This window comes from Eretmochelys imbricata, chromosome 21 (genome assembly GCF_965152235.1).
Source record: "Eretmochelys imbricata isolate rEreImb1 chromosome 21, rEreImb1.hap1, whole genome shotgun sequence".
In the NCBI taxonomy this organism is placed as follows: domain Eukaryota; kingdom Metazoa; phylum Chordata; order Testudines; family Cheloniidae; genus Eretmochelys; species Eretmochelys imbricata.
The window spans coordinates 12,575,152-12,718,252 of record NC_135592.1 but is presented as its reverse complement, the minus strand read 5'-3'; the positions used below and the strand labels follow the sequence as shown (position 1 = coordinate 12,718,252).

The 143,101-nt window shown below is 44.9% G+C and overlaps 4 protein-coding genes and 1 long non-coding RNA gene across 19 annotated transcripts in view; 1 reads left to right on the top strand and 4 right to left on the bottom strand.

Annotated features, from left to right (window-relative positions):
- The window catches only part of LOC144278313 (omega-hydroxyceramide transacylase-like), a 12,923-nt gene extending 11,083 nt beyond the window's left edge, over window positions 1–1,840 (bottom strand). Inside the window, exon 1 of the mRNA XM_077839579.1 lies at window positions 1,639–1,840. Within this exon, the coding sequence (XP_077695705.1) occupies window positions 1,639–1,840 (202 nt within the window). The remainder of the gene's footprint in view (window positions 1–1,638) is intronic.
- A 39,322-nt stretch (window positions 1,841–41,162) lies between these two features.
- ETV7 (ETS variant transcription factor 7) lies at window positions 41,163–58,616 on the bottom strand. Of its 3 annotated transcripts, none has more exons than XM_077839307.1 (8): window positions 58,579–58,616; window positions 51,213–51,345; window positions 50,046–50,210; window positions 46,085–46,207; window positions 45,204–45,419; window positions 44,179–44,321; window positions 43,930–44,030; window positions 41,163–42,831 (listed from the first exon to the last, which is right to left on the bottom strand). In XM_077839307.1, exons 1-8 carry the CDS (start codon window positions 58,585–58,587, stop codon window positions 42,714–42,716), a joined length of 1,008 nt encoding a protein of 335 aa, XP_077695433.1. In that variant the 5' UTR covers window positions 58,588–58,616; the 3' UTR covers window positions 41,163–42,713. The 3 variants fall into 3 exon arrangements, with proteins under 3 accessions (XP_077695433.1, XP_077695434.1, XP_077695435.1); XM_077839308.1 differs by lacking the exon at window positions 58,579–58,616 and adding an exon at window positions 57,876–58,061; XM_077839309.1 differs by lacking the exon at window positions 46,085–46,207.
- A 5,119-nt stretch (window positions 58,617–63,735) lies between these two features.
- KCTD20 (potassium channel tetramerization domain containing 20) lies at window positions 63,736–105,088 on the top strand. 12 transcript variants are annotated; one of them, XM_077839117.1, is made up of 12 exons: window positions 71,465–71,549; window positions 74,507–74,614; window positions 76,812–76,896; window positions 79,906–79,951; window positions 96,542–96,574; window positions 96,981–97,183; window positions 98,644–98,926; window positions 99,734–99,836; window positions 100,284–100,404; window positions 102,330–102,527; window positions 104,396–104,506; window positions 104,796–105,088. In XM_077839117.1, the coding sequence occupies exons 6-12, from the start codon at window positions 97,027–97,029 to the stop codon at window positions 105,086–105,088; spliced, it is 1,266 nt and encodes a 421-aa protein (XP_077695243.1). In that variant the 5' UTR covers window positions 71,465–71,549; window positions 74,507–74,614; window positions 76,812–76,896; window positions 79,906–79,951; window positions 96,542–96,574; window positions 96,981–97,026. The 12 variants fall into 12 exon arrangements, with proteins under 12 accessions (XP_077695240.1, XP_077695249.1, XP_077695243.1 ...); XM_077839116.1 differs by having other exon boundaries at window positions 76,812–76,944; XM_077839119.1 differs by lacking the exon at window positions 96,542–96,574.
- LOC144278022 (uncharacterized) lies at window positions 104,495–105,988 on the bottom strand. The gene is made up of 2 exons (XR_013348513.1): window positions 105,862–105,988; window positions 104,495–105,369 (listed from the first exon to the last, which is right to left on the bottom strand). It is a non-coding gene; the product is annotated as an uncharacterized LOC144278022 (long non-coding RNA).
- Window positions 105,989–111,604: 5,616 nt separating this feature from the next.
- On the bottom strand, window positions 111,605–133,560 carry STK38 (serine/threonine kinase 38). Of its 2 annotated transcripts, none has more exons than XM_077839036.1 (14): window positions 133,332–133,560; window positions 130,049–130,184; window positions 128,091–128,142; window positions 127,813–127,935; window positions 126,997–127,080; window positions 124,505–124,628; window positions 122,712–122,866; window positions 121,299–121,401; window positions 119,334–119,395; window positions 118,270–118,387; window positions 117,847–117,970; window positions 116,487–116,582; window positions 116,050–116,144; window positions 111,605–115,133 (listed from the first exon to the last, which is right to left on the bottom strand). In XM_077839036.1, exons 2-14 carry the CDS (start codon window positions 130,177–130,179, stop codon window positions 115,003–115,005), a joined length of 1,398 nt encoding a protein of 465 aa, XP_077695162.1. In that variant the 5' UTR covers window positions 130,180–130,184; window positions 133,332–133,560; the 3' UTR covers window positions 111,605–115,002. The 2 variants fall into 2 exon arrangements, with proteins under 2 accessions (XP_077695162.1, XP_077695163.1); XM_077839037.1 differs by having other exon boundaries at window positions 130,049–130,181.
- Window positions 133,561–143,101: the final 9,541 nt, after the last annotated feature.

The window sequence follows — 143,101 nt, the reverse complement described above, 5'->3', positions numbered from 1 at the left end:
AGGGAAGCATTTAGGGCTGAATGCTCAAAAGGATTTAGGTGTTCTCCACCTCCGGGGTAGGGAGCATTGATTTGAACAGGGATTTGCCACCTCACAAGTGGCTGCTCTAACCATTGGGCTATTCTCTGTAGCCTGCATAACTCTGTGAGAGCAAGAGTGAGAGCACAAGCATGAGAATGTGCCAACCACCAGGCTATGCAATCACTCACCCAGGCTGTGGGTGATCCAGGATCCAGTCCCCCGTTCCAATGAGCCTTTCCATTTCTCCACAGTGCAATCACTTCAACAGGAGAGACTGAGGGGCCCCCTCCATTAGACTGTCCCCGAGCCCAGTGATTAGCGCGCTCACCTGAGAAGTGGCAGATCCCTGTTCAAATCCCTTCTGAACCATAGGTCTCCCACCGCCCAGGGGAGGCCCCTAACCCCGGGGCGAAAAGTGGTGACGAAGGCTCTCCTCCGCCACAGCTGTTAAGTGTGAAGTCACCTATGGGGGGGCCCGCTCCAGTAGGCAGCCTCTGAGCATGCCTACTGGACGGGTCCCCTCAGGCAACGTAGGCAGCCAAACGATTATCTTCCCCGGTTGATGAATCGCTCTGGAGCTTAGGCAGGAGATAGGGGGAGGTGTGTGCTCTCTTGGGAGTCGGCCAGCAGCCAGGGGTCGCAAGCTTTCAAGAGTGATGTGCTGGATTGTATTTAATAATCTCAAAATAAAAAGCTGGGTATCCATAGGCAATATTCCAATGAAATCTTATAAGCAAGCAATTATACAAATAGACTATAATGCTATTAATACTTCATGCTGTCAATATTAATTCTACTCTTAAAGCTATGAAATTAAAGTAAATTTAAAACGCACAAGAAATGAAAGAACGTCTAATTTCCCTGATTGCCTGAGATTTTGATAACTCCTTCACATCATCTTTTTTTCTGGAAAAGGGCTATGCAGAAAGCAGCCACGCTAGCTAAGGAAAGCACGTCAATTACTGATCGCTTTGTGTCTGCATGAACGCCTGATTAAAAGCATACTGCTGTAAGTCGAAATGTATCAACACAGGCTAGCTCCAAGGTGTTTAAATGGAAATGGAAAGGTTTTTAATTAAGTACGTGGCATGATGGTAAACAGAGGGGAATTAAACTGAACTGCATCTGCCCACTTCCCATCAATCCTGCCTCTAGCCCGCTATCTGCCCAGCCCTCTCATCAGTTGTGGGGCCCCCAGCCTCACCTCTGCTCTTTTTGGGGTTCTTCAGCCCCCTCTCCGAGGCCAGGGGATGGATAGACTAGGCCCCTGAGGGGAGGGGAAGAGAGCTCTGCTACTTCCCAGAAGGCTGGCAGTGGGCCAAATGGAAGGGCTTTGGGGGCTGGAGCTGGCCCATGAGCTCCCACTGAAGAACAATGGTTTAGATCCTCAGCTAACGTAAAGCAATGTACCACTACTGACCTAAACACAGCTAGTCTGCCAGCTGACGATCTGGCCCTGTCGGTCCCCTGTTGCTGTACGATTAAGTTATTAGTTATTGTATTATCATACAAATCATTCCTTTCCAATCCTTTCTTGGCATTAAAATCCATGTTTTCATAATGATTATGATTATTATTAACAAACAGATACACGGAATAAACCAAAGCCTTCCTTACCTAGGCTAGATTCACACACCACTGCTGCAGCGATAAGTGACCCAGCTGATGCTCCATAAACTTTGGATGCTGATTTGAGTATTTCAGGTGCCAATTCCAAGAGCGATTGGACCACCCCTATCTGGTAAAGTGCAAGAAAACCACTGCCTGAAAAAGAAAGAGAGAAAGGGGGGCTGGTGCCACTTCGGCCTTCTTCAGCCATCCCAGCTGCTCAGTCTGCAGAGACGTGGTTTTGTTAGTTGACAGGAGCTCCGTAACTTGGATGTTGGGTTTTGCTGTTACTAAATGAACTCCGAGCCCGCTCTCTTTCTGCTCATCTCTGACGCATTCACTGCTCCTTTCGCGGTTCACACGAATGCCTCAGATGCACTTTTTGCCCTTCTGTGACAGATCCCCAAGATGTTTTCAGATTCAATGCCTGCTTTAATTACCTCTCTGGCTAAAAATAAAACTCTCTCCCCACATCAAAGCAGCTCTAGCTAGATTAGACTCTTACTAGCTATCACGCTCCTGGCTTAAGTAAGGAGCTCCTTTTAAAACAATAATTCATAAGTCTTCCCACAGCCCGCATCCTTTTAGAGCATGTGAAGTCTCCTGCATCTCATGGCCCTAGCTTGGCTTTTTCTGAGCATCTCTTTCAAATTTTCCTCTTTTTTGCTTTTCTCCGCTCTTCCTCGAGAGTGTTTTTCTAAATTGGATTCTTCCTCAATCCTGTCTTAGGAACAGCTCAGTGCCGAATAAGCAGCGATTTGCTCAAAGTGCTCAGAGCTGGTGGGTGTTACACAAGGGATTACACAGAAGGGTGTGCTATGTTCTATTTGAAAACTTGCTCAATTAACCCTATAGTGCAATGCCTGTATACACTGAGAACATGGACCTTGAGCCTGTTACTTTGTTCTTATAAAGGCACAACCTCCAAAGACTTCCATTTTCTTTGAATTCTCCACCCAACTGTGCACTTTACATATCACTTCAACAGGATTCTGTCAGGTTTAAATATCAGAACTTCCATTCCCAGTGTTGCTATCCGTGCTATAGTTTATTAAAGCTGAAAAGGCTGTTAAAATTTAATGGCCTTTATCACTGGTTCTGTTGGTCCTTTTTAATATCAGTGGTTGCACCGTGGACAATGAAAATAGTTTAGTCAGTTGCAGAGTCTATTTCCAAACCCCAGTCTGACTGCCATTGAAGTTAGTTGCCCAGATTGTGGAGACTGGCCCATCTGCAGCCAGAACAGGCTTATGCCAGGGAGGCTTATGCCAGGTGATGGGCCACTTCCCCAAGTGCAACTTGGAGCAGCCTCAGAGCTGCTCTAACTCGCACCAGCTGCCAGGGGCCCTCCAGGGAGCCACTGAGGCAGCCCACAAGTAGACAGATGCAGCACTCCCTGGCCAACTCGTCTTCCTACAACCATGTGCCCTGTATTTGAGGATGGCGTGGGAACTACGAAGATGGTTCTGTGGCACCTGGAGCTTCCTCACAAGTCAATGAATAGTCTTTATGTTCGTTCTCTGATTGCTCAGTTCTGTTCCTGCAGCCACATGACGCAATGGCCAAATCCTGCGAGACCCTGAGCCCGTGCCGCTTGGAGCACAACTCAGTATTTGGCCCTGGGAGGTTTCTGGGTGGGATTTAGGGCCCCTCTACTCCCATAGGCTTGAATGCGAGTTTGAGATGCTAAACACTTCGGAACATGGCTCCCATAAAGCTTAGCCATGGGAGTATGAATCCAGTGAGAGCCTTTCTTGTGCAGATTGCAGGCACTTGCCTCTTTGAATCTCCAGCCAGCCTTGCTATGACATGCTTAGTCTAAGCAGGTTGTATGTGCCATTTTAAATTGACTTTTGTGACAAGGAAATGAAGTTGGAAGCAAGTTTACAAGGGAGGCATTTTGAATCTGATCAGCACGTTGCCAATAATGTCTTAACCTCACCTGCACTGCTTACTGTGCTGGGTAGCTACTGCGTACAAATTCAGTTCCACATTAGGACCGCTGGCATGTTTTTGCTCTTAAACGAGTCTAGGCTTGGAGAAAGAACGTATTCTTCTGCCTTGTGTTTCTCTGGAGCCTTATTGACCCGGGAGAAGGAGATTATGCATCAAAGAGCTCTGCTGGGGCTATCACTTGAGGTCAGTTTATCACATACTGACATGAATCACTTAAGTATGTGCAGTACAAAATGCCATGTACTGAGCTAAATTTAGATTTGGAGCATTTGGGTGGGCGTGGTAGCATCCATGATTCCACAGAGATGAAATTCAGCCCCGCGCAGCGGGCCACCGCAATGCTGAAATCCCACGTTAAATGCTCAGACTAGAATTTAAGTGGAACTTCAGTAGTGCCCGGACTATGCACTGGCCCTCTGCGCTGCGGTGAATGAATTTCACTCTATCTGGGTCATGTTCTAGGGATTGTTTTGATCGCGGGGACTCTGGCTGTTCTGCTGATGCAGTTTGTCAGTTGCCTGCTTTGTCCACTGGGGCAGCCTTGCCTAGTGGAATGAGCATAAGACTTGGTGTTAAGATGCTTGGGTTCTGGTTCTAACTCTGGCTGCGTGGTCTGGTTTGGGCCACTTCACCTCTGTAAAATGAGGATGATCTTATTTACCAACAGTGGGTCAAGTTCCTCCCTCATCTGCTTCCCAGGGGGTCTCCGGTCCCGATCCAAAACCTGTGGTTTATTATTTGTACTGCAGTACTATCTAGGAGCCCCCCAGTTGTGGATCAGAACCTCATTGCACTGGATGCTGTACAAAAACAGAACAAAAGGGCTTCTGTCAAAGGGAATCTTTCCATCGGCTTCTCATCAGGCTGGGATCTCATGGTACGGAGCTAAAGTGCATTTCTGCTCTTCAGTAGGAACTCTGCAAAAACGGCACCTTCTGAGTTAGCAGGGGAGCGCAGCGATTGTAATCGTGGCTTGTCCTTGGACAGGAGATGTGTCCACGGGAATGTACAACCTCCGCTTTTTGCCCAGGGGCTGGCCCATGCTTTGCCGAATGTGGCACCCCAAGTTGAATCAGCTCTCTTCTTCTCTGCACCTAAAAAGCAGTTGTTGTTATCAGGCTTATCTCCCTTATATGTCACCCTCGGCCCGTGTTGGCAACTCTCATGATTCTTATTGGGAGTCTGGTGATCTTTAGCATTCTTCTTAAAGCTTCAGCTCCGATTTGTTGATAATCTCAGCTTCCACCGGGGCGGGGGGGGGGGGGGAGGAAATAAAGCAAGTTTCTAGCCCTCCTGGTTGCAGAGAATAGCTTGAAAATTTGACCCAAGTGCATCCTTAAGGCTCAAAGTACAGGAGGCAAACAAAAAGAACCCATCATTTATTAAAAAGAAAAATAGGACTTGTGGCACCTTAGAGACTAACCAATTTATTTGAGCATCAGCTTTCGTGAGCTACAGCTCACTTCATCAGATGCATTCAGTGGAAAATGCAGTGAGGATGTTTTATACACACAGACTATGAAAAAATGGGTGTTTATCACTACAAAAGGTTTTCTCTCCCCCCACCCCACTCTCCTGTTGGTAATAGCTTATCTAAAGTGATCACTCTCCTTACAATGTGTATGATAATCAAGGTGGGCCATTTCCAGCACAAATCCAGGTGGGGGGAGAGAAAACCTTTTGAAGTGATAAACACCCATTTTTTCATGGTCTGTGTGTATAAAACATCCTCACTGCATTTTCAACTTTATGCATCCGATGAAGTGAGCTGTAGCTCACGAAAGCTGATGCTCAAATAAATTTGTTAGTCTCTAAGGTGCCACAAGTCCTCCTTTTCTTTTTGCGAATACAGACTAACATGGCGGCTACTCTGAAACCCATCATTTATTATAATTTTTTTTTAAATTCATGATTTTAAGCCAATCTCATGATGTCGGGGGGGGGGGCAATACCACACGACAAACAGAATCAGGAGACCTGCTTCCGACAACAGATCTTTCCCAAGTCTTCTCATGATTTGCTCAAACTACAGTCTATGTTTTCAAGAGTGACCAGGGATTCTGAGCGTCACAATTTTGGGAGGATTAACTTGATAGGCCTAAAAAGGGGCCTGACTTTCAGAAAGTGCTGAACACCCATCCTTTGTAAATCAGATGGGTGACCCAGGAATGGAGGCCTCCAGAAACTCTAGTCACTTTTGAAAACGTGGGGGCCTACTTTGGTTTGGTTGTTTGTTTCGGTGGATGAAAAGTCCTGCTAGCTCAGTGCATGGCTTCTTTCGTGCATGGTTCCCCTCAGCAATGCACGTAAAATCAGGACTGTCCTTTGGCCGGATTCTCAGATCTATTTTCCCAGCTGAATTGAAATCGTACAGCATCCCTTCCTGTGACTTGCCCTGGTATGGTGCCTTGCGTCCCTATGGTTCTATGGTTCTATGTTTCATTGTGTTTGATTCAGACCCAAGGAAATGCTGTAGAACGGATTCCCTAATAGCTCAACGCTTTGGGGCGAAAAAATGTATTTGCACGTTATGTTCCTTTCACTTGCAATTGCCATGAAGAAAAATATGAAATGGGATGTCAGTATTCTCTATTCAGTGATCCAGAGAATGCAGGCCTTTGTGATTTCAATGAAAAAAGGAAGATTGCTGTACTACAGATTTGCTAAGGAGATGCGCATTGCATTTGACATGCTCACTAGCAATTGCATACGGCCAAAGATGGTCAGAACTCTGAACCAGGAACATGTCCTAACTGTGTCTAATATTTGTCAAAATCCTATTTGTCCTGAGTAGAAAATTCTACATCGGTCTTGTTTTTCTCAAACATGATTTTCATGGGGCTGCCGCCCTTTATGGGGGATTAGGGCTTTGTATGCTCGTGACTGCTTTATGACGGCCCCAGCTTAGGGTTGCCAACTTTCTAATTGCACAAAACCGAACACCCCTGTGCCACTCCGTTCCCCACCCCTTCCCTGAGGCCCTGCCCCTTCTCTGAGGTCTCGCCCTGGCTTGCTCCATCCCCCCTTCCTCTGTCACTCGCTCTCCCCCCCCGCATTCACTTTCACCGGGCTGGGGCAGGGGGTTGGGGTGCAAGAGGGGGTGAGGGCTCTGGGCTGGGGTTGCGGGCTCTGGGTGGGGCCAGAAATGAGGGGTTCGGGATACGGGAGAGGGCTCTGGGCTGGGGCAAGAGATTCAGGTGTGGGGTATAGGGTGCGGGCTCCAGCTGGGGGTGTGGGCTATGGGGTGCCCACTGGAGCCACCAGGGTCCCTTTTCGACCTGGCATTCTGGTCGAGAACCAGATGCCTGACAACTCTACCCCACCTGGGAGGTGGCTGCCCAAGGTGGCTGTTTTGTAAGTGAGCACCTGGACCTAATAAAGGGTGCCCAAGCTCAGTTAGAAGGAAGCTCCCAAGGGAGACGGGAAGGTGGTGTGGAGAGGCACTCCCAGGAGAGGGCTGTGTCAGAAGACCCTAGAGGGGGAACCCACCAGAATGAGCGCTGGTAAGAAGAGCTCATAGAAGGGGAGACTCCTAGATGGAGGACTGCAGTTGGCAGGTATCTGAGAAGGCCTGGTCTTAGCCAGGGGGGTCTCCCAGACACTGGCCGGAAGTCCAGGCTGGCAAGGACTACCCCGCTGTCCCTTGAGAAAAGTCACAGTGGGCAGACCTCCCTGGACTCTGGAGAAGGATCTTACTCCAGCAAAGGCAAGAGGTTTAATACCAGGGGCAAAGGCCAAAACCGAGAGAGCCCCTGGGGAAGAGCCTGGATAGAGGCGAGCAATGGCCTCAGGTGGGGGACAGATGGACTAAGAACAACCTGGTCATCCGTTGGAGATGGTGGGGTGAAAATTTTGTTTATAACCTGCGTTGGCTTTTCTGCTACCCAGTGAAGCCCCACCCCAAAAGGTACTGTAGCATCTAACAGTCTGTCTGGGGTTGTTGATACCCTGGGTGAGGTAAGGGCTCACCCCCAACACCACGCCCACCTGCAAGGGGGCATGCCGGGTTGGCCTGGAATAGTGACAATGATCCTTTTGATTCTGATGTGAAATGCCCTCTGCTGGGCCTCCTATTCCATTAGGAGAGACACATCAGGCTGTTTGCGGCAGGGACAGGAAAGAGGGGTTGTATCCGTCTGTGTGATTGTGTACATTCCATGCCGGCAAAGGAGGCTGGGTTTGACAGCTGGCTGGAGTCTGCCATCCGCAGAACGAGTACGTCGCAGGCAGGGGCGTTGCAAACTGACCCGTGCTGCGCCCTGCCAGGGCACTGCAGTCCTGATGGGCAGGGGCTTCTTTGACTCTGACTCAGGCACGCAAGCTTGGTTTTTTTCCCGGCTCTGCCCCTGATTCTGTGTGACCTGGTGCTTTCTCATTGGTGAGGCCTCATCTGGAGTACTGTGTCCAGTTTTGGGCCCCACACTACAACAAGGATGTGGATAACTTGGAGAGAGTCCAGCGACGGGCAACAAAAATGATTAGGGGTCTGGAACACATGACTTATGAGGAGAGGCTGAGGAAACTGGGATTGTTTAGTCTGCAGAAGAGAAGAATGAGGGGGGATTTGATAGCTGCTTTCAACTACCTGAGAGGTAGTTCCAGAGAGGATGGTTCTAGACTATTCTCAGTGGTGGAAGAGGACAGGACAAGGAGTAATGGTCTCAAGTTGCAGTGGGGGAGGTTTAGGTTGGATATTAGGAAAAACTTTTTCACTAGGAGGGTGGTGAAACACTGGAATGCGTTGCCTAGGGAGGTGGTGGAATCTCCTTCCTTAGAAGTTTTTAAGGTCAGGCTTGACAAAGCCCTGGCTGGGATGATTTAATTGGGTATGGGTCCTGCTTTTGAGCATGGGGTTGGACTAGATGACCTCCTGAGGTCCCTTCCAACCCTGATATTCTATGATTCTATGATTTCTGTTCCTCCTCTGCAAAACAAGGGTAATTATACAGCCCTTGTCTGTCTTCTGTCTTCTCTCTTTGGGTTGTGAGCTCTCCAGAACAGGGTCTGTCTCTTACTAGATGTCTGTACAGCACCTTGCACAATGGGGCTCCAATCTCAGCCGGGGTCGCAGGCACTATTGTAATACACATAAGGACGGTGAATGGACAATTCGGTCTTCCTGCCCATTAAGCCCATGGCCTCTGTAATGAGGCTGTCGGTGAAGTGGTGGTTTGTAGTGTGAGCGTCCATTCACTAGGGAAGCAGATTGAAATCCACCCCGTCATTTCCATGAGCCACTGAGCAGCCACCAGATAGCAGCCGCTTTCAGCCATTGGCACCATGGGCTGGTTTCGAATGGGGGACGTAAAGGTAAAAGGACCAGTCTGTACTGGTGCTTTGATTCCTCCCCATGCCTGCCTCCTCCTATTCTCCGCTCACTGCCGCCAGCACTTGTTTCCATCCATAAACCCACTGGAGCGCCCCTCCCATATTACTGCACTTTATCAGCCCTTAGATTCTCATTGGGCATTGTAACAAGCAGATGGATGGATGGATGGATGGATGGATGGATGGATGCGTGTATGGTGATGACAGACAGATGGATGTGTGTATGGGGATGTTGGTTGGTAAGTGGATGGCTGTGTGGGGATTATGGATGGTTGGATAGATGGCTGTGTGTCTGGGGATGGTGAATGGATGAATGTGTGTATGGGGACAGACGGATGGATGGATGTGTGTATGGGAATGTTGGTTGGTTGGTAGATCGGTGTGTGTATGGGGATGACGGATGGATGGGTCTGTGTATGGGGATGTTGGTTGGTAGGTAGATCGGTGTGTGTATGGGGATGACGGATGGATGGGTGTGTGTATGGGGATGTTGGTTGGTAGGTAGATGATTGGTGTGTGTATGGGGATGACGGATGGATGGGTGTGTGTATGGGGATGTTGGTTGGTTGGTAGATCGGTGTGTGTATGGGGATGACGGATGGATGGATGTGTGTATGGGGATGCTGGTTGATTGGTAGATCGGTGTGTGTATGGGGATGACGGATGGATGGGTGTGTGTATGGGGATGTTGGTTGGTAGGTAGATCGGTGTGTGTATGGGGATGACGGATGGATGGGTGTGTGTATGGGGATGTTGGTTGGTTGGTAGATCGGTGTGTGTATGGGGATGACGGGTGGATGGGTGTGTGTATGGGGATGTTGGTTGGTAGGTAGATGATTGGTGTGTGTATGGCGATGACGGATGGATGGGTGTGTGTATGGGGATGATGGATGGATGGGTGTGCGTATGGGGATGTTGGTTGGTAGGTAGATCGGAGTGTGTATGGGGATGACGGATGGATGGGTGTGTGTATGGGGATGTTGGTTGGTTGGTAGATCGGTGTGTGTATGGGGATGATGGATGGATGGATGTGTGTATGGGGATGCTGGTTGATTGGTAGATCGGTGTGTGTATGGGGATGACAGATGGATGGGTGTGTGTATGGGGATGTTGGTTGGTAGGTAGATTGGTGTGTGTATGGGGATGACAGATGGATGGGTGTGTGTATGGGGATGTTGGTTGATTGGTAGATCGGTGTGTGTATGGGGATGACGGATGGATGGGTGTGTGTATGGGGATGTTGGTTGGTTGGTAGATCGGTGTGTGTATGGGGATGATGGATGGATGGATGTGTGTATGGGGATGCTGGTTGATTGGTAGATCGGTGTGTGTATGGGGATGACGGATGGATGGGTGTGTGTATGGGGATGACAGATGGATGGGTGTGTGTATGGGGATGTTGGTTGGTAGGTAGATCGGTGTGTGTATGGGGATGACGGATGGATGGGTGTGTGTATGGGGATGTTGGTTGGTTGGTAGATCGGTGTGTGTATGGGGATGACGGATGGATGGGTGTGTGTATGGGGATGTTGGTTGGTTGGTAGATCGGTGTGTGTATGGGGATGACGGATGGATGGGTGTGTGTATGGGGATGTTGGTTGGTAGGTAGATGATTGGTGTGTGTATGGGGATGACGGATGAATGGGTGTGTGTATGGGGATGATGGATGGATGGGTGTGCGTATGGGGATGTTGGTTGGTTGGTAGATCGGTGTGTGTATGGGGAGGACGGACGGATAGGTAGATGGCCTTTGTGTATGGGGGTGATAGATAATCATCCTTCTATTCTCTCTTCACTGTTATCCCTACCCTTCACCCACACTTTCTGTTCCCTTATTCCTTCCTCTTACCATTTTCCCCCTTGGTCTAGCACCCTGTCCCCCTTCCCAACACGCTCTATACTCTGTGCAGCATGTTAATCCAGTAACTAACGGGTTAAAATTGCACGTCTCTGTCTCATTCCCCTGTCTGCTGAGTGTCATGGCTCTCCAACTGCAGTGCATTTTATTATTTTTCATACCAAATCATATTGAAACGAGCCGAATCGTTCGGTGGTGTACCCGCTGTGCCTGAGAAAGAGCTATAATTACTGGCGAGGGCAATATTGCCATAGGTCCGTGCTTGGTTCGATGCCATAATATATATAAGACACAATCTTGTCATCATCCTCTTACCAGCATGGACTTTAGAACTAATTGATTCATTAAATGCCTGGCGGACTTTATAATCTACCCCCTGGCACCGTGTAAAGCAGGATTAGTGAGGGCAAACACTCATTGAAATAAGAGGATCCTCAAACCCCTTGGGACTCTTTAAGAATAATAAAGCCTTTGCTCTTGTAAAGCGCAACAAGAACCCAGAGCCCTTTGCCAGCGGTATGTGCGGGGGGCAGGGGGAGAGGCTTTTCTCCTGGGCCTCTGGGGAGGTAACATCCCAGATGTTCTGGCCCAGTAACCCTGCACAGCAGTCGCTTTAGGGTGAAGAGAATCTCTTCTCTGGTTGAAACTGGGGTGGGGAATTTAGATAAATGTAATACCCAGAATCCGCCCTTCCATAATACCATGGGATCCTTAATGATCACAAGTGACCAGGCCCTCAATCAAGAAATCAGGGCAAGATATCCAAGAGATTTGCATCTTGAGCGGCCCCGTGCCAGCTAACCCCAGGCTGTGAGGCAGAGCAATATTCAGATGGGCCCCAAGCCCACATTCAAAGTAGATGCCCCACATCTCAGCCTTTCCCCCCATTCTGTCAGCCACTTAAATGCCCCTCCGCCCTCCTGCTACCGAGACCTGCGTGGATTTCAGTGATTCTAAAGCCAGAAGGGACCCCATGATCACCCAGTCTGGTGTCCTGTGCAACGCAGGCCGTAGGATGTCCCTGAATTAATTCCTGGTTGAACTGAAGTAGAACTTTTTAGAAAAACATCCCATCTTGATTTAAATATTTCCAATGCTGGAGAATTCACCAAAACCCTTGGTAAGTTGTTTGCTGGTTAATTACTCTCACAGTTAAACATGTCCTTATTTCTAGTCTAAAATTCTTTAGCTTCAACTTCCAACCATTGGATCTTGCTAGACCTGTCTGTTGGATTGAAAAGCCCTCGATTACCAAATTTCTGTTCCCCATTTCCTTGTAATGCACTCCCGTGCTTAGTGATGTGAGGTTGCTTTAGAGGGGGGAAATATGATTGCCAGAGAGCTATCCAAGCACTGAGCTAAGGGTGAGCCACTCCAAGCCCTTGCTCACAGGAGCAGGTTGGGGCCCTGAGGAAGATGTTCCAGCTGGGAGTAGAAATTGGTGATACTTAGGTGCAGTTTTCTTTATTTACAAAGACCGTACCAAGTCCTGTGTCTCTGAGCACAGAAGGAGCCCAATAGCAGGGACCAGCTTCTTTTGCTCATAGCACCAAGAGCCACCTTGTCAGCCTGCACCCCCCTGCCCCAAAGCCTCTCCCCTGGCTTCTGCCGGGCTCAGCCACCCTGCTTTCAGCTGCTCCTTCCTGCTGCCTTGTCTGTCAGTCTCTCCCAGGTTTTTTGCCCTGCTCTGTCTTCACTCACACATGCACACGCACCCCCCACACACACACCCCCACCCAAAACAAGTCAGTAAAAGTTCCAGGGTGGGTTCATATACTCCTTTTGTCTGAGGTGGGAGCTTCTCCTTACAGTGATGTTAATTGAAAGATGAGTGCCCACCTATCAATCTCAATGAGGTTTTACTTTACCCTCTGCCCCCACCCCACATAACGAGGTTTCATCCGGCTAATCAAATTTATTTCCCCTGCAACAACTGGGAGATGTTTCTTTCCCCCACCTCCAGCACTTCCCATGAGTCAGGCTTGTTCACTTTGCTCCTCCCCATCCCTTCTCTCCATTCTCCTGGCCTGAATTCTGAAAGCCATCAGCTCTTGGGGAGGGAGGCATTGTCCTCTGCCAGGCCTGTGGGAAGCCCCAGGCCAGGATCTTGAGTAGCAGCCTCTTGCTAGAGAGCAGCTCTGCTTGGGTCCCTCACCAGGCAGCTACAGCAGTCAGCCCCTGGCTAGAGCCAGTGCCCCTGTTTTCCCCCATGTGAGACTCCTCAGGTGGGCAGGAGGGATGGACTATAGCTGCTACAGACCCAGAACACTGGCTTCTCCTGTGGCCTTGGAGAGACCACATCAGATGGGCACGGGGGAGAGACTTTGTTATGCAAATGTTCATTTGCCTGGTCGGGAAGGTCCCGAACGCACAGGGAACAAAATCCCACAGTGCGGCATGCAAAGCAAAGCAAGCAACCTCCACACCTGGGTGATACACCTTCCTATTCCCACTCCATCTAAATTGTCAGCTCAGTCAAATGTCATGCACACGTCTGGTGCTATGCAAATGACATGATGCGATCATAGTGGTTTTTAACCAGTCTTGGTGGGTCTGGTTTCACCCTCATCAGCCTTGATCAGTTACCAGAATAAAATAATACCTAGCTCTGATGAAGTGAGCTGTAGCTCACGAAAGCTTATGCTCAAATAAATTGGTTAGTCTCTCAGGTGCCACAAGTACTCCTTTTCTTTTTGCGAATACAGACTAACACGGCTGTTACTCTGAAACCTGTAGCTCTGATATGGTGCTTCTCCACAGTGGAGCTCAAAAGTGGATCTTTACAAGGAGGGTTGGTAACATTATCCCCATTTTACAGAGTGGGAAACTGAGGCACAAAGCAGTGCCTGAGGTCACCCAGCAGGCCAGTGGTGGAACCAGGAACAGAATCCAGGTCTCCTGAGCCCCAGTCCAGTGCTCTATCAGTCAGGAATGACTAGGGAAGCCAGAAATGATCACAGATCCCATGACCCGAGTGGGTGCTATTAAAAATATAAGGGTGTTTGTTAGTTTGCGGTCAAATCCTGTCATCTCTGCTTGGCCCGCTCTTAGGGAAAAGGCTACCAGGGCTTCTTGCAAAGTAAGGTCCCACGGAAGGTGGTTAACAGTGTCAGGATCTGGCTCATAGTCTTTATTCAGTAGAAGCTCGCATCAGCGTCAGTGGGAGTTTTGCCTGAGAGGGGACCAAGAGCTCCGGAGTGGCTCTGCCAAAATTCCCCCACGTGGGGTAGCGCAAAATGACTCCGACAATCCCAATCTGCCACTCAGTTCCCCCTGTTCTAGTGTGGGACATACCCTTCGCCCACTTTGTCCAGCACATGTCCCCCAGTCCCCTACTGCATCGCCTACCTCGTCATGTCAACTCCTGGCCCCATGCATGGGGGGAACAGGGCAGTCTCATGGAGCCTGCCCTTCCCCTCCCCTCACATAACCCATGATGTGAGTAGCTGGTGTAGGCAACAAAGGGTAACCACTGACTTCAGTGGGCACTGGATCCAACCCACTGAGAGGCACTGAGATCACTAACCCCCGGGATATTTCCCAAGACCCTTCGCCACCATGATCTGGAGCTATAAATAACCCTGGGAAAGGGAGGAGAAAAGGAAGGAAATATCCCTGAATGGCAGCTTTGTCTCTTGTTTTGACATCTGTTTACTTGCCGTTTCCTACCAGCTGAACCCATGGCTTTGCTCCTGGCATGTTCACCAGTGAGAAAGCAGAACGTCTGTCAGCATCCAGTGCGAGAATTCTTCAGCCTTCCGTCTGTTGCCTTTGCTTTTTCTAGGCATAAAACCAACTCTGAGCTGCAAAACCCCACAGCATGAGCTAGTAGGAACAAGAGCCTCTAGGTAGTGGGATACGCTGGCTTTGGAAGGAAGCAACGGGCTAGAATCGCCTTGGTCTTGGCAGCTGGGTTTCCTAGCAGGCAGCGTTATGGCGAGGGAACGTGCTGCAACGCTGTCTGCGCACAAGTGGGATTTGAAGGGACACACCCGCACACCCACACCCGCACACCCATGCTGACACACTGGCTGAGAAAAGCCAGTGCTGTAAAGGAAAATTCCTGTCTCCGGCGACCTGTTTACCAACCCACCGGTCTTGGCGGAATCTATGCTGAAGATGAACGTTTGGCTTGTCAGAATGAAGGTTGGATGGTGCGAGGTGCTCTCACGCCAGTGTGCCATGCCGATCTTGTCAGGCCACCCAGCATATGGCTACACTGCACTAAAAGACCCACGGCGCGGCTGTGGCTGTCCCAGGTCAGCTTGACAGTCGCGGGTTGAGGGGCTACAAATAGCAGCGGAGCCCAGGCTCTGAAACTCCGCGAGGATGGGGGGGTCTCACAGCCCAGGTTCCAGCCTGAGCCCAAACATCTACACAGATATTTTTAGGCCGGCAGCCTGAGCCCTGGTCAATCGACCCAGGCTCTGAGGCGCAGCGGTATTGGTGTTTTCTTGCAGTGTAGACGTACCCTGGTAGGCATGAGCATGTGTTCTTCATACCCACATGCTCCCTTTCGTAGATTTGTTTTTTTAAGGCCAATAAGAACCATTGGATCATCTAGGCCAGGGCCGGCTCTACAGTTTTTGCTGCCCCAAGCAGTGAAAAAACCTGCCACCGCGGATGGCAAAAGGAAGAAGCCGACGACGACGTGCCGCCGCGGCCGAAGGAACTGCCAGCCCCAAGCACCTGCTTGGAACGCTGGTGCCTGGAGCCGGCCCTGATCCAGGCTGAGCTTCTGTATAACACAGGCCAGAGAATTTCATCCAGTTACCGCTGCATGGAGCCCAGTCAGTTCTGTTTGACTAAGGCATGTCCCCTGCAGCGGGGACCTTCCCAAACGACTCCTGTCGGGGGTCCTTCTGGAATTCTCTGGTAATCTCCACTGGCCCCGAGCCAAGATCTGCGGCCTTCATCCAGAGACCTATTCTCCTGCGTAGGGGGGGTCTTTGCAATGGGGCAAGGTTTAGGATTCATTCCCAGGGCTTATTGTTTAATCGTTTTCACATTGTGCATCGTCTTAGACATGCTGGGCCAAAGCCGTAGCGGGTGTCAATTGGCTGGTCCATGGAGTGATGCTAATTCATGCCAGCGCAGGCTTTAGCCCACCTGTGAACCACCTCCCTCTGTACTTTGGTGTCACGTCAACCGTCTTCTACTCACTAATAAGTCACCGATATCACTGTGCTGGAATTTCTGTAACTTCCTCTTCTAAGAGCAAAGGCAGCTGCGATCATGCGATAAAACAACAGACACCGATGGCCACCTGCCAAAATATTATGCCTCTTATCCTGCTTTTTATCTAATATAAAAGAACTGCTACAGGACTCACATTGGGTGATTAAGATGCACTTTACTTCACCTGTAACATAATATTCACTTGCATTCTGCCTCACCCCATTCTCCACATTTCATCCGGAATCAATTAGAAGGATACACTCAAGTACATGCTCTCCAAGATATTCATAACAGCACTTGGGAATGTTTGTTCCTCTCTGTGTTGATTAATGTACGAGAAGAAACTGTAGATCCTCAAATCATTTGGCAGAAAACCTGATTGTTCAGTACATAATGTCGCGACTCCAACGGCAATCTACTTGTCAGTTCACGTGCGCCCAATCCATAACCTGCTCCAAAATTTGATGAGACGCTGTAGCTTAGCAGAGTTTATGGCCCTGCTGTCTGCAGCAGGAAAATGGCTCATGGCTGAAGACAGGTCCTCGGTGGACTCTCAACCAGTGTTGACGATGGTTTGGTTGGTACTGAACAATCAGGTTTTCTGCCAAATGATTTGAGGATCTACAGTTTCTTCTCGTACATTAATCAACACAGAGAGGAACAAACATTCCCAAGTGCTGTTATGATTTCCAGTCCCCATTGCAGAATGGTTACATCACAGTCCTCTGATGGGGAAACGGAACTCTCGGACGTCCGTCATTCTGACAAGTATGGCCCATTTTTGTCCCAAAGGGTCCCTTCATTCCATGCCCCTCATGTCTATGTCTGAAAGGATCACATGGTATTGGATGCAACCGTATGGCACCATCACACCCAGCATCTTCCCAGGCATTGCACTGTACCAGCATCTGCATTACAAACCGACAGCGTAGGAATACAGGTATTGCCCTAGAAGCTCGGAGCTGCGGCCCCTCGAGTTCAGTGTCCCATCTCTGACAGCGGCCAGCAGCTGATGCTTTATAGGAAGATGCAAGAACTCCAGCAGCAGCCGATGGCGGATAATCTGACCTCCTCATTGGTTTCATCCCAATCTCGAATACTTGGAGATTGGCTAAACCCTGAGATGTGAGGTTTCATATCCCTTGCAGAATTTTAATAGCATTAATTATAATAAATAAAAGACCTACCAACAGGATTGGAGCCCAATTTAGTAAAGCATCCTATTCATGGAGGACACTTAAGCACATGTGCTTAAAATTAAGCATGTGCTTAAGTGATTTTCTTACCAGGGCCTTGAATGGTAGGAGAAGTAAATATATTTTTATATCCTGGGGTTAAAATTGTTCAGAAGCCTGAGCTATCATATGCAAAGATTTGGTCAATAGAGGACTCTCACAGATTCGTCAGGCGAAGGTAGTATAACCATTAGATACTGAGCATTCATCCTTAGCTAGCCGTCTTTTATGATCTCCATGTTGACCCCCATGTTACTCATTGTCTTCCATGGTTTTTAATCCATGCGCCATGAAATTCTATCGAATGCAAGAGTCACTGACAGCTGGTCCTTCCCAGCCCAGGATGGCTTTCTGCTTCACAGAGGTGGGGCTGAAGTTGAAGATACCGGAGGTACCGGCAGCAGTTCAGAAAGTGAACTCCTAGGGAGCAGTTTTCAGTCTGGGCTTTCACAGCTGCTGGTGCTGAACTTCTCACAGTCCTGTTGAGACAGAAGAAACCACAGGTGAGGATCCGCTCCACAAACGGGATGGGTGTGTGATGCTGATGAGTACAGACCTTGGCGGGTTATGAGGAGCATATGGGAACTGATGGCAATGCCATTGGCATAAACCAACTTCTAACTGTTGGGGGTTAGGAGGAAAATGTCCCTGTGGGCAGGTTTATCCCATTTCTGCCTCCTGCGGGGTTTCTGTCCTGTGGAGCCATTGGCACTGAACATTGCTGGAGACAGGCTACTAGACTAGATTGCCTGATCCAGCCTGGTACTTCCTACCCTGCAGTGTACCTCCAGTGCCCAGCTAGAGGGACTGGGCCAGGCGTTGGCAGATCTGCAGGGACCAGAGAAGGAAGGAATCTGCCACACAGCAGCAGCTGCAGGGATGCTTCACGGCAGCTCCTGCAGGCTCTGTGCTCCTGAATTGATACAGCCCAGCTCCGCAGGAGGAAACGACTGATGGACCTATGGAGTCACAGGTTCACCAGCCCTACTCAAGCCCCTCGGTGTGCTGGGGTGAAGGCAGCTCCCACACAGCAGAGTCCCCAGCGAGTTCCCGTAGAGGCCACACCCCCTGCATGAGCTCCCAGAATCCTCTCAGTGGAATCACACCTTGCAGGAATTCGGGGCCTCAAGCCCATCCTGACTCGTGATGCATTAACCCTTTCTGTTGCTTTGCACCAGGCGTGACCACTCTCAACCCTTTGTCCCAGCGCAGCCCACCAAAAAGCAAGAAGTGAAAAGCTTGCCCGTGTTGGTCTGCCTGTTGGAAGCAAGTGGCACTAAATTTGGCAGTGTGGTACGTAGGAATAGGGTAATGTCCTTTTAAATGGTTGGCAAGCCCTCCATTGGCGCCTACTGTGTTCTGTGTTTTAGAAGTCACCAGAAACCAACCAGAGCAGCACTGTGTGTAGCTAGGCCAGGCATGTCTGTGTATAGCTATCTGGGACCCAACTGTGCCCATGTGGTTTCTTCATATTGTTGTGTAAAGACCAAAAGACATAAGAGGCATACAGACAAGATTCACAGAATCATGGAATATTAGGGTTGGAAGAGACTTCAGGAGGTCATCTAGTCCAATCCCCTACTCAAAGCAGGACCAGTCCCCAACTAAATCATCCCAGCCAGGGCTTTGTCAAGCCGGGCCTTAAAAACCTCTAAGGATGGAGATTCCATCACCTCCCTAGGGAACCCATTCCAGTGCTTCACCACCCTCCTAGTGAAATAGTGTTTCCTAATATCCAACCTAGACCTTCCCCACTGCAACTTGAGACCATTGCTCCTCGTTCTGTCATCTGCCACCACTGAGAACAGCCGAGCTCCATCCTCTTTGGAAGACTTCAGATACACACAGGAGGGCATTGGCAGAGGGATAAATAACATCCCAGGACTCAATGGGCACAGTGTCTGAATGATCAGAGAACAGTCAAGGGACCACCCAGAAAACCAAAACTGAGCCCAATGGAAATGGAAACTTTTTAAAGTCTTCTGTGTTCCCATTCTCTTTTGATGGCTGTTACCCCAGGTCCTCGTTTAGCTGTCTGGCAATGATACGTTTTATGGGGCTGATACTATACACCTCCACTGTGATGTGTCAAAAAGGTTTTGACAAAATGATTCTTTTTTTGTCAAAAGTGGGGGTTTGTTGAAAACCATTTTAAAAAATAGCTTCAGAGGAAAATAGTGGGGGGGGGACCCTGAAACCCCCCCAAAATGACACGTTTGGGGTTGCTGAAAACAGATCTTGACTTTTCTGACAAAATCTCCAAATTTTTGACCAAAAGTCTTGGAAGGAAATTTTTTGTTTTTCATTCTGGTGAAGAGTTTTACGTGGGACCAAAATCATTTCCCAACCAGCTCCAGATGCCAGCCATGGAGGCTGGATTGAGTGATACCGGAGGGTTTTAGAACTATTTCGATATAAATCAGGACCATCAGGCAGGGAGGCGTGAGAGAGAGAGGATGGTCTTATGATTAAGGCACTGGATAGGGACTCAGGAGATCTGGGTTCCATTCTGATCTCTGCTATGAACACCCTGCGTGACCTTAAGCAAGTCACTGCAACTCTGTGCCTCATTTTCCCCATATGTAAAATGGAGCTGCTAATCCATTCCTTTGTCTCTCTTGCCTATTCAAGTAGCCTATTGCTACTCTTCAGGGCAAAGATTCTCCCTCATTAAATGACTGTACAGCACCTAGCACAATGGGACCCTGATCTCAGCTGGCATCGCTAAGGGTCATAATAATACAAATAACAATGGTGGGGGCCTGATGCTCAGCTGGTGTAATCTGTCATAACTCCATTGATGCCTATGGAGCATCACCGGTTTACACCTCCTGAGAATCTGCCCCAGCATGCTGTCATGGGCTGTATCACACACTCGTTTCTCCTCTTACCCTGACGTTCTTGCTGTAGGAAAACTGCACAAAGGTATCCTGGAGATATTGGTCTCCAAAGCCCATGATCCTGTTCACCGCATGGTTACAGATGCCTGCCACTTTGGCAGTTAAGTGCACAGCAAATGCAAACTGTATCTCCTCGGGAGACATCTCAGGCACTTGGGCCTTCACTTCTTTATTGACATAGACATCGGCTAAGTGCTTGAAGGAGCTGTAGGAGATATCTTTGAAGAAGGTGGTGAGATTTGTGTCTTCTTTTATCTGTTTAAGAGGGAAGCCAGTTAACACGCATATTGATGAATATAATACATATTGCTTCTAATCTGTGTGTCATCGCCAACCTCACAAGCTGACCCACTCCTGAAATTGCACTGGCTTCCTACCCATTTGATTCATTCCTATCAATTCCTAGACAACCATCTCCTTCCTCTCCTAGCCTGAAACTCATCCCTGCGCAGAAAGCCAGCACAAGGTCAATGCACTGCTTAAGTTCTATTTTAAGCCCTAAGTGGTGCATCGCCTTTGTTCAGGCCCCTTCTGTCTGTCAGATTCCCTTAGGACTAACCCATCACTTCATCTCTCCAACCCCATCTGAGGTCTGATTCAAGTCAGTGGGAATCTTTCCTCTGGCTTCAATGGTCTTTGGATCAGCCCCGGATGATAAGATGCCGTGAGAAGCACTGAGCACCTTTGGCAATCCCTTTGGATGGAAAGCCACTTGGCAGGTAAGCCAGGCTTTCAGTGACTTTCAGGGATGCATACAGCACATCCCTCAGATATTGCAAAAGGGCTGGGGATGGAGCCCAGGTTCAGAAGTAGCTTAGGAGAGGTGTCAAAGCAGAGTCCTTAATAGATTATTTTATGTGAGACTCCACTGTCAATGATGCTTCCCCAGTTTATACCAGCAGAGAATTTGACCCAAATCATCTATAGTCCACCAGATAAAGTCCTCCCCTTACCTTCTCGTCCAAGCGATCCCCAGTGCTCTTGAGCAGGGCAACTATTTTTCTTATGATGGCTTCCTCTGCAGACAGAGAAAGAGAATTACTTCCAGCATTTGAGACAGTCTCTTCTACAAGCCCAGGTCCTTCCGCCCTCAATGCTGAGGACAGGATTTTCAACGCAGGCACTTAGAGGTTATTTTCAGAAAAGCAATTTATGTGTCCAGGGCAACAGAAAAACACCCCTACATTCTGAGCTGTGACGATCCTGATCCCAGCATGAGCTCTGCAGTGTGAGCCCCTGGCATGGAGCTCATAGGACGGGGAATTTTGGCCTGGCTGCCCAGTTGCAGGTGTAACTCATGCTAGCAGTGTGGCTCTAGGTCCCCCTCTGTTTGTAGCAGGACTTTTATAGATTCCCCACAAAGGACCTGGTCTGTTAGCTCACAGGCAGTAGCCGATTCCAATTGTGCTGACAATTGCCTGATTGTTTCCTTGTACTCCCCAGTCCATCTGTCTGGGTCTCCATCTGTTGTTTCTTTTCCAAAAGTTAGATTGTCAGCTCTTCGTCAGTCCTCGCTAACCTGACTGCCAATTTTCAGCCCCGTGCACCCATAAACGGGCTTTAAAATGCTCCAGATATCACAAGATTCGTTATAAAATTGCATGTTGGCGGCACTGCCGATCTGCCAACAAGTAGCCCCTTTCCTTGCTCAGAGCCAGCCACCTGGCTTACCAGGGCCACATGCCCAGCACAGTCTGCATGGGCAATTCCTACCTGGATGAAATTCAGTCCTGGGCAGCGGCCTATGCCGCAGTCGTGTACCCCACCCCCACTCAGCGTGGTGCTCTGCCCTCCTCTAATGGTGATTGGGCCACGTATAGAGGGTGATGAGCCTGGAACAGCCGTGGGTAGCAGAGCCTTTTAGCTCGGGCCCTGGGGGCTCCTGGTTTTAGACCTCCGGGGCCCAAGGTCCATCCCCGCTGCTGACAACCCATCCAGGGGCATTCCACTACAGCTCTGCACAGGGACAAATCTCACCCCCCCCCCCCCAGGTTTTTTTGTGCCTAGATCAAGGGTGGCCCACGACTGTACATGTCCTGGAACGAGATGATACTGACCAGATTCAGGAGTGCCAGCAGATTTCGGTAGCCCTTCGTAACGGTGGTTTCTGTTTCTCTTGGCTTCATTGCCCTGGATTATCAGCTGTATCTCTTCCGAGACTTGCGTGCAGTAAAGCTCATGTTCTTCCCTGGCTGCAAAGAGAAAGCGGGTGAGGTTTTTAATTGGTGTGACCTTGCTGACTGAAAGGGAGTTCTCAGACAGGCCACCTTCCAGTAGCAAAATTCCAGCTGACACTGCTCACGCTTGCCCTGGCTCGGGAATTCGTGTGAAACTGTGGCCAGCAACCAAGCATGACAATCACATGGTGCTTTTCAAGCCCTGGCTTCTGCTACAAAGACAATCACTGAGCCTCTCAAACTTACCCTGAAAATTTACCAGCCGCTTCATAAAGACTGTGTAGCAGGGAAGAAATGATTCTTAAAATGTGTATATAAACAACGGGCTTGTCTACACTCAAAAGACGAACAGGCGTAACTATGTCGGTTAGGGGTGTGATTTTTAACTGATAAAATGATTCTAGTAAATGTCCCATTGCGGACTCAGTTATATCAGTTTTGAGGTACCGGCTACCGGTATCGTTTTTGCACATCCCAAACCAGAATAAGTTATTAGAGGGGAGATGTGCCATTTTCACGATACCAGGATAGTCAAAGCAGTGCACCTTTCTTGTGGAGGCAGGCCTGAAGGAGAGAGAACTCCGCAGACACCCAGAGGGAGATCTTCAAAAGCACAAATGTCAGACAGTCCTCCCACCGAAAGTCACAGATCATTTTAAACCAATGGGATTAAGGCCAGGTCTACACTAGAAATTTTGCCAGTATAATGTGAGTTTGGGGTGTGATTCTTTATGACTTCATACCAGCAAAAACCCTTTCTGTAGATGCAACTGTACCTGCAAAGAGCCTTTTCCCAGTATGGCTTATTTTGTTCCGAGAACTGGTAAAAGTTACACCAGCAAAAGAATTCTTTTGCCAGTATAAGCTGCATCTCCACTAGAAAGATTTGCTGGTATAGCTATCCCAGTATATCTGCATAAGCAAACCCTTGCCAGTGTAGACAAGGTCTTTGGCATCTAATCGCACCTCTGCAAATCTCCCAGTATGTGTCACGGTTACAGTCACTTTCCTGAACATAATCCCACTTTAAAATTCTGCCCATGGTCCCCACGGGGAACACAGAGCTATTTAGCTACAAATGTTCTATGCTCCTACCTTGTGAGGATGGCCTGTGAACGCTCCGCAGTGGAAGAAAGCTGGGCCTCTTTGCTTTTATTCCTGCTTCCTTCCCTGCTTTCTTTTCCTCCTCAGTGGCATGTTTCTTAAGTGAGAAAGTTCTCCTGTGGCTGGATCTCTTTTTAATGGTTTTCCCAGGCTGTGGCGATGAACTGGAGTCTGCTCCAGTTCTTGTAGCCGCTTCTGCTTCCATGCAGCTAGGAGCCCGCTGCACGCTGGCCTCTTTTTCCTTTGTCTTTTTATGGGAGTGTTCTTTATAGTCATCAGTGTTTTTCTGGTAGAAGAAATTCAGGAGAGTCTTGATCCAGGAGCGTTGATTTTTCCCCGGGGACAAGCTCTTCAAGCCTTTCCCCTTTGGCTTCTGCTCGTCTTCTGTAGCATTCCCACAGGCCAACGGTTTGCTCTTCTCGCTGAGTGTATCTTCCAGCCTCAGTGCCTTGGCTCTGTCTGCTTGGCCCTTCCTCATGATTAGCTTGGAACCCGAGTACCCGCAGAAGTCACTTGCCGCTCTTTGGAGCTTAGTCATCTTCTTCCCCTGTGCGCCGTTGGCCTCCTCCACTCTCTTCTTAGCAGCAAAGGAATCCTCACAGCTGCTCAGTGTGCGCTTGACATAAATTTCCAACACCTTCTTGGCGTCTTTCCTGTCTAGAGATAGGAACTTTCCCTTGGGCTGGCTCTCTGATTCCCATGGTCTCCTCCATTGGGTTTCCATGGCTTAGATGCTACAACAAAGGAAAAGAATATTTCAGGAAGCCACAGAGCTGGATTAGACTCAGTGGGACAGCTGGTGTAAATCAACATGGTTCAGTTGAAGGCCACCAGTTGAAGCTTTGGCCCTCTGATACTGCTGGTCAATGATCGACAGTCTTTATTGTTATTACTCAACCAAATTCTTATCTAGGTCGTATACGTGTTTCTTGTGCAGCTTTGTCACGCAAACCAGGATAAAGATCAGAAAGATTCAGAAAGAAAAATTGAGCGGAGGGACTGGAAGAGTCAGGGGATGAGCAAGATGCTTTTCAGCTCAAGCCCATATGTTTCTATCCGATGAGCAGCTCCCAGGGGGCAGACTGGGTCACAAGCCAGGATGCTGTACAGAACACAGTGGATTTGCAGGAGTATAATCCGCATAATGTGATTTTAAGGTCTAACAGTTCATAAACCACCAAAGCTAAAATGAAATGCTACATGCCGGTGATCTCTGTTTTCTAGCCTGGTTCCTAGCCTTTAACGCACTATCTGACCTTGAAATAACGGTCACTCCCTGAAATCAGACAACGAGCAAGCCTTTTACCAGACAAATCAGGATGTTTTCCACTCCTGTCACAGGCCTGTGACTTGCCTTGCAGCTCTTCACTGGAGTTAGTGGGCTCAACCCACTTCCTGGTGGACAGGTGTCTACACAGCAAAACTCATGACCAGCCCAGCTGGTAGGTTCAGCACAGAGACCATGGACAGAGAGGATCATTGAGTCTGAACTCCCTGCTTTCCCCGAGAGGTGGTCCCTCCAGGTGAGGGCTGGGGGCAAGCCTGTGTGACTGCTCTCTTACATTATAATGATTAGCTGATGCTGATGATAATTGTACTCAAACCAGCTGATCAGTAACTTATTCCCCTTTTCTTGTACCTACACCATGAAACACTGCAACTAAAAAAAAAATCCTGATCTTTTTCTCAAAAAGAAAAGGAGGACTTGTAGCACCTTAGAGACTAACAAATTTATTTGATCTTTTTCTGACACTGGTTGAGCAACTCCGTTCCCTTCAGTGGAGTTACTGCTGATTTACACCATTGTAAGATGAAATTCAGCCCTGCACAGAGATCCAGCAGAAAGCCTTTGCTCCACTTAAGCCCTCTTTTGAGGAATCATCTGGGACTTAAAGTGTTATGTGCTTTCTGCCAGCTCTCTCTGCCTTGCCTAAGAGGTCAATTTCACCGTGACTGAGAGGAGAATCAGGCCCCAAGGATACTTTCCTTGCTAGAAATTAAAGGCGCGGTACACAAAATCCAAAATCACAATCGCCGCAGACAGCACGGAAAAGCTGCAGCTGAAATAAAAGCATGCTGGGGCTTTCACAGGTGCAAACTGAGCCTGACCCCAGCTGACATTCATGGCACTACGCCAGTACAAGTTTTAGATCACAGCTAGAGCCAAAGGCTATAAGACCACCGCACCCATCCAAATGTCAGTACTTTCTTTAGAGCAGAGAGACATGTAGACTCTCAGGGACCAAAAGCATCAATCAACCCCAGGACGGCTTCTATCAAGTTTAAGTTGGTCCAAAAAGTCCAATATGTTATTGCATTTATAAATAAGTTTAACAAAGTTTAAAAAAGCAAGTTCATTTTGTTTCTATTGATTCTGATAGATTGAAGACAAATCATCTTTAGTCTGATTGTATTTCATTTACCTTTCTGCTAGTACTCCTGCCTTTCTTGGCCTGTTTCAAGACAGGTGCCTTAGCCACAAAGCGCTAATGCTTATAGGGCTCCCAGGAACCAGTGCAGTTCTCTTTATATTACAGCCGGCTTCACATTGAGCAAGATGTTTATTTTTACTAACCACTCAGGTAGCAGAAAGGTTGATAACACCTGCAGCTGGTCTCTCAGCCAGCACCTCCGCCCTGCAAGTGCATGTTAGCAGTAGATAGGGAAGTCCATATTTGGCATCCTGGGGTTTCTGAGTTTCACCAGGAGAAAAAGCTTCCTTATTCCGAGCAACCACGAAAACAACAGCTTCATAAACTCCAATCAATGCACCCAGAGGGCAATAAATGCATTTTGAAACCTAGATGATCTACTGATCATGATGTTAGTTTCACTGCCCCTTTTGGCTCGAGCGGTTAGTCAATATTTGAGCCCTTGCCAGGTCCTTTCCATTACGAGGAGACGTGGATGATACAAATCAGGTTTATGCTTTGGCGAAATCCAGTTCATTTACAAAAAGGAAATATGTTTCCCTGAAACAGCAGGCAGTTTGCTTTCACAGAAATCCAAGTCTGCCTCCCCAGTGAGTAACGTGCTCATAAGAAGCTCTATCTCTTGGTTTCATCCTAGGGTCACTGTCTTGTTGGCTGCTGGTTATTGTCTGCTGCCTGCCTCTCACACACAGAGCTGCAACCAATCTATCCCTCAGCCCCTGCGCTTTACAATCAGTACCAAGGAAACCCCTCTGTCAACACAGCGCAGCTTCTGACCGGTCTTGCCATGTTGGCCATGGCCTTGGGCTTTGGCTTCCTATTGTTTCCAGCTATCACAACTTAAAGGGACCTTTTTAATTGCTCCTTCCCTTTAGCCTGAAAGAAGGCAATTAGCATGGCCATCAGCTTTAACCAGGTCTGTGACAGATCTGTGGATCAAAGACACACTTGATGACAGCCATTTACATCTTCTAGCATAACAGGATGTTTTTCTTCACTGGTTATTCAATAGCTCTTTGAATAAGCAGCACCACAGTGAGTCTAATGCTGGCCCTACTTGGAGGCCCCGTCCCCCTGGAACCTGCTTGCAGTCCCCTAGGGGGCCTGGATCCCTGGTTGAGTTGACGTTCATGCGGGCAGATAATACATATATCGCCACGTAGTAGGGCCCCTTTATCCTTAAATGGGAGGAGAAGCAAGCCCATTTGCTACACAAACTTGTGCCCCTTGGGAGTTTTGCTGGTTTTAATTCGCTCAGCAGAGAGGGATAATGGAGATAAGACCATTCCTAAAAACAGAGCCAAAAAAACCATTCATTGAGGGAGTTAATTACACCCTGGGCCAGGGATGAATTTGGCCTGGGAAGTTTAGCTTCACAGCATGGTGGTTACCGTCCAAAAGCTGCTGTTGGCTATTAATTGTTCTCATGCCACCTAGTGGCGAAGCGCTGCACTGCCCCTTGAGACACCAGAGTAAACTGACCTCAGTTGAAGCCAGGCATTTAAGGCACCATCTGCCATCCAGGCAAAAACCTCCCCCTTGCATTGCCCTTGTGGCCACAGACCTATGCACTGCAGCAGGGCTCCACGGGAAATGAGAGATTCATAAGAACAGGCGTACTGCGTCAGACCAATGGTCCATCTAGCTTCATATAGTGTCTTCCGACAGGGGCCAGTGCCGGATACTACGGAGGGAATGAACAGAACCGGGCAACTATCGAGTGATCCTTTGTCATCCAGTCCCAGCTTCTGGCAGTCCGAGGTTGCGGGACACCCAAAACGTGGGGTTATGGCCCTGACCCTCTTGGCAAATAGCCAATGACGGACCTAACCTCCATGAATTTTTGAATCAGCTCCTCTCACTCACTGTGTGATGAAGAGGGGGAATTTTTCCTGTTGAAGTTGAAGTTGTTCCACTCTTGATGATCACTTTAGATAAGCTATTACCAGCAGGAGAGTGGGGTGGGAGGAGGTATTGCTTTATGGTCTCTGTGTATATAAAGTCTTCTGCAGTTTCCACAGTATGCATCCGATGAAGTGAGCTGTAGCTCACGAAAGCTCATGCTCAAATAAATTGGTTAGTCTCTAAGGTGCCACAAGTACTCCTTTTCTCATTCCCAAAGAGTAGTTATCAGTGGTTCATAGTCAAGCTGGAAGGGTGTAATGAGTGGGGTCCTGCAGAGGATTGGTCCTGGGTCAATATCTTCATAAATTATTTAGATAATGGCATAGAGTGTACACTTACTCCAATGAGAAACTGCTGAGCTTGAATTAATATGCAAACTAGATACCATTAACTTGGGTTTGATAAGAGACTGGGAGAGGCTGGGTCATTACACATATTGAATCTATTTCCCCATGTTAAGTATCCTCACACCTTCTTGTCAACTGTCTAAATGGGCCATCTTGATTATCACTACAAAAGTTTTTTTCTCCTGTGGATAATAGCTCATCTTAATTAATTAGCCTCTTACAGTTTGTATGGCAACTTCCACCTTCTCTGTATATATATATATATATCTTCTTACTATATGTTCCATTCTATGCATCCGACGAAGTGGGCTGTAGCTCACGAAAGCTTATGCTCAAATAAATTGGTTAGTCTCTAAGGTGCCACAAGTACTCCTTTTCTTTTTGCGAATACAGACTAACACGGCTGTTACTCTGAAACCTTCAATTAAATAGTAATGAGGCCAAAGCAAGAACCAAGTGCAAGAAGCCCTTTATAGTGACCAGCAGAAAACAATTAAGTATCCAGAGGGCTTGACTGGGGGAGGAAGATTGAAAGCACTGCAGGTATCTAGCTAGGCCAAACAGCCGCTCAGTGTGGGACCTTCCCAGCCCTGGATGGATGTGATGATCAAGGAGGGAGAAGGCTTAAGGGGTACATAATTAAAAGTCATAGGGATGGATCCCAAGCAAGTGAAGTGGTAGCCCGGATCTCAGGAAACATTTGCTAAATGACAGCTAGGGCTATCAGGCTGCAGAATAGTCTCCCCCATGGGCAACAGCTCCCATCGCTGCAGCCGTTTGAATTAAACTGGATGGAGGTCTAGAAAGTAGACTCCAGGGAGCAATTCTGCACTGGCAGAGGATAGACTAGACGAGACTGGGAGGTATTAGTCCATCCCTTACGTCAGTGATGCGCAGAGAGGCACGCAAGCCTGTGGCTGTGTGTGCAGACACCAGGAAACACAGATGCATGGGGCACACACACCTGCACCTGTGTACACACACAGATACAGGTAGGGGCAGATGTACCACAAACCCCCAGGATTCCACCTCTCTGGCCTCAGCCCCGCTCGGGCCTGTCCTCCTGCCGGCTTTCTTCTCCCCAGGACTCCCAGTCCCCCACCCCTGTGCGCGCACGTGTATGCAGCAGGCAGAGCAGAGAGGCAGATGCGCAGAGGACAGGGGCTCTGCCTGTCCCAGTCTCCCTCGCTCACTTCCCACCTCTTCCCCCTCCCTCCCAAAAAATCATCTCCTTTTGCACTTCACACAACTCTCCTCTCCCTCTGTCGCTGCCTCTTGAAGTCACCTGCCTCGCCTGGGCTGCATTTTCATATATTGATTGCTTGGCTCTAACAGCCCACGTCTAGGTGAGCTGCCAGCTCTGGGAGAAGGACCTTAATATGGGCCCCGCCCTGCATCTTCCATCCCATCCTCCCCTCTCCACCTATCTGCCCGTCCGCTCCCCACCAGGCATCATTAAACTCCAGAGCCTCCAAAGCAACAGGCAGAAACTAGAGAGAAACGTGGAGTTTGTCCTGGGCTCATGGGAGGGAGGGAGTGTGATGGATTACAAGGCACGGGGCAAAGGTGGCAGGAGGGTGAATCATGGCAACCTATGAAATCACACTGAAGGGCATAGCACTGCGGGGGTGGGGACTCAGAACAGGATCTGGCCCCCTGCTCGCTTCTTAACCCTTTGCATCATGATTTCGCTTTCGGATGTAAATCAGCCTCGGTCCAGAGCCATCCGCTGAGGCTCCAGCCTGCTGTCTGTCTCATACTCATACGGACACACTCGTACCCTGCAGGTACCTCAGAGAGGGAACACACAGCTCACACTTGGATGCCCTTCTTGCCACAGCCCTCTCCTCCAGTCTCTCACACACACACACACACACTCCTGCTTGCTGCACACATGGCACGGGACACGGCTGGAGAATGAATGTGGCTCCCTTAAATTTTAATGGCAGCTCAGGGAGAATGAGGCATGTGGGAAGGGAAGGGATCATTATTTATGGTCTGTCTGGGCGCGCTGGTGATTTAAAAAGCCTCATTAGTGAGGATTCAGACTAACGATCAACTTTATAGCATGCCTTTCAGAGAAATGTCTCTCTGCACACCTTAAAAAACACTTGCAGAACTGTGGCAGGGCCTTCCCATCTTAAATAATAGATGATAACAGTTAATTAAAAAAAATAAATACGAGGCAAGCCCATATGTCGCTGTTTTACCCCCCACCCCCACCAAAATATGTATTTTTAATTAGCAGTGTTTTTTTAATATGCTGAATCACAAGCTTATTAAGGGCTCACTCAGGGGCCTTAATTTAAAACATTAGACCACCAGCCTGCATTAGCATCCATTAGCACGGCCCACTGTTTGTGTGTTCGTGCTCAGTAGAATACCACGTGATGCCTAGTGGGTCCTCATGCAGGAGCATGGCCTAAGTAGGGTAGCTAAAGCCCGTGAGAAGCTGACCAATATTTGTAGCAGAAACCTCAAGCTGCAAAATTCTTGCGTTGCTCCAAATACAGAACCCCCCAACATTTGGAACTGTTTGGATGCAAGGTTTTGGATCAGCTCCTCACAGAGATGCAGGTTAGCTGGAAAATTCTGCTCCAGAGCAGGGTTCTGAACTCAGCCCAGCTTCAGGTGTACGTATATCTGAGGTTTGCTGTGGGCTTAGCTCTAGTTTTCTGTGAGCACAATGCACTGACATGGTTCATTTTGGGCTACAAATGGTGTCAATATGTTTTCTAGACACCAGGCATCAGTTTTCAACGCAGAGGGCCCAAAAGTGTGAGCCAAAGCCTCACTTGGAACACCGGTTTTTAATAGGCAGCAGGTTTAAAACAAATTAATCCAAAGTGTGATTAACTCTTTTAGTTTTATTGTTTTTAACTTTTGGGATCATGATTTCCTATTCCCTGGCTGGTTCCGGGGGGAAACACAATCCATTTCCCTTGGCTTATTTTTTAGCCCGTACTACGAGTCAATATGTTGTATTGACTGAGAACAGTCCAGATCTGTCATTATATGTCATCATCAGTGCTTCATTTGTGCCAGGGCTTGCCAGGTCTGAGCCCCAGCACCTCTGGGCTCGTGGCATCAAAATTGCTTGAGCCCTGGCACCTCTTTCATTACGAATTAAGCACTGGTCACCATCCAGTGTTAGTGGCGGTTCAGGATGACCTGCCGTCAGTCATGAGTTCCAAGGTGCTGAGAAGTGTCATGGCTGGGTCCTGAAATAAGAGGCCATATCCATTGTCTAGGACAGTGGATTGCAATCAAATATTGTTTGCGTGCTCTGCTGTCCTGCCTCCATCATCAGACTCAGTACTTTTAAAAAAAACAGTCCTCAGGTAGGGGACTGGGAATGATGTCCTGAGTCAAGGTAGGGGGAAACGAGGAGCTTTTTACCTCAGAAAATGTTGACTTTCTGACGAAATATCAACTACTGAAATATTTTGGCTGAACGCAGAAACACGCCAATTCAAAATGGCACCCCAATGTCTCATGGGAGCTGTAGTTCAAGGGTTCCCATTTTCTCTTTGGCTTGGGCTCTCTGGCCAGACTACATCTCCCTGAGGGGAAAGGGTGTCTGACTGGCAACCCTGGCCATGGTCCGTTAAGGGAGATGTAGTCCCGCCAAAGAGCCTGGCCCATAGAGGAGAATAGGCATGTAAGGCACCCAAACGACAACTCCGATGAGGAACTGCTGTGCTATTTTTGCACCAAAATATTTCAGATGTTGGCCAAAATATTTCGGGAGAGGGTGTTTGGTTTTTCAACAAAATATCAAAATTGTCTGTAGAAATTGCACTTTTTTGGGAAAATTTTCATTTAGTCAGAAACCCAATTTTCCAATGGTGGAAAGGCTTTGACCAGCACTCATGTCAAGCCTTATTTCACTGGTTTATATCCAGCCTGAGCCAATAAGAACTGAAAGTTGTTCCCATCTGAAACTTGTGTGTAAGGAATCTGGAGGTCTTATTAAATGAGATTAGCTTTTATATATCTCCCTATAGGGCCCTGACCTAAAACCCATCACAATCCACAAAAAGATTCCCATTGACTTCAGTGGGATTTGGATCAGGTCCATAGGCTAATAAGGTACATCTACATTGCAGCTGGGAGGGAGCCCTCCAACTTGGATAGACAGACACGCTACTTCCACTTGAGCTAGCGTGCTAAAAATATCAGGGTGGCTACTGAGGGCTGGGCGACAGCACAGGCTAGTGTGGCAGGATCAGGCCAGATGGCTACAAGAGAGTGGTCGAAAGTAGATACATTAGTTCCAGGTTAAGCAGGTCCCTTTACACTGGGTAAGATAACAGGGACTATTCCAGAACACTCAGGAATTTTCTAGAACTAATTAAGGCAGGCAGGTTAATTAGGACCCCTGTAGCCAATTGGGAAGCTGCTAGAATTAATTAAGGCTGATCAGGACACCTGGTTTAAAAAGGCTCTCACTCCAGTTAGTGAGGGGTGCGTGTAAGGAGCTGGGAGTGAGAGGATGTGCTGCTGGAGGACTGAGGAGTACAAGCGTTAACAGACATCAAGAGGAAGGTCCTGTGGTGAGGACAAAAAAGGTATTGGGAGGAGGCCATGGGGAAGTACCCCAGGGAGTTGTAGCCGTCGCACAGCTGTTCCAGGAGGCACTCTAGACAGTTGCATTCCACAGGGCCCTGGGCTGGAGCCTGGGGTAGAGGGTGGGCCCGGGTTCCCCCCAAACCTCCCCACTCCTGACCCAACACAGGAGCTTCCACCAGAGGGGAAAGTCTCTGAGCTGCTCCCCGACCCACATGGTGGATCAGCAGAGACTGCGGGGATTGTTCTTACTCTTTTTCCCCCATGCTGGCCAGCGATGAGGTTATGTGAGTGAACAGCAGATTGGAGCCACAAAAGTGACCAAACTGAGGGCTGCTGTGAATCTCTGAGGCGAGCAAAATCCACCAATGCGTGCAGGACCCACCAAGGCGGAGGAGGAACTTTGTCACACTAGCTACCAGAGCTTGGACCCAAGGGGTTGGCGGGCTTCTCTCTGGTGGCTAGCCCAAACTGTCGCCTATGCTGCCTCATCCACACGGCTATCTTTAGCACAGTTAGCTTAGCATGTGTCTCTACCCTGTAGCTCAGAGCTGGCCTCCCAGCCCAGGTAGACAAACCCACTGAAGCTTTCCCATGTTCTGTTAGTGCTTCTGGTCCCCGCCTGAAGGAGAGGTGAGGCTAAGCCAATACCCCAAATCGAAACAGCCCCAAAGCTTTGCATGGGATCGAATTCCAAACTTGGATCGCTCATGTGGCTTCAGCCTTTCAAACCAAAGCCCCAGATCCCTGAACTTTAGGGGTGTCCAAAATCCCCACCCAGGACTGGATCCAGATTTCACCCCTGTCTGTATATTGAGCAAGGTCAGCCCCCCTATCTCTAACACCCCAACGTTGGAGCGGCGGGTGTTCAGGATCTGTTTGGGAGCTTGAGCTTCTCTCTCCTTCACATCGACAGCAGGAAGAATGATGAAACTAATGGAGGAAATGGCTGTATTTATATAATACACAGAGATGATTTCAACAGCTGAGGCTTAGTGACCATAGGGGGAGGAAGCAGAGGAATTCCAGGAGGACTGTGTTTGGACAGAAATGCGTTTGTTTAGAGGAGCTCATCAGAGAGAACAGAACAGGGGAAGACAATAGTCACTGCTCCCTTGTGCGAGGGATGTGTCCAGATCAGGACTTGGCAGATCCCATGTGAGGTCACTGGGCAGCACAAGGTAGAAGGATACATAAAGTGGGTGCCCCAGTAACACAATTGGTTAGCGCATAGTATTTATAGGGCAGTGCTGAGTGGAGACGTGCCGAGTTCAAGCCACTGGTTTTTTTTAAATAGGCAGCAGATTTACAACAAATGAAAGGAAGTATTTCTTTACACAATGCACAGTCAACCTGTGGAACTCATTGCTGGGGGTTGTGGTGAAGGCCAAAACTATAACAAAGGTGGGGGGAAAAGAACTAGATTAGTTCCTGGAGGCTAGGTCCATCAATGACTATTTCAGCCAGTACGGTCAGGGATGCAACCCCATGCTCTGGGTGTCCCCAGCCTCTGTTTGCCAGCAGCTGGGAGTGGATGACAGGGGACGGATCACTTGTTGATTGTCTGTTTTGTTCATTCCCTCTGAAGCATCTGGCATTGGTCACTGTCAAAAGACAGGACACAAGGCTAGATGGACCATTGGTCTGATGCAGTATGACCGCTCTTATGTTCTTAATCACAGGGGCTTGTCTGTGCCCAGCAGCCTCAATAGAAAGTCCCCTTCATAGCCACTGCAGCTGAGTTCTGCCCCAGTCTGATCCTGGGGTTGGGGTGGGACCACTGTTTAAAGTAAACCTCTTTTCTTTGGGGTTTCCTTGTGATTCCTCTCTTACCCTCCACATCCACCTCTCATACCTAGAAAAGCCGGCCGAGTAAAGCCAACACACTGTATCTGAAATCACTGGCTGCTGACTGCTCTCACATCTCCCGCCCGCCCACACACATGCACTGGATGTCACAAGCACAGCCAGTGGTTAGGGTTTGTTTAGTAAAAGGGATAGGCCCAGCTTCCAGGCAAGCAGCTGATCTCTTACCTTGCCTCCCCGCACCCGCCGTTCATTGACTTTGCGTGGTAAGTCTGGCCCCCACATGACCCTGGGCTGGGATTGCCTAAAAAGGAAAGGATCATTTATCTGCTGTATGCCAGGAAAGCACATAGTCTAGTTGTAACCTTGGTACTAAGGCTATAAAAAGATAATGGACTGCAGGTATCTACGAGGCAAGACAACTGTTTGCAAATGCAAAAGCGGCCAAGCAGAACAAGAACCTGTCTCCAGAAGGGCTGGCGTCCCCTTTGGGTCATTACAAGGAAGCGGCTACCTCGGAGTTGAACGCATGGGATTCCATTCCCTGTTGCAGAAACCATTGCCCATCACTTAGTTATAAACACCACAACGGCTTAGGTCCCGAAAGCGTTCGCTGTAAAGAGGAATGAATGGCTGAGGCTGCTTTCCCGGACGGGTGAGGAAATCCCTGATCCACGCTCAGTCAGGCATCATCCAGTCGTCTTTGGTGCAAGAAGCCCAGTAAACAAGCAGCTTGCAGTGTCATACCATATCAACACCTGCTATGTGCAGTCCTGCCTGTCCTCCAGTGTCTCTGCTGAGCTTGGTGATTTATCCCTACTGTAACCCCAGCAAGGGACCTGGCCCTAGACATTGTATCCAGCTCCCTTGTTGTTTATGTGGGTGAGAGATGGGAGGGGATATTTATTTTGTAAGCAGATGTGGTCTTTGATTTACGTCCACATTGTCCCTGCCAGGTGTAAGGAGGAAACCAGACCTCCCCCAGCCAGGCAGGCTTGGGAGAAATGTGTCTAAGCAACTGGGAGGCTCAGGAGGACTGGGCACTGGTTCTGGGGTCTAGGTGACGTGGCTGGAATGCGGGGTCCCACTGCACAAAACCAGTGTAAGACTTGGGGTCCGCCCATGGGACATATGGCTAAGCAGAGTGACCAGTCACTCCCCAGCCCCCCGGAGGCTTAGCAGTACATGGGATTCAGTGGTTGGGTCCACTCACAATGAACTGATGTCCGTCCTGACAGCAGGACTGCACCAGGTTGTGACAACTTCTGTGTGATTTCTCCGTGAGGGCAGGAAGAGAGACCCCCCCTGCTCTCACCACTAGACAGTACTTCCACTCTGCCTCCCATTGGCACTCTTGTAATCATGTTGCACAAACACATGGTGCCGATGCATGTTTGGCAGCTGCCATTTAGTAGGCTCGTGAAAATGTGGCCCTGGCTCAGGTCAGCTGGCCCTTTAAGGATAGTTCAGCTCAGCCACACCTGTGCTGGGTTAGCAACCCCACCCCCAACCCTCCTCCCTACAAGCTTGCCCTGATCAGCTGAGTGAGTTCTTTAAAAGGCTGAAGAGAGCCAAGAGGAAAGCTGGCCTTCTGGGGGAAAGGCTGCCCCTGGCTGGGAAATAGGTGACATGCTTTGGCAGTAGCAGGGGAGGTTTGCCTGCTGGCTCACAAAGACTTGGACAAGGCAGACCAGTGCCTGTGGGAGGATGCCAGGTAGGAGAGGCATGCATTGAGTTCATTTGAACTTTGTGTTAAATGAAACAGGAATCCCCAAGAAGGGCTATTGTTGGACTCATTAAAGCCTTTTGTGAGTTACTAAGGAGCCCAAGAGGGGAAATGGCAGTAGGATGCCACACAGCTACGCAGGCCAGGAGGTAGTGCTTGGGGGGTGGAGGTCCCTGTTACAAGCCTGTAGTGATTAAGTGACCCCATTAGCTTACTATGGGTGTCTTGCATCTTTCTCTCCCTTTAGCTAGGGTACCTATTTCTGATGCAGATATTGGGCCTGGGTGGCTTACTACCTCAAAAGTGCTACAAAAAGTATTAGCCCTGGATAGCTGGTCCTGTCAGACAAATCAGCAGCGCTGAGACCATAGCTAGCCCCTGAATGGTGGAAAAAGCCTTTAACAGACACAGCCAGACCCCACCAGCTGTAGGTGCATTACAGCTTGTCAAGAAGGGAGCTCTCGGTCCCAGAATGACCCCTTCTATGTGTCAAAGTCAGATTCAAGGCTCACAGAATTTGTCAGACCGCTCTGTTAATAACAAAGCACTTTGCCAGTACACCCAGATATGTGAGCCCTCTGCAAAAGCTCAAGCTAACTTATTTATACAGAAGCCAAAGCCAATTTAACATAGGAGACAAAAGGAAGCAGAAACTGACAAATATACATACATATCTTATTTGCATACTAATATTTACCAATATCCTAGCTCAGTAGGAGCTCTAAGTTAATTAGTTTGAGGACCCATGGTCTCACACTCCTTAATGTTTCTCTTCCTGGCAACTATATTTCAACAAACTCTTCAAGCAGCATTTCTTTAATGAATTATAATTTCAATATAATTCATTTTACTTTCACATATGGAAACCTTAATCTCTCAAACCTAGCACTGTGTTGCAGGATAATATGGTCTCTAGCGCCTTTCATCCCAAAGCTGATTCAGTCCCTCACCTCTAAATGCATCTAGCATCTGGGGGGAAGCTGCAGCAGCTGTCTAGCACAAGAGATCGTTATTCCTACCCTTTAGGAAAAGACTGTCTCTTATGGAAGCTGTAGGTGGGGTTTGAAACTCCTTTCTGGTTTGTATTGTTACAGAAAGCTGTGTATTTCCAACATGCATGAACCGTGCAGGATTGGTCACTGCAGTGCTTGTGTTAAGAGCAGGTTTGGCAATAGGCAAGGATGGCTTCCCCTGCTATGTTAATTTTGATGGCATCATCACCCCACCAATTATTACAACACACCCTATGTCCAATCCCCTCCCCATCCCTGGGCCTCAATATGGTTGTGGAGAGATGCTGAAAGTAAAGCAAAGATTCAGCCTCTGTGTTCCATTCACTGCTGAGCCTTGGCCTTGTGAATGGAGCCCTAGACTGAGGCTCAGGGGACCTGGGTGGTGGTTCTTCCTGCTCTGCCACTGGCCTGCTGGGTGACTTTGGGCAAGTCGCTTGGCTTACCGTGCCTCAGTTTCCCCTCTGTAAGATAAGGATAATATTACCTCCTTTGTGAAGTGCTTTGCGATCTATGGGGGAGAAGTGCTATGTAAGAGCTAGGGGTGATTATTATTTCATGGGTTCTAGGCTAAAAGGGAACATCTCGTCTGATAACATGAGCCAGAGACCCTCACCCGGTAAGGTGGGGGTGGTTTCATGATGCAGATACCTGTATACTCAGAGCTGGCTGGAGACCGCCAAACTCCTTTCCTCCATGCCACCCAGCTCTTAGGCACTATTAGGCCAGCCTGGATTCCAGTGGACAGCCTGGAAGTGAAAGGTGGTATCCCCAGACCCCTGAGCTTCCCAGTTCTTTAGATCATCTTGTCTTCCCTTTTTCAAGGCATAGTTCAGAAATATTTTTACCACTAATGCACTGTGTTAAAGGGAAGGCCCTGGAGCAGAGCGAGATTAAATCCTGGAGTGAGGATGAAATCCTCCTTTGTGCAAACCCTGTGTGCCCTTTGAGACCTAAAAATGGGGCTTCAATGGAGCACAAGCATTGTACTGGCTCTCTCCACGGGGATGGATTTCACCCTAAGAAAGAAGGGACTCTTTTCACTTCCCTCTGAGATGAAATTCACCCCTGCCCAGAGGAGCAGCCCAAAACCTGAGCATGCCTGTAACGCCTAGGCCCTGTGCTGATAAGTGAATTTCATTTCCCAGATTGCAAGTTACAAAGCACTGGACCCAAAATTCTGGGCTACTTGGATCTGGGGGGTGTGGGGTGGCTCTCTCTCCTCTGCTCCTCTCCAATGCTCCTCTCTCCTCTGTTGGGAGAGTTCCTGCTAGATCCTCAGGTGGTGTAAACTGAAGCCTAGGGCACTATGCTGATGTACCCTAGCTGAGGATCTGGTCTTTCATTTCCTTCTCTTGCTACCAGATGGCTCCAGGGATTTGTTTAGAACTCTCTCATTGTTTATGAGAGACTAATTTTGTGGAAGTGAAACTTTCCCACCAGCATTTATGGAGAACGTGTCTGGTCATGCTGCTACATGGCACATGCTGGGTGGAAAAGTACATATCATGTTGACATTAAAATACAGCCCAGAGATCTGGACTCTTAGAATCAGTATCTGAGGTCGTGTTAGCTGTATGTCAACCTTCTGACTGCCAAGTCTTTGGGGTTCAGGCAATAAATTTTGCAGCCAACCAAAGTTTAAAGGTCAACAGAGGGACCATTGTCAGTGAAGAAAATGGGAATTTCAAGTGTGACTGGAATTTTAATTCTTTTCCCTAAAGTGGTTCAGCCTGATTCTAATCTTAGTTTACATCAGTTTTACCTGGGTGAAATTCTGCTGACTTCATTGGAGTCAGCCTTGATTTACACCAGAGTGAGCAAGAGAAGGAATTGCACCTTTAGGGACAGATTCTCAACCAGTGTAAATTAGCTGGAATGGCGCTACGCCAATTTACAGCTGCAGAGCCGCTGGCTGTTTATCTCACCAGCAATGTGCAATGCAGCTGCTGGTACATGTATGTTGGGGGGGGGGGGTACACTCCACATAGTTCTAGAATTTAGCAGATCGTTCTGCATTTATATTACACATCACTAGAGTTTCTGAGCACCCTCTGGACTATTGGCTACAGGTTAGGAGTGGGGTGTGTAAAGGTGCTCCACCCCCATCCTTTACTGCTTCTCTTATGCTAATCACCAGTGGGTTGATACCACAGCCGGGTTCTTCAGGGTGCAGGGAGATCCCGGCCAGGACTTTCTCCCCAGTCACACCACCTACACTGGCCACAGGTAGCAGGGCTACACAGGAGTCTGTGTCACCAGAGACTCCCCCTACACACTGCAGCAATCTACTCCATAGGGCTGACTTTCTGATACAGTAGCATTTGCATTAGTGTCAATCCCAATGGAGGATTGGGCCCTGGGTGTGTCTACCAGTAGTGCAGCATAAAAAGTGTGCAACACAGGGTTTTATTCAGGCATCTTGCTGCACACACAGAAATTGACTTCTCAATGTACAAACCCCTCCCCCTTGATTTTATTGTCCAAAGAGGAAGGAAGAACTGGCTGAAACTTACAAGCCATCTCTCCAGCATCCCATCTTCCATCCCTCCAAAACTCACTCTCAGGAAATATCTTCACAAGCTGCACAGTTATCTTGGAAGAGCCATCATGATTTACACACTTCTTATGAAAGGCATTTCATTAGCCGAGCATGTGCATGCTAATTTGTGGGGCATTCATTTGAATCCATTCTTTTTTTAAAAAAATAAACTGATCAAATTAAAACCACTCTCATTGCCTCAGGGAGAAGGTTATAAGAACAATCCCCCTCCCTCCATCTGTGTTTTTGTCTTCTCCTGCAGACAGGTGCATCATGTTAGTTTGTTGGACTGCTTTGCAAGCTCTTGGGCAGGTTGGTGAATACATGATGGTACTTTGCATTTTCTTTATGGCCTTTTGTCTACAGGATCTCTGGGCATTTTACAAGCCTCAAGATGGGACTTACTGGTGGTGTGTGGCCCTTGTGCTGGCCCCCAGCACAGATGTGAAGCTTAATAAGGGTAGACCCTGATCCAGTAGCACTTAGTCACATGAGTAACTTTACAAACAGTGAGTCACATCCCCAGCTAGTGTAAATCAGCATATGTCTATTGGCACATTGAGTTCAATGCTGCATGCATGCATAAAGTTATTCACATGCATAGGTGTTTGCAGGATCCTCACCATACTCCTGTGAGATGGGTTTTACTAGCCCCATATTACACATGGGGAAACTGAGTCTTGCCCAGGGTCACATGGAGTCTGTGGCAGAGCCAGGAACTGAACCCAGCAATGCTGACTTTCAGAGTCTTTCCTTTAACCACTAGGCCACGTACCCTCTCCTAAAGGTGGAACAGTGTCCTGGAGAGCAACAAAGATGATCAGAGGTTTAGAAAACATGACCTGTGAGGAAAGGTTGAAAGAACTGGGCACGTAGAGAAGAGGAAGTGGGGGGAGAACCTGGTAGCCTTCAAGTATTTAAAGGGTTCTTGTAAAGAGGACCGTGATAAATTGTTCTCAATTTCCACCAAGGGTAGGACAAGCAAAATACACCAATTCCTTCAGTAAGGGAGATTGGGAAAAGCTTTCTAATGATTTCTATGAGGATACTTCAGCACTGAACCGGTTACCTAGGGAGGTGGTGGAATCTCCACCACTGGTGGCTGTTTAAAAACCAGTTAAACACCTGTCTGGGTTTACTTGGTCCTGCATCAGGGCAGGGGGCTGAACTACATGACCTCTTGAGGTCCCTTCCAGCCCTACATTTCTATGATCCTGTAATTATGTAGTGCCTAATCTTAATGCTACTGAAATCCAGGGCAAGGATCCCATTGATTTCACCTTATTTTGTACACTGACTTTTAGTTTAAAAACACGGATAGACCCTCTGGAGTGGAGATGTTGGCAGGGGCAGCAAATGGTCATTGCCTCTCCTGTACCTGTTCTCAGTTTACTCAGCAAAGTCTGCAGATTGGTCAGTCTCTCACCATCCAGTCACCACCAATAAATGGAGAGAAGCAAGACAATCATTGGTTTTTATTCCCTAAATAAGAAATCTAAAAATATAAATGGCTATTGTCAGATTAAGTCCTCTTAAAAACCGCACACACCTGTGTTACTAATCCCACCTGAGATTATTAAAAAGGAATGAACTTGTAAAACCTAAATTGGCTTTTGCTGTTTGTTTAGGTTCTGCATATGACTCATCTTGGACACTGGGATCAGATTAGTCAATTTCACTTCCAGGCTCTTAAGGCAGAGTTGCAGTGTCTCAGTCACAAAGACTGCAGGGTAATGTTGGAGTTAATTGCATGGACGTCTAACATGAGAACATGCTTCTGAAGAATGCATGCATCTGAAGAAGTGGGTATTCACCCACGAAAGCTTATGCTCCAATACGTCTGTTAGTCTACAAGATGCCACAGGATTCTTTGCTGCTTTTACGGATCCAGACTAACACTGCTACCTCTCTGATACTTGATAACATGAGAACATCTCTCTTGCTGCCAAACTGTGTAAAAACACTTTGGGCCAAATGCTCAGGTAGCATAAATCAGCATCAGGCCACTGGACCTATGGCAATTAATTTACAGCAGGTGAGGATCTGGTCCATTATTTTAAGAGAAACAACAAACCAAAAACTCAGATTCCAATCCCCCAACATTTGGGAAGTTCTGGTCCAAATCTGAAATTTATGGCTGGCCCACTTCTTTAATGTGCCAGATCAAAACCCCAGTTCCAAATACCCCCTCAGCTTTTGCAGCATGTGGTTCTGAATCCTCCTGCAGTTATCAAGCCTGATTCTTCTCACTTATGTCAGTGAAACAGCTAGCCGATCTGTAATTCTCAAGTGTTTCTATTCATTCCTGTATTGTCACATTGTTTCATGGCCTGCTAATAATGTAGTATTAATAGAGTGAAATTAATTAAATATGCAGCTTAACGAACCCCTTCAGTCTACACAAATCTTCACTTGAGCCCTGAGTCGGCAAGGTATGCCCGTCCAACTTTAAGCATGTGAGAAGCTTTAGTGAAGTCAATGGGACTATCGCACGCTTAAAGTTAGATATGCATGCCAGTCTGTTGCCGCATCAGGGACAAAGATCTTGATTCAGGCAAGCACTTAAGATCATCCCTATTAATGAAAGCACTCAAGCGTTTGCTTATAGTGCTTTGCTGAACAAGGAGGTTCTGTTGATTTGAGGGCCCTCAAGAAACCGAGCCATTTTGAAACTCAAAGAATGAGCATTGTCCATAAGGTACCAGATTTGATCATTTAAAAATAAAACAAAGAGTACCTATGAAGAGAACAACCAAGCCAAAGGCCAGCCCACAGATTGATCTCAGGTTACACAGGCCTGGAGAACCATTTCTGTGCATGACCCTTGCTGCTAATGGTCCCTGGATGGCGTAGTCTTTGACTAGAATATGTATTGAAGCCCTTAACTTGCAGCCCAGTCAGAAAAAGTTGGCCTCTTGTGTCGGGGCACAAGGCATCCTGATTTCTTCAGTGGCATCAAAACTTGTCTATAGCACAGCATGGTCCCACATTAGACCCATGCTGCAGACTTCCTAGGGTGAGACCTCCAGCGTGTCCTCCTTAAAATCCAGTCCTTCCTGCTCTTCACGCTCCAGCTGCTCTAGTTTGTTTGATTTGTCATGTAGTATCTCTCCGTGACTCTTCAGAAATCTGGAATAAAAAACACTTTTTGGAATTGACATCACTGGATGGGGGGCAGCCAAAATTCCCAATGAGCTCGAGGGGCCTGATCCAGAGCCCACTGAAGTCAATGGGAGTCTTTGTGGTGAATTCAGTGGGCTCTGGATCAGACCCTTGGAGATCAGGGCATGGAGAAGCTCTCAGAAGATGCTGGGCACCTTACCTGGTGCCTGATTCTGCAAGATGCTCATTGCCCTCATCTCTTCACCAGGAGTTGAGGGAGCTCAGCCTCTGGCAGGATTGGGCCATGAGACTAGTCTAGGAATCAAAATCAGAACCTCTGAGCCCAGCCCTTCAACTTCCTGTGTTTTGGGCAAAACAGGACCTAGATTTTTGGCTTTGCAGAAAAAAGCTCACAGCTGAAGCTTTGCGAAACCAAAACCACCCCCTTTGTTTAACTCAAGCTGAAGGCCAACTTCTGCTCTTGGAAACATGTGGGCAGCTTTAGTGGGAACTGGGTGTGCATAAGGGTGGAAGTCAGGCTTTGGCCAGGTTCTGATTTCAGTTAACAGCAGTGTCAGTCTAGAGCAATCCCATTTACTCCAGAGTAATTACACTGATGCCTGTCCAGTGCAACTGAGATGAGAATTTGGCTCTAACGTTTTTGGGGAAGCTTTAGACCTAATGCACTGAGCACTGCTTCGTCTCTCAGAATGAAGGCAGCTAAGCCATTTTCCCATTCACTGGTAACATCTCTCTTTACAGGGTCATTTTAGCTGTCTGACTTATGTCCCCTAAATCGGTGGTTCTCAACCAGGGGTCTGGGGCCCCATGGGGGACCGCAAGGAGGTTTCAGAGGGTCCACCAAGCAGGGCCAGCCTTAGACTTACTAGGGCTCAGGGTAGAAAGCCAAACCCCCACTACATGGGGCTGAAGCCAAAGCCTCAGGAATGTAACTTTTGCAGGCCGCGTGGGGCCCTGGGCAGTTGCCCTGCTTGCTACCCCCTAAGGCTGGTCCTGGCTCTTATCTGCAGAAAACCAGTCATGGCACTGGTGGGCCTTGGAGTTTTTATAGCATGTTGGGGAGGGAAGGGGGGGCTCAGAAAGAAAAAGCTTGAACCCCCCGACCTAAATAACAGCTTCTGTCCCGGTTCCTTTTTGATGATGTTGAGTTTGTAGTAATGTCTTAAAGCTCTCGACATCTTCTCATAAGTCATGTTCACCCGGTTCTGTAAGAATAAAAGGCATTTCAGTGCAAAGCACCCCAGAGGATCAGGCTCTAAAAGGAGGTGAGGCACTTCCCCTTTAAAATGGAGACAGGTAAGACCTGGTACTTGACAGTTAAGGAATGACCAACTTCTTCTCAGCCAGACTTGCCTTATGATTTCCCCAGAGCCTGGCAAGACCATTAGGATCAACAACCCGGAAAATCTTGGCTTCTTTATCTTCCCATTTGATGTATGGCTCGTACCGGCTGTCAGAGAGGAGCTGATAGACATAATCCCAGAGTAACCTGCAGTCTGTGTTAGCAGAGAAGAAAACATTGACCGTTTTAAGCTAGGAAGTGTCCACACAATCTAAAGCCAATCAGCAGACTGTGTTTATTAATAATACCCCCCTCTTATATAGTCCTTTTTTAATAATCTCAAAGCATTTGACAAAGGTGGTAGTTCTTATAATCCACATTTTACAGATAGGGAAACTGAGGCACAGACTCATTGCTCTGGAACTCAGAAGCATGGGACAAGCCTCCCCAGCCAGGGAGACTGTATAACCCCCACACGCTGTGTAGCACTCTGTCCCTTTCCAGTGGTGGCTGTGTCACGTACAGAGCTTGAACCTGCTAACTTGGCTAACAGAACTGGTTCTTTTAATGCTGGCAGTAAAGGCTCATGGTCTTAAAACCAGAGGTTCTGGCACTGGATAAATACGGCTGTCACTTCTGGTCTCCGAGTAGGGCAGCATGAGGCAAATGAGCCCCACACACTGATCTCTCCAAGAGATCCTTCTTTTGTTTTTGTCTTTAGTATGACAAAGGTTTTTAGACTGAATGTCATGCTCTGTGCGCAAGGACACCTAACAGGACCTGTCTCTAACTGTATACGGTAATGGCGATAGCCTCAAGTCGTCCTGGCAGCTCTAATTTGGCTGCTCTCACTGGACACCAAGGCATATTTTGCAGATGTTCAACGGTAGACAAAGATGCTTCAGGACCAGACGCGCCACTGAGTTTGGAAGCATAGACCTAGATTTCCCAGTGAAACCTCTTGTGTGTCCCTTGTTGGGTGGAAACTTGTTTACATCTCCAGGAGTTTCATTTTTCAGGCAGTGTGGCTTTCACTGCCTGAGGGCCAGTCTGACCTGTCTGACACTGGCATGAGGCTTTAAAAATTAATACTCACCTGCAATTTTTCCATCGACTGGGGCTGGCGATGTATTGGGAAAAGAACAGATGATCTCTGCCCTGTAGCTGACTTCTGGGCTGTGATGAGAGAGGTTAAGTGGCTCCACTCTACGGGAAGCTTTGTTAGGAGACTTGGGCTGTCCTACATGGCTCAGGCAGCTCGTTGACAATGAAGGGACCGCAGCTGGGGAAACTTCTAACTCACAGTTCACACCTGCAAGGAAATCCAGTGCATCCTTGTTACAGTATTTCCAGGAAGACCCTATGAGAACAATTTACCAGTATGACACAGAGCACAGACTGGCTAGGATGGACTCTGGCCAAAGTCCATGCCCCGTGTCTGCTCCAGGTGGATGATGGACAAGGTTCTCCTGTCACTGATGCTAGTGTAATGCTGATATCACTGCATGCAAGTGGAGAATGGAGTCTATTGGGACATCCTAAGGGAGGGGAACTGTTGCAGAAGGAAGCAGCAGGGAATTGAAAGGGCATTGAGGTGGTGGTAGGGAGCCACTGGCTAGGAGGAGGGTAGATAGTGAGTCAGCGGAGGAAGCCAGGAAGGGAAGGTGAAGAATGTCCGATCAGGCTAGGACAAAACTTCACATAAGGCATCTAAAAGCTGGGCTTCCAAAACCTGAGGCAATTCAGAATTAGAGGCCATGGCTGAAACTGTCACCCCCCAGTGACTTGCTGAAGACTGCAGTCTGTCAGAGCTGGGATTAGAACTGGGGACTCCCTAGCCCCACTCCTGTGCTCAGCCCACTAGGCCTTGCCTCCCTCAGACAGAAATGTAAAAAAGAGCGCTGACAGGCTTGTTTCCTTAACTAACCCCACCCCCACCTCCCACACCCGCTGAAGGCTCCTAAAGAGACACGGTACCTTCCGGATGGCTCTGGATCTGCATGTGTTTTGCCTCCCTAAAGGGTGAATTAAATAAAGGGCTGCACACCAGGGCTCTTCTCTGGGTCTTAATGTACTGGAGTAACTCATACAAAACATCACCTGTGGGGAAAGGAAAGACAATTGGGTGCATCTGGATTAGTAGAGTCTGAAATGTGTTTAATCACAGCAGTCTGCCTGGGCCAGGGGTACCCTGCACAGTGAAACGGACATGGAAAGCTAACACACATCCTCCGCTGTCATGTGATCTCTAACTGCTGCCCAGTCCATCATGGTTTGCAGGACTCTTGTGAAAGTGTCTTGTAGATAAGGCACTAGACTGGGACTCAGATTCCATAAATGCATAGATTTTTAAGGCCAGAAGGGGCTACTAGCACATCATGTTACACAGGAGGTCAAACAAAGGGCACAGAATTTCACCATAGTCTCAGATCTTCTAGGCAGTATCCTTGGACAAGTCACCTGCTGACTCTCTGCCTTAGTTCCCCATCTGCAAAATGGGGCTGGTGCCTTTGTCAGTCCTGTTTCATTACACTGTAATCTCTTTGGGGCAGGGACCGTCTCTTACTATGTGCAGGTACAATGCACTAGGCACACCGGCTCTGAGCTGGGTGTGAGCCTTTGCTGCTACCGTAAGGCCAATAATTATGGAGGCTTCTCCATGTGCAGTAGCAGAATTCAAGCAGTCTGCCACCTGTTCCCTCCATGCTTGTGTGTTTCTTGCCAGGAGTATCCCATGCTTACATAGCACCTTGCACCCCAAAGGACCTCAAACTTTTAACGGACAAATTCCAAAGGGTCACTTCCCCCTCCACTGAAACTGCAGGGAACCAGGGGTGAAAGTAAGTCCAATGACTTACCAGTATGCTGGGGCCAGCTCTGGCCCCTGGAAGGGGCAGGGCTGAGGGGGTCAGAGCCAGCCCCAGCCCACCCTGTAAGGTAAGTGCCCCCCCCTCCTCCTCTTCCTAATACCTAACAGGCATTAAATTATTCGCCGCTGGAGCCCTGGAGTAGCGGCGGCAGGGCTCCGGCGGCTATTTAAAGACCCGGGGTGGTAGAAGCAGGGGAGCCCCGGGCCCTTTAAATAGCCGCCAGAGAGCCGCAGCCACTACCCCAGGGCTCCAGCAGCAGGGCTCTGGAGGCAATTTAAAGGGCCTGGGGCTCCAGCCACTGCTGGGAGCCCCAGGCCCTTTAAACTGCCCCCTGGGGAAGCCAGGCTGCCCCAGTACAGTGTGCCATACTGGGGTGTACCAGCTTACTTTCACCTCTGGGGTTGAACACAGCACCTGTTAACAGTGCATTACAACTTTACACAGCAGTTCAGTAAAGGAAGCTTACTATACCTAATTGAACCTTCAGGGGAACTATGTATGGCCTGAGTGATGCTGGCAGACCAGGTGCCAGCTCATGCAAAGTCCCCATTTCCCAACTAAACACTGACTGAGTTCAGCTGTGTATTTTTCTGACTCACCCGTGTGTTAGCATTATTTAAAATAGGTATTACATTATAAAAAAATGTGTTTATGGAATGCTTGTGAGTTGCTGCATGCATTCATTTCACTTATAACCTCTGTATCCCATAGGGTAAGGTGGTAATCAAGCATTTGTATTGTACATCTCTGTAAATCAGACTGGAGAGGGACATTAACTAGTGTAAAATGCTGGTCTCCAACAGATTATGTCCTGGTCCATAAGGGCAGGACTGTCCTGGTCCATAAGGGCAGGACTGTCCTGGTCCATAAGGGCAGGACTGTCCTGGTCCATAAGGGCAGGACTGTCCTGGTCCATAAGGGCAGGGTAGTGCTTTAATGTGGCTTGTGTGGCCATGGCGCAGCATTGGGAGAGAGCTCTCCCGGTGCGCTTAAAAAAACAAAACACAAAAACCAGGGGCGTAGCTACCAGCGCTGAAGCTTGCTGCACTCAGGGGGGTGTTTTTCCCACCCCGAGTGAGAAAGTTGCTGTAAAGCGTCAGTGCAGACAAGCCCTAAGGAAGGCCCAGCAACGCCAGATGAACTAGAGTGGAACATTAAAGAGGACAAAAGACTTTGTTTACTCTTCCCCTGCCCGCCCCCATGAAGATGAGTCATGCACGTGAATTCCTCCCTCAGCTGAGTTTGCAGCTCAGAGCACAAGGGAGGAGGAAAGAAAAACCCCTAACTAGGAGGAAATGATTTCTATGCTGCTTGAACACTGTATAAGGGGCAACATTTTCCAGACCTAAACAAGAGCCTTAAAGGACACATTGAGCTTGCTTATTATAGAAGCTTCTATTACCTTTAGGATCTTAAGATTGGAACTCATTTGTGTGTATGTTCACCTGCTTAACCTTGTAAATAACTCTTGCTTCCTTTTCCTAGTTAAAAGAAAAGGAGTACTTGTGGCACCTTAGAGACTAACCAATTTATTTGAGCATGAGCTTTCGTGAGCTACAGCTCACTTCATCAGATGCATACCGTGGAAACTGCAGCAGACTTTATATATACACAGAGAATATGAAACAATACCTCCTCCCACCCCACTGTCCTGCTAGTAATAGCTTATCTAAAGTAATCTTCAGGTTAGGCCTAACCTGAAGATTACTTTAGATAAGCTATTACCAGCAGGACAGTGGGGTGGGAGGAGGTATTGTTTCATATTCTCTGTGTATATATAAAGTCTGCTGCAGTTTCCACGGTATGCATCTGATGAAGTGAGCTGTAGCTCACGAAAGCTCATGCTCAAATAAATTGGTTAGTCTCTAAGGTGCCACAAGTACTCCTTTTCTTTTTGCGAATACAGACTAACACGGCTGTTACTCTGAAACTTTTCCTAGTTAATAAGTCTTTAGATAGTTTATTCTAGGACTGGGTGCAAGCATGGTCTTTGCTGTGAGTTCTGAAGTGCCATTGACCTGGGGAAAGTGGCTGGATCTCTACTGTACTCCATGCTAAAGGAACCACTTAACATTACAATAAATCCAAACAAAACCCCTGAGAGAAAATACAGTAGAGATCCAGCCGCTTAGTAATCTGAATACTGCTGCGATCCTTGCTGTAAGGAATCATCTATTGCAAAGGTATGCCTACCTGGGTGGCAAAAGAAGATGGGCAAAACCAAGGGGACTGTCTGTCAGTCCATGTTGAGGCTGTTCTAGCACATGGGGTGTTTACACTTGACTGGCTGGTGAAATCTAACTCTCGAATTCAAAACCGGGTTGGGGGGCCTGGTTCTTAACAGTCTGCCCTTGGTACTCCTGCTCTTAAGCCACTGCAGGACAGCTTGACAGTGTGTGAGAACATAAGGCAGGGTTCAAAACAGGACTGGACATTCGTATGAATGAGAACATCCGGAGTTATTTTAGATAGCATGAGGGTATATATCTCTCTTACGTCAGGGCATATGCCAATCTCTACAGATGGCTCAGGAAGAAACCTTCTCCATAGGCAGGTTCCCCACTGCAATGTTCTTGCACCTGTCTCTGAAGCATTCCATATGGGACGCTGCCAGAGGCAGAAAACTGGACTATATAGACCACTGGTCTAATCTAATTTGGCAATTCCTGTAACCCTGCCTAGTTATACCCTAGATAGATGGGTGAGGAAGGCATGGTAGGGATGCTCCCCCCCTCCCACCCCTTTCCTCAGGGCATCCAAAAAAGACCGGGCAGGATTTTGATACTTTGTTACTGTCCTTACCTGCATTCCCAAGAGGCCCCAAATAGAGATGGGTGCCATGGTACTAGGTGCTGTACAGACATTGTGAGATTATCCCTCCCCTGAAGGCTTGACGGTCTCATCAGACAACAGGTGAGTGGGGAAATGACTTGCCCTGGGTCACGCAGCAGGTCAGTGGCAGAGGGGTGAACTGAAGCGAGGTTTTTCCGGAATCCCAACCCAGTGCCCTATCCTGTGGACTGCATTGTACAGCAGCGTCATTACAAAATACTATTGTTTCCTCTGACCTGAACTAGGAGCCCTGTATCTGAAATCCTCCTTGGTGAGAATGCAAAGGGCTTTTCCGTTCAGTTCAAACTTGTTTTCATCCGTTTGCCGGAGTGAATATTCTTTCTCGGCCCATCTTAGCCAGTGAATCACATCGTCCTTGCTCCACAGTGAGGGCTGGATTCCTGAAACCAAGCCAGAACAATCTCTGAAATAAAGCCCCAGTCTAAAACAGGGGTGGGATGGGACACTGGTCTTGTTCAGCATCAAACTTCCATTCTAAAGGAACCACTTTCTGATTACAATAAATCAGAACAAAACCCCTGAGAAAGAGAATACAATACAGATGAGGTTGACGTGTAAAGTTTGGCTCTGGTATCATCCACTTACTCCGAACATCACTGGCTGGGATTCTCAGAGGACTAGAGTTATGTGTACAGTTATAACAGGAGTTGTGTGCCTAATTCTTAGGCCTGTTTGAAACTCCCAGCCTCTGAGCATAACTAGTACCATCTCATCCCAAAGCACTCGACAGCTATTACTGCATCCTCACACCCCAGTGAGAGCAGGGACTGGCATTAGCCCAACTTATTTACATGACCATTGAACCTATAGCTCCAGCTGAGATCCTGGTCCCATTATGCTAGGTTCTGTACAGACTGTAAGAAAGGGTGCCTACCTCAGAGTTCATGTCACCCTCTGGTCAGTGTTACTCCCCTTTGTCCCCATACTCAGGCATGTAAAAGGTAACATGGAGTTTGCAAGCCTGGATCCTGGGGAGGTCCAAGATGTAGGGGTGTGAGGAAGGAAATCAAGGCAGCAGGAACTGACTTACGAGTCCCATTTCTTGGGAAAAGCCACTTCACTGTTCTTGCCTCAGTTTTCCCATTTGTGAAATGAAGATGACTTAACCACTTCTAAGGTAATTAATGTTTGTGAAACCAACATGAGCACAGTGTGTACTATTCCCCCTTCTGGTGACTGGTCAGCTGGAGCATAACCACCTACTAGTGCTATTTGTTAATGGAGTTACTCCTTTAGCTCCAGTGGTAGAGGTCTTCAGTACAGTAATGAAGATCCAGAAGTCAAATTAGGCTAGTGGGCTGTTGCTTTTGCACCGTGCTTTATAAAATACCTCCTCAGTAACGTTAATTTGTAGGCCATTAAACAAGGCACCATCTACTCACTGAGCCTGCCTGGTAATTTGAAGATTTCGCCTTCACTGATTGGCTGCGAGAAGGCTGCACACCTGGACTGTGATGGCAGTGGTAAGGAAGCTGCTGTTACAGGGCTCCCAGAAGAACTGACGGTCACTTCACCCTGGGGGAGAGAGGTTAACACATCAACTGAAAAAGAACAGCCGCAGCTGTAAGTACGCCACTGCTGTGTCCAAGCATGGGGCTGTTTGTTTAAGCAGTCTCAGACAGTAGCATTATTCTGTTTAATGCAGGTATCCTCAAAAGCTCAGCAAATTTGAGTCTGGTTGGTAGGTGAGGGGACACCATCAGGGAAAATCCACTGCAGGAACCAGTGCTGATTCAGTTTAGGGTACTCTCCTCTGAGTCAGGCCTGAATCAGTGCTGTGTTCCTGGAAGTGCCATCTTACATCCAAGAACACACAGCAGAAGTGCTAACTGTCTGGTGGTCAGATTCCCTCTCGCTTGCTGCAAGGGCAACCTAGGGAAGGACTTTTAACCCTGATGTACTGACCAAAAGTCACTTGGGCAATTGCACCCTTTCCCTAACTTCTCCCTAAACTTTAACATTGGCTCTCTAATTCTTCTCAAGCACACCATGCTCACACTCCAGAGATGGAGAAATTGATCTGTGGGATGAAAGGAGCTATATCTTTGTGCCTACATCCAGGAAAGATGGTCTCGTGGATAGGGTGCCGGCCCAAATTCAATTCCTAGCCCCACAGCAGGCAGCTTGAGAGATTTTAAGCAGGTCACTTAATCTACCTTGTGCCTCAAAAAAACCCAGAGCTAGTATTTCCCTACCACACTGGGGTGTTTGAAGATTAATTGTGTTAGTGACACTGAGATGCTCAGGATACCACGGTGATGGCAGCCATATATTTGTATTCCCTCTACCTCCCTCATCGACTTCAACATAAATGGCAGCTCCTATCCTTCTATGGCCCCAATTACCATAGTGTTCAAGCACCTCACATTCTTTAATGGGTTTATCCTTCCAACATCCACTGAGGTAGGGCTACCCCCACTTAGATGGGGGAACTCACACACTGCCAGACTAAGGCCCAGATCCTCAAAAGTGGCACCAACTCCCACTGACTGACTTTCCCCAAGGTCCCACAGGGGGGCTGTGGCAGAGCCTGGAATTAAACCCTATTCTCCACAAATCCAGATTAACACCATCACTCCAAGACCATCCATCTGCTATTGGAGTGCCCTCTATATTCACTGGGAATTGATTATATGGGGTATACACACCCGATTCTAATGAATAATCCTTGTTCAGTGCTGAAGGTGGAGGGGGGCATGCAGAAGGTCCCTGCCAGTTTGCTCTTGGGGGAAATATCACCCCAAACCCAGTCTGTCACTCATGTTAATCCAGAACATGTTTTATTAGCCTAGTGGATAGGGGCAAAGCTGTAGACCTGAGATCCTGATCTTTAGTAATGCTTTTGACAGTCTCACATGGCATCTTCATAAGCAAACTAGGGGAAATATCATCTAGATGAACTTATTTTAAAGTGGGTGCAAAACTGGTTGAAAGACCATACTCTAGATAGTGGTTTGCTGTCAAACTGGAGGGACCTGATAACTACTCTGTGGGGCACTGCAGGGGTCTGTCCTGGTCTACTGGTCATTAATTAATGACTTGGATAATGGAGTCTAGAGTGTGCATAAAATAATCTGCAGACGACACCGAGCTGGGAGGCGTTGCTGACCCTTTAGAGGAGAGGATTAGAGTTCAAAGCAATCTTGACAAACTGGGGAACCAGTCTGAAATCAACCATAGGAAATTCAAGTGCAAAGTACTCCACTTAGTAAGGGAAAATCAAATGCACAATCCCAAAATTGGGGATGACCAGCTAGGTTACAGGGGATCACAAATTGAATACAAGTCAAAAATGTGGTACAGTGACAATAAAGGCTGATACCCTTCTCAAGTGTGTTATGGCGTATGTAAGACAGTGGAGGTAATTGTCCTGCTCTGTTTGGCACTGGTGAGATCTCAGCTGGAATATTATGTCCAGTTCTGGGTGCCACACTTCAAGATGTGGACAAATTGGAGAGGGTCCAGAGGTTTAGGAAACTTGACCTATGAGAAAAGGTTACTGAGCATCTTTGGCCTTGAGAAAAGGAGGGGCAGAGGGGAACCTGATAACAGGTCTTCACCTATTTGAAGACTGTTAAGAGGACTGATCAATTGTTCTCCATGTCCATAGAAAGTAGCATGAGGAGTAATGGGCTTATTCTGCAGCAAGGTTAGGTTCTCTATTAGGGAACACTTTTTCTAACTATAAGGATAATTAAGCACTGGAATAGACTTCCAAGGGGGTTGTGGAATCCAGCACCTGTCAGGGATGTTCTAGGTATACCTGGTCCTGACTCAGCACAGGGGGCTGGATTACTTGACCTCAAGAGGTCCCTTCTAGCCCTACACTTCTATAATGCTATGTTAGCAAGAATCAGCAGTGTTCTGCATCCAATCCAATTTATATTGTGAAATGTGCAAGGAAGTAGTCTTCCCCCTCCCCCTCTGAATCCCAGTAATGTGGTTCTAACCAATCGCTGAGCTGACTTTACACTGGAAAAGATTTCACTCCCTGGGAACTTTACTACCCACCCTGCAAAAAGGTTTAGCCAAATTTTCTAAACCAGCCACTGATTCTGGGCACCTTAATTTCTGGGAGCCCAGCTTGGGCCTGATTGGTGGAGGTGCCGCACCCTTGCAGTTCCCAGTGGCTTCATTTGGAGTTGTGGGTGCTCAGCACCTCCAAAAATTAGGTGTGAAGACAATCAAATTGTGTAGCTCCAAATCAAGGCATACACTTTTCTCGCCTTTCCAAGCCACCAAGGAACATTCAGACTCTAAAGCAAAGATCCTCAGCCGCATACGGTTCCTTCACACAATCCGTATGCCTCACTCTAGTTGAGGCCAAAGATGTGAACCTGGTCTCAGCCAGAATGAATGGAGCATTCGTGGGAGGGGCTACTGGCAATGCGAATATTCTAATCTACATGTACAGGGCCATTCTCCTCTTGACCTGCTGCTTACCAACAGGGAAGAATTGGTAGGGGAAGTAGAAGTGGGTGGCAACCTTGGCAGCCGTGACCATGAGATGGTTGAGTTCAGGATCCTCAAAAAAGGAAGAAAGGAGAATAGCAAAATACGGACCCTGGACTTCAGAAAAGCAGATGTTGACTCCCTTAGGGAACTGGTGGGCAGGATCCCCTGGGAGGCAAATGAGCGGGAAAGGAGTCCAGGAAAGCTGGCTGTATTTTAAAGAAGCCTTATTGAGGGTGCAGGAACAAACCATCCCATTGTGCAGAAAGAATAGCAAAAATGGCAGGTGACCAGCTTGGCTTATCAGAGAAGACTCCAGTGAGCTTGAACACAAAAAGGAAGCTAGCTTACAAGAAGTCCAAACTTGGACAGATGACTAGGGAGGAGTATAACCAATATTGCTCCAGCATGCAGGGGTGTAATCAGGAAGGCCAAAACACAACTGGAATTGCAGCTAGCAAGGGATGTGAAGGGTAACAAGAAGGCTTTCTACAGGTATGTTAGCAACAAGAAAGTCAGGGAAAGTGTGGGACCCTTAATGAATGGGAGAGGCAACCTAATGACAGATGTGGAAAAAGCTGAAGTACTCAATGTTTTTTTTGCCTCCGTATTCGCAGACAAGTTCAGCTCCCACACTACTGTCCGGGGCAACACAGTATGGGAAGGAGGTGAGCAGCCCTCAGTGATGAAAGAACAGGTTAAGGACTATTTAGAAAAGCTGGACATGCACAAGTCCATGGGTCCAGATCTAATGCATCTGAGGGTGCTGAGGGAGTTGGCTGATATGACTGCAGAGCCATTGACCATTATCTCTGAAAACTTGTGTCAATCGAGGGAGGTCCCAGACAATTAGAAAAAGGCAAATATAGTGCCCATCTTTAAAAAAGGGAAGAAGGAGAACCCAGGGAACTATGGACAGATCAGCCTCACCTCAGTGCCTGGAAAAATTATGGAGCAGGTCCTCAAGGAAATGAAGCACTTGGAAGAGAGAACGGTGATCAGAAACAGTCAACATGGATTCACCAAGGGCAAGTCATGCCTGACCAACCTGATTGCCTTCTCTGATGAGATAACTGGCTCTGTGGATATGGGGGAAAGCAGTGAACGTGATATAACTTGATTTTAGCAAAGCTTTTGATACGGTCTTCCACAGTATTCTTGCCAACAAGTTAAAAAAGTACGGATTGGACGAATGGATTAGATGGTGGATAGAAAGCTCGCTAGATTGTGGGGCTCAGTGGGTAGTGATCAACTGCTCGATGTCTAGTTGGCAGCTGGTGTCAAGCAGAGTGCCCCAGGAGTCAGTCCTGGTGCTGGTTTTGTTCAACATGTTTGTTAATGATTTGGATGATGGGATGGATTGCATCATCAGCAAGTTTGCAGATAACACTAAGCTGGGGGGAGAAGTAGATATGCTGGAGGGTAGGGATAGGGTCCAGAGTAATCTAGGCAAATTGGAGGATTGGGCCAAAAGAAATCTGAGGTTCAGCAAGGACAAGTGTAAAGTCCTGCACTTAGGACAGAAGAATCCAATGCACCGCTACAGGCTGGGGACCAACCGGCTAAGCAGCAGTTCTGCAGAAAAGGACCTAGGGGTTCCAGTGGACAAGAAGCTGGATATGAGTCAGCAGTGTGCCCTTGTTGCCAAGAAAGCTAAGAGCATATTGGGCTACATTAGCAGGAGCATTGCCAGCAGATCGAGGGAAGTGATTATTCCCCTCCATTTGGCACTGGTGAGGCCACATCTGGAGTTCTGCATCCAGTTTTGGGCCCCCCACTACAGAAGGGATGTGGACAAATTAGAGACAGGCCAACAGAGGGCAACAAAAATGATCGGGGGCCTGAGCACATGACTTACGAGGAGAGGCTGAGGGAATTGGGCTTGTTTAGTCTTCAGAAGAGAGGGGGGATTTGATAGCAGCCTTCAACTACCTGAAGGGGGGGGTTCCAGTGAGGATGGAGTTCAGCTGTTCTCAGTGGTGGCAGATGACAGAACAAGGACTAATGGTCTCAAGTTGCAGTGGTCTAGGTTGGATATTCAAAGGTGGTGAAGCACTGGAATGGGTTGCCTAGGGAGGTGGTGGAATCTCCATCCTTAGAAGTTTTTAAGGCACAGTTTGACAAAGCCCTGGCTGGGATGATTTAGTGGGTAGTGTTCCTGCTTTGAGCAGGGGGTTGGACTAAATGACCTCCTGAGGTCTCTTCCAATCCTAATCTTCTATGATCTCTCCTGGTCTTCATAACATCCCAAGGTAGCCATGTCATTACATTTGAGCAACAATTTATAACTGCAGTAGGAGATGCACTATTTCCATTTATAGAGTGGTTGTGTATTATGAAACTAGGAAGTCTCCTACTTCATGTGGACAATGTCTTTAATGTCTAGTATTAACTGTGTCCAAACCAGGAAGAAAGCCTTCCGAAACTGGTTTAATGATTAGTTAGATCTTTCCAAAATCTCTGCACTTCTTCTTTCAGCAAGTCTAGTTAGCTTTATTAGCGGTAGTATTGTATCTGTTTGGGCTTTTTAAACTTAATTTACTAGGAAACAATCCAGCATGAACTTTTTAACACTTTTTACAGCAACATGAGGCATGTTTCAGATTCATTCTAAGCAACAGGCTACAGGAAAAATAAAAGTGAAAGAGGTTAGCAGGGTAAATTATGTGTTTCTCTTCTGGAAAGACACTTTCCAACTTTGGGTTTTTCTCTCCCCTAGCTCAACTATATTGCAGTTAGATTTACCCTTTAGAAAAGAAAAAAAAAATCCAGGTGGTCAAAATTCTGCCAGTTTGCAGGTATTCTTGGTAGACCAGAAAAGCAGCCTTAATTATTGTCCCATTTATTTTCTCCTTTTTAGAGTGTTTGAGGCTATTTCATTTCCTTAGTTCTCATGGGTTCTCTTCAGGGGAGGGGAGGGATCTATGGAGGCTTGCTGCAGACTTAAAAACTTCATAAAACTTACCTGGAAACAAAACCTAAATCCTAGAGTATTCCAGCAGCTCTAAGTTAAGGTGACCTCCTTTAAAGGTTAAAATTGTAAAATTATGCGGGAGGTATCAAAAAAAAAAATTAGTCTTCTCTGCAAAATGCTATTGTATGGGTCCACGCTCTATATACTGAAGCATGATCTAGCCCGCTTCGCCTCCTTCCCCTTATGAACTGTCCCGAAGGAAGGAAGGAAGGGGAATTCCAGTGTTCGTTAATTACAGGCTTACACAAAGCAAGGAGGATCAGAATGCTTCAAGGAGATCTGAAGCCTCACAAGCTTGCGAGTGTCTGGCGGGGGGGGAAGGGGCAGAGTGGGGGGGCTAGGAGAGCTTGGGGATTTGACGGGGGGGGAGCTATACTGAGGGGGCAGAGACCTATAGCGCGGGATGTGTGAGTGTATGAGGAAGGTTGCTGGAAGTGTTTGAAGGGGGGAAGATTGCTGGGCAGGGGGGTGAGTTTGCAGGGCTGTTTGAGGGGATGGGGTCGGGAAGGAAGCCGGGGAGGGTGCTTGGGGGGACAGAGGGGAGGAAGGCTGCAGGGTGGGGGGGGGGTGCAGTGGGAGGTGGGTGGCTGGTGCAGCAGCGATGTGGCTCAGCTCTTACCTGCATTCCAGGTGGAGGTGGAAGGTGCGGCTCCGGCCCCGGGGGGCTCCGCTCCCGCTGCTCCCTGAGCAGGCTCCCCCCCGCTCCCCCCCACGCCGCCAGCGGGGGAGCAGCGATCCCTTTCCCTCCGCCCCGGGCTGCCCGGTCCCCCGCCCGCGAGCGCAGACACAGCCGTGTGTGGCCGCGGCTCGGATCCTTCCGGGAAACGAAAACGAAACAAACCGGATCTGAGAGAACCAGGCGCTCAGCCCCGGGGCAACAGCGGCGCCCGGCCCCCCCTCCCCTCCCACCCCAGCATGCCGCCCTGGCCCCCGCCAGCCCTGCAAAGACCTGGGGGCGCCGCGCTGGGTGGAGGGCGGTGGGGTCAGGGCGGCGGGGCTTGTGCCAAACCCTGGCAGTCCCTAGCCCCGGCCCCTCTAGGCTTGGCAGTTCCTAGCCCTGGCACCCCTAATTGCTTGAGCCCCCCCACCTCTTTCATTACTCATTAAGCACGGCAGGGTGGGCACCAGCCAAGCTGCCCGGTGCCAGGGAACTGCCCTCCCAGGGCAAGAGGCAGCAGGCGCGTCTGGGCTGGAGGGTTTTGACAGCCGGAGGCAGGGGGGTGTTTTACAGCCCCCGTCACTCCCCTAACCCCATCCGTAAGTGGGTTGTAAATTTGTGGGGCAGGTGATGGCGACCACCTGCCAGGGTACATACAGGGTACCTTAATCATACCAGGAACGAGCCTTGCGTATCTTTCAGCACCCAGCCCAAATAGCCTCTGATAGCTTCCTGCAAAGTTTGCCTTTCCTACTGCAACGAGTTGGTGGTGGTGCTGCCCCCTACAGGATTAAAGCAGAAGTGCTTCATAGTGTCATAGTGCCTATACTGCTAACAGCTACCCAGGAGCCTCCTTTAGCATAAGTGGTAGGGGCTTGCAGGCTCTATTTTAGCAGCAGGGAATCTTAGTTCCCCTCAGCTAGCTCTGAAGGCCCCTGCTGTGCAGTATGGGGGTGCTCTGAAATCCTAGGTAATGAGGTTGGTTAGTTCCATGTGAAATTGAAAGGCAGTGAATCCTAGCTTCTTGAGGACCAGCTTTGATTTACAAAGGGGGTGTGTAAGTAACTGTCTCTACTGTTTATACAGCACCTAGTACAATGGGGTCCTGGTCCACACCTGAAGCTCCTAGGTGCCAAGATAATACAAACAAGAAATAGCTGGTTCGTGTGTGTCCTCCACTGTCTTCTACTGGATAGCATCAGAACTAGACAACTGTCGTAGACCCCCTGGGGCTAGAAGCTAATTGAGATTCCCCTTTCCTTCAGGTGGAAGGGGCTTATCACAAAATCCTCCAGACAGCAGAGAAAGAACTCTGACCTTTCTCTAGAAGTGCTGGCCCTTATCACTTCAGCTAAATGAGAAGGATCTGATTTCTAGTGACCGCTCTTGTGATGTTCCAAGTAGCCGTATTACACAGCTCAGTAACTACCATAAAGTCCAAGATGGGGGGGTCAGAATGTCTCTCAATGTCTAACATGCAATGAACAATGAATCTGTATAAGAGAATCTCCCTTTATTTACCAGGTTGAGAGAGTTCTGTGTTAATCTGGTCTGTTGATTGATTCCCTGAGCATCTCAACTTGCGTTTTCAAAGCACTGTACAACCATTTGTTGGGATTCCCTCAGACCTTTTTCACTCACCTTACCCAGAACTAGCTAAGCCAGCCCTCCATCATTAAGTGGTTAATCCTCATAAAACACTGTGAGGCAGGTAAATAATACTTATTACCCCCATTTGACAGAGGGGAAGATGAGGGTCACCATGTCCAGAAGTAGCCAGTTGTCTTTGGGTGCCTCTGTTTTTTGAGGTGCCCAACCTGAGACCTTGGGCCTCATTTTCAGAGATGCTAAGTACCTAAAATCCCCATTGACTTCTTCTTAATGTAGGGCTTTGGCACCCGAAATCAGGGGCCAGTCCTAAAACTTGTTGCCTAAATGAGTAGCCCAAAACCATACAGCCAGTGGGGAGGCGGGGGGGGAACTGGTATAATGGCAGAAGGCCTTGGCTTAACAATACTCTGTGGTAGGGGTCCTAGGAGGTAGTAAAAAGAGACGAGCAAATCTGAAACAGAAAGAGGGTCAACTTAAATGCGGTAAAAGGGAAGCTGATCTCAGTAGCAGATCCCCTTGGTGGGCATTGCAGCAGTTCTTCACAAGTAGATATAGATCTGAAGTGAGAGACACGAGGGGTGCCATTTGCTATAGGGCAAAGGGGGCAGGTGCCCCCAACCATGTTTTTCCCCCCCAGTGTCATAGGTCAATATGCTCCCTTTTTTGCTCCTCCTCCCCCTGACTTTGCAGGATATAATAAAATCACATATAACGTTAACACAACTTTGCCCCTCCCTATCTCTTCCTCTTCAAATTTTCCTGAAATTATGCCCCTGAAAGGCACAAGTCTTCACAGAAGGGGCATAGGTGGTGTGATTTTTTTTTTTAAACAATTGACTTATGGGTATGTGGCTGACAGCAGAAAAATCTTCCCTTGCTTCTTGTTTTTTGAATCCTCTTTCCTTTCTGTGACAGCCCACTAGCAGTGAGCATCTCCCCTTAAGTGGTTGCTATAAAAGCAGATCCTAATCTTCTTGTCTCGTAAATGGGCTCAACTTCTCCCCTGGGAAGGGGAAGACCATGAAGTTTTGGAGGGGACAGTGAGATTTTGGTGGATCCAATCCCAGTTAAATTTTAGCCTAACCCATTCAGAAATAAAGGCCTTGGCTACACTGCCACTTTACAGCACTGAAACTTTCTCACACAGGGGTGTGAAAAAACACACCCCTGAGCGATGCACGTTTCAGTGCTGTAAAGTGGCAGCGCACTAGCGCTGGGAGCTACACCCCTCATGGTGGTTTTTTTGTGTTTTTTAACAAGTTTTCTCCTAGTGCTGGAGCCGTGACTACACAGTGGCAATGCTTTAACGTTGGTAGTGAAGACGTACTCAGCCAGTGAGTCAGCTCCTTGCAGGCCAGTTTCTGTCTTCCTATTGCCAACACCTTCCCCGCAGGGCCCAGCACCTCCTTAGGGACAACTCCTCAAAGCCTGTGCCAAAAGATGATGTATGCAGGCATGACTACTGTTCTGTTGTGCTTCGACAACCCCCCCATCCCTTCTCTGGCTTTGACTAACGTGGCTTCAGCCAATGTGGGGTGACACACCCGAACCACATTCGGGGGCAGGATCGCATTTGACTTCATTAACAAAAGAAACATGAAACACTAATTGCAAGTGGTAAATGTTTATTTTTCAAATCTCGCATAAACGAGCTCAAAGAAAATGGGGTTAGAAACTTTTCTCTATACTTTAAACCTGAACTTTTTAATCATAGAAACAACCATAAAGCACCCCAGCATAGAACAAAGAACACCACTTATGATCCAAGTAGACATTCAAATAATCTTATGACACAATCTGTAATTCTTCTATTCTGCCACCTTTGTTACCTCGTGGATTCTCCCATGTAGATTCAAGCTAATGCTCTGTTACCACAGGAAGGAATGCCACACACAGGCAATAATTTCAAATATTACACTTCTTGACTCAAGAGCTACTTTTAGAAATTAGCATTGATCTGTACCATGTTGGCGGGTTTAGGTAATAGACCCTGCATGATGAAAAGCACCATCTCAAACCGACAGCTTCGCGTCATGAACACATTTGTTACCACAACAGCTGCAACATACTACAGCATTCTTTCTGCTGCTTTAGCGTGATCATAGCTTTAAACATCAAAGTAGCTGCTACGCAGAATATATCGCCACATAACCAGAGACTGAAGCTTCCTGGATATGTAACTAATTAAGAAGTTCAAATTAACATTCATAGCCAACATTTTCCAAGCTGGGTGCCAAAGACAGGCCCCCAACTTCATATCTAGGCATCTAAATAAAAGTGGCCTGATTTTCAGATGTGCTGAGCACCTGCAAATCCCCCCAAAAAGCCAATGGAAGTAGAAGGTACTCAGCACCTTTAACAAGTAGGTCACTTTTCTTTCCATGTGTATATATAGGTAGGCAACAACAATGTGTGTGTTTGTGCACTGGCATCCAGATCTCTTGACAAATGATTGATAAGGAAGTCTATACACTGTGTATTACTGCCTTCACCATTCATTTTTCAGGAATGGTATAAGGTGTGGTGGAAGGTGACTGGCTACAAGTAATACAATTTACAGAATTTGCTTTTTAACTAAATATAGGCCCAATCCAATAAACATTTATGCAAGTGAGTAACTTTACTCGTGTGCCTAGTCCCCTAAATTCAATAAGTCCTAGGTGAGTAAAATTACTAAAATGCTTACACGTTTGCAGGATCAGGCTCATTAATGTGCATCCCAAAGGAATGTTGTGAATAATCAAAATGGTCACAGAGGTTCCATTTGATCTGTCCAACCGCATCACGTGAGGTCAGTGACCAACACATCAGTACAGTCTAAGCTAAGGGATCGCTTCGTTATATACATCCCACTGGAAATGTAGTGAGAAATAATGCAAAACTTCATGAAACTTTCTAAGCAAGAACAAAATAAAGTGTGCTGTCCCCTCTCTGACGTCTCTTGGTTCTCCCATGTGTAGGCCCTGTGAAAACATACATGCCAAGGTATTAAACAACAGGCTGGGAATGCAAATGTGAGAATTATCACACCTTCTGCCTGTAACCAGAAAACATCAGGGGCCTAATCCTGCAACCTCGTGGCTTCAGTAGGAGCCAATCTCAGGAGGGAGGACTGCCAAGCTGGGCCTCAAGGTGTTTTTAAGAAAAATGGCAAATTCCTCTCCCTCCTGCTGCTGGGATGTGTCCATGGATGTGACACCATATTTACAGAGCACTGTTCAATGAACGCACGTGCTGCTTCACAAGCATGACCAGGAACAGACGGTCCCCGCTCAAAGGAGTTTGTGGTTTAATTCAGACAATACTTGCATACGGAGCACAAAGGCCTGTCCCCCCTTCTCTCTCTCTACCTGCTCAACATCCTCCTCTTGCTCAGCATGCTGCCTAAACTCTCTGACAATCCTGCGATCAACAGCATCCCCAATACGAGCCAGCTGAAGGGCCAGCTTCTGGCACAGTTCCTCTTGGCTGCTGCTCCTAGAGGGAAGAGCTGGCTGAGGAAGAAGGGTAAGGTGACCTGGATGGGGGGTGAGCACAGGTTAAACAATAGAATTGTGAAGGCAGTTGGCTCATGTTGCCTGCATGAAACATAATCCTGCCAGAGGCACCTGCAAAGGTATAATTAACAGGCATCAACAGTGCTACATTTGCCCCTCGGGGCCAGGAACATTTCCCAGTCCCAAGGAATAAACCCTCCTCTGTGTGAGACAAGGCCACTCCACCCCCCACGCCCCTCCTCGCTGAGTTCCTTCTAGGGAAATTCCCCAATAATCACTCCCTAATCTTTGGATACCAGGGACATCCCCCACATCACTCCACCCTTGGGGTACCAGGGACATCCCCCCTGTCACTCCACCCTTGGGGCACCAGGGACAACCCTCCCCGTGACTCCCTCTTGGGGTACCAGGCACATTCTGCCCCCCCATATTCCCCATACTGGACTACCAAGGACAACCCTCCCCCCACATCACTCCCCCTTGGGGCACCAGGGACATCCCCCTCCCCATCATTCCCCATATTGGACTACCAAGGACAACCGCCCCCCCCCCCCCATCACTCCCCCTTGGGGCACCAGGGCCATGCCCCCTGTCACTCCCCCCGCCCCACCAGAGAGCCCGGCCACCGCCCTCTTCTTTCTCGGATCTGATTGGCTATCGGTGTCAATCCAGTGGGCCAATCACGTTGAGGAGGGGGCGTGGTTTGGGGGCGGTGACGCTGGACGCAGGACTGGTGCGGCCCGCGGCGGAGAGGAGGTGAGCGAGAGAGCGAGGGGGGTGGGGAGCTCTGTCCCCCCACTCTGAGGAGGGGTCCCTGGGGGGCTGGGGCCGCCCCCCAATTCTGAGGGGAGTATCTGGGGGAGCTAGGACTGTCCCCCCACACACACTGTGAGGGGAGTCTCTGGGGGTGCTAGGGGCTACCCCCACTCTGAGGGGAGTCTCTGGGGGTGCTAGGGGCTGCCCCCCACTCTGAGGGGAGTATCTGGGGGTGCTAGGGGCTGCCCCCCACTCTGACGGGAGTATCTGGGGGTGCTAGGGGCTGTCCCCCCCACTCTGACGGGAGTATCTGGGGGTGCTAGGAGCTGTCCCCCCCACTCTGACGGGAGTATCTGGGGGTGCTAGGAGCTGTCCCCCCCACTCTGACGGGAGTATCGGGGGTGCTAGGAGCTGCCCCCCACTCTGGGGAGTAGTCACTGTAGGAGCTAGGACTGCCCCACACACACTGTGAGGGGGGGTCTCTGGGGGTGCTAGGGGCTGGGGCTGCCCCCCCACTCTGACAAGAGTATCTGGGGATACTAGGGCCTGCTCCCCACTCTAATAGGAGTATCTGGCAGTGCTAGGGGCTGCCCCCTACTCTGGGGAGTAGTCTCTGTAGGAGCTAGGACTGCCCCCCCCACACACTCTGACGGGAGTCTCTGGGGGTGCTAGGGGCTGCCCCCCCACTCTGATGGGAGTATCTGGGGGTGCTAGGAGCTGCCCCCCACTCTGATGGGAGTATCTGGGGGTGCTAGGAGCTGCCCCCCGCTCTGGGGAGTAGTCACTGTAGGAGCTAGGACTGCCCCCCACACACACTGTGAGGGGGGGGTCTCTGGGGGTGCTAGGGGCTGGGGCTGCCCCCCCCACTCTGACAGGAGTATCTGGGGATACTAGGGGCTGCTCCCCACTCTAATAGGAGTATCTGGCAGTGCTAGGGGCTGCCTCCTACTCTGGGGAGTAGTCTCTGTAGGAGCTAGGACTGCCCCCCACACACACACACTCTGATGGGAGTATCTGGGGGTGCTAGGGGCTGCCCCCCACTCTAATAGGAGTATCTGGGGGTGCTAGGGGCTGCTCCCCATTCTATTAGGAGTATCTGGCAGTGCTATGGGCTGCCCCCCACTCTGGGGAGTAGTCTCTGTAGGAACTAGGAGCTAGGACTGCCCCCCCACACACACACTTTGAGGGGGGTCTCTGGGGGTGCTAGGGGCTGCGGCTGCCTCCTCACTATGAAGGCTTGGGGGTGTCAAATTGTGTATCATTTACTCTTTTGCAAGGGGTGCAAAATGGTACTGAATCACGATTCTGTACTTGCACTGGTGTTGTTTTATGCTCACTTGGCAGAGATGTAAATAACTACACAAGGTGCAAGGCAGTCAATTATTTAGTGTTTAAATTTGGATTTACTGTCTATGCACAGAGTTGCAGTGGTTTAACTGGAGGTGTGATTTTTAAACCCATTGAGGGCAGGTTTACGTGCAGTTTCTGTACCAGGGATGAAGTGAGCTGTTGCCCACGAAAGCTTATGCTCAAATAAATTTGTTAGTCTCTAAGGTGCCACAAGTCCTCCTGTTCTTTTTACTTCAATTAGGGATGTTATCCTTACAGTAGTAATAATTATTCAGTGCAACCTAGTGTGGATGCAGTTTTATCAGTATAAAGGCACTTCAAACAAGTATAGCTTATTTCACGGTTATTTTGCATTAAATCAGTCAGGTTTGTTTCAATAGATCTTAAATCAGTTAGGAACAGGTTTAAACTGACCTGAAATAAAATGTGCTTAAACAAAAATAAGAATCCATGCAGAGGTGTGCGCTAGCTTTGCTAAACTGATGTAGATTTATGGATAGATAACTCCTTGTTTTGTGTATTAAAATTATCTTTAGAAAATATGTTTTCATTTTCTTCCAACCCTGCCCCTGCTAATAGTTCTGAAATATTTTTGCGTGGGTTGAGGTATACAATACTGTTATATTTATATGTGGGAAATCATAGCATAGATATTTCTAAGGCCTCTTACCTTGTGAGGTGTTCTGTGCAGGCGGGTGTCTGCACCTGTGTGGAGCCCCATTGACTTCATTGGCTCCAAGAGGTTACAGGGATTTGTCCATGTGGGACTCAAAAGGGCCCAAATCCCTGTCTGCTACAAGTTCAGTCATGTTCAGAAACTGATTTTAGCAGACACAGTTGTGTTGGACAGTGTGGTTGGTATATAACTGTGGATTTTTATTTTTTTAATCCATTGAAACCGGTCTCTGAGGAGGGGAGCAAGGGATACCGGTCTCAAACTGTTTAAATGTATACCTAATCCACCATGTTAGTAGGAACCACTTTAAAAGTAATTCTCAAAATGGCTAAATGTGTAGTGTAGATGGAGTCGAAGAGAATGGAGATAACTCTTTACTTTGTTTTGCACTCCAAAGACTGTGGTCCTAACTTCATACCCTTTTACTGGTTTATGCATTGTGCTACCCCCCACTACCTGGCCTGCATGTATGTTTAGGGAAAAGGATTGAGAAGCAGTTTTATTTCATCTGATCTGTTTGTAAATGAATTCTTACCTGGGTTTCTTGCCATATCTGCTGTCTCTTCTCTTTGACGTGTTCAGTCTTGCCTTGCTGGTAAGCATCTGAGAAAAGGGCTTCACTGCCATCAGCTTTTATGTCTGTTGTCACTTTGTGATTGATACAACATAACATTTTTGTTGGTTAGATGCAGTCTGCCATAGCTCATCAAAAACAACAACTGTATGTTTCTTTTATTGGGGTGGCGGTTTATATTCTACTAGCATAGACAGTTTGGGGGCATGCTAGGACTTGTTTATCATTTGACCTCTCCTTGAGCCACCCAGAAGTGTCTGTCACATTTTTATTAGTACTTCCTTACTACTGCCCCTTTTTACACACTGGCCTTATATCAGTGGGTGGGATTTTTCCAAAGGGTGTTAGGGATACAGATGCCCAATACCAATTTAAAGTGGGAGTTGAACACAGTTAAAAATTCCACTCCGTGAGCCTGAAGACCCTTGTACAGAAAAAAATTAACAAATAAAAGTTTAAATACTACTTTGCATTTCACAGTAAATTTCATGCCAGGATCTTACAGTGCTCTGTGAAAATTAACTAAGCCTCAGCACCACTGTTGCACAAACTGTAAACATCATAATGTAACTGTAGTGTCAGAGTCTAAGTAGGTGGCAGTATTTTATTATTTGCGTTACACTGATGACTAGAGGCCTCAACCAAGGTTAGGGTCCCATTGTGCTAGGTGCTGCACATACACGTAATAAGAGTATGATAGTTTGCGGGGTTATGTTAGTATACCCAGTCTGATTTTTGTGAATGTCAGTCTCCATTTGGAGTCCCCTTGATCGCATGCTGCACTATATACTGCTAATGCTAGGTTGCATCATCCCTCTTGTGCTGGGGGGAGGCACCAATATCTAGGTGTTTGAGCGTGAATAACAGGGACATCAAGAACCACCCAGAAATTGAATAGCTTTCCTCTAGCAATGGAGGTTACTGTCAAAGACTCATGACTAGGGCCCGACCAAATTCACAGCCATGAAGAACGCATCACAGATCGTGAAATCTGGTCTTTTGTGTGCTTTTACCTATACTATACAGATTTCACTGGGGAAACCAGTGTTTCGCAAACTGGGAGTTGCAGGCAGGTCGCAAGGTTATTTTAGGGGGGTCGCGGTATTGCCACCCTTACTTCTGCACTGCCTTCACAGCTGGGTGGCCGGAGAGTGGCAGCTGCTTACTGAGGGCCCAGCTCTGCAGGCAGCCGCGCAGAAGTAAGGGTGGCGATACTGTATCCTGCCATCCTTACTTCTGCGCTGCTGCTGGCGGTCGCTCTGCCTTCAGACTGGGCTCCTGGCCAGCAGCCGCCATGCTCCAGCTGCCCAGCATAGAAGTAAGGGTAGTACCACAGCACCCCCTACAATAACCTTGTGACCCCCCCACCCCACAACTCCTTTTTAGGTCAGGACCCCTCAGATTACAACACTGTGAAATTTCAGATTTAAATAGCTGAAATTATGAAATTTAAATTTAAAAATTCCTATGACTGTGAAATTGACCGAAATGGACTGTGAATTTATCGGGCCCTACTCATGATTCTTATCCGCTGTAATGGCTATCTGTGCCAACAGCGTGGGGCGTGGACAGAATGGAAAAGGCTGAAGGAGACATGGTGTTAAAAACTGCTTTTAAAAAGGCACTCACTCTTTCGCAAACTGGGAGACTCGCCAAGAGGAGAAGACTGAGCAAGAGGAGTGGGGTACTGGACAGTCCTGACTCTCTGAAGAAAGCTGACCAAAACCCAAAGGGCTCTCAGATGGATGAGGAAATGGAGGGAGGGTCTTGCATTCAGATGTTTGTTGTTGGTGCCCCCCACCCCCCCACCAGATCTGTAATTCTTGTGCTTGACTGAGTAAAGTATGTCCAATTACGAAATTCCTTTAAAAAGCCTGTGTGTTCCTTGCTTTAACTGTCATAGTCCCCAAAGAGTTAAACTGTAAACCAGAATACACACGAGTGGAGCTGTGGGCAGGGTGTGTTTAAGCTACTGGACAGACCTTGGGGAGGGGGTCTACACTGGCCTCGGAGTCTAGGCCTGTGGGGCCCCACATCCTGAAAGAGATGCTACACAAGGGTTCAGCACCCTGGGATTATAGGGGCCAGATTTAGCTGCAGTGTCTAGATGCTGATCAGACCCAGTAGGCCTGGAAATATGTGGGATCCAAAGATTGGATGCAATACAGCAAGCCTGGTATCTGACCACAATGAGGGAACTCAGCCAGTGCCGTAACATATAGGGGGTTGGACTAGATGACCTCCTGAGGTCCCTTCCAACCCTGATATTCTATGATAGCATCCCCATCCTGAAGATCTTAGAGTCTAAATAGACAGCACAGGTGGGTGAGGCTCTGTGGCCTGCAGTGTGCAGGAGGTCAGACTAGATGATCATGCTGGTCCCTTCTGACCTTAAAGGGTAGGAGAAAGAGAGATTAATTAACTTGCTCAAGCATGCACAGATGGTCTGTGGCAGAGCCAGGAACAAGATCTAGATCTCGTGTCCCATTTCAGTGCCTTAACCATGAGACCATCTTTCCTCAGTGTGTTGCACTGTTGAGTAAGTCAGGCAATTGGAATAATATCTCGTGCTGAAGATGAGGCTAGCTTAGCAATGGTAAGAGACTATGAATTGTTTGGTCTCATACCCATTGCTGGTAGGAGGTGACATGGACTTGGTATAAGTTATTCCCTCCTGCGTTGGAGGGTCTTGGGACTTGTCCATATTTCTTGAAGAAAATCAAATTGTTTGGAGTGTTTTAACAAAAGGCCTGACTAAAACTTGATACAACTAGACAACAATCTCTCTGAAAGGCAGTCTCTGAGATAGTAGTTAAGCATTTGTAAGACCACTATTAATAATTGTTAACATGTTTTTGTACCTGGACGTGCAACCACCCTAGGCTGTGTCTACACTACATAGCCTGTGCTGACATGGCTACAGTGGCCTGGCTATGCTGGCTGAGCCTCCTAGTATATACACAATACATTGTGTGTACACAATGTGCACCGATAGGAGGCGGCGTTCTGCTGAGATAGGAACACCACCACTTCAAACAACGTCCATTATGCCAACAGAAGCCGCCTTCTCTCCATATAGCTGCGTCTACACTGGGGGTTTTATCAGCATAGCTATGTCACCAGGAGGTGGTTTTTTTTTTGTTTTTTTTTTAACACCCTTGACTGTTACTGATATACCAATTAAAATGTCAAGTGTAGACCAGGCCCGGGAAGGTGTTTTCTTTTTTTGTGTAAGCTAACACAGGGTAAAATCTTAGTGAAGACAAGGCTGTTCATAGTTTTCACACATTAGCAAGGACACTGGGAACTTACACTGGCATAGCTATACCTATCCCTCCTACATAGCTACCGCCGCTCGCAGGGATTGGAGGAATTAAGTAGACGAGAGAGAGAGAGTTCTCTGCCATCAGCTTAGAGCATCTCACTAGCAGCATAAGCTCTGTAGTGTAGACATAGCTGTCGTGTCAGTCAAATGACTTGGACAGATGTGTCCTCTCTAAGTTGGTTTTACAGGGGGTGTAAATCAGCACAGAATTAGGCACAGAGGGAATAAATGGATTGAATGGGACCAAATTAATCTCTAGTATAAAGTGTCTGGGTTTACCCCATGTGAATATCACTTATCGGTGTACATCTTAAGGTACCAGAGTGTTGTTTAGTTCTTGGCTGTGGGGATTAAGAGAGCTAAATTTGTCCAAGGTAAATCCAACTAACATTTTATACTATCCAGATTAATTTGACAGTGGAATAACCTGCCAAGGGAATATGTAGAAGTAATAGAAACAAGTGTAGACATATTTCAGTGGAATCCCTGTTAGGTCTCTATGAATACTTTTTTACAGTGGCACATAAGGGTTTGGAATAAATGATCCAACAGCAGCTTTTTACTCTAGCTGGGAGTGCCAACATCATTCTTCTCCTACATTGGCGGGACGTAGCATTATAACATCCCATTTTAACAGAACTTTCTCAAAAGAGACTTCTGTGATTTTTTTTTTAAGTAAATAACTTACACATTGGACATGTTCTGGAACTTCCTCTTTCTGCTTAATGCTTTATTTCACAATTGCAAAACAGTTTATTGCAAAGCAAAACCTAATGAATAAAGCTTAACTGTTCCTATAATGAACACAAGGTGGCAGATAAAACCAACTCCAGAACAGCCTAACTTGGATCTTGGTATTCCTCTGCTACCAATAATTCATTTCATTTGGAAATCTGTTCCCATTTTGTTGCTCTCTTCCAAATAAAACTTGTCAGAATATGCTTGTGAAGTAGGCTGTCATCTGTCTAATCTGATTAAATTTATAATGTGCCCATTACTATGGTCTCTGAGCTCCTTTTTGCCCGAGTGGAATGACATACTTCAGTTTAAATGGACTATCCTAAGTTACAAGTAAAAGCTCAAAATGAATGAATATTATGCCATTTTGACATATAATGTCCAATTGTACCTTCACGCCTCTCTCTGTTGTTTTATCAAGGCTGTGTTTTGTTTTAGGACGGTTTGTGGCTGGGATGATTTAGTTGGGGTTGGTCCTGTTTTGAGCAGGGGGTTGGACTAAATGACCTCCTGAGGTCTCTCCTAAGTCCAACCCTAATCTTCTATTATTTGGGAATGATTTGGGGCAAAACCGAGATCTGTAACTTGGGGCAAAGTGAGCTACCTTTTGTGTTGGTTTGAAAGAGAAGGGGCAAAGGAGAGGTAAAAAGGGAAAGATGGGTAGAGGAAGGGGCAAGATTTAAAAAAAAGAGATGAGTATACAACAGGAGATTAATTATTATTTATAAGTAGGGTTGGCAGAATTCCATTTTTATTTTATTTTTTATCATTTTGACATTTTAAAGCTTTTCTAACTGTTAAAACACAAAGTGTTAACAACACATGTCAAAATTTTGTCCTTGCATCAAAATCTAATATGTTCTCAAGCAACAGGTTTTGTTCTTTTTACTTTGCTTATCAGTAAATTTAGATTATTATCGCTGAAAATATTTTTCATTGGTTTGTGGGTACAGTGAAATCGATGTTTATCGACATTTACGATAAATCTAATCCTTCCAAGCCTATTTGTGTGTTAATTTTTCATGAAAGCAAAGATACAGTGAAACATTAGAAGAGAAGGAGCAAAGTCATGGAAAAGAAATAAAGATGTGACAGAAACAGCAATTAGGTTAGTGAAATTTGTTTTATTTATACATCTTGCTTTTAACATTATTGTTGTGTTTTTCTGGAAAGTGTCCCACAGTTCTCTTCTTTAGGGGAGGGAGATGAAGGCTAAATGTTTTTGGATGAATCTGCAGTCATAGGTCTAAGTAACATTTCCACACTTAATACAACCCAGACTTAATAATTTGATATGGACATATCCTACTCTAACAGAGGGTGCGTTGTAAAGGTTAGTTGGCTGTTTGTTGCAAGAGTAAAAGGTTGAATTGTACAAGGTACAAAGTCAGACACACTGGCACAGATCTAGTTGAGCGCCCCCTGCTGAATTCTGGGTCCCACCATACAAGACCCATGTGCCCATGAGCTTTCCTTGGGCTGGGTAGGCGCCAGCATTGTCTCCAGCTCCTCTGGCATGCTCCCTGGGCACACACTGTTACCCCTTCACAGAACTGGGACCTCATGGACCAGCTGCCCCAACCCCCAAAACCACCACCCCCAGACACCCGCATTGCTTAAACACATCCTTTCCTGAGCTTCCAACCTTGTGGACATTCTGGGTTACAACGTACCACTTTAGGAAAAGTTGAAACACACAACACAGAAACTTTGCAAAAGGTTCCAAAACTAATAATTCTTTAGTTTAGATGGCACAAGCAATATAGCTATCTAGATGAAATGATAAAACACCCCAGTTTCTCAGGTTGAGTTTTCTCACCGCTCTTGAGTGTTCTTTGGGATTTGGTCAGAGTTCTTGTGGATCCCCATCCTGCACATGGTTTCTCTGAATCATGCAGCCAGCTTCCTTCTTCCTTGGCTGGTTTAGCCATTAGCTATTTCCTCTGCTATGAAAGCATGCCCCTTTGTTCCTCTCTTGCCCCAAGTTTCCTTATAGTGTATTTAAAACAATGTTCTGTCACCTCTGTCTCTTTGTTCTCCTGTTTGGGGATTTTTCCACTCTCCATTTCTCTGACCCTGCAGATAAAGCTGATCAAAATGGTTTTCCAGCTCAAGCGTGCTCCCTACGATTTCTTTTGTTTGTTCAGTAGCTCCTTCCAGACAGGGTACGTAATAATGTGTCAGGGACCTCATCAACACATGGCTGAGTCATTAGACATTAAGGCATTCAATGACACAGCAATTACATCAAATTAACTACAATTCCTAAATCATACATAGATTCCCCAAATCGTCACAGAGACAAATAAAGACTGGGGAGAGAAGCACTGTTTCAGGACAGGGAGAAGTGGGAGAGCAATTATGTACCTTGCATCTGGATTGTAACTGCTCTGTAGCTAAATCATGGTATGGAGTCAGATTTATTCTTCATCATATATGAATTTGCCATTAATAGTTTAATGGAACAATAATGCAGTTTCTAATTATCTTTCAGAAAATGAGAGACCACAATTTCAGAGCCAGATTCTGCCATTTTAATGTTGGGTGTAGTATCTTACTCCATGAATAGCCTCACTGAAATCAGTGGGGCTACTTGCAGAGTCAAGTACTGATCAGTGTGTGTAAAAGTAGCAGAGTTATGCCTAATTCCCATGATAGATTAGGAAAAAGCATGAAATGGTACAGTGGAAATCTGTTCTTGTGGCCATTGTCATGGGAAATGGTATATGTGCAGTACATTCTCCCTGCAGTCTTGTCATCTTTCTTGTATGCAGTGATCTGGCAACATTATGTGACTGACAGATTGGATGGATGTTTTGATTTGAGGATGCTTTGCATTTCTCATTCATAGAACTCAAAGCCCTTTAGAAAAATAGGTAAGCAATATTAGCCCCATTTTACAAACAAGATAACTAAGGCATAAGAGTTAAATGATTTGTCCCAGCACACACAGCAAATCAAACAGTGGCGTTAGAAGGAGAATCCAGATCTCTCAACTCCTGGCCCACTGGTCCAGTCCATCAGCTGCCATCATCAATTGCCATCACATTTCCTAAACTTCAGCTACAGAAGAGCTGTGAGACCAGGGTGAATTTCAAAATGGCCTATCAACGCTGTCCATATGTGAAAAACTTGGTCTTTCTTGTGTTGGTGAAAGGCTCCCTTTAACTATTGCAAATATTTTTATAGTAATAATCATTGACTATAAAAAGAACAGGAGGACTTGTGGCACCTTAGAGACTAACAAATTTATCTGAGCATAAGCTTTTGTGAGCTACAGCTCACTTCATCAGATGCTCACGAAAGCGTATGCTCAAATAAATTTGTTAGTCTCTAAGGTGCCACAAGTCCTCCTGTTCTTTTTGCGAATACAGGCTAACACGGCTGCTACTCTGAAACCAATCATTGACTATAGTCATCCATCTTGGATAGTTTAGACATAACAACTCCTACGTCTTGGCAGAGGGTTAGACTAGATGACTCTTGTGGTCCCTTCTTACCCTGTGATTCTATGAATCTATTTTTAAAAGTGGTATTTGTAAGAAAATGTTTATTCCGTATACAACATGTTTTAATGTGACTGTTATTCTTGTGCGGTATATTTAGATACCATTGTGTAACTGGAGTAAGAGATCAAACAAAAGGGCAGCGGATAGTGACAGGAAGGAGAGAAACCTTGTCTGAGCTGTGAATATAATGGCTGCAGTTTTTTTGTAGAAGTTACTAGTAGAACAGGAAGATACAGTTTATCTGGGCAAATTTTACAACCGTCTCCCAGGTTATGCATAAGTAATTCCATCTATGGGAACAGCTCAGTTTATGTAGAGTAAATGGGGAAGGAAAACAGAAAATGAAGAGCCTTAAACCTTTATAAAAGCAGGAGGATTTGTTCTTCCATACTGTTCTGCCTGAGAATGGATTAAAAGCATGTTGTTATATAACACCCTGTCGCAGGAAAGTTTACTACAGTCTAGTCTTATCTACAGTAGTAGTTAATAATTATGAATGAGTTCCCCTAATCTACTGATATTAACAGTTTGGCACACATTTGAAAACTTTCTGTAGTCTAATGCTCATTGGGATGACTGGTCTTCATCAGGCGAGTGATTGTGATTGCAATACAGACCCAGGAGACAGACGCTCACCGTATCAAAGGCATTCTAGACAGACAAGGTAAAAACATGTCATATTTTGTTACATTTGTTTTGAGCCACACTTTACTTTTGAAAGAGCATGTGTCATTGATTTAATTCAGTGTTTTCCTAGATCTTGTAATCCCGTGGAAAATGGATAAACTGATCATGATTTAAATTATACTCTATGTTCGTCAAATATGCTGTTGTAGGTACAGAATATTAATGACTTAATTCAGCTGTAGTTTCAATGTTATCAGTATATGTGTACAGTATTTTTCCCCTGAAGGGTGTTTTCTAATTGCTATTCATTGCATTTTTTTTTAGTCACTGCACTCTTCCCCTTCCCTTCAGACTGACCTAGTGACCAGTGTTGAGAATCATTAGCTAATTCCGTGATCTTCAGATCACAGATGGTTCAGTATACATTTGCTGAAAGTTTTAGTTTTGTAGTAGATGAACTGTTCAAAATTTCTCTAACAGTCAAGTGGAACAGGTTCCTTACATTAAGGTCAGTTTCACTAATCCACCAAATTTCTAATGGATCCGTTCGTATGGTCTGTTCATTAATGCAATGTTTCGGTGGATTTGAGCTCGACAGGTTTTAGGTTTTTTCCCCTAATACTACATATCTGTGGTGTAAACAGGTAGTACAGAAGTGCTTAAAATCTTCATGTATCGTCAGTGTGATTCAAGGCCATTCATTCTCATGCTTTACTAGTCGAGCAAAGTATTGACCATATATGTATTTATGTATGCTACCAGGCACTATATTGGGCAGGTGGGGAACACATTTAAACGCTATCCCAAACTGTCTCTTGCAGCTATTATGAAATGTTGCTTGGAGAGATCAGACTTATTAAAAACCATTTTTAAAAGCTGTGTTTGAGACTGTCGCTACCCAATCTTGACCATGATTTCTAAAACTGATTTTAATGTGGCTTAGCATTTGTATAGTCTTTTACACCATTTTATCCCAGAACCGGTTTAACCTGTGTTTCAAATAGCTCCAGGAAGCACTGTATTAATTTTAAAAGGTTGGGTTGTTTTTTTTTATTCTACTGAGGTTAGAATCATAGAATAGAATCATAGAAGATCAGGGTTGGAAGGGACCTCAGAAGGTCATCTAATCCAACCCCCTGCTCGAAGCAGGACCAATTCCCAGTTAAATCATCCCAGCCAGGGCTTTGTCAAGCCTGACCTTAAAAACCTCTAAGGAAGGAGATTCTACCACCTCCCTAGGTAACGCATTCCAGTGTTTCACCACCCTCTTAGTGAAAAAGTTTTTCCTAATATCCAATCTAAACCTCCCCCACTGCAACTTGAGACCATTACTCCTTGTCCTGTCACCTGCTACCATTGAGAACAGTCTAGATCCATCCTCTTTGGAACCCCCTTTCAGGTAGTTGAAAGCAGCTATCAAATCCCCCCTCATTCTTCTCTTCTGTAGACTAAACAATCCCAGTTCCCTCAGCCTCTCCTCATAAGTCATGTGTTCTAGGCCCCTCATCATTTTTGTTGCCCTTCGCTGGACTCTCTCCAATTTATCCACATCCTTCTTGTAGTGTGGGACCCAAAACTGGACACAGTACTCCAGATGAGGCCTCACCAATGTCGAATTAAACCATTATTAATGCAGGATTTATATTATTCCCTGGTCTTACAATGAGTTTCCATGCCATTTGATGTTACTTGCCATTAGGATGACTGCCCCTCTAGTAGGGTGAGAAATAACTTTAAAAAAACAATAGTAATAATTTCTTGTGAATTTAGTGCTGATGCAGAACACCAGATTGACAGCTGTTGGATTCAAATCCTCCATTTCTCCACAGAACAAGTGGAGCTTTGACAGTCGCCATGCCAACTTCATCATGCTTCTCTACCAATGCACCTCAGCTCTGCACGGGAGGGGCCATCCACCACTAGCAGTGAGAGGGTGTTTAGGCTTCTTGCCCATTTAGGCCTCCGTCTCTCTGTTGAGGCTGCCAACAAGAAGGCCAGTTAGTGGTGGTGACAAATGTGGACGTTTGTCCCATTAGCAGCTGGCCTGAGAACATCAAACTGATTTCACACAAGCCACAAAACAGCCATTAGATGGCAACAATTTTTGGCATGACTAGCCTGTCCTGGATTAAAATCTGGAATTGAGGAGGAAAGAGAGATTCTATACATTACGAATCTCCTGAGCTATCCAGGCTCCTCCGTAAAACCTATTTTAAATTAAATCTTTTACATAGGTGTCCCGGCTTATACACAAGACGTGCTTCTCAACATGTGAACCCATCAGACAGCTGAGCAGAATGGTGCAGCTTTCCTTATAAGGCAAGAAGTTTTAAAGATCAGATTTTCCTTTCATCCTTCCCCTGTGAGGTAAGGACTCTCAAAACAGGCCTTAATTTGGACCCAAAAATTGGCATAAAATGAACGTTGTTAAAACAGCTAAATTTAAAATGAGCTTAAATGGATTGTGTTGTGTTCTGGAGTACACTAGAGTTCAGCAACTTTTAGTTTCAAGAGCAACAGTATTGAGAAACCACTGTGGGCACCACTTAGTTGTCACTTTATATAGGCACCTATTTATGTGTGTTGGAGTAGGTATCGTCTTGGATTGCTTGGTTTTGGTTTTGCACAATTTTGTCTTTGTGGATTTCCAACAACAGATTTCCCAAGAGATTTTGCTAAAAACAGTTATGCTAACTAAATATTTTTACGTGAGAGGATATTTATTAGTCCTATAAATAAGGATGTTATGGAAATATTCCTAGAAAGCATATATTATTTATAAGTGTGCTACGTCAAATGTTTGTTCAGTCATGTAAACAAAGCCAGAGGTCTGTTGCCAGTGCACTGTCGTAAAGCTTAGCTATTATGAAACAGGGAGCAAAACACTTCCAGCTATTAAAAACAAAGAGCCAAATCCTCGGCTGTTGCAAATTGGCTTAACACCGTTGTTTGGAGCTCTGCAGATTTACCCCAGCTGAGGCTGTGGCCCCAGAAAAATAAATCCACAAAACGTGTGATGTTTCCCCGTGACAGCTAGAATTGTGCTAAATAAAACTGTTGTGGTCATCTCGTACCGGAGTAAACAAAATATCACTTACACAGTTTGTCAACACTACCCATACTTTTAAAAATAGACTTACAGTCTTTTTTTGCTTTTTATAATGGTGTCACTTTGGCATTCGCTTGATTCAGCTGGTTATTCCTAGAGTGCCCACTCTAGTGACTGCTTTATCCTTTTACACTCAGAACTTTTTCTCTACTCATTCAGAAGCCCTTGTTTTTCAAGTTACAAAGCCTTTGATTTCAGAGGCATTTCAGTTAAGCAATATGGTATTTCCCTGGCTTGCTTTCAAGAAATCTAAGTATGCTCCAGTGTCACAAGGGGTTTCTGCAATTAATAGCCGCACTATCTTTGACATCATTTTCTAGAATCTGCCTTTTTATTTTTGTTTTTTCTCACGTAGTTGGTTAAAAATCAGTGGCAGTTAGAGAGCAGCAGCTGAGACAGGAATGAGTTAGCAGTTACTTATTGGGATTCCTTCCAAGGAGAGATGGTGGCTTTTTAAAATCTTTTTAAAATAAGAGTCTAGGAGAGTAACTATTGTATGCTGAATCTGAGGGGGAACCATCGAAAGACACTTCATAAAAAAACAAAAATCTCAATAAGTGATGAGAAGAAATTAAGGATTTTTTAAAGGTTGTCTTTAGAGATTTTTCTCATATAACAGATACATAAAAATCATTTGGCTATTAAAATATTTTAACATGTTGCAAATTATTAATACATTGGTCCTGATCTGCCTTTATTTACGCTGTTTCACACAGGTGTAACTCACTGACTTCAATGAAGTCACTTCTGGTTATCTGTGATGTGAGAGGAAGGGTCCTGTTTTAGTTGTACTGTGCAAATATGTGTGAATGTTACAGTTTGCACTAAATACATACATGTCAAAACTTTGAAAGCAGCTGTACATTAATAGTACTGTAATAGCAATGACCTGATATCAAATATTCATAATTATAGTCCTTGCTTCTTCAGGGTGACTGTGATTATAGACATAATAAAACTTGAATTGCCTAAAATAAAAGTATGCTCCTTGACTTGCACCTTTCACATTTTAAAAATTTCCCCTGGTTGATTAGTCCTTTATAGGCACTGCACAATTTGTTCCCAAAACAAAAATACTACTTAATATTCACAATACAATTCAAAGCACGTTACAAAAATGGGGTTAGTAAATTAATGACAAGCACCTAAATTTTATATGTCCGACATTTTGATTTTTTTAGATAAGCTTTGGTTTTTTAAATTAAAGTGAATCATGTATCTAGTGTGTGTTTAACAGTGCATTCAGATTTAAAATTTACCTGCCAGAATAGCCATGTGCTTTACCACTGATATGAGTCAGAACAAAAATTGTAACTTCTTCACATCTTATAATATTGTCTTGAAATGCAAATATTTTACCATTAATTTTGGCAGTAAAAGACCAGTTCTGTAGTTCTTGTCAATGATATTTGCATCTGATTCTTTCTGAGAAATCCAGTAAAGTCTTACATTAAAGTATCTAGGAACAACAGAAGTTTTTGAATTGGGGCCTGATTTTCTAAAGGGTAGAAGTTCAGAACCACATGCAGTAACGCCTGTGCAATTGTGTGTCCACGTACTGCTGGTGTGTGTGAATCAGGTATTTGTAGCTCTCTTGCTCGGTGTCTAAATTGTCATTTGCATACGCAGTTGTCTGATTTATCCACAGTAATTGTGCATGCATATTGGAACCATGATCCAAATCCAGTGGAGTCAATGAAAAGGCCCAGGATACATCATTGCATGTGTATTTATGTGCGTGACTGCATGCTTCTGCCCTCTTCAAAATTTGACCCTTAATTCCTTAATATCTGGATTTAGCATTTGTAGTGAGAGAGTGGGCTAGGGTATGCTGTAAAGTGACATTGAAAACCTAACCATACGGGATCAGGAGCTGCAGTTTTCCTATTGGCTACTAGTGGAAAACCAACACAAAACAGGTGTCCAAAAGAATGTTTTAAAGCATCAGGCTTGGAAGAATGTTATTTCGTAGCCATCTGTCCATATTTAAATTAAATGTACATATTCTTGCGTATGCAAACATTCTCTTTCTCTCCCTCTGGCGGGGGTGTGTGTGTGTCTCTCTCTCCTATATATGCTGGGCATGGCAAGGTCTTTTAATTTGAAATATTAACATGAATCAGACATCTGGGTTTTCGGGGAGGAGCATTTGTCGCTGCAGCATAAACAGTTTAAACTCTGGAGCTTCTTTATGACTTAGCTTTTTCCTTGTATTAAAGGTGGATTTCAGATTTCAGAGAGCTATCAGGAACATATGAACTGACAGTAAGTAATTGGGTGTATTTCATTTGTCTGTCATAATGAGTGTTTGTGTGAGAGCTTTACTCCAAGGTTAGAAATAGAATCATGCGTGTTTCTTTCTGGGGTTTTAAATGCTGCAGTTAGGCAGAGTCTAGAATACACGACTTTTCAAATATAGACTGTTGCTCTTCTGGAGTTTTCCCATAGAGATCGTATAAAGAAGGGGGTTCCCCGAAATGTTAATGTAAAATCTCAATCTGTAGACTAAGATATTCTTATGAACTGAAACAAAGTGCCGATGGTTACTAAGGAAGAGAATGCAAAAGAGAAAATGCCATTTTAAAATATAAAGGGATTTTTAAAAATCTTGCTTTATGCTATGCTGAAGTGTAACGTGAGTTTCTGTAGGGCTTGTAAATAGGTCTGTTCACAGAACACAGGATAAAACATCGTGTTATTGATCCCCTTGTGATCCTTTAGTAAAAAGCTTTTATGTGAGGGTTTTTAGGTTTATCCAGTAATATAAAGGTGTAGGATTGTTAATTAAAGTCTCTGGTTGTAATTCTGACCTCTTACACCCATGACTGTATATGTGAAAGCAAAATTTGTTTTCTTGAGTCAAAATGTGGACAAAACTCTTATATTTGGAGCAGCTTCATTTTCATTGGCCCTTTCCCCTAATCTAGTAATAACCCAGGTTTCCTTTTCCGTCTGGCTGGGAAAGAGGTATCACTTTCTGAAGTAATGAGGCTAACTTTAAGTGCGAATTTATTTCAAAGATGATTCTTTCACGTAGTGATTGTTACAAGCATTTATGAAACTCCCGTTCGTGTGGTATATTAATGCCCTTTACAAGGGTTAGGCTTAAGAGCAAACATTTCTCAAAGGATTAATCCCCAAATAATGTAAACAATGGAAACAGCCTTCATATGGTGGTACCCCTGCACCCGTCCACGCATCATTGGTAGCATTGTCAGTTCTTGGGCAGACGTAAATGTGTGTGGCGGGATATTGGCCAGGAGTGTTACTGAGGCATTTTGGCTTTTTTTGAGGCATTCGGTATAGATCACTGTCAGATGTCTAGATGGATCGTAGTCTGTTCTAGTTTGGCAATATCCTGTGGTCTGCTTGTTTTGGAAAAGTTCGCAGTAATCATAGAAATGCAGGGTTGGAAGGGGCCTTGAGAGGTCATCTAGTCCATCCCCAACACTGAGGCAGGACCAAGTAAACCTAGAGCAGCCCTGGTCAGTGTTTGTCCAACCTGTTCTTAAAAACCTCCAGTGATGAGGATTCCACAACCTCCGGTGGAACCCTGTTCCAGAGCTTAACTATGTTTATAGTTAGAAAGTTTTTCCTACTATCTAAGCTAAATCTCCCTTGCTGCAGATTAAGCCACTACTCCTTGTCCCGCCTTCAGTGAACACGGAGAACAATTGGTCAGCGACCTCTTTCTAATCGCCCTTAACATATTTGAAGACTGTGATCATCCCCCACCTTCAGTCTTCTTTTCTCAAGACTAAACATGCCAATTTCTTTCATCCTTTCCTCATAGGTCATGTTTGAGGATAATGAAGTAGCTTTGTGGTTGTTTACCGCTTCAGCAGCATTCTGAATAGATAGCGAGCAGGGAATTGCATTTGCCAAGGCCAGAGAAAACAAGGTTGCAGTAATTGAGACAGGAGCGTTTAGCTGCGTGGATGGCTAGGAAAGGCTGTGCTTTAGCCATGTTGTACAGAAAGAAAATGCAAGATGTAATCATAGCCTGGATGTGAGGACCTAGAGAGAGGTCAATGTTCAGGCCGATGCTCAGCTGATGGGCCTGAGAAACAGGCAGGATTGTGGTGCTGTCCACAATGATGGAAAAAGGAGGTAGGGTAGAAGGCTTGGGGGAAATATCGACGAGGAAATGGCAGAGAGACAGGCTGAGATTTTAGCCCGGTCGGTAGGAAACAATTCTGGAGTGACGTGGTACAGCTGTGAGTCATCCACACAGGGAGGTAGTTGCATCGGTTTGTGGATGAGATTGCCCAGGGATAAGGGGGCCGAGGACACAGCCCTGTGGAACCCCCAGAGAAAGTTGGAGTGGGGTGTCGAGAAGGATCCTCGTAGGGACATGCTGAAGGAATGATTAGAGAGGTAAGAGGAGAACCGGGAGAGGACAAGGGAAGACAAGATTTCAAGAACACACAGTCAGTGGCGTCGAGGAGGAAGAGGATGGAGTAGGTTCTGAACTTTCGCTAGGGAAAGATCACTGGAGACTTTGGCAAAAGCAGTCTCAGTGGTGTGCCCCAAATCTCTGCCTTCCTGGAACCTTCCCTTCCCATACCGTCGGACCCTCCCTACACTCTCCAACCTTTTCCCTCCCAATATCCCCCACTCCCAGGTAACCTGGATCTCCTCCCCAACCTACAGCACCAATGCTGGGCCCTCCACCCACTTTTCCCCATTCCCAGTCTCCCACTCGCCCAGGCCCTCCCTCCCACCCACTGCCAGTTCCCAGGAACTCCTATTCCTGGCTCCCTCCCTCCCTCTTCCTTCCACTGTACAGACCTTCCTATATTCCCTCTAGTCCTAAACTTCCATGCACCCTCCCTTCCTCCCACTGCTTTCAGCCCTCCCTGCTTTGTGGCATGACAGGAGTACCAGCTCCCCATCTTCTTCTCCCCTCCCACTGCTCACTCTTTTCCCAAGCACACCTGAAAGCATAATTAGTTCTATACAATTAAATGAGTCCCAGTTAATTTTCATTGTGTGTTAAGTCCTCCTGCTGATCATGTGATGCCAAGAAAACTCTGAAGATTCTGTTTCCTCTGTTTCTGTAGAGAATTGATATAACTCCCAATAATAATAATAATAATTGTTTTGCGTGTAAACATCCAACCATCAGTGGGAGAACAGGATGTTTCAGTGTTAAAGGTTAAACTGGCAAAACATGGCCCTTAAATCATGGTGTGGATGTGCTATGTTAAACCACTAAAGCCATATTCCAGAGCATAGTTTCAGATTACATTTGTAGAAACAGTGAATTTCTATTAGGACTCAAATAAATGAGAAATGCAATAAACTTTGCTAACAGTAAAGTACTATACGCAGAATAGAGGGAAACAATCAGGCATTTCATCAGACTTTAAAATGTAAAGTCTGTTACCAGAATTTTTGGGATTTACTGAATTGCATGAATCCTGGTGGACATTCTTTCCTTCTATAATTCTAACACTGTTGGCAAAATGAATCCACTGTGTATTAATAGAGCTCTTTCATAAAAAAGGAAAGTCATTTTGTAATGTGTGTGCATGCTGCTTCATACTGTAAAAGTGCCCTTTTATTACCTGATTGTGATTGTGACTTTAGCAAAAGAGAAATTTCAATGTGCCATCTAGCATGTATCACAAAAACTATGTAAAAAGAGCCATTGTAGTATCAAGATATATTTGAGATGTATCTTTGTTGTTTGCTTTGGATCTGATTGCATGAATTACGAGAGAAGAGGAGAATGTGCAATGTTTTGTACATAAAAATGTGCTCCAGGTAATTTTGGGCTGTCACGATCAGGGTCGTAGCTAATAATTTGCAGTTTGTACGTATGTTGGATCTACTGTTCCTTGGTCTAAATTAATATATATGTAATCTCCTGAAGTTCACACCCAAGATGCTCATTAGCCGACTGTCCTTGTTAAAACAAAGCAATCCTGTCAGTCACCATAAAAGATTCCACAGAGAATTAAACATTACACTTTGTAGTATATGCCTATCTACAGGACACCTGGGGTAACTTCTGTCTTCAGTTCAAAAGAGAAGGAACTAAGAAGCAAGGGCTATGTCACTGCTGTTGTGCTTGTGTGTAGAGATCTGCACGTGACGGAGAGATTCACTTCATGTGAAGTACTGTACCATCACAGCGTTCCACAAAAATGTGAAAAATCCTCTATTTAAAGAAAAAAATCCACCAGCCCCAACAATGCCTGGCAGTATGCCTCAATCTGAATCCTTCTCATGCCGTCAGATATTGCTTACAGCACAAACAGGGCTCTGCCATCACTATCTGCTCATTGCATGTTCTCTATTAAGTCACATAAGTTTTCCCCCTCTCTCTAGCATTTGACAGAGGGATTCTTTTGACTGGCCCTTTTGGGTGTTCCTCCAGCTGCCAGTGGCACACCTGCAGATGCTCTGGCCTTATTCTTAACACATGTCCCAAATATTTCCATCTTCTTTTTTGGTTGATATTAATTTTGAATCGTCATACTGCTAAAGCATGTAGTATTAACAAAGTTTTTTGTCTGAGAATTTCCTAAACGTTTATAAACATTTTACAGTTGTTTAGTGACAGGAGGCCCTGTGGATCTGAGAAACTGTTCAGACCGTGGAACTTAGCTGAAAATAAGGACTACAGTTTGAAAGCAGCAGTCAAAGGCATTGTAGGTCACAAAGCAAAACGAAATTCCTTCACATAGCTCACATGTGTAAGAATTTGTTGTCCAGAATTACGAAGCATTCTAGAGAGAGTATTGTGCAATTTATGATTGTGTAATGTTCATAACAAGGCTAAAAATGGAAAAAGGCAGCATTACAGGGCAGGCATATCGAAGGCAAAAGATTATGTAGTGGCTCTGCATTTTTTTTTTTAATTATTGAAGGAAGTGAATTGTTTTTCAATAATGAATATTTGAAGTAATTACATATTAAATATTTGGAATAACCGTTGGCAATAAAAATATAAAAGCTCAAACATCATCAATGTTATTGTGTGCTCAGATTGTGCAGAAGTTTCAGTAACAGTAGCTTCAGCTTTGTAAGAAGTCACTTTTTTGCTGTATGTATTTGAGAGGCAATTAGTTTTTTCTGTTTAACAATAGCTCCACTTACTGACTGCAGGCTGAGAATCAGTGTGATTTACACACTGCATAATATGGTATTACTGCAAGACAAAAACCTCCCTCTGTTAAAAACCATATATTACTGGCACTGAACTTGGAGCCATGGACTCACTTTTATGCTTGAGTGGATAAAGAATGATAGGTTCATGTTCATTCAGACTAGCTTTTTTGAGTGACAAATAGAAAAGCAGACTTTTCTCCCTCTTTATTAGTTTGATACAATTTACTGTGAAGATTTGTTTTTCTGATGTCGTTTTCGTATGTGTCATGCACAGAAAGGAGCAAAGTTCAGAAAAGGTAAGGAGCAGAAACAATATAGCAGGTTTCGATTTCTCCCAAGCCCACTGAAACCCCTCTGCACCAGCTCCATTTTGCTTATTATGACGGCAGGGGCACCCAAGGTACAGCCTGAGAATCAGTGCCGTCTGGTGATACCTCCAGTTTCCTATATTTTAGCTACTAGATATGATATATATGATACGATATGGGGAGCCTAATAATTTTAACCAGCCAAAACTCCAGAAGTTTGATTCTGATCTAATTTACATCAGTTGAACTCCATTGGTTTCAGTGAAGTTCCGCCTTTTTGAACTGGGCCCCTGATCTGCTATTGCCCTCTAACGGAGCTGTAAGTGTGTGTGTGTGTGTGTGTGTGTGTGTGTAAATCAGCTTTTTTTTCAATCATATTATGATTTTATTCTGTAAAACCATCTGGAATTATTTCCCTATAACTGCAGGTTCAGAAGACAAAGTTGATGAACTCAGCTGACAAGCAATTTCTATCCCCCTCTCAAGGAAGATATGAGCATGAATAAACATTATGGTTGTCATGTGCTCATTTTTTGACTAACAGTTCGTCAGCATAGATTGGGCTGCTGACAGGTTGCCAAGATGGCCTTTTAAATAGCAAATTTTAGGTCCCCCAATTTTAATTCCACTTTCCTGATTTTCATCACACTTCTGAATCTTTCTCCAAGAAAAATCTGTTTCTGGAGTACAGCCAAATAATCCCTATCAAAAAGGAGTTGTCGGGCTAGCAGTTTATTGAAGCACAGATCAGCACAACTGGGGGCAAGGCTAATGTGGGTGATGACCTATTCGCCACTGTCAACTGGGGGAGCAACGTATAACCCCCGGCTCCACCACACCTCTCTGTAACTCACTGAAATCAGAGGGAGGGCACTTACAATCAGCCAGTGGGGCTTGTTCCCCCAATCTTGGCCCTCTCCGGAGTGGTTCATAAACTTCACTGTTCCTCATTGAGACTCCCCAACATTCATGAGGTTCTTGTATACACACTGGAATTGTCTACTTTGTCCTGCTGTCAGACCCTGGGTTTGGAGTTCCATTTTATCCTCTCCTGGTAGAATCTCCTTCCTTAGAAGTTTTTAAGGTCAGGCTTGACAAAGCCCTGGCTGGGATGATTTAATTGGGGATTGGTCCTGCTTTGAGCAGGGGGTTGGACTAGATGACCTCCTGAGGTCCCTTCCAACCCTGATATTCTATGATTCTATGATTCTCTCCTTCCCATCCAGGTCTTTTTCAGGCCTCTTTTGTAGCTTGAGGATATATTACTTCTTGTTCTTTTGCCTTTCTCTCCCATGAGTTACAGAAATCATTTATCCGCCACATCCCCTCAGTCTTAAGTGATGCTAAATGTTATCACCCTCTTCCCTTTGGTCCCAATTGTGCTATATATAGGCATAGCCTTGTGCTGAAGCCACATAGACCCATGGAGACCTCAGGGAAGAGTTCCTTGCCATAGTTCTCCAACACACAGGGGGAGAACTGTACACCAAATCTCCACCCACCTGTGCTCACCAGTGCTTTGGGGCATGCTCCCACCCCTTCTCACGGGCTGCAGTTGTGCCTGGCTGCTGAGCAGAGGCCCCAGGGGTACGGGCTTCCCTCTGTGTCACATCAGAAACCAATTCCGTCGTGTTTATTGCTTCTTCCCTAGGTATAGATACAAAATTCACAAAAGTGGCCCCAATACTAATTCTTGCGACATGCTGTTCCTTCTATATTTTTTTCTCATTTTTCTTAATCTCTTGTGCAATCTTCCTTTTACTCTCCAAACTAGGAATTGTAAAGGCGTAGCCAAATGTGCAGTTTCCTTTCATTTTGGCATGTTCTCAGGATGTGTCTTAGGAAATTGCCGCACGGATAAACCTTTAGAAAGGCGTGCAATTAGAGTACACATACATTCCTGTTCTAAATTATTATGTAGTATAGAATTAGGTCAGGCACACCCATTCTAAGTGTGTATTTCCTGCTTAACTCATGTTTCTCATCCTAGTTCCATATGGAAATTTATTTGCGGATTTAAAGGGACACTCTCACCTTAAAACTAAGATTTTGTTCTATTCATCTTGGTTACACTTTAAATTATTAAGGTTGGAAGAATTTTAAATGTGAGATTGTTTCTTTGTTGCCTCTAGCATCTTGAATGGTGAATTAAACTAGTCACTTTCACTGTTTTTAGTCAGTTTTACTTTTCCTGCTGTCATGCAAAAAGCACAGTCCTTCAGTGCTGGGGCAGGGTTGCCAAACACTAAGGAAATGTTTTATTCCAAACAAAATTCAGTTTAATGTATGAAAAATTTCCATTAATAGGTTTTATAAAACCTCCTAACCTAAACCACCTGGTAATGTCTTTAAAAACTATCAACTAAATATCAAATTTGTATTGGGATAAGGAAGAAGGACATAGTATCACTATGAAAATAAGAGGTGGCAGGAGACAGCTGGTCTGCACTGGGTTTTTATTATCTTTCATTGAATAAAATACTTTGAATATAGATAGAGCCTTGCTGGGATACAAAACTGCATCTGATCTGCAGACCATGTTTGCGGACATCCACATCCGCGGATGCAAATATCCATGGGTATACAGCTGATATCTTCGCATTTGCCGGGTTCTAAATACAGATGAACTTCGGTTGCTGGATATTTATTATTGTGAACAGACTTTAACTATTTTCCTTTACCATGTTCTCTGTTTACAATTATTTTTTATTTTGTTCTGTCATAGGTGGCCCAGTCAACCCCTCTAATATCTGTGTGAGGGGACTGTGTGCTGTGGGGGGTAATCCCTAATATCACAGAGAGCAGGGAAGGATAGTGTAGTAGAGGCAGCTAGCCATCCCCCCACCTTTCAGTACACAACAGGGAAGATCCAAATGGAGGGTGTGACGGGTTCGGTCACAGAGACGCCCTTGGGACTGTCACCTGACATGCTGGAATTATCTCTGAGCCCGTTTTCCCTGCCAGCTTGGGACTCCAGAACCCTGCCTTGTTGAGCCAGACATGCTGGCCTGCTGCAACACAGACCCAGGTCTGTTCCACGCCCCCAAAGCTGCAGACCTTAACCAAAAACTGCTCAGCAGGTCACCTGTCTCCAGCACCCAGACACCCAGCCTCCAATGGGATCCAAACCCCAAATAAATCTGTTTTACTCTGTATAAAGCTTATACAGGGTAAACTCATAAATTGTTTGCCCTCAATATCATTGATAGAGAGGTATGCACAACTGTTTGCTCCCCCAGGTATCAATCACTTACTCTGGATTAATTAATAAAAGTGATTTTATTAAGAATAAAAAGTAGGGTTTAAATGGTTTCAAGTAATAACAGACAGAACAAAGTAAGTCACCAAGCAAAATAAAGCAGAACATGCAAGTCTAATCCTAATACATTAAGAAACTGTTTACAGGTAAAATCTCACCCTCAGAGATGTTCCAATAAGCTTCTTTCACAGACTAGACTCCTTCCTAGTCTGGGCCCAATCCTTTCCTCTGGCACAGTCCTTGTTAGTTCCAGCAGACATCTTAGGTGGAAACTAGGGGTATTCTCATGACTGGCAGCCCCTTTTATTCTGTTCCACCCCCTTTTATACCTTTGGCACAAGGTGGGAATCTTTTGTCTCACTGGGTCCCCAACCCTCCTTCTAAATGGATTCCAGTATCATGTGACATGTTCACATGTCACTGTAAGACCTCATTCTTCATAACCCATGTGCTGTCCCACACAGCCACAGGAAGGTTTGCAGGTAAATAAACCATCTACAACCAATTGTCCTAGTCAATGGGAGCCATCAAGATTCTAAACCACCGTTAATGGCCCACATTTTGCATAGTTACAATAGGACCTCAGAGTTATACTTCATATGTCTAGCTTCAGATACAAGAATGGTACATGCATACAAATAGGACAAACACACTCAGTAGATTATAAGCTTTGTAATAATACGTTACAAGAGACCTTTTGCATAAAGCATATTCCAGTTACATCACATTCACACTCATAAGCATATTTCCATAAAACATTATGGAGTGCAACTTCACAGAGGGTTCCACCTTACTGAGAATCATGTGGAACAAGCATCAGTCTGATTGTTATTTAACTCTGCAGAGTGTTTTGCAGGCTGTCTGAAAGATGCTGTACCAAATGAAGCTGTGTCCGTTTTCACTTTAAAACGTTGTAAAAACTGTACTTCCTTATTCCCTGCCAGACTGCCTTTGTAATGTTTTACAACATTCCTCAGTGAATCACGACAGATAACCCTGCACCTTCCAGTTTTGTAACCAACACAATTTTTCTCTCAATCTCTTGCCTATTGAGGAATGTTTTAATTTTCTAAGTTATTTTAAAATGGAGTCTTCCTTTTCCAGGAAATGGGCAAATGTCCCAAGCCAAGTATATTAGCCCTGTAAATCTCCCCTTGCTGGATACTCAGTAGGCTACTGCGTGTGGGCCCCGCTACACAGGACCCATGTGCTCTTAAACTTCCCTTGATCTGACTAGGCTCCAGCACTCTTTGACCTCTTGACACACTTTCTGGCCACAGTCCATTACCCCTTCACAGAAGTGAAACCTCCTGGTTCAGCAGCCCGAGACCCCCACGACCAGTGCTGACCTGTTTTCTCCCTCCCTGCGAAGAAACCCCAGTAGTTTAAGCACACTCTTTCCCAGAGCTCCAGCCTTGCGGGCACTCTGGTTTACAGTTTATCTCTTCAGCAACACATGATAGTTGAAGCACATAACTCACAGGCTTTGTAAAGGTTTCTAAGGTAATTACTCTTTACTTTGAATGGCACGAGATACACAGATCTAAACAAAATGATAAACCACCTATATGCCCTTCCCTGCCTCAGTTTCCTCGCCATTCTTGAGCATTCTTTGGGATTTAGTCAGAGTCCAGGACCCCACTCCTGTATATAGCTTCTAGAAATAATTGAATGAGTTTGTCTCCTGCAGCCAGCTTCTTTTTTTCTCAGCTGATACCTCAATCAAAAACTGTCCCCTCTGCTATGAAAACATGCCCCTCTGGACCTCTCTCTTGCCCCAAGTTTCCTTTAGTCTTTTTTTGAGCCTCTGCTCTATCACCTCTGTCCCTTTGTTCTCCTGTTTGGGGATTTTCCATTCTGCACTCCCTGGAGATAAACTTGATCAAAGTGGTTTTCCAGCTCTGACACCCTTCTTTGCATATCCATTGTTTGGCCAGAGCATAATCGTTAAGTTTAACAACTTTTCTTTTTTCTGAAGCTTCTTCCAGACAGGATGGCTGATACCACGGACCTCGCCAGCCCATGGCTGACTCTCTATGCATTGAGACATTCACTGATACAACAATTTCATATAACTAAGCAGATTTCATAACATGCACATAGGCAGGTTCGCCAAATTGTCACACTAAGGCCTGGGCTACTATTCGCATAGCTGAAGTCAAAGTATCTTAATTTGACTTACCTGGCTGTCCTCACGGCGATCCCGTCAACTCTGCTTACTCCTCCTGCCGAGGTGGAGTACGGGCGTTGATTCGGGGATCAATTCATCGCGTCTAGACAAGACATGATAAATCGATCCCCGGTAGATCGAGCACTACCCGCAGAAGTGGTTCGGGACTATTTAGAAAAGCTGGACGTGCACAAGTCCATGGGGCCAGATGCGCTGCATCCGAGAGTGCTAAAGGAGTTGATGGATGTGATTGCAGAGCCATTGGCCGTTATCTTTGAAAACTCATGGCGATCTGGGGAAGTCCCGGACAACTGGAAAAAGGCTAATGTAGTGCCCATCTTTAAAAAAGGGAAGAAGGGGGATCCTGGGAACTACAGGCCAGTCAGCCGCACCTCAGTCCCTGGAAAAATCATGGAGCAGGTCCTCAAGAAATCAATTCTGAAGCACTTTGAGGAGAGGAAAGTGATCAGGAACAGTCAGCACAGATTCATCAAGGGCAAGTCATGCCTGACCAACCTGATTGCCTTCTATGATGAGATAACTAGTTCTGTGGATGAAGGGAAAGCAGTGGATGTGTTGTTCCTTGACTTCAGCAAAGCTTTTGACACGGTCTCCCCCAGTATTCTTGCCAGCAAGTTAAAGAAGTATGGGCTGGATGAATGGACTATAAGGTGGATAGAAAGTTGGCTAGATTGTCGGTCTCAACGGATAGTGATCAATGGCTCCATGTCTAGTTGGCAACCGGTATCAAGTGGAGTGCCCCAAGGGTCGGTCCTCGGGCCTGTTTTGTTCAATATCTTCATAAATGATCTGGAGGATGGCGTGGATTGCACCCTCAGCAAGTTTGCAGATGACACTAAACTGGGAGGAGAGGTAGATATGCTGGAGGGTAGGGATAGGATACAGAGGGACCTAGACAAATTAAAGGATTGGGCCAAAAAAATCTGATAAGGTTCAAAAAGGACAAGTGCAGAGTCCTGCACTTAGGACGGAAGAATCCCATGCACCGCTACAGACTAGGGACAGAGTGGCTCGGCAGCAGTTCTGCAGAAAAGGACCTAGGGGTTACAGTGGACGAGAAGCTGGATATGAGTCAACAGTGTGCCCTTGTTGCCAAGAAGGCCAATGGCATTTTGGGATGTAGACGTAGGGGCATTGCCAGCAGATCGAGGGACGTGATCGTTCCCCTCTATTCGACATTGGTGAGGCCTCATCTGGAGTACTGTGTCCAGTTTTGGGCCCCACACTACAAGAAGGATGTGGAAAAATTGGAAAACTCCAGCGGAGGACAACAAAAATGATTAGGGGACTGGAACACATGACTTATGAGGAGAGGCTGAGGGAACTGGGTTTGTTTAGTCTGCGGAAGAGAAGAATGAGGGGGATTTGGTAGCTGCTTTCAACTACCTGAAAGGGGCTTCCAAAGAGGATGGATCTAGACTGTTTTCAGTGGTAGCAGATGACAGAACAAGGAGTAATGGTCTCAAGTTGCAGTGGGGGAGGTTTAGGTTGGATATTAGGAAAAACTTTTTCACTAGGAGGGTGGTGAAACACTGCAATGTGTTACCAGGGAGGTGGTGGAATCTCCTTCCTTAGAAGTTTTTAAGGTCAGGCTTGACAAAGCCCTGGCTGGGATGATTTAGTTGGGGAGTGGTCCTGCTTTGAGCAGGGGCTTGGACTAGATGACCTCCTGAGGTCCCTTCCAACCCTGATATTCTATGATTCTATGATCCGGCGGGTAGTGAAGACGTAGCCGAAGTAAAATCAAATGCTAGGAACCAGACCTGAGTTTTAATTTTGGCCCTGGCACTAACTCCCTTGCAAGGTCAGAGCCTGATGTTCAAAAACTTGTTTTGGGTGCTGAACTTGAGACATGATGGACCTGAGTTTTAGAGGTGCTTAGTACCCAGAAGTCCAGTTGAAGGCAGTTGGAGCTGAGGGCCCTCAACGCCTCTAAAAATCAGGCCCAAGCTGTTTTAGGTTGGGCACTCAGAACCCATGGCTACTTTTGGAAAAATCCTGGCCTTCCCTGTGCCTTTGTTTTCTGTCACTAAAACACTTTCTGACAGTACCTCAGATGCGTGTTCAAAGAATTAATTAGTTAATGTTTGGAAAGAGCTTTGAAGATGAAAAGTGCTAATTATTATTTATATGCTTGTTCCCACCATGGCAAGGACTAAGGTAATGTACCTTTACCCCAGTCAGGACATTAATGAACTGGGAGGACTTCAATATAGCCTTGTTATATGGGCTTAAGAACCATTTTCCATGCCGGATTGTTCATATAATTGTAGGTACATTAAATAAGCATCTGTTGTGCCTTCCACTTGTGGTCATGGCGTAAAATGCTGACTCAATAACACCCATTTTGTTAATCCACCAAAACTGGGGTTTAGTCACATCTATAAGGCACAGGCTCTTGTTGGGGGAAGAGTGGAGCCACACTGCCGCAGTGGAAACACCATTGGCATTATTCACAGTGCGCCAGATTTTCAGAAGGGCTGAGCACTCTCAATTTCAGTTGAAATCAATGGGGAACACCAGCCACATTGCCTCTGAGAACTCGCGGGATTGATACTGGTGTGCACCTGCTGCTATATCTTGAGGACTGTTAGCCTGGTACCTTTCACCAGCACTAAATTCGCTTACTTATGTGGGAGGAAGGGGATGAGAAATAAGGTGTCGGTAAAGCCAGCTTCTTATAAAAAGCACATTCAGCAGGTTAAGTAGAAAGTAAAAAAGCTATCTGAGTCATATTACATTTATTGCAACTTATAGGTGTCTGGTGCATCTGGCTTTCTCTTTCATAACACTGGTTTATAAGAAATTATGAGAAAGGATTGGGTCATTTCAGTCCAGGCGCCTACAGAGTGCTGGCGATCAATATGTGGCTCGTGGAATCTCTGACATATATGTGTATTTAATCTGGAACAAAACTGACGGCAAGATTTGTGGGTTGACGGATCAAAAAAGTTCAATTGAAATTTGATCACAGCAGCTATTGGATAGTTATAAAATTATGATCAATGGGTAGCAGTCTTTCCTTGTCACCTATCATTGCTTAAATGTCGTGTATTTGGAAGGTTTGATGTAACTGTATAGAGTGTGAGGTCTTGTCTACACTAGAAAAGTTTTGCTCTGGTGTAGCTATACCAGCAAACCCTCCTAGTGTAGGCACATCTTAGATCAGAGAAAAAGTGGTGCTGCTGTCACACCGGTTCTCCAAGAGACGTGAGCTATGCTGGCAAAGTCCTTTTTATGCCAGTCCGTGTGTGTCTACAGTGGGGCTTGTACTGCCATAGCTATGCAGGTGTAAAAAAGCCAAACAAACGGCACTCCTAACCAGTGGCTATGCCAGGATAGGTTTTACATGTGGACCAGGCCTAAAAAATGTCTGATAAAGCTTTGTGATCTTAATTGATTTATTTTTAAATATATCTATAGGTCGGTATCAAAATGAGTTCCAAGAATTGCTGTAAAAAGAACAGGAGGACTTGTGGCACCTTAGAGACTAACCAATTTATTAGAGCATAAGCTTTTGTGAGCTACAGCTCACTTGTGCTCTAATAAATTGGTTAGCCTCTAAGGTGCCACAAGTCCTCCTTTTCTTTTTGCGGATACAGACTGACACGGCTGCTACTCTGAAACCCTGTCAAGAATCGCTGTGAATTTTTATGTAGTTTGAAATTTAAATGAAAGTCAGATTTGCAATGGCATTGGAAGGTTTATAGTGTGCTGCACTCTGTGGATGTACATATTCAGTCTTATTGCGGGCGTAAGTTGCTAGAAACAAGAGTTGTCATGTTGTGTTCGTTTAAAGGAGTTCATTACTTGGCGACTCATTTTGTCGTGCAGTCGGGTGAGTGTAGCCGAATTCTAGTAATTGGTGATAGGAGTTCTGTGCAATGTTGCATTGTGATCTGTTCAATTTCCTCAGACTGAAATGTCCTCACTAGGTCTCCCACGTTGCTGTGTACCCATTGGAGCCCGTCGTAGGCATCTAAAATAGAAGTGCGATCCAGAAGAAGGTGCTGTGGTTGCCAAGGAACTATTTTATTCTCATGAATATCACACGAAGCACAAGCCGCCTCTTGGCTAAAAATACGCAGAAATAAACACGTTGCTAAATTAGTGTTTCCATTTAGAAAAGATAATTAGTTGCCGCTTTTGTTCATTTCTAGTTGGGAACAAAACACTTCCATTGAGCTGCACTAATGACAGTCCTAAAACCCTTAGTTCAGCTCCGTTGTGCTGCTCATTAAGACCATCCCTCTTGGTGCATTATGACTGAAAAGCCCCCTCTCTGTTGTTTATTAGTAGCTCGTTGTTTCATTATCTGATCTATTTTATTCACTAATTCTGTAGCTTGGTACATGTTATGTCCTGCTTTACAGAACACACTTGAAGACATTAGACTCTAATTGAGAGAAAGGCTGAAGCTCAGGAAGTGGTAGACACCTCATTAGTGAAATCAGTGTAGGAAAGTTTTTTTTAAAATAAGAGGGATTTGAAGGATCAAAGGGCAGGCTCCCAAAGCAAAGAGAGGGGAAAGTTGTCTTGTATCGGGCTTGCCATGAAAGTGTCAAATTGAGAATGGGAGAAAGAGGCAAAGGGGAGCTGTTGGGAGAGAGGATACAGAGAGATTGGGTGAAACGAGCACAGATAGATGGGTAGAGCTTTATAAAGATAATGACGGACAAAGGGAACTTAATGTGGAATGAGAAGAAACCAATGACTAGATACAAGGAGTAGGGGTGATGGGCTCACAATGAGAAAAGTGGAAGAGGATGGCTTTTAGCGTACACGGGAGGGGGGTTGCTTTAGTTAAAGCAAGAGCTGATGAAGGCCCGGACCAGGTTTTGGCAAACGTGAGGCTGCTCGGTGATAATGCAGGAACACTCTATGCGATATGGTTATCGGGATAGTTACTGTATGATTGTATTGGGTTAAGTATTGGGAGGTTTAATATACAGCAGCACTGGGTTAAATCAACAGAGTTGGGAAACCAAGAGGAAGGCAACACAGTGGTTTGAGATAAGACATCTGGCAAACATTTTCAAGTGGCCTGAGCTATTAACTTCGAAGATCATACCTTCTGGGCTCCAGCCAGGTTACAAAGCTTGTTTTGCCAGTGCTGGGAACCAGCAGATGAAAAAGACTATAAACAGTTAAAAGGACTCTGTCCAGCAGTCAGTCAGTTTTTTGAGGGCTCTTTGGGGGACAGACTGACACACTGGGGGAGCTGTCTGAGGAAGTTAGACCTTCTAGGTTCCCTTCGGGGAGGATGGTAACCCTATAGGTAAGATAGACGTGTATAGACCACTTATTGTTTTTCTCTTGTTTTTATGCTTTGTTCATGTAATTAAGATTAAACAATACTTTGGTTTAAGAAGGCTCTCTGATTACTATTTATCACTGGTCACAGACTCCTAAAGGGAAGAACTGCAAGTGCCAAACCCATTTGGACCTGCTGGCTTAGCATGGTTGATGCACAGGGTACTGGGGCCCAGGCTAAGAGTGGGAGAATTGCATGTCTCCACCCCAGGAGAGGAATGTCATGAGGCTGGTACCCAACAGGTGCACTCAGAGACCAGAGAGATCACCGAGACACACCTAGCCTTGTGACCATGAGACAGGGTTTTAGTAGAAAGAGTGGAGAGGAAAGGCTGGATTATTAACATGTTTTAGATGAAGAAGCGACAGGGTTTAGGTATTGCATCTTAGGGTTGGAAGACCTCATGTGCAAGAAGGTTCAAGAGGAAAGCAGGGATAAGATGGCGCTACACAAATACTGGGAGAAAATCGTGTGAAGGGGGGGAGAACCTCTTCAACACTGAACAAAAATGTAATTTCACTAACTCTTCAGAGAGTAGCTACTGAAGGAACCTCTAGGGGACACTGTGCTCAGAGGAGGGAGGGTGTCTGGCTGCTAGGAGGGAGGGTTTGTTTGAGACTTGCCATCAGTGAATCCCCAATGGCCCTCCCTTTTCTTTCCTTGGAACCCCATTGTTGTCCCTGGTGACTGCAGTCAGGTAAGCAGGAAGCTCTCTACCTTCTGGTGCTTGGCAGGGATGGGATACGAAAGGACTGCAGAGGTGAGAGGGAGCAGGCGTGAGGTGGGAGTTGGGACCCTTGCTGAGGGTCAAAAAGGTTCATCTAAAAATGGCAAGTTTAGTTTAGATGTAGGACAAGCTTCCTAATGTTCTACAACAGATCATCTGCCAGGGAAAGTCACTGAGACATCGGTGAGTCGTTCAAAATGAGATTAGATAAAACTCTTCATGGATTAGAGGAGGTAATATAAACTTGATCTGAAGTCGCTGGAAAGACACCCATTGACCTGAATGGGCTTTGGATCCTGCCCTAGGTAGAGGGAGTTGAACTCAATGACCTGTGAGGTCTCTTCCAACCCTACTAGCCTGTGATCCTCTCTTATAGGACCTCTCTAAGGACCAGCAGTCGGTTTGCTTTACAGAGGTCCAGCATGAATATTAACTGTGCCAGTGGGACTGACCAGTCAAGAAATCAAGAGTCCAGTCACTCTGCAGAAAATATAACTCCTCCAATCCATGATCCAGAAGAAGATAGCCTGGCCCTAGGCAGCCAAACCCCTAGCATTTCTTCAGTGCCCAGGAATGATGGTAAGGATGATGGACACATTTACTTTGTAACAACACGTAACTAAGGGAGACATGGTTTCAAAGGTCCTTTGATTCCTGGGGAAGTGTTTCCCAGGATACTGAAGGACACATTTTCAGCCGAGCGTGGAAATGACCTGCACTTGTGAGTGTACAGAATTGAATGTGCACCTACGTGTGCCCTTACTTAGTTATTTGCACTTGCAAAATCTGTGTTAATCCTGTCAGTATGAAAGATGCAGGTTCGGTCTGGGATAGTGTTGTCTTGGAAAGATCATCACGTCTCTTTCCCAAGCAGCCAGGAGGAAATCCACTGAAGCAGGCCTCAGTCTTTATCAGCCTATTCCTGGTTGTCATGTACTTGCCCGCTGCATATATAATTCATGTTAAAAGCTGTTTCTCAGGTAATATTTATCAAGTAATGGACATGATCCAGTGAGATGTTGTGTCCTCATCGCCAAACTTGACTTCAGTGGGAATGGAGGGCACTCGGTATCTCACAAAATCAGGCCCATTCTTTGTTTGCACCCAAATATTTGTTACTAATGGCACATGACAGGCCCTATATATTTATACCCAAATTTCTGAGCTCTAATGATTTATTGCTTTAGTGAAACCCTTATTAAATGACGGCTGTGTCTCGGAAAGGAAATAACATTTGTGTATTTAATATCTCAGTGTAGACGCAGCTCTCAATTAAGACCAGTTATTAGTCAGACCTATTCTATATTGTTCTTAAAGAAGCCACCCTTGTTTCAAACCTGCCCTTGCAGGGCCGGGCCAGGGTCATGTAGGATTACTTGGAAGCAATGGTATGAGGGCCCTTTTACACTCCACAAAATTATAACTTTTATATCCACTTTAAACCCCAAATCCACCGAGAGGGCCCCTGTAATTGCGGAGTTCACTAGTGCCAACAGCTGGCCATGTTTAGTTCACTGGACCTTTCCCACACATATCACAGGGGAAGGTAATTAAATGAAACCAGCACAAGAGGCTGCCCTTAATACTGTGCATCCTGTCTCAAGTGACATCTCCAAAGTATCCTCAAACGTCCAGAAATAAGAATATGATTCTGTTCCATCTTCAGTTATTTGAGCGGTTGCTTAAGACAGATATTAGTGTATTTTCTCTCAGCCTCATTTGAATCTTTATGCTCCCATTTTATCCACTTAAACATCCACATTAAGCGGAGTTCCCTAGAACTGTACGGAAGTTTGGATCTGAACCTAGATCAGACATCAGGCGGAGCTGTAGTGTGGCGTTACATAATATAATGTCCTGCAAAATGCTATTCCATATATTGACATCCATTTTCAACTCGGATTGTTGATGTCGGTCAGCAGCTCTTCCTTCATGCATGACCCGAAGCTTTTCTATTTAACTATTGGGTTTTAATATGAACTGAGCTTATCCAGCAAATAGTGTTTCATTATCACAATATTTGTTTGTGTTGGCTTTAGATACCGAATTCAGATACGCTTCCCGCCCAGCAACTCCCCAGTTCGGTAACATGTTACCCACCCCTGAAGATACAACTGGCACTAATTCCAAAGCTGGGAATAAAAGATATCTAGACCATTTTATTGCTCAAGAACGAAATGCAAGCAGCACTATGGGCTCCACCAGCAGCGCTATGGGCTCCCAATCCCAGGCCCCGGAGAAAGTGACTCTTGTTGTAGATGGCACTCGGTTTGTTGTGAATCCGCAAATTTTCACTGCTCATCCTGACACCATGCTGGGAAGGTAGGTGATTTCAGGAACTTTAAAGATGTTTAAAAATGGGAAAAACGCTTTCCGAAAGGGACTAGAACGTGAGATCTCATAAGCTAAGCAGGATCAGACTGGTTCAGCACTTGGCTGGGAGACCTTGTAGAGTGGAGCCAGCAAGAGGGCAGTTGATGATTCAGTAGTTAGTGCTCCCCGCTCTGAGTCCGTACTGAATCGGCAGTGAGTATGGCAGTAGGAGACACCGTGCACTGGCTCACTTCAATCCCTGCCTTTCTGCTATTTGTCATGTCATTCACTCCTCCCCATCCCTTTAACAGAAACCCAGTCCTGCTCTGAGTAATTGAGAGGCTTAGTCCCCCAGCTGTCCCAGGAGCCTCCTGGAGATCCCTTCCAACCCTGTATGACAAACTTTATTATGCAGATAAGTGACCTGATCGTAAACTCACTAGCTTGATTACTACTAGCCAAAGTATATATACTCATTGCCACTCCACCATTCTTTTTCCCCCTCAAGCTGGACCTCAGTGGGAGGGCGTTTGTAGCCAAGAACCATTTATCTGACCCAAGGTTGAATGCCAGCCTTCACAGAACAGTGACTGCTACTTCTTCCGTACAGTGGAATGGTTCAGTTATGGACACAGAACTCTGCTACAGCAGGGCCTGTTTGAGATCGATGCTTTCTTTTATTGGGACTTTACGAGATTTGCATTTGGGCCTTCAACTGTATTAGAACTCGTTTGGATTGTTTTTAATGTCAGTGCACCATCTGGTCCACATTATGAATGTATTAAATATATTTGTGTATGTGTTTTTATCTTCCAGAATGTTTGGAGCAGGTAGAGAATATAACTTCACTCGGCCAAACGAAAAGGGAGAATATGAAATTGCGGAAGGAATTAGCTCCACTGTATTTCACACAGTGCTGGTGCGGGCACGTTTTTAGCTATGAAAACGGTTGCTCATTGTGTTTGCAAAGCTGTGCTTCCTTCAAAACAGCCGCATGCCCTTTCAAATTTACGTTCCAGAACTCTTTTGCATTCGGATTATAAATCTTCATCTTCTCTTTTTTTACGTGCCTCAATCTGCCATCTCTGAATTTGTCTTGCCACTTCTTTTCCCTCCCTTTATACCGTTTCAGTTTCTGAACTCTGCCCTCAGTCGCCCCATTTCTGCATACATTAATTGCATGAATAATTCCTCTGTTGCACGGCAAAGCTGCTTTGTCTTTTTTTGCTAGCTAACAAAGTTCTGTGTGACTGTCTTCCCGCAGAACGATAAGCTAATTAACAACAATATTTCCAGGTTATCCTGAGTTGTTTTTTTTTTTTTTTTTAAAGAAACATCATCTTCCTCCTTTACAATTTATTTACAGGACTATTACAAAACTGGAATCATTCACTGCCCCGATGGAATTTCTATCCCTGATCTCAGAGATGCGTGCGATTACCTCTGCATCAACTTTGATTTCCACACAATCAAGTGTCAAGACCTAAGTAAGTAGGGGGAGAGGAAATTAGCTAGAAGTTAGGGCTTGATCCTGCAGGGTGCTGCGCACTGTGGCCCCAATCCAGCAAAGCATTTAATCGTGTGCTTTACTTTAAGCAGTTTTGTCCCATTGACTTCATTGGCACTACTTGCGCTTAAAACTAAGCGTGTGCTTAAGGGCGTTGCTGGACCAGGGCCAGAGTGCTCTGCATCTTGCAAGATCCAAGCTCTTGCTCTTCACGTTGTGTGTGATTGCAAATAATTGCAAGAATTTAAATACTTGGAGGGCTATTTCTGGTTATGATGCTGTGATGAGGTAATATTTTTGTGACCCCTGTGTGGGCCTCAGTTTCCCTTATGCATTGTGTCGTTCGTGGGAGAAGGATAGTTTGCTCTCAGAGCAGGTATGAATGATGCCTAGCTGTCTGAGCCGGAACGAGTCATTGAAAAAGACTGGCTGGGGCTGACCCCATATCTAGGGTGAATCTGAGAAGACAATAGCCGATCCAATCACCAGGACAGTGACCCCTAGGCCAGGTCTACATGAGGCAGTTTGCAACCCAGGGTTGCCACGTAAGGTCACTCGTGTAGCTGCTCTAAGCCGACAGGAGAGAGCTCTCCCGTCGCCGTGGCCCTATGCACGCTACCCACTGATGCAGGTGAAACTTACATCACTCAGCAACATAAACCACGAGAGACATAAGTTTGGCCGGCATAAGTGGTAGTGTAGCCATGGCTCTAGCTCTGGGCTAACCGGAATGGGCTATGCTTTAACCTTCAGCTCTCTGTGGTAACCTAAAGACTTCCTGTGCTGTGTTCCAATTAACTAACAAACCCAACTGTTGAGTGTCACTCCAAGTGCTTGCTGAGGTGCATTAATCCCTGAAGAGCATACAAGTCTCTGCCAGGCGTCTCTGTCTGCTGGACTCGCTGTGAAACAGGAGTGCTGGTGCCCCAGAGGTTCAGTCTAAGGAGAGGGTTGAGATAGCATTGACCTACCCTGTGCAGGAAGAGTGAGACCCCTTGGGATCTGGCAGGCAAACTGAAGGGGTTCCTCCTACAGACTGTTCGAAACCTGGGGTGTCTACCGCTGATCCCGTGGATCTGAGAGAGATGCATACATTTAAATTCACTGTAAGAATTCATAATTCTCGATTATGATTTTACTATATTGATTGGGTCTGGGCTCTTTTTAAAAAAAAAAATCGTTCCTTGTAATGGCCATAAAATTAAATCATATTTGTATTCTGTTTTTGCTATTGCCAGCATTATGATCTGGGAGGTGGACTAGAGATATTGTTGGTATGAATGTGTGTTTTTAAGGTGGTTGTCAAAGGTGCCCAGGGCCTTGGGATGGGTTCTCGTTTGTTGTAGATTTAATACAACAATCAATAAAACACTGGGATGTATGTTACATGAAAGAGTGAGATGGTTAAAGGGAGAGGGAGTTGGAACTTATGGGCTCTCCCGGTGACTGAGTTTGGGGAAGCCAGTGAGTCCATGCTTGGGTGCTTAACTCTATCTACAGGTGGCCTGAGTAAACACAGCTGCTATTGAGGTTAGAGATCTGTGCATGCTTAGCACCTCTGAAGATCAGGCCACCCTTATTTAGGGGCCTAATTATAAATGTACAGTAGGAGCCTTGTTTTGAACCATTTGGCCTCTTTTTCCTATCCTCAGTTTCCCATCTGTAAAATGGGAATAACACTTTTCTTACTGGGAGGTTATGAGGCTTTGTTCATTCATGTTTATAAAGTGCTTTGAGCTCATCAGATTGAGTGCTACAGAAAGGCAAGTGGTGGTTTTAAAACCATCTTAAGGAGTCATACCCCCAGAAATGTGCGTCCTACTTCAGCTTGACATCAGTTTGGTATAAAATGCAGTGGCAGATCAGTAATGCTTACTTATTTGTACTTGACTGATCTCCTTTTAGGTGCTTTGTTGCATGAACTCTCTAATGATGGCGCTCACAAGCAGTTCGATAACTACCTGGAAGAGCTTATACTGCCCATAATGGTGGGTAGCGCCAAGAAAGGAGAACGCGAATGCCACATTGTAGTATTAACAGATGAAGACACAGTGGACTGGGACGAAGACCATCCACCTCCAATGGGAGAGGAATACTCACAAAGTAAGAACTGAGAATTGTATTGTAAAATCATTTGTTGAATGGGGTGACAGATAGATAGCTTCCAGTGACTGGCTCTCTCAGATCCTGGACAAGGACATTTCCTTGTATTGAAAAGACGATAATGGCTTGATATTTACAGAGGTCTTGAGCAATTGTATCTCCCATTGGAGTTGTGTGGGTGGTCAACACTTGGGAAGACCAGACCCTAGATGTTTATTTCAGAATGCTTGATTCACTCAAATTATTCTGATGAGATTTCATTAGTGGGGGAACAGGTTACCATGGAGTGAGAGATTTAATCAAAATCTTGTAAAAATATTTATTTTAAAGCACAATGTTCTCATTAATATCAGCATGGCTAAGTGTTTAGTGATGACAGGGTCAGGTAGAACGTTTCTGTACAAGCCATATGGCAGAGCTTGATTCTAACCTTTTGCTATCAGCATCTGTAGGAGTTCTGTTAACATATACAAAGCCGAATATCCCAATGAAGATCGGTTGTTTTGCTCTGCTGTTAGATTTCTGGCTTCAAACAAACTTTCATAGTGGAGCAAACCTTAAAAAATGAGAATGTTTATAGAAAATAGTATTTTTCCTCTGCTTTTGTCAGTGGACCCAATCCTTCCTTCACTCAAGATTCGTATTGATATTAATGGGAGCTTTGACTGCAGGATTGCTCTCATAAATATTGGCTTTGGAATAAGAGTGTCCTTTCATACTAGCTTGTCTTCTCCTGGAACCCCCTCCTTGCAGGTGCTGAGGACCCTTCCACCTCCTAGGATCAGGCTTCTTCTGCTTAATCCCACAGAAAACAATCTTATTTCTATGGCATTATAGCCTGATAGAAGGGAGCTGGCAGTGTGGTCTCAGATTTAGAATAATGACTTGAGAACAAGGAGCAGTCTCAGTTAAGAGCTGTAATGTAGAAAAGGGAAATAATCTGCATCATAAAGAAGAACATTCTAGTCAGCAATACTAAGGAAAGGGTAATTATAAGGTAAATAGATCTAAGTTTAAAGGAAGCTATTGTGTATCTGACTGTTTTCCCTAGTGTAGGGACAAAGTCCCTCTTCAGTGATGGAAGTTGCATAGTCCTTGCTTATGCATTGCTTGAGATAACATTTTAATCAAACAAAGGAACAAAACATTCATATTTCCCAGTTGCAGCTTCCTGGATAGAGAGGACAGACAAGACTTGTTCCATTTACCAGCACTAAAAAATGGCAAATGATCAGTGATATCCAACACCCTATAGTTACAGGGAGAGAAAGCAGTCACCAACCAACCATGTTTTAAAATGCAATGGGTTGTTTTTAGATGCACTGCTACACCCTAGATTGCATTGATCCCTAATGCAAGAAGATGCTACTTACATAAGTCTCAGGGACAGATTCATTAGAGAAGATGCAATGTTTACGGGGTTTGCAAAATGACTAACACTGTGAGGATAGAACTAGTGAAAAGATAAGAGAAAACAACACATTAACTTGCACCCTTTTCTTAATTTGCCTTGCCTGTAAAAACTCCTTCTGCACCGTCCCCCAAAGAGTGAGTTGTATTCATTTTACCCAGCCACCGAATGGTAGATTGGAAACAGCAAAGTGGTAAAGTCATGTAACTTGCACCAGACTCCTTTTTACCTACCCTGTAACTTGTATCACCACTACCAAGGAATTTAGGCCCTTCCATTGCCTGCTGATGGGGTTTTAGAACTCCTTTTAATACCTAAGGCTGACTTTTCCAGCACCCAGACTGCGAAGGGCTGCCCACAGGCATCGCAGGGTAAAATATTGCAGCTGATACCCATTAGCCAAATGCTAGTTGGAGATGCATGTCTTGTTGTGACTAATGAATCACTTTTTCTCAAGTTCTTTACAGTTCCAAGCTGTACAGATTCTTCAAGTACATTGAGAACCGTGATGTTGCAAAAACCGTCTTAAAGGAGCGTGGGCTGAAAAATATTCGAATTGGCATTGAAGGTAAATTTTATTTCCTAAACAACACGACAAACCTTAAATAAAAAGAGAGAACAATTGGTTTGGACACTAACACCACCGCTGCCAGTTTAAATACACTGTCGCTGTGGGAGCTGACAGAATCTGAAGCTCTGTGCTATAGTCCTGGTTCATTTTTACAGGGTCTAAATGTGGAATGAGAGCACCTTTCTACCTAGTGCATGAGGTGTTGTCCCAGCTGAACCCAGCATTCTTGCCAGGCCATAATGCATGCAAGGGCTGGATTGAGACTGACAGGCTGATTGTGTTTCAGGTTATCCCACCTGTAAAGAAAAGGTCAAGAGGAGATCCGGAGGCCGGTCAGAAGTTATCTACAACTATGTGCAACGGCCGTTCATCCAGATGTCTTGGGAAAAGGAAGAAGGAAAGAGCCGTCACGTTGACTTCCAGTGTGTTAGAAGCAAATCTCTAACAAACCTGGTGGCAGTAGGCGAGGATGTTTCAGAAGACCAGGAACTTCTGATGCATCATCCACCCCAGGTGGATGAACTCGATAGGTTAAACGCACCATTCTCACAAATAGTTCCTAACGATCTGCCGGATTAATACAGACTAAGGGGTCTGCGGGTTCCCACTAGGGCTCCTGTGTTGGGAAATTTCTCAGCATCATTTCATCCCAGGTCACGGGACACGCTCTCTTGCAAGGTGGTTTATCCTTGTAGTCGCTCTTATTATAGTGGAATATTTCAAGCATGTTAATAATGAGCTATGGTCCCTGAATCTAACAGTGCAGTTGCAAGCAGAGTCTCCTTGAAAAGGAAGGGCTTGGAGATTTCCCCAGGTGCCTGTGTCCACGTGGATTGGTGGTGGTTGAGCTTTACCTAAACCTGTGAAAAACAGAATAACTTGTTCAGCATGAGAAGGGGAATTCCATGAATATTAGCATCAAACGAGAACTGCATTAGACGCTTGCCTGTTTTAACGATAATCCCTCAGTTACAACTGGCACCGTGAGACAGATTCCATTTTTCCATCCAAGCACAGATGTGACACCGTTGTGTCAAGGAATCTGTGTGCACCACCAGTAGGCTTTGCATCTGGCACGTATACTACTGTACTCTGGAGCTAGTTTAACAAGTAGCATTCAGATGGTCGCAGGCTCCTTTACAATTCTGTGCAAGACAGAATCACCTCTTCGTATTCAGGACAAGGTGGTGGTGTGGAGTGAAAACAAATCTAGATAATATTTTACCAAATAAATCCGTCTGACAGCCTGTTAAATGCGTGAAACTGCTTTAGTGATGGCTCTTTACCCAAAGAACCACTGCTTCTTGCTGCACACGCATGCTAAGCCAGAGTCTCTCAGCTCAGCAATTTACCTTGGCAGAACCTGTAGGTAGTTTTTTCTTCCTCTTTTATAACTGCTGCAGCTATTTGCCCATGGGAGCACCCCACACCCATCCGATTGCAGATTTCAAGGCAGACTCCTTCCTTCCAGTTTGATTTGGGTAATTTTATTCTGTCAAAAAGGCAAAAAGAGAGAGAAGGGGGAAAGAATTTTAGCAGCATTTTATAGACACACACAGTAAGAACAGCTGTGTAAGGAAGTAAATCTACAGCTGAGAGAAAATATTTCTTGCTTCTCCTGACTTGTTTCAGGAGGGGGCGTTTGCACTAAAGGCCCAATTCAGACAGGATACGGGAATGTACTAGCCATGACCGTGGTCAAAAAGAGTTACAGCTAGTCCAGTCCTGATTCCAGTCCAAAGAGTCTGAAGTCCTCATTTTTTTTGAAGGGGTGCAAAGGCTCAGTTCTGCCCCTCCAAATAACTACACCTGCAGGTAAAACTCATACCACTTACACATCTGCCTGCCTACAAAAACAGAGCCCAGCTTCTTAAAATCAGCCCCTAAAATAAGCATCCCCTTTCAGCATTTCCTCTTCTCCCCCCAAAGCATCATTTGGTGAAAGCAAAGCATTTTTCCATTCTTTTCCCTCTGTCTGTTTACAGATTGTAAACTAGACTCTCTTGCTGCTAAAGGTATATTTGTATATTTTTTCACCATATTTAACTTGATAATAATAAGCACAAATTGTCTTATGAATATACAAACGCTGCTTTAGTTTAAAAAGAGACAAGCACTTGCTGATGTGTATCTAGTTTCTATTTGTATCAGTGCTTGACTATCGCTGAGGCCAAGTTCCCATATTTGCAGTGGCTCTTTCTTGGCCTCAGAAGAACAGCAAACAGATTTCCTCTCCTTACAAGTGCCTAAGGGAAGGAGATTTTCAAAACTGCCTACTGAAAGTCACTAGGCTGTGTGCTCCTAAATCCCTTTAAATGCTTTTGAAAAGCTCCTCCTAACTCTTTAGGGCAGGACAAAAGTGTGTCCTTAAGCATTTGCTGGCAGGTCAATAGACATTTTATGCAATCACTTGTGACTGTTAGAAAGAAATTAAAACTGTTAAATACTGGAAGAATCTGCCTCCTGGAAGGCCCAGTTGAGTCCTTTCCTCGGGGTGGAGGGAGGTGCTCACATCATTAGGAGTACTCACCAGCATGATTGGGCTTACGGGTTGTACATTGTCTATTTATTGCTGAACCACCTTCAGTTTTAAGTAAACTAGATATATACTGGAGAGCTGGTCTAGAATTTGAGTTTACATATTTCTGTACACACACACAGTGCCCTCGAACCCCATTGGAGCATCAGGGGTTGGGCACCTGAATGCTTTTCACAGGGTCAGACCCTTTTAGATTCAGTGGGTGTTGAGGGCACTCAGCACTTCATACAATCAGGTCTTAGTGTGTTAGGGGTATGGAATACATCTAATTAAGAAAGGGTTTACATAAACCATTCAGTTCACCCACAATGATGTCCTTTACCATATCCCTTTTTCGAATGTTCTAAAGCAGATTCCACTGGAACATAGTTTAAAACTAAGTAAATGGTGACACTGAATGTCACCAACTGTTCAGGTACAAGATCAATTCGTTTCTTACGTTTTATATTTGGTTCAGTGTTACTCATGGTGTTTACAGGATCCTGCAGTTGTAAGGTTTCTTTTCTGTAATAAAGTGTTATAATTTACATGCAGCCTCTGTTTTCTCTAGTAAGCAGAAAGGGAATTTTGTCCATCAAGCCTGCAGATTCCCCTGATGTGCTTTCTGACAGTTCTGTTCCTTGCACTCAAGATCCCGCTCACCCTTTATACAGCCCTGAAGAGACTCCCCATTTTCCTCTGCTTTACCCTCAGAGCCCAATTGTTGTAACCACTGTTGTCCTAGCCAAGGAAGATTGAATGAACTTATGAAGCCTGTAAGTGGAAGGCCAGAGCCTGTGAGGGTAACAAGAGGGGACCTTCCTTTGCTGCAGGGGCTACAGCTGCCCTTGCGCTGCCCAAGAGCTGGCAGACAAAGTTCAGTTCCTAGGTCCCGTGCAGCACTTACCCTTAGCAGCCAACCATTACTGTGCGGTCACATCTGTTTAAAGAGTTTCCCAGGCTAAGCTCTCAAGGGGCAGGGTTTTAGAGCCTTTTCAAAGAAAGGCCAGAGCGGTCACTGACCAGTGATGAAATCTCATCCTTTCCTGGCAGATTGAAGGGCTCGGACACAGCTATTAAAATTCAACTTCCAATTTTGGAATTAATGCTGTTTGTTCATCTAGCACAAACATTTGCAGGTGTCAGGCCCATGTCAATCTTTCATGCAATTGTAGGCTCAGTTGGCTATAACAAGTTACACAGTAAGATTCTAATGCAGCAGCTTTAAACATCAGCCCATTTAATGCTGGTATAAGTGATGGCCAAGATTTTCAGAAAGGGCTAGTGATATTGGGGCTCTCAGTTCTTGGGGGCCCAACATGACAACTTAGAGTCCTGATTTTCAGAGTATAGGTCTTTGGCCCTTGGTTAAAGTGTCTGGTCGAGGGCTTTGGGTCAGAATACCCCAGAGCCTTGCCTAAATTTGATTGCCGATTCAGCTTTCACAGCAGGCACGCTAGTTCCTAAAGAGCTGTCCTTAACACCCCACAATCCAAACAGTGCAGCTCAGTTCCAACTGTACATACAACAGGGAGTGAAATACAGGAGTGGCGCTCAGATGGTCTGACCCACTAAAGGAAAAGAAACTGAACTTCTGCATCTTTTCCCTCTTCCATTCGAACACCATACACCCTTTTTTCTAGCCCTAGATTCCTTCCTGGGAGATGTGGCAAAGTCTAACAAACAAGAACGGCAGTCCTGATTGCCCCTGACCCTCCAGCTCCATGGGAATAGAGCCGAAGACCCAACCCTAGCATCCTAATAACAGGTGCAGCTCCTTCCCTGTGCGCACAGCAAGGGTTAAGTTCACATGCAAAAGATCATCTCTGCACACATTTCAGGGGTTACCACTTAGACCGTACTGGGATCAACACCCCATTGTGCTAGACATGGTACACACAACAGAGACAGCCCCTTACACAAAGCATTTATAGAGTATAAAACAAGGGGAGCAGGGAGTTGTCTAACCATTGTCAAGGCATCGTGCCAGCCTGTGGTTACTAAAAGGTTTCAAAACACTAGATCTAGACAGGTAGCAACACTCAACTTGTCTACAGCTGTTCTGTTGCTGTTAAGTGTAGCCTGGGGGGAAAATACGGGTACTGCACAGTCGAGAAGGGGAGTTATTACAATGGAGTAGGATAGATTTTACTCACTCTTCAGCAGTTTCAGTGCTGTTGGCTGCCTCTTGTGTACAAGACTGTAACCGTTTGGCATAATCATCAGCCATTGCCCGAGATCCCTCTGGCTGGGTATGGTGGAGGCCAGCACTGAAGGCTGTTGGCTGCATGGGGTAGCTCGAACAGTGCTTGGAAGGCTTGAGGGTCTTCATCTTCATGAGCAATAATTTCTGTCACTGTAAAACAAAAGCCCCATGAGTTCCACACAAATCCGATTCATTGAATTTTATTTTTTAATTTGGGACAGGCAGGGGGAGGGAATGTGTGTTCATTCATTCCTAAGAGTGCCTTAGAACTTAAGATGGAACCAGGACCACCTTCTGACCCAAACCTTGAGCTACAAAAGGCTACCTGAACAGTCCTCGTTTCTGTAGCCCCTTCTAGCTGAGGATCTCTAAGCACATTGAGTGAGCTCTCAGCACTGGATAGGGGCAGGTATCAGCCCACTGGAAGAGACACTGGATTGGGAAATAGGTGACCTGAATTCCATCCATGCTCTGACATGGTGGGTGATCTAAGGGAGTCAAAGATAGGCCCATTTATAGGTTCCTAGGCTGAAGAGCGAGCAGCTGCTTATCAAGTCGATGGCAATTATGGAAGCTTCCACAAAGAAGCAAGAGTCACAGCAAGTCCAGAGTTTAATTTTACCACTCGGTAATTTCAATAAGTGGCAAAGCAGCCTGGGAAAGAGACCCACATTACTGCTACCCCTTGATAAATGCCACCAGGTTTCTGGGACTAGGAGTGATTTGTACAAATAAACAGGCAAATGTGGCCCTGAAGCCATCTTTAATTAGACCCAGTAAGAGCAGAGAATACCTACCATCACTTAGTAACCGCTCTGCATTTAAGCTGGCCCTCATGGGCTAAGAAGGTATTTTAAGTCCTAGATCATCTGTAAAAAAATTAAAAGAATCTAAAGCACAATTCTAAGTTAGCTCCAGTGACAATTCACCCACCTACTGCATTCTAGCTGATTGCAACTTGAGCTGGGGTTACAGCCTTTGTAAACCAACAGAGCTTTAGGAATCCCAAGCCCTATTAAGTGGAATTACAGCTGTAAGTGATGATCAGATATTGGCCCAGGGCTGTGTGCTTTGGCAAGACTGATCCTGTGCTCAAAAGCAGACTGAACAAAAAGCAGACTGAACAAAAACTTGTGTTGAGGTCTGAACTGCCAGCTGGCTGTGGCAGGCCACAGTGTGGTAGGAAAGGAGTCTAATCTTCACTCACGCCACCAGAGCCTCCTTCAGGTCATCCCTCACTCCCTATTCCTGTCTCCACACAGCACATCAAACCACTTTTCTTCTTGATACCCAGCCCCACCCAACAGCAACAATAAACCCTACACTTTCTCCTTACAGTAATAATAGGCCCCATCCTCAGCTGGTGTGAACTGACAGAGCTCCATTGAAGTCAGCAGAAGTATTCTGATTTACACCAGCTGGCAATCTGGCCCAGAACCTTAACAAATCAGGATCATCACATGCTCCTCACCAAAGCAGCTTGTAACAATCCTCACTCGGGGTCTGGTTGGGGAGCATGGCCTAGTGCTCACAGCCACAACTCCTGACTGCCAAGGGGTTTGTGGAGAGGGGACCCCAGGCTTTCCCATTCCACCCAGGGAACTTTGGGCTACCAGTGGTCTGGCAACCAAGGCTGCTTAAGGGGGTCCTTTGTGGGCCTCTTCCCCTCTCCCCCCACATCATCTTAGTCCGAGACTTTCCCTGGTGGGGAAACCCAAACCACAATAAGAGGGGGTTACCAATGTCCAAGGTCCACAGGATACTTCCCTCGCTGGTTGTCTCTGGGGTTGCTCCTCTCTTCCCTTAGGCTTCCTCTGCTCAGCACTGCTGGATCTGTAGCCTGCAGAGCTGCTCACCTCCAGCTCTGCCACCCAAATGAGCTAATTCCCTGTCTTAATTCCTCCAGCAGATGGAGCATTTGCTGCAGGTGTGTGGGGGGAGTAACTAAACCCAAATAATCCCTTAACCCCATGTTGCCCAGTGTGGGATTTGTACACCCCCATCACACAGCTACATGATCTCATGGTCATGTCTTTTGTCTTCCCATCAGCCTAGTTCCAGGGTTTATTATAATCTCTTATGCTGAGAGACCATATTTCTTTCACCTGCAACATCTTATTCATTTGGGCAAAAGTAGAACGCACCTAAGGAAACAATCCTCAAGTCTATTTTAAAAAAAACCCAAGACACTTCCATCATCAAATCCAGAGTTGTTGTATTCTAACGGGCTAAAATGTCAAAGTCAATGTCTAAGCCAACATGCCTAGGTGAAGGACCCTACTTTCAAAGTAATTGCTATTTTGCATACAAAAAAGTGTAAATATCAGCGAGAGACATTCCCCTTTGCAAAAACAAAACATAGCAGCAAATCTACAGTGACTGAAGAGGATTTATTTATTTACACAGCTCAGCAGAATGTAAAGATCATTCCATAAAAATAAATTGGGTTTCCCCTTGCTGAGACCCCAGCATCACACACAACAGGTTTGCCAAATTTTACAATGTGATTTAGTAACAGCATCATGTATTTACAGAACGCTTTTTCAAAGGACAGTTTAAGGCAGAGTCAGGGCACAGTGATAGTAAGTGACACCTAAGTGCAGTTTTGTGCTAGGTAGAGTATGAAGAGAGGAACTGGCAGCATAATTTACGGTCACATCCATTAGGAAGGTTAAGATTAAAATTAGTTTCTCCTGCAGGTCTAGCTGGAAAAGAACCAGACCCACTCCTTGCAACCTTCATCGGTTTGCAGCTTTAAACAAAAAACCACAAGGCATTCCTAATTACCTCCATTTATCAGCTAATGAGAACATACACAAGCCGGTAACTTATTAACTTAATAAAAATGTTTGGCAAGCATATCTAGAAAAAAAGTACAAAAATCTTATTCTGATAGCAGTGAAGTGTGGATCCTGGAAATAATACACAGTACTGTTTTTCTAGTGTTGATAAAAAAATACCTGTAGGAAAAGGCAGGTTCTGTTGTAAAGGAAAAATTACCACTTAGAAGGGATGACTGACAGGTTTCACATGTAGGGGAAGATTTTCAAAGGCACTTAATTCCCACTGAAAGTTGAAAGAAGTTAGGTTCGTAAGAGCCACTTGTGCCTTTGAAGTTCTCCACTTTTTAACTCAAGGACAATAATATACAACACCCAACTGGAGAATCTGAGTGTGGGGTCAGAAGGCATTCAGAAAATCACATGCGCACTAGAGATTTACATAACAAGGTATTGTTTATAGACTTTCACAGTGAACCCCTACAAGCTATAATTGTATAGCTCTTTCCCTTGTTCTTTGGTATTTGTAAAAACACCGGTCCCTTTTATTAAAGGGTTAACAATGCATCTGCTGTCTCAAAACCTTTTACTCCGAAACCAGAACAGCTTCAAAAGGGTTTTGATCTTCACATTTTAAGAAAGCAAGAATTGTAAAACAATTTTCAATAGTTAAAAATGCCAAGAGCTCTTCACTTTCCAATGGCTTATAAGGCAACGTTTTCAAATGTGGGTGACAGAGCAATTTTACCACATCTAAAATGTAATAATCAGTCCTTGATTTAAAAACAAAAACAAAAAAAACTAAGTAATATAAAAGGATGCTTTGCTGGCTAGCAAATAAAGCCCCTGATCTTTATTTTACTTTGCTTAAGTAGTCCTATGAATAATCCCATGGGCCCAAAGATCACTACTGTCAGAGTAAAAACTACTCTTGAATTTAGGATTGGCAGAATTTAGCATTTAAGCTGCTTACAGCAATGCACTGAACCAATTCCTACTATGCAGAAATACAACAACGCAGATTCAGGGTTTCTGGACGGTCTCATAGCTACGGCACTTAGGGAGAGGATGTTAACAACTTGTCACCCACACTCTTAATCAGCCTTTCTGTTATGTACAGTATTTGCACTCAAATTACTCCTTCATTCAACATTTACCCTGTGACACTTTAATCCAAAAGACATTTAGTGGAATATTCCCTAATGCAGCCATTAAAAACATTATTACATTACAATCACAGTTTCTTCCCTTTGTTAGTCTAGAAAGCTAGGGCTATATACAAACGATAGCCACCAGGTCATCTTGACACACTGATCTAGCTTTTAAAAACAGTAGTTTTTAGCTGCTAGGTATTTTTAGTGTTCAGCACCAAAAATATAATGTAGCAGGAATTTAAACTGTTCAAACAGATATGCACTTGTTAAAAATCTCATTAATTTAACATCTAGTGACACACTAAAGACCAGCACCACAAGGGGGGTGGATCTGTTTGTTTCACGTGCCACTAGGAATGCACTGATTGCACCTCTTTTATAGCTGAGTGGTGTTCCTGCACATGGAAAGGAATTCTCAAGAGCTCAGCTGATAAAGAATCCTCCAAATTAGTTTGATCCAGTTAGACAGCTCTGAGAGGTGTTTAGGCAAGGGAAGGCACTTTGGGGCTCTCATGGAGAGCATCCTGATTATAAAGGAATACACTTTCATAATCTACATTAGGCAATAATTAGTCAAATAGAGACATGGCAGGACCCATGTACCAGAAGTTTCAGACCCCCGCTTGGAAGACTCTGGGTACAGATGTCTTAGCCATGGTACTGAGAGGAACTTTGAAATACTAAGTAAAGGATGGGAAGGCCACTGTGAATAAGGGTTTGTAAGAGGAGCCCTAGGCAGAATTTCACACTTTTTGCCATATCTTGCTACTTGACACTACCCCATGCCACTAGCAAGTTAGCATCATCATCTTTGAAACTGATCAAGGCCGGCAGATTTTACAAGTGGCCAAGAGATGGCAGCAGCAAGAACAGAAAACCCCATCTCCTGTCCTATTATACGCAGGAGGCCCATCATCAATCAGGATAAATGGATTTCCCTCCCTCCCCTTCCTATGCCCCCGCCCCCCCATCTTACCCACTCCTTTTCTAGGTCAGCTCTTGTTATTGGCTAGTTTACTAATAATCTACAATAGTCATTTGTTTGCATGGAGGTTCTTCAGTACAACAGCTGGAAATTGTTAGCTTCCACGGAATAAATTCTACCAGGATGAGTGGCCTGTTTCTCCTGTCACTGCTCAGAAAAAGCAAAGTGTTACACAATTTTTTAATTTAGAAAAATATTTAATGGCTTGAGGGTCATTGTCTTAGTACCAAAAGTAAAGTGCACCACAACTTGAGGCTACTGATTGAGCTGAAAAATACTATTAAAGAGGCTTTTGAGTTATAAAAAAATAGCACTACACACTACGGTTAAGGCAATACAAGTTTTGTTCATCTACTAGATAATTTACTGGACAGTTTTGTCTATCTCAAGCTTTAATTATTGCTTTATTTCCTCTGTGCTACAGTTCTTAGCCATTAGGAAAACAGTGCTGGCAGAACTGGCAGACTGAGTATATCACTCATTGCAGGACTGGTGAAATATTTTGTAAATACCATGTGCTTTGTGATGTTAGAAAGTAAACGCGCTCTTCTCTCTCTTCCTCCTCTACTGGACTGAACAGTCTAGCAAGGAATTTAATGTGAAAACAGAGACAGACTTGCTCCTGAAGCAGCAAAAAATATCTGCCTGCATCAGAGGTGATAGAGTTTCATGGAAGTTTTCAATGGAGCGGAAGAAACAAATCCAAGTAAATAACAATGGTGTGTAATATACCGTGACCTGAAAAACTTTTCAAAAAGTTCATAGCCCTCAGGTAAGTTGCTTTAAGGGCATAAACCCAGTACAGAGAAACAAGATCCAAGGCTCAGAAATAGTCTCAGGTCACAGTTCACTACTTTCCTGCTTTCATATAGGATGGTATTGCCCCTCGGGCTGTCAGCCCCTCAAATCGTTTGTAGGTGTAATTGATGAAGACCCAGTCTTTGTTCTTGTAGTCAGTCTCTGGATGGTTACTTGTGGCCACTGGAAGACAAAGCGATACAAGTGTTAGCTTCTTCAGATATTAAACTGTACTCATCATACAGAACACTGGATACAGCCTTTTAGTTTTAAAGAAATTATATAACTTCTGGTTGGGAAAATACTGTTTCCCAGTTTTATTCTTCAGTTCTAGAAAAAAGGGAGTCATTACAGTCTATTGTGTGTTAAAAATCCACATGCTAACAAATGCTCAAACAGACCTTGACATAGAAGCTGTCATTACAAAACACATGGTGGAACCGCCATTTGTTGATTAAAGCAGAGCCATTTTCGCCATGACACTAGAGAACGTTATAAAATTACACATATTAAGTCTCACAAATGTGCCCTGAGAAGCACTGCCACATCCCAACTATACATTTCCACGGCAGTCGGCATGCGTAACACCAGAGGAACCATCATAGTCTTATTTGTACAATAAGAGATGAACATTTTCTTTACAAAACACATGTATATGAAAAACTCAGGTAAGGCTATCAATGGCACTTCCATGAGGGATTTTTGGCTTTAATGCTACCACAAAATGTATTACACTAGTCGAGTGAGGAAGATAGGGGGAGGGAGAAAGATCTGACAGTTCTGAGTTTCGCTTTAGTTTGTGGGTTTAAGTCTGAAACTGCCCTCAAATCCCCTTACATCTAGATTTGCAGCAAATTCAGAGTCTGCTCCCACAAGGCTTTGCCTCCCTGTGATATCAGTGGAAGTTCTGTGCATTAAGGACTTGCAGAAGTGGGCCCACAGTTTGTAAAAGTTACCATTCAGCATTCCCCCTAAGTATTAGATGATTAAGGACTCTTATCCCGAACTTGCTATCAAGCCAGACTTGCAGAGTTTACTTTAACAGGAATCCTACATTATCATTATATGTAAAATAGTGACAAGAAGGGGAGATATTTACCTGTTGGTTTAAGGATATCTGATTCTGGAAATTCGTCAAAGTTTGAGGTGTCATCAATGCTTTTAATTTCTATTGATATTGCAGCAGGTCTCTCTCTGCCAAGAGCAACATTCTCAATATTAGGTTTTAAGTCAGGCAATGAATACATTCCATTTCTATAGGGACTCACAAAAAAAGCCTTGATCTGGATATGCTTGAACCTCAGAAGTTTGGATCAGGATCTGAACCTCATCGCTGCCACGTAGGCCTGGTTATTGCACAGGCCTGGTTCCCTGCGTGTTCAAGTCAGAGCTGCCCATTTTACCATCACAGGCAAGTTTTTACTGTACCAGCACTTCTGACAAACCTAACAGTCTAATGTAATTAGACCACTGGATGGGAAATTAAACAAGGACTAGCTTTCTAGAAGGATGCTGACGTGTCTGGCAATGTCCTACCTGATATGCTCCCAGTCAACCCCTTCAAAGAAGGGGTTACCCTTGATTTCTTCAACACCAGGTGCACCAATTCTGTGCTCCCATTCACAGCAAAATCTGTGAAAGGAAGCATGAAAGTAGTGAAGTGTTATATTTAGAAACAGTGAGTCATTTTAAACAGAAACTAGTATTTACATGTATGAAATTGTAACGGAAGGATAACGATAAGAGCTCTTATTTTAAAAGTAACACACAAACCATACTAAGGAATGTTAAGGCTGTGATAGAATATAGGGAATTTACTTTCAAGGATAATATGCCCTTTCATCCAGGACCAGCAGAGGGCAACAGTACACACAAAAGCATGTACATTTCACTTTTGTATTGAGACCAGATTAAAAACCTATCCGAGACATTATGTACATAGTTAAGACTAAAGAGCAAAATGATTGCACATTCTCTTTCACAAGCCCAGCTCAGTGTGCATGGAATAGGTTTTATAAATCAAACTTACACACAAACAGTGTCAGACACTTGCCTGTTGCATTACAATGGTGGGTCTGGAAAACAGTTTGAGACACTTCCAAGGAGGTTTGTAGGGAGTTTATTCCCTAAACTGAGTCTGAGTTTCAGTGTGTATGTTTGCCTTGGTTTAGACAAAGACAAAATGTTTCTGGGTTGGTGATTGCTTTTTGTGGAACACATAAAGGCTGATGGGGCATTAACAGCCTTAAGGCAGATATGTATCATATGGAAGCAAAGTGGGTAAACCTTATTTCAGACAGGAGTTTGCTTGGATAGACTATTCAACTCCCAAAGGAATTTAGATCACTCATGAGAAGCGTTTAAATACATAGGATGGAAAGCCAGTAATTCTAACCTGCTATCCTAACAAGCGTAAGCCTATTTCAAGGACATCCTTTGCCAATATAAACAGAAAGGGTCCATACAGCCAGTTAATACAACTCAACATTCCCATTCTGTGTTTCCTTCAAGTGGAGATTCAATTTCTGAAGAATTCAGGGGCACAGGAAATGGGGGACCAAGACATGTGAGAGGCAAAAAAAGCTACGAGATGAGGTTCTCCCAAACATAAGCATTTTACAAGAGCCCCCATTAATGCAGTTCTTTAAGGGCTCCCAATTTAAATTACAGTGAACCACCATGAATTTGATGAGAAAAATATTTGATTAGCAACCTTCGTAGTCAATACATAAATGCGACAAATGCATCACCTTAAACTTTGAAGCACCCATTGTCTCATTAGGCAAGTTGTAAGAGAGGTGTTTCATGCAGTTTGTAGGATGAGAAAATTCATGACATGTAACAAGTGGCAACACACTACAAGCTTGGTCAGCTGCAGCAATTGACTGACTGGTACCTTAGAATAAGATCCTTTGCTTTCTCAGAGATTGGAACTTCCGGGGGGAAGGTCAGAGTCTCTTTCCAGTTCATCACTTTCTTATAAGTTTCTTGAGGGGTCTCAGAACAGAAAGGGGGATAACCTAAAAGAGAAAATACACTCCTGCAATGAAGTAAAGAGTAATTTATGGCTACTAAAGCTTAAATTGAACTAATTTAAAGTCACCAGGGAGAAAAAACAGCAATAACTGCATTTGGGTTACAAGATAGCAGTTTAAAAAAATTCAGGTGAACAGCAAACTGGAGAAAATTGCTTAATGTGAAAATGGGCACTAAGTGTGAAGGTGTGCCAGCAAAGATAAACGAAGCCATGAAAAAGTGAACTTTGACTCTGCTATGAATTTAACATATACTCCAGGTTTGTGCATTGCTCGTTTCTTACCAATTAACATCTCATACATGATGACCCCAAGTGACCACCAATCACAAAGCTTGTTGTAACCCGTCTGCATGAAGACTTCAGGAGCGATGTAATCTGGAGTTCCCACAGTGGAGAAGGCCTGAAATTGAATGGCTTCAGTTACACATTTTGAGAGAGATCCCGACAGACAAGTGACTGAGAAATCTTCACAGGACCAGAGGGCTCGAACAGAACCCACACAGACAACTTATTCAAAATAAAAGATGACTTTTTTTTTTTAAAATAAGATCCCACATGCTATCAAGATACCATTAAAGTGACAGCAGTGAAAAAACACTATTGTAGGGGAAGGGAATAAAACCTGTTTAAATGCTGCGGCTGTATTCTTAGAGAAGATAGACTGTTAGAAACATTTCAAGTGAGATTAAGAAAGAGATAAATAATACTGTTTAAAAGTCTTTGTAGGAAGCTGTTCCTCCGGCAAAGGGGCAAAAAGGCTAGACAGTGGCCAACAGCTGCAACACAAATTGCAGTATAGCCCTAGTTCACACTGGAGACTTGGCTCATGTTCATCTCTAGCATCAGCACTGCCAAGTAACACGTGATAGATGCAAATCTAATCACTGAATTTCTCTACCAGATCCAGCTAGACTTGGGCAGATTTTATTGTTTATGAAATCTGCACGGTAAAATCACCACTATGTGCCTCAATCTGCTTTGTCCAGTTCTCTTAAGGCATCACAGTCTGGGTATGGGCTAGAAGTCTCCCCAGAGGCAATGTTACATTGGAAGTAGCTAAGAACTTGGCTAGTTTTAGCCATAATTGCACCAGAAAAAGCAACAAGCCATGGTGGTTCTCTATCTTAAGCATAAAAGTCACCAGAATTTTACAGATGGACAAACAAGAGTTATTTCTTTTTTAAAGCCCAACTGCACAGATCTTTCACAGTACTTCAGAGAAGTGCCCTGAGAGTTTTGAAAAGTGTCACGGTATAAATGCTGGTCATTTTTAATATCAATCAGCCAACCCACTTGCATCTCAGAGCTCACCCATGAGCATCTGTAGACAGAGGGACTGCACTTACCAACTGACGTCTATTTCTCTTCCATGTTTCTGCTTTCCTTTTGGAATTCATGTTCTGGAAAGCTAAAGAGGACCAGAACACACAGACATCAGTATTGCTCATTCCACTTTTTATCCATGATAAATAGCCCCACTTGAAGTTATACATAGAGGGGCAGAGTTACTCCTAGCTCATCTGTAGCTTCCAGACCCTGCCACTTGACAGTCTGCCAGCACTAGACACTGCTGCATTCTTTGCACTAAAGTTAAAATTCTGTAAGCACTTCCATTAGACATCCATGTTTTCAGAAGTTTATAACTCCAGGAACAAAATACTCACTTCAAGATGACTACATTTAAAAGATTAGATTCTGATCTCACTTACATCCATGTACATCTGGAATAAATCTCATTAATCCAACAGAGTTAGCTCAGCTTTAAAATGATGTAAAAGAGATCACAACCCAACCTCTACTCTCTGTAAAGTTTCAAACAAATCTATTCACACACGGTATATGCTTTTGTTTGCTGAAGGCAAAATAAAGACATTGATGTCTGAGGGTCTTTTCGTCACTCACATAGCATAGGCCCAACTAGTTAAAAAAGCCTAGATTGGGTACTTGGGCCTTAACTGCTTAGTAAAACCCTATCTCTGATGACAGGCATGTCAGGTATGGTCAAGTTTATGGTATTTTACAGCGCAAGCACTCAAGCTACAGTGCAACACAGAAACAGGAGGGACAATATAGGTCAACATTTTCTTTGCATCCATCTCTTCTCTGCGAATTCAGTTCAGAAAAGCTGTTCTCAGATTGAGAGCCCTGGAGACTGACGTCCTTTCTGTCCACAGAGCAGGTAAAGCAGAAGCAGCAGCAGCGCCAGCTTCCCAACACTGCCCTCCTATCATGCCTCAAACCTGATCTGAAGGGACCATCTGTAAAGGACAGAGGGGTGTTCAGTCTCTACAGCTCAGAGAGGCCAAAGACAGACTGCCAAAAAAGGGTCAGTTAGTACTAACTATGTTGGTGGTTTTTGTAATGTGTACTCCTGTTCACCAGGAACTGGACTCACAGTGGTGTCAATCATTTCAATGAAACTATTCTGAGATAGCCAAGACCCTGACTACTAATCATAAATGTTAGTTAATTGGGATCTCAAAGCCTCTGATCAGGAGGAACTGTTTCTTTTAAAAGCACTGGGGTGAATATATCAAAAGCCTCTTTACTAGTCACACATCCTCACCACAGAGAAATAGCCAAGAGAAAGTGACTGCCTCCTTTTTTTCAAGTAATACATGAAAGAGGAGCTAGCAACTACAGAATCATATCAAGATCTAGCACAGAAGCATTTATATTGGTGTTGCTGCAGAGGGAAACTGACTAGAAACTGAAGTGAATGAAGTTTTCTGTTTCTTGCTAAGGACCTAGCTTCAGGAGAGTCTGTAATTTCCTATCATTCTGGTGCCATGTTCCAGCTCTTCTTGCGAAACAATTTTAAAGATTTAGATTCTGGGGATGTGCATTCCCAAAAGTTAAAATATCTCCATGCCTCCACATGTGCTATGGCAGGGCTGGCCACGTTAGTCCTGTGTGCTGCTACTGTGCCATCTGCTAGCAGTCCTTGCTACAGTACATGCGATGAGCCTACCGGGTAGTACAGCAAGGAAAGGATAATGTGAGACTGGAAGGAAGGAGCTAGCTTATCGGAAAGGTAAATGCTTATATTTACATAAATATCTTGGTAAGTAGCAAAAATAAAGGAAGTGCACAGTGCAGAAAGAGCAAGAGGGAAGCTGCAGTTTAACAGGGACTAATGTGCCACATATACCATTCACCCTTTTATACCCAAATCCTCCACACAGGCAGGATTCATTAGATCCCTAACAGCAGCTTTCCACCACTGTGTTGAAATCAGTCCTCTTCGGAATTTCTAACGCCATTCCCATAGGAGAGAATGTAAGTGCTGGTACTGATGACAGGGAACTTACTGAAATCACTCGGAAGACTGTGGTTCAAGTTCCTGTAGAATTCCGTTCGGTGAGCCTTCTTTAGCCCAGTGCAGAGACCGAAATCTGATAGTTTTACATGGCCCTAGAGATGCGGAGACCCAAAATGCAGAAGAAATACAAGACATCCACCCAAAGAATAGAGTTATTTACCCATTTATTTCATATGACAAAACACCAAACATATTTATTATCTTGCTCTAGCCTACAACTGGAATGAGATATTGAACAACCCTAGGGATAATTTTCTGCACTGCCACACAGTGGATGTGATTCAATTTCCAGTAATGTTCCCAATACCTGTTTACTTCAATGGGAGCTGAAGGCACTTCCCCTTGCAGGATCAGCCCCATAGTTCCTTGAGGGAGAATATTGACCACCCCAGGTAAGAACAAAGCGTTTCCAGGAGCAGTGCTGTCTACTCCTCTGTTAGAAAGTGGATGAGTCATGGGCGGACTTGCTAAGACACAGGATATTCCACAAAGAAAAATGTTACTCTGCCCAGTGCTTGAATTTGTCTTATCCACAGTGCAAGGCAGCAATGACTTTCAATGTGAAGTTCTTTTTTGAGCCTAAAAATGGCATACTATATCCTAAACTTGCATGACTCTGCAAAGATCTGCTCCAATCGGAGCACTTCATTATAGTTTGGAATTAACAGAAGTAGGTAAATTCTTCTTGCCAGCAAATTTGTCCCAGACAAGGTAAGTAGAAAAATATAAAATTTTACTTAGCAGTAGTAAGGTATTGAAACACCCCAACTTCCTGGGTACTACCTACTATAAATACATACAAGTAAACAGGTATCCTGACCAGTCTGGAGAAAGATTTTGAGAAGAGCTAATGAGACCGGAAGCCTAATGAATCAGCAACATCCCCACACTTGGTGTAAACATACTACTCAATATTTGGTGAACACACGCAAAGCAGATGTCAGACCCAAAGGAAACGTCTTAGACTAAGGAGGAAGAAATGAAACCAAAAGATGGCTTTAAAACAGCACTGAAAACCACCAAGATCAGTTCAAACAACTGCCACAGGAGAGCACTCTGTAAATAAGGTACTGTCAGCTGAAGATTAGATTGAGGTCGCTTCACTTCTATCAGGACAATGGAAAATATCCTCTGCAAGGGTAAGAAATTGAAGGTTAACTAACCGATAGTGCCATCTATCATAGCATTCTGAATTCTAAGTTACCCAGTATATCTGCTGCTAACCCAAACATCACCTAGTTGTTAAGGTAATATCTTTTGTTGGACCAATTTCTGTTGGGGAGACTCTCACCAACAGAAATTGGTCCAACAAAAGATATTACTTCACTCACCATGTTTCTGTCATATCCTGGGACCGACATGGCTACAACAACACTGCATGCAGTGGTTAATATATTTGTACCTTACTATCCAAGAGGAGGTTATCTGGCTTGATATCCCGATGGATAAAACCAAGCTGATGAATGGAGTCAATGGCTAGCACAGTCTCCGCAATATAAAACTGAGTCTCTTCTTCTGTTAGGGTGTCTTTTTTCATCAACAGTGTCATCATATCACCTAGAAAAAGTTAGCCACCACAAACAGCAGAAGTAAATACAAACTGATAATTAAGCCCTAGCCTCTTAGTAACATATGTCACCAAAGCTATTAAATAAGACATCCATTTTACATTTCAGTGAATGTAGACAGTTTTTATGAAACAATTATATTTTGTACATTGTGGATTCACAAACACCCAAGAAATGCATATAGAAGTGTAATTAGTTCTTCGCTCAGCTACAGTCGAGCCTGTTGATGCTCATTAGTTTGTTCAGTTGAAAGAGTATTTAGTAATTAGATTATGAAAATAAAGCTTCAATAGAATGCCAGTTCTTTGGGGCAGGGACCATGACTACCAGTTTGTTTGTACCCTGATTGAGGCCTCAGGTTGCTAGCACAATACAGATACATAAATTTAAGATATACACTATCTTAGATTTTTAAATTAACCTAGATTCCAGGCAATGTCTTCTCTCGGTGACATCACAAATAGAATGATCACAGGCCATCAGCTGGTGCTAACAGAGAATGTCAGCTTGACATTGTTTAGTGATGTAAAGCCACATACAGGAATTTGTTGGTGGCAGGTATTGAGACATCCAATTTTATAGAAACCCAGTAGACCCAAACTAATTTGTACTAATCACCAAGAGACTCACTGAAATACTAGATTCTGTGAATTAGCGAGTAGATGAAATTTAAAAGGATATGCCAAATGCGCGTTGGTTCATTATAATTTTAGTTTAGTTTTCATTAAAGACTTGATAACATACCAAATAATGTTATAAAGTAATGGATATTAAAAAAGCCTCACTACAATAGTCAGTTATATAGTTGTCACTGAGAAGTGAAGAGAGACTGTCTTGTGAGCGTGTAAACTATTGTGTGCTATTTAGCAAGCCTCTACTGCATTTTATTTTGTGTCAGTCTATCTGAGAGTTTCTGTCTCAGTTATAAAACATCCAATTAGCAAAAAGGTGAACTGTCTGATAGAAATGTCCCACAAACCAAAGTTAGCTATGGACAACCACACACAAGATCTGGACCTTAGATAACAATTCTGCAGCCAGAAACACATTTAGCAAGAACAGACTGCATTACTGCACAATGTCAGGTCTGAAGTCAATCATTTGGTTTCAATAGTCAAATCATGTTTTCCGTATAACCCAGCAAGATTTCAGTATAACCTTCTTGCTAGTGAACTCCAGTAGTTTCAGCACTCAAGAGTTAACCTTTAAAGCTCTTCTTTGCAGACAAGAGGTTATTTCTGATGCAAACCAACTACAAGAAAAGAGTTAGAAAACTGAAAGCTGTTAAGGTTCTAAGAAGATAGATGTCAGACTGTGAAGATAAGGCTTGACAGAACATCTAGGTCAAGTTTGCAAGCATCTGTACCTAAGCATGACTGCAAAAGCCCCATGGTACAGTCAGGTAACTTTGGGCCTGACCCTGTAAGGTGCCAAGCACCCTCATTCCCCAATGAAGTCACCAGACGTTAAGAATGGCTCAGTTCCCTGCAGGATCAGACCCAAGACAACACTGTAAAGCAATTACACGTGTACAAATACCAGTAACAAAGACAGACAAGATTTGTTATAAAGCCAGAAGACGGCCACAGAACAAAATGAAAGGGACCTTTTGATCTCAGGTAATTACCTCCAGGCAGGAACTCCATGATAAGGTAGAGGTTTAACTTATCTTGAAAACTATAGAACATTTTCACAACCCACAAACTGTCTGCCTCCACTAGAATGTCCCGCTCCGCACGAATATGGCCAACCTAGGGTATATGTATGCATATGATTAATTATTACATTTATTATGTTTTATTAGACGCATTTATCTTCACACACAATTCAAATACTGTTTTGAGGGGATTGAAAGACTGAATATGCAACTGTCAAGTCTCTACATGAGGAATGGAAATACTAGCCCGTCTCAATACTTTCATCACTGGATATTTTCACGTATTAAAATAGTGTGACAGGTTTTCAGGCAATTATAACTTTTGAAGACTGCAACAGCTTAAAAAATTATGCTTCTGAGAATGAACAGGCAGAAAACCTTACTAAAGGTCACTGCCATTCTTTCATATGCTTTGTTTGGAATGTACCTACTGACTAAATTCCTTAGGATTCTGACTCCATCTGACCCCTCAGTGCATAGTTCCGAAGATCCTTTATGTTCAAAGGTTTCAACTGTAAACCTTAATGACACGTTTTTGTTTTGAGGATCTTTGAAAAAATTATCAAGTTACATCAGTAGATCTACTAACTGCAAAGGGAATGTTTGCGTAAGTAACTGTTCACCAATATAAGCAAAGGGTTCACAATATGACCCTAGTTTTAATGGCAATTGAAGGGCTAGATCCTAGAAACACCACCTTAAGTAGCGTTTGCTACAACAATTAGTCCAATTAAATGCAGTCAGCAGGACTATTGACAGTAGCGAACACTATGTCTAGTAGTGAATGGTTGCATGATCAGGTCCTAAAGAGGTCTTTGTCCTCATCCATTGGAACAAAAGACGAGTCTAACACCGTAGCGTGTAACTCAACCCACTGCATACAACTATGCAGCAAATTTTCATGGAGAAAAATAATCCCATTTTACCCTAGATGACCATTTATATATACACCTACTATACCTATAAAAAATGGATCCCCTCCAAGTCAGAAGTGCAGTTGTGGCTAGGGTAGTATGGAGAAGCTTGTCTTACAGCTACCTGCTTTATACCTGGACTGTAGACAAACAGAGCACTTCAACGTCTAATATTGTTACTTCCTTAACCTTCACATGGAAAAGAGAACATTGATTGAATTATAGATATGATGAAAATACACATTCGATTTTGAGGTGCTTATTATACAAGATAAACTACTTACTATTTGAGTTAAAATATCTGCTATATTAAGAGCACTAACTAAAACATGCACAAAGGGTACTAACTACAGTTCAGAACAGTTAACATCTAGCAGATGAGACGTGGATATTTCATGACCGAGATTGGGAGTCAAATCCAGGTCTCAAAACACATCAATGCAGGCCCACTCACCAAGCACTGACTTTCAAAATTGCTATGCAAAGACAAAGAGGTCAAGAACGCAATGCTATTTTTTCAACGAATACTTTTAAAAGACAAAAGTTAATTCAGGAATTACTCCCTACAAAAACATTGCTTCCTAGATGAACTCCAGTGCCGAAGAAGGACTGATTAGTTCAGACTAATATTCCCAGAAGGGCTATCAAAGATATAAATACAATCATTCAGAGATTGGCATTAATATGAAAAGTGCCACTACTTTGGAGGTCCTGCAAGTGAGTCTGAAGGATTCATGCAGTTCCAGCAACTGATATTTACAATTAAATCCATTAGACATGCTAAATCAGGATGAAATCAGACTTGCAGTAAGCCAGCACTCTGAAGATTGTATTGAGAGTTCACATACATATCTTTGGTTTCAAGTGGCAACATAATATCACAAAATGCAGAAAGAGGAACATGATCAGTTGCAATACAAGTGTTCCTCTGTTGCTGTTTAGAGGAAAACTGCTAATTTCCTACACCTTGCTTCTCCATGTTTTCAAATGGAAACAGAATGTTCAGTCACACTCTATATCTGATCACAATGCCTCTTGTGAAAAGCCAGTACAACTGAAACCTTCATCAAGAAATTGACCAAGGTTGCAGAGACAATGAATTTTTTTAAATGCTGTTTTGAATATGTGAATTAATACATATTAACTAATCACTGATAAAAATAGATAAAGAAATATAGTAAGTGAAAGCTATATTTTTCCTCATGACCACATAAAAGTTATGTAATTTCTCTAGAGTCTTTCTTCCAGAACGAGTTACAATAAGGCTGAAATGTTCTAAGCGCTTTAGGGAAAACTGAGTATCCAAATCGAAGGCAGGTTGGAAAGTCAAAAAAAAAAAAAATCCATCCACACCCCCTTAGCAGTTTTTAGCTAGCAAAATCTAAACCATATGTTGCAGTGATTATTCTTTAGGGGTTTTTTTGTTTTTTTTTTAAATATAGGCCCACTTTTGTTCCCCAGGAATCTGAGTTTGCAAGGGAGCAGAAAAAAAGATTTTAAAAAGAGGTAGAGCTACTAGAATTGCTATTTGAAATTACTATTAATCACCTGCTCTTTTTCAAGCATGTCAGCTTTGCGTAGTATTTTCATCGCATATACATGCCCTGTGTCCTTCTTCTGGACAAGCCGCACCTTCAAGTTTTGCAAAAATATGGAGTCAGAAACACATCCTTATCCCCCCAACTTTTCCAGGTTTCTTTTACAGTATTCTGGGTATCATACCCTAAAAGCAAACATTTAACTTCTATTTTGCAAAGCAGAATCAGATTATAAGGACAACTAGCACTAACTGTCTTATGATATGGTAATGGGATACAGAGCCAGCTACCTCTAGGACACCAGATCACTGTAACAAAGAGGATACCATTTGATATCATTTGGCAATCTGTAACATGAAACAAGTTGGTTGGTCAAAACCCAGTTTAGTGGGCAAGTTTCTATGTCATGAAAACCCATTATTAAAGGCCCTTTGGCATGCAGTTTCTGCTATCACTGCATCCCATTACTACAGGGCCAGGATGGAGGCACACTGGCACAGCAGCGTCACACCTGCACTGCTACTGTTATATCTGTTCTACAGATAGAGGGGCTTTCCAAGGTTGCCAGCCAAGCCCATTTCACCAGCATTTTGGTCCTTTTAAAGATGTGGAGTTTTGCTTGTTTGTTTAATACAAACTAGCACTGACTACATATAAAGTCTGATGCATTTTAATGTCAAACTTTAAACAAAGATTCAGCAGTGATTATTGTGTCATTTGGCTTCAAATTGCACTGTTCTGATCTTTTAAAAAGTCTTTTCAAAAGCATTCCAGTCCCTATAATGCTACTACAGTTTTATTCAGTAATCAGTTGCTCTGTTCTTACCTCTCCAAATGCTCCTCTGCCTATTACTTTTAAGGATTCAAAATCTTCCAAACCAAGTCTTGTTCTCTTTAACCGAAGAAACTCTGTTTCCTTTCGGGCATGTGCGGACCTCCTGATTCTCTTCTAGTGTTTGTTTTAAAAAGAAAGCCATATGGTTTATGAGATTCCATAATGAAGTTCTCATCTGGATCATACTGAACCAATCAGAGAGGTTACTAAAGGTATGACTATGGGTTACTTATATTATCTAACCAAAAAACTTGTTTTCTGTTCATTACCTCTTCATCTTTTAAACCTTCCTCTTCCATCACTTTTTCTAGCTTCTTCTGTCTGGAAGAAAAAAAAGAAAAAAAAAAAGCAATGAAAAAAATTCTTGTTTAGTTCTTCAGAAAATCCTATAAAAAGCACAGATACTTTCAACACCTGGAAGTGTTGTCTAGAACTAAGTCAGCGGACTAGGAATTTGGATTCAATATGGAAGTGTGAAGAATCAGAGTTATGGAAAGATGCTGGTCTCTCCAGTTTTAAGCTCAAGCTTACCTTTCCAATAGAAGTCCAACTTCACCCTCTATAACTTTGCTCATCTAAACCAGTCTGCCTGAAATTTCACATGCCTTATTTTATGCAAGGATGGTTTGGTGGCTACACCTGGACTGGGACTCAGGAAATCTGAGTTCAAATCCTGGCTCTGCCACTAGCTTCCTGTGTGACACCAGAGAAGTCACTTAGTTTCACTGTACCTCAGTTCCCCTTCTGTAAAATGGGTCATATAATTCCCCACCTACCTAGAGGTGTTGAAAGAATAAATTCATTAATGTCTATGAGATGCTCAGCTACCTTGGAGATGGGGCCATATTTGTACCTAAACTGATATTAATGGTTTTCTCCCTTAAAATATGGACACATTTACAACCTTAATTCCACTTTTCCCCCCCCTTTTTGGTTCAAGGAAGGTAATCTATTTTTGTTGTTCAGATTTAGCTTTGGCCACTGCAGGAAAAATTCCTACATTAATTATGTTCTGAGCTTCCTGATGGCCTTTTCAGCATCATATTATACAAATGCACTGAAGAATTCCTGTTCAATATGCAAGTCATTCTCTGTAAGATCCTTTTCCAGCCTCCAGTTGCCACTAAGCAACTGCTGGGGTATGATAACATTTTAGCCCAACATCTCTATCATGTATACTGAAATTGCTCTCCCCTTATTTAGGCACCTAGGAAGTACTATTAGCTCACCATCTCTCTCTCTCTCTCTCTCTAACACCCCACTCAAATACCAAATGTGAATTTCCGCAGCGGTAGTGCTCAGCAGGACCAAGCAATGTTGAAGCTTTTTCCAACATTAAGCGTTTACAGGAAGCCTTTCTGAAAATTCTGGTTATAGGCCTATTCTTGTGACATGCTCACCATGCTGAAGTCTCACTGAATTTGATGGAAGTTTAGGGTGCTCAGCACCTCTGAGAATCTGGCCCACAAAGAGAAAATACAGGTTTCCAAGGATGTTTAAGGAATTTATCATATCTCATCTATCGAAGCCTATTAGATTCCTCCCGCCTATGAGTTAGTCAAGTTAATGTTAAATTACAGTCTTTACAGCAGCTGCTTGCCGCCTTTGAACAAGTGAATTTCCCCTTATCAGAGGGCTGCATCATAAACTGTAACAGAAAATGAAGCTGAAACCACATGACTTCATAAAACTACAAGAAATGTTAAAAGGGAATAAAAATCAAAAGGAGCAACAGTTGAAAGAGTAAATATTTGTAGAGACTGGCCTCTTACTTTACTGCTTAAATGAATCTAAGCTAAATATACAATTGGTTTCCACTAAGATATATTAAATCTTGACAATGTGTCTATTTGACTCAAGTTTGAAAGGAAAATGTTTCAACTGATTTCATCAAAGCATGCTCAACAAAATGGCTTTTTTTAAAATTGCTCAGCAATGGAATAATGGATTTAAGAACAGATATTCTGAATCAGAAAAACATCTTCTTTTAATTTATAATAATGTCCTCTAGCTAACCATTTTTACTCGTCAACATCATATTTGAGAAACTCAGATAAGTAACGTAGTTACTAGCAAGGCCTAAGGTAACGTTAGGGTAAGTTAAATTTGGGCTACAATTTACTAGATAGCACCTGCTCAAATGGGACCTCACGTTAAACAATCATGCCACTAGTTTCCTTTCACTTCTACACAGACGCACTTTCTATCTCCCAACTGGGATTTTTACCTCATTTCGCGTTCTTCATGTTGTGCTATGAGATTACTATAGAAGTTTTCTAATGTCACTTTTGTCATTGTAACTCGCTCCTTGGTGTGGTTACTCATGGATGAACAGGGTGTTGGACCCGTCATTGCCATGGCTACTAGAAAAGGGGGAAAAAAAAGGGGAAAAAATACATTTGACATTATTAATGACAATAAAACATGAAAGCAAGAATTCTGACCAAATAACTGACGCTCAACTACATTAGACGCTGGAATTAAGAATCCAGACTGAAGTTAATATTTTATATAGTTTTAATATCTAAGTTATCAGAGAGAGAAAAACGATAGACTAGTTGTCTAAACTGGGCACCATCAGTTAATGAGAGAGTCTGAAGGGAAGAGGGTTACAAAATAAAAGGTACAAGTCAGGCTTCCTGTTTTTGAACAGCATTCAAAAAGAGGGAAGGAAACTTGACAAATATTATGCCTCAAAAACCACATTTTAGGCAGTATTGAAAATGTTTTGTACTTCACCCAATCTATTCTCCTAATCTTGTAAAATTGTTAGGCATGAAAAACCCACCCCGAGACTCCCAGTCAGGGGTGCCTTTTTCTTTTACACTTCGAGAAACAAGGTACCTCTACGTTTGTCAGTCACATGCAGAGCCCCTTATTATGAAACTTACCAGGAGCCAAAATATTAAATGGATGTGTGGAGCAGCTGAAGACAGACAAATTTGCTATTTTTAGCTACTTTTGCAATTAGGGTCTCCCACTGTAGCAGACATTTCCACAAACAGCCTGCCAAAATCCAGATAGATAAGTACAAGTACGAACTTAAAAAATAAAAATGATCTTGAGGGGTTTTTTGGTTTTTTTTTTTTTTGGGGGGGGGGGGGTTAAGTATACTGCATCTACATCTTAAATTAAATTAAATTAAAAATAAAGTTTAAGAAAAACACAAAAGCTAGCCGATTCCATGTTATGGCTCAAATTCAGGGCAAGACCCTAGCTTGTTTATTGTAAGAAACAATAAGTAAAATGTAATGTATATAAAATATACAAGCTCTTTGAACAATTTAAGACAGTGTTTTCATTGAAAAAAGGAGTACTTGTGGCACCTTAGAGACTAACAAATTTATTTGCGCATAAGCTTTCGTGAGCTCACAAAAGCTTATGCTCAAATAAATTGGTTAGTCTCTAAGGTGCCACAAGTCCTCCTTTTCTTTTTGCAGATACAGACTAACATGGCTGCTATCGGAAACCTATTTTCATTGAGGTTTTCTAGTGGCAATATAACCCAAAAGAGCAAAATTCCCATGGCTGGAACACAGCCCTAGAAGTCAGAGATAAAGACAGAGGTATCATTTAGAGACACTATCTCATTTATAGGGCTGCAGGTTTGGCAGGGTGCAGAAAAAGTCATGCATACTGTGACTTCTCTGTTTGTCCATGAGGGGGGTGGGGCATGGAGGGTGGTGCAGAGGGAAGGCCCAGGTGGAAGAGTTGGATACGGAGCCCACCTCACACTCACTCCACAGCAGCAGCTCCTGTGCGGCTGGGCCCAGCTCCCCACTCTGGGCATGTTGCAGCACTGCTTACTCAAATCTGGCCCTGCTGCCTCTCTCCCAATCACAATGAAGTGGAGGCAAGGCCAAACCAGAGCAAGTGGTGCTGTGACTCCATGCACCAAGTCGCAAGACCTGGAACAGGGAGCATGGCCCATCCCCATGGGACACAGGAGCCACCACTGTGTCCCTGGTGAGTGCAAGGCAGGCTCTCTCTCTCCAGCCCCCTCCTACCTCCACTCCCCCTGGGCCTCCTCTCCTCACAGAGCTAGGATTAGGGTTTCCAGGCCAGGGCCAAGGGTGCTGCTATAAGTGGTTGGTGCTCCCTCATTTATCAGGGCATTTTTAATTTAAAAAACAAAATCCCAGAGCAGTCACGAAACCCTGACTTTTATTAAAGTTACAGTGACTGCTCCATAAATTTTAATTCTAAAAAATGAAGTGACAAATCTGAAATCCGAGGCACCACAGGTGTGCATGGCCCTATAGATAACAAAAAATGGCAGGCCCCAAAGACCTTATAATAGAAGCTATTTTTATTTGACCTGTTAGACATCTTCTCTTTCTTCAAAGAACACAGGCAACGTAGGGACTGTTGAGGAACTTTTGTTGTATTTTTGATGAAGTTATTTCTTTAAAAAAAAAAAAAACAGCTCAAAGTGACACTATCTGAATTAGAAAGGACAGATTCTCTCTATACACAGCACTTCAAGAGCGTGCCGATCCGGTATCTGTGTACTGTAAGCACATTTACATCACTCACATTGATTATGCTACTAGTTCCTATTTCCCAGAAAACCATCAAGTGACAAAGCCGGTATTGGGTGGCAGATAAAGGGAGGGGGAGGAAGACAGACAACTGTCCCCCACTCAAATGCAATTATGCATGTGTGAAGTTTGATAAAAGGGAGATTTCAGAGTAGCAGCCGTGTCCGTCTGTATTCGCAAAAGGAAAAGGAGGACTTGTGGCACCTTAGAGACTAACCAATTTATTAAGGGAGAGCGCACGCGTGCCTCTATTTATCTATACAACATGGACAGTGCAGGTGCCCCGCCACCACGGCTCAACCTGGACTGGGAAGGACCACCTTGATGACCCAGAGGAGACGGCCCATTTGGTCGTCCGCTGGCCGTAGGATGACCAGAGAGCAAGTGTGAAAAACGGGCACAGGGGGCCCCAGGGCGCCCACATGAGACAAAGCCCCAAATATCAGGCCGGTCCCTGTAAAATCGGGACACCTGGTCCCCCCTGGCTGGCGGTGCCGCCCACAGGGCGAGCCGGGGGCCGTAGGAGCCACTCGATGGGGTGGCAGTAAAAGGAGCCAGCCCCGGGACGCGCCTTGTGACCCCGGCCCTGGGAGCTCAGCCCCGCAGCCCGGGCCAGGCAGCTGCCCACCCGGGCGCCCTGTTCGCCGAGAGGCCGGCAGGCCCCTCACGCCCGGCGGCTGGAGCAGCTGCAGGCTTGTCTGCCACAGGAGCGAGGGGCTGAGCCCGCCAGGGCCAGGGGCAGCCAGCGCTGCCTCCAGCTGCCCGGGGGGGGGGGGAAGGGGAAGCCGGGGGGGGCAGGAGCTGAAGGGGAGACCGGGGGGGGGGCACAGGCCGGGAGGGAGGATGCAGCGGCAGACTGGGGGGGGGGGTGCGGGAGGCAGCGAGGCCGAGGCAGCTCCCCCCGAGGGGAGGGGGCGCGTCACCGGGGCAACAAGCTGAGGGGAGGGGGGGGCCGGGGGAGTCACTTACCGGAGCCCCCCGCGGGGCGGAGATGGGGGCGCGGACCCAGCCCCTCCTCAGGCCGGAGACTCGCTCCTCACTGGGGACGGGCGGGGGGGGGGGATGGGGGAAGGGATCGGGGTGCGTCGCTACCGCCGCCCCCCCAGCGCTCTCCGCACCGCCACTCACGGAACGGACGGCGCCGCGGACGGGACAAGACCAGCTAGCCCCCCCCCTCCCGGAGACTTCGACGACGTTGCGCATGCGCCGCCGCCCTCTCAGCGCCCAGTCCTCACCCCGAGAGAGGCGGGGCGGGCGACGGCGCATGCGCAAATTCCTTTTCCCTCCAGAGGCGTGTTTTGCAGCCGGGGAAGGGGAAGGGGGACGGCGCTGTGCGCCTGCGCATGTCTCTCCTTCCCTTGCGCTCATTGCCCGGGGCTCTGAGTCAGCCTCGCGCCGCTGCAGAGGCGGCAGGTGGCTGCAGCTGGCCGGGGTCTGTCGGTCGGTGGCCGCCTAAAAAGCCAGTAACGCTGCTCGTGCCATCTACTTGATGACGTTTGCCAGGGCAACATGACAGCACTGATCGTGCCAACGGTGCAAAAAGTCATGAGGCAGCCCCCCTCGCCCCCCAAATCATGAGACTGGCCTACAATTCATGAGGTTTTGCCACAAAATAAAGAGCAGGGGCGTAAGAGTCAAGACTCAGTGTGTTCTTTGCTCAGCCATTGACGTACTGCAGGGGCAACTTAACCAGGGTGAGCCTCAGTTTCCCCATCTGTAAAATGGATCTAAAAACCTCTACTTCATAGGTTTCAGAGGAGCAGCCGTGTATTCGCAAAAAGAACAGGAGGACTTGTGGCACCTTAGAGACTAACCAATTTATTTGAGCATAAGCTTCATCTTGCATCCGATGAAGGGAGCTGTAGCTCACAAATGCTTATGCTCAAATAAATTGGTTAATCTCTAAGGTGCCACAAGTCCTCCTTTTCTTTTTACTTCATAGGTGTGTCTTGGGACGTTTCCTCTATTTCATTAATGTTTCTAAAGTGTTTTAAGATCATCTGACAGAAGGTGCCATAAATGGCAAAAGAATATTATTGTCAGAATGGAACTGGACTGAGACAACCAATTAATTTCACAATGTGAAGTGACTTTTGATTGTTGCCAGCCGCGGCTAATCTTGAAACCGGCTTTATATGCTCGTATTCCAATCTCAGTTGAGCCATCGAGTCGTCTCTCTGTCTCAGTACATATAAGAAAAAGAGCCATTGTGATTCCATGTTAATTACAAATATATAGAGATATTAGCGAAAGATAATCTTGCTTTATTTTATTTATATTTCTACAATAAATCAAGTACAATATTATATATATATATATTTCATGTTAAAAGCCTTTTAACTTTAATGACACTGAGGACTTTTGTTTACATTCTGTCACTGTGTAAAATGAGAAACACACTCCTGATCTCTGCACATACACCAACAGTGGATTTTCAACAAATTCAAGTGGCGCACATAATCCCCAGTCAATGGATATGTTGATACATTTGTTACAAGCATGACAAAAATATAGTATCTGAAATATTTGTTTTGCAACTGAACTGGATGTTGCTTTGCTTAGACACGGCTGGCAAATTTGGCATAAAAGGTGACTGGCAAAATAAAAACGTGTTTGTGTCCTTTATTGCTCCTTTTGGATATGTGGAGATGCCCTCATAAAATTTATTTTTCCCCAAGAAAATATTTATGTTGCTCAGACCTTCCTCTACTTTTTCCTTGCGGGACTTTGGAAATCTTTAGGAGGACCTGAAACATGATATCAAATATGGAGCTTGGAAGCTGAGCTGCACCTCTTCCATTTCTCCAAAGGTGCTGGGTGGTGATGCTGAGTCTTAGCACTTGTCTATCCGGAAGAAATGCATAGCAATAGCAGAATAATTATATCGCTGTCATTATGCTGGTATGATTTCCCACATGGATACTCTATTCCTGAATAAAGTGACTTTATTCTGGTATAATTATTCTGCTTTAGCTATGCTGGTCAATTTCCCCATGTACACAAACCCTTAGGCTGGGAGAAGTGCTGAGCAACTCCCAACCTCCAGCTATCATGCCCTCCAAAGATTTTCCAATATCCTCCAGGAAAAAGTGAGAGGTGGGGAGCTTCTATTTCTGATGTAAAAACAACCAGAAAAATAAATCCTGCAGCCTGGCTAATGGTTGCAGAAGGCCATGAACACAGTGGAACAGGTGCAGGACTTCTGCACAAAGGGGGATTAGGATGCGGCAAATTGATGCTCCAAAATGACCCATCTTAGCTGCACCCAAACATGCAAATGGGGCATTCAGTATCATGGGACCCTGGGGATCTATGACCATGCAAATCTACAGATAAGTGACTTAGCAAACAGGACTGTGGGGAGGAGCGTGTGTGCCAGAGCTGCAGGGGTGACCACAATCAGGAGGCAGCAGAAGCATTTCAGCAAGGGAAAATTCAGACCCCTGCAGACCTCCCTGGCACACAAGCTTGTGGGCTGAGGAGAGGCTCTGGACCTTTAAGAGGCTGTCCATGCAATATCAAGGAGTAGTAAATGGTACAGACGTTTTTCTTTTGTAGTTCACCTTTACATTAGAGCTACCCTCAAGATAACATCACACGTCTCAAGCAATGGTCAAACTGAGATGGAGTCAGTCTAGAGGGAAGAGCTCTGTCTCAGCGGCAGGATTTCTCTTTCTACCATGGTCTTTGACTTGAAATGGATCAGAAAGATCTTGCAGGCTCCAGCTACCCTTCAGATTTTTTAGATATTGCCTCAAATCAGCTTTCTTTAGCACAGGGAAAGGTTGCTCCTTTTCTGTCAGTTCCAGCAGCAGCTGTTTCACCAGATTTGGCATCTCATCCTTGATGGTACTGTCATAGAGGTCAGGGAGGTCTTGGCTCTTCTGTGAGTCCCACAACGAATTTGAATGTGAGGCATCTCTGGCCCTGGCTGTGTGCACACTACCCATGACATTGTGGAGCCACATCAGCCGCTTCAGCCCTTGAAGTGCTCTTCCTTTATCCTGCATGAACTGGTGTTCCGATATTGCTCTTTTACTGCAATGTGAAAGGAAAGTAGTTAGGAAGCAGAAGAATGTTCAGGGCTGAGCTCACATTTCTAGCGGGGCTGGTTTTTGTACATAGATTCCAGAGTGTTTTACAAAGCTAGGTCTGTATCGACATTCTCTGCCTTTTAGAAATGAAGAAACTGAGACACAAAGAGGGGCTGCGACTCTCTCAAGGTCACAGAGTGAGTCGGGGCAGAACTGCAGACAGAACCCAGTTCTCCAGCTCCGCAATCATGTGCTCTCTCCAGTGGTCCAAATATAGGCCCTCAAATTCCCAGAACCAGATCCAGATCCAGATCTAGATCTCAACTTTATGATCCAAAATTTTCTTTTGCTTACACAGATGTAAATCAGAAATAATTCAGTTGAAGCCAGTGGTGTAAGTGAAAGGAGAATCAACCCCTATAACCGTATAATGAGCCTGACCAAAACTATTGATCCAAAACACTCCTGAATGTAGGGGTTGAAAATCTGGATACAAACCCAAATGCTCTCAGATTTCAGTGAGTTTAGATTTGGTCAAGTACAGCAACAGGCTCAAGCCGGGAATTTGACTCTGAAACAGGATTCAGCTCTGGATTACTGTGTTGTATTACAAGGTGTCTCCTAAACTGCATTTAGCATAGTATAAAAGTAACACTAAACACAAATCACAACATTAATGTATCTAAAAATACAGAGGACCTGATTCTCTACTGTGCAAAGTGGATGTAAAATGCTACCAAATCAGATTGGTAGCATTTCTGAACAGGAGTAAATGGCTACACAAGATGCAAGGCAGTGGAGACTGCAGCCCAGTGGATTAAGTGCAAGCAGCTGACGAACAGCATTAGTTACAAAAGTGATTTTTCTTACTTTTCAGTTTCTTGAGATGTTGCAAAACAAGCAAAAAAAAAGATGACCAAGAATGGAACTATCTGCAGAGATCTTTGGGACAGGACCATCTTCTGACTTCTTTGTATCTGCTGAACAAAACAATAAAAGATTGACATTATTACCAAACCGCTCTTTCTTTCAGCTGCCGCTTTCATTCTGGCAGGTGCATTTTCTACTTGTACACATATTAGTAGCTGCTCTTGTGCATCTGCAAGCACTGTAGATCACACTAATTTAAACCAACAAGAGGTGTGCCTACTAAGGACGGACTGGAGTAAAGAACTCAGGACTCATCCCTAATATTTGCCATTGACTTCTGTGGGAGCAGGATTGGACCCTAAGGACTGAGTGGAAGACAGAGTAAGAACTCTGGGACTTGGTCCTATTATAATGCATCATCTCAGAGCAGAAAATATATGGTGGGCCAGAATCTGCTCTCACATGCACCGCTTTAAATCCAGCCTTGACTGGAGTTAACTGAGATCCACATCTGACACACAGCCTGTGCCAATGATATCAGACCATACAACTCTGCTATTAAATCTTTGCTGAGAAGCAGGATGAAACTGTTGTGGCTTTTTCTGAGGTTTACTGGATTTGTGGATTAGGGAAGTAAGAATTAGCTCAATTTAACTGGTGACAGGTTTCAGAGTGGTAGCTGTGTTAGTCTGTATCAGCAAAAAGAATGAGGAGTACTTGTGGCACCTTAGAGACTAACACATTTATTTGAGCATAAGACCACGAAAGCTTATGCTCAAATAAATTTGTTAGTCTGTAAGGTGCCACAAGTACTCCTCATTCTTTTTGCTCAATTTAACTGTATGTGCAATAATTGTTTTTAATTTAAATTATCACTACAATCAAGTCAACACCGATACCTGTTTCTGAGATCTATCTATCTATCTATCTGTCTATCTATCATCTGTTTTATCACCACACTATCTGGGTTGTCTACTTCAACTATAGTGCATGGCTTTAAACATTGGATTAATCCTATCACCTTACTAACAGGTCTCCAGATTAACTGTTATAAAGAAAACCTGGTGTACGTTAATTAAGGCAAACAAAACAAATGAAAAAGGGAGTATAAAAATGTATGCATAAGAAAGATTACAATTTTTTCTATATAAATTAGATTTATATAGATTTTTTTTTAGATGCGAAAGATTTTGTTCGGAAACAAAAGCAAGTAGAGAAGCATTTTGGGATAATGCATTTCAAGCCCAGCTTCAACAGCGTCCAAAAATGGATTTGCTTCATACTGATTTTGGGTAATAAACTGGCAGTACCTGGATAGAAGGGTGTTCCGTTTTTCTTACACCCGCAGAAATTATATCAAAAAGAAAAGGAGGACTTGTGGCACCTTAGAGACTAACAAATTTATTTGAGCATAAGCTTTCATGAGCTACAGCCTAGGCTTGAATAAAGACTGGGAGTGGATGTGTCATTACACAAAGTAAAACTATTCCCCATGTTTATTCCCCCCCCACACCCCACCCACTGTTCCTCACACGTTCTTGTCAACTGCTGGAAATGGCCTACCTTGATTATCACTACAAAAGTTTTTTTTTCTCTCCTGCTGGTAATAGCTCACCTTACCTGATCGCTTTCATTACAGTGTGTACGGTAACACCCATTGTTTCATGTTCTCTGTGTATATAAAATCTCCCTACTGTATTTTCCACTGCATGCATCCGATGAAGTGAGCTGTAACTCACGAAAGCTTATGCTCAAATAAATTTGTTATTCTCTAAGGTGCCACAAGACCTCCTTTTCTTTTTGCGAATACAGACTAACATGGCTGCTACTCTGAAATATATCAAATAGGCGGACAGTAGAACTTAACATATAGTATACTTACTGTTGATCCTAAAGGGTACAGTACAGGGTCAAATCCAGATCAGCACAGCTCCGTCTCGCAGCAAGTCCTCTAGTGAAGTTCAAATTGCAATGCCAGTGTGTGTCTTCCAGCTTCTTTTATACCTCCTCAGAAACCACAGAAACAATAGACATGAGCTGTACAGTACCTTCTGTGACTAAGACCTTTCCTCTCATATTGGTGAAATCAGTGGGCTTCGTATTTCCAAAGACAATACACCTTGGATGATAAAGTCTGTTGTCCTTTGGTGATTAAAGAAAAGACTTACAATATCTTAGCGACATTTCATTGCTTTGCTATCCTCCCAAACCTATCAGTAGTGCTCTAAATTTGTAAAGTAGGTGTCTGGATTAATAATAATGTAGAAGTATATACTGATGAGGATGACAAAGTTGGTAAAAGAGGACTGGTATTAATGGAAAATTTATCTGAGACATTTGTAAATAAGGATGCCACTGGACTTTAATGTTCAACAAGAAGAATTTTGCTTAAGCCCATTGGTTGTTCAGTGAAACACATCTGTTTATTTTGGATCCTATAAAATAGGTAGATATGGAAAAGACCTAGCAGATCACTGAATTCATACTACCACAAGAAACATTAGATCTCCCCAGATAAAGCCTGTATTAGATATTAAACTGTGGCTGCACTAGATCTTACACAAAAGGCCACATTCTGATGTGTCTTCAGTCAATGGTCAAAGCTAAACAGGGGAATGTGGTATGAATTTTGGCATGCATCACAGTAACCGTACCCACGTGAAGTTTTGTCTGAAGCTGGACACCTATGAAAACAATGAAGGATGGTAGCTCTGCATGTATTGAGTCCGTCGGTGCATGGGAAAAGGTCAGAGTGATTTTCAAGGGTACTGAGTACCCACCACCCCATCTGAAGTAAATATTTCTTTGGGACTTATGTGGCTCCAAGTACCATAGAGTCCAAGCACCTCACAATCTTTACCATATTTAATTTCACAACACCCCTCGAAACAGAGAAGTACTATATCCCTGTTTTACACACAGGGAACTTAAGCACAGAGAGTTACTTACTCAAGGTCCCACAAGAAGTCTGTGGGACTGAACCAAGTTGCCCCAGGTCCGAGAGTAGTGCCCTACTGCCTGGGCCATTCTTCTTTAATAGCAGTTACAGCTCCTCAACCCCTCTGAAAATCAGGCCCAAGATGTCTCACGTGGGCAAGTCAGTAACGGAGGCACCCAAAACCAGTGGCCACCCTGAAAATGTGACTGTATATGTTTAGCTACCAGGAAAATGTGTGTTTTCACCAAACACGGGGAACCAGATTCGGACCACTGCTCCTGCCCTTTAGCACCACTCTGGTGTGGCAAAGATACAGAAAAGATGGCTTGAACAGGTAGCTGGGGATTCCCATGGCATGGAGGCATTTTAGGTGGTTGGTTCTATGCACATACACTCCTCTGCCCTGGTTTGTCAGGTGTACACAAGGTGTGTCGGGGAGAAGGCAGTCTGGGGACTCAGGGGAGCTAGCAGTTGGCTTAAAGCAGAGCTCTGGGGCAGCTGAAGATCTTGGAGGTCTTAGGCCATGATGCTTGACCTGCATGGAATTTCTTTGACATTAATGGGCTCTGGATAGGCATAAACCTGGGTGTACCTCACTGCAAGATCAGGGCCAGAGATGTTAAATCAATTGAATAAAGAGAATCCAAATGCTCACCCAGCACTAGTTTAGGACTGGAAAGGACTAGAGATCTTCTTGGAATACATGAATCATGTCTAAAGTTCTGCTCTGCTTTGATTTCATTGTTTCCCAGCCTACATGCACCAGCTAGAGAGCATTTTGAACTTTTGTTTTTCCTCACATAAAATTCAGGGTTTGGTTATTTATTGATTTGTTTCCTTATGTTAATATCTTTAATGCTGGTGAATGGTGCTGAATTGATTGGACTGGACACTGAAATCCTCTATTTCCCCCAAGAAGAGGGTGTAACACCCTACAATGCCTATTGCCAGTGTGTCCCATTCCTGATCTGACATCAAATCTCCAATTGACGTCAGTGTGTTTTGGATAAGATCCCAGTATCAACCACAGTGAGAGGAAGAAGGGGAGTTGGGGCCTTGATTTCTCTGCACAGGCTCCCGACAAGATGGAGTAATAAGTCCCTGTTATGGTGGTGTCTTCTGCCATGTGGACTGTCCATCAAGTGACTAGAGGAACCACTAGTCTATTCTAGAGGGGAAATTCTTATTTTCTGAATTTAAAAATATTTGTCCTCTTGGAGGACTAATTCCTTAGAAATCTTGAAGAAAAAGATACCAGCTCAGTGGGAACAAAGACCACAAATTCATTTTGCATAGGCCCCCAAAGAACTATACATTCCAATACAATCAACCATGGCTGGATTCAAACCAGTGGCTTAACGACAAAAGCAGATGTATCCCATTACCAGCCCTCACAGCTGTCCAATCTTTACCAATAGCTCCTATTGAAATCAAATTGCATTTATTATTGTCCTCGGGTCAATTTATTTCGAGCCATGATATTTCATGGCAATCAAATTAGGATTCCTGGTCTTCGTTACATGAGTTCCAACTGATGATGCAAGGGTCATTAATTTAAGAGGACAAAGCCTGTCACCAATTAAAAACTAGTTTTAAAAATGCTGCTAAAATAGAAGCCTGCTTCTCTCTTTAGTTTCCAGGGTAGCCTAAAGTTACACTGAATTATCTCTCCATGAAGGCAGAGCTTCCTAGTTACATCTTCAAAGACTAATAAGCATTAGCAAAAGTCAAGTCCAAAACATCTGGTCTAATTCATCCTTGAACTTTTATCATCTCCTTTATTTAATGGGCATTCACTGAGTGCAATTACTGGCATCTTCATGGTAAGAACTCAAATTGCATTTGTCTGAGCAATTGCAGGCAGGTCAGGGAAATTGAAACATGGCCACTGAATGAGCACTTGAAGCATTCTGTCATGGCCAAAGTGCATTACCTTGACTACTCTGCCTCTGTGGATACTTCTTTCCACTTAAGAACCGGGAGGACGGAGGCACAAAATGTTCTTTGAGGTTGTAGCTTCAAAAGTCTTGTATTAAATAAGATTTGGGGCCTGGACCAGTTTAAATCACAAGGGTTCAACAGAATGCACATTATTATTGCAGTACTTTCGACAAAACCTACCATTTTAAGCCAAGAAGTCAGAGCCAACTTTTTCCTTGGTGACATGCAATTTTCTAATCCCACTTAGCTACGTGTAAATCAGGAGTAACTCCACCGATACCAGTCATGCAGCACTGAATACTGAATACACCTTGAATACTGTCTACAGTTCTGGTCACGTCAGCTCTAAAAAGGTACAGAGAACGGCAAGGAAAATGTTGACGGGTATGGAACAGCTTCCGTATGAGAAGAGATTAAAAAGACTGGGGCTTCTCATCTTGGAAAAGAGACGACTGAGGCGGGATATGATAGAGGTCTGACACAAGTGACTAAGGAAGTGTTATTTACTCCTTCACATAACACATGGGGGGTCACCCACTGAAATTAATCGGCGGCAGACTTAAAGCAAACATAAGGAAGTAGTTCTTCACACTACGCACAGTCAACCCATGGAACTTGTCACCAGGGGATGCTGTGAAGGCTAAAACTATAACAGGGTTCAGAAAAGAACTAGATAAGTTCATAGAGGATTGGTCCATCAATGGCTATTAGCCAAGATGGTCAGGGATGAAACACCATAGTCTGAATGTTCCTAGCCTCTGTTTGCCAGAAGCTGGGACTGGACGACAGTCGACAGGGGATGGATCACTTGATGATTGCTTGTTCTGTTCATTCCCTCTGAAGAACCTGGCATTGGCCCCTGTCAGAAGACAGGATACTGGGCTAGATGGACCTTTGGTCTGACCCAGTATGGCCGTTCTTATGTTCTAATGAGCGAAACATCACATCCAAGGACT

What these genes read in the sequence shown, in the direction of transcription:
- KCTD20 (XM_077839114.1), top strand. Translation starts at nt 74,511, where the DNA reads ATGCTCATTGGGATGACTGGTCTTCATCAGGCGAGTGATTGTGATTGC. An exon ending in AGGCATTCTAGACAGACAAG is followed by an intron (nt 74,615 to 96,980) that starts GTAAAAACATGT and finishes CCTCTCTTATAG; the next exon opens with GACCTCTCTAAGGACCAGCA. An exon ending in TATTCGAATTGGCATTGAAG is followed by an intron (nt 104,507 to 104,795) that starts GTAAATTTTATT and finishes ATTGTGTTTCAG; the next exon opens with GTTATCCCACCTGTAAAGAA.
- ETV7 (XM_077839307.1), bottom strand. An exon ending in ATACAGGGCTCCTAGTTCAG is followed by an intron (nt 46,208 to 50,045) that starts GTCAGAGGAAAC and finishes CTTTCCCCACAG; the next exon opens with GTGATGTTTTGTATGAGTTA. An exon ending in GGACAGAAGCTGTTATTTAG is followed by an intron (nt 42,832 to 43,929) that starts GTCGGGGGGTTC and finishes TTTTTATTCCAG; the next exon opens with ATTTCTGAAGAGTCACGGAG.
- STK38 (XM_077839036.1), bottom strand. Translation starts at nt 130,179, where the DNA reads ATGGCAATGACGGGTCCAACACCCTGTTCATCCATGAGTAACCACACC. An exon ending in GCAGAGGAGCATTTGGAGAG is followed by an intron (nt 127,081 to 127,812) that starts GTAAGAACAGAG and finishes CAAAACTTGAAG; the next exon opens with GTGCGGCTTGTCCAGAAGAA. An exon ending in CAGTCTTCCGAGTGATTTCA is followed by an intron (nt 119,396 to 121,298) that starts GTAAGTTCCCTG and finishes GGTCCTCTTTAG; the next exon opens with CTTTCCAGAACATGAATTCC.